The sequence below is a fragment of the Centropristis striata genome, chromosome 9 (assembly GCF_030273125.1).
Source record: "Centropristis striata isolate RG_2023a ecotype Rhode Island chromosome 9, C.striata_1.0, whole genome shotgun sequence".
Taxonomy (NCBI): domain Eukaryota; kingdom Metazoa; phylum Chordata; class Actinopteri; order Perciformes; family Serranidae; genus Centropristis; species Centropristis striata.
Window position 1 is genome coordinate 28,389,763 of NC_081525.1, and position 101,769 is coordinate 28,491,531.

The 101,769-nt window shown below is 38.1% G+C and overlaps 3 protein-coding genes across 6 annotated transcripts; 1 reads left to right on the forward strand and 2 right to left on the reverse strand.

Moving 5' to 3' along the window:
• Positions 1-1,427: 1,427 nt before the first annotated feature.
• On the reverse strand, positions 1,428-21,354 carry LOC131977801 (WD repeat-containing protein 47-like). The gene is made up of 16 exons (XM_059341243.1): positions 21,215-21,354; positions 17,886-18,076; positions 17,065-17,148; positions 15,402-15,486; positions 13,883-14,191; positions 12,429-12,868; positions 10,654-10,750; positions 9,363-9,535; positions 9,029-9,274; positions 8,843-8,918; positions 7,679-7,836; positions 7,368-7,537; positions 6,145-6,315; positions 4,645-4,776; positions 1,981-2,199; positions 1,428-1,658 (listed from the first exon to the last, which is right to left on the reverse strand). The coding sequence occupies exons 2-16, from the start codon at positions 18,041-18,043 to the stop codon at positions 1,516-1,518; spliced, it is 2,661 nt and encodes an 886-aa protein (XP_059197226.1). The 5' UTR covers positions 18,044-18,076; positions 21,215-21,354; the 3' UTR covers positions 1,428-1,515.
• Positions 21,355-23,446: 2,092 nt separating this feature from the next.
• Positions 23,447-91,768, reverse strand: camsap2a (calmodulin regulated spectrin-associated protein family, member 2a). Of its 4 annotated transcripts, none has more exons than XM_059340791.1 (18): positions 91,137-91,768; positions 85,123-85,382; positions 62,653-62,814; positions 60,183-60,266; positions 51,434-51,466; positions 50,333-50,474; positions 48,652-48,791; positions 39,420-39,516; positions 38,568-38,664; positions 38,325-38,356; positions 38,122-38,191; positions 35,854-37,900; positions 33,689-33,825; positions 32,052-32,275; positions 30,504-30,576; positions 27,784-27,899; positions 27,297-27,415; positions 23,447-26,475 (listed from the first exon to the last, which is right to left on the reverse strand). In XM_059340791.1, exons 1-18 carry the CDS (start codon positions 91,273-91,275, stop codon positions 26,170-26,172), a joined length of 4,278 nt encoding a protein of 1,425 aa, XP_059196774.1. In that variant the 5' UTR covers positions 91,276-91,768; the 3' UTR covers positions 23,447-26,169. The 4 variants fall into 4 exon arrangements, with proteins under 4 accessions (XP_059196774.1, XP_059196773.1, XP_059196776.1 ...); XM_059340790.1 differs by having other exon boundaries at positions 30,504-30,600; XM_059340793.1 differs by lacking the exon at positions 51,434-51,466.
• A 1,275-nt stretch (positions 91,769-93,043) lies between these two features.
• ddx59 (DEAD (Asp-Glu-Ala-Asp) box polypeptide 59) lies at positions 93,044-101,246 on the forward strand. The gene is made up of 8 exons (XM_059340468.1): positions 93,044-93,138; positions 93,424-94,284; positions 95,181-95,363; positions 95,456-95,545; positions 96,019-96,270; positions 98,425-98,577; positions 99,796-99,924; positions 100,854-101,246. The coding sequence occupies exons 2-8, from the start codon at positions 93,442-93,444 to the stop codon at positions 101,112-101,114; spliced, it is 1,911 nt and encodes a 636-aa protein (XP_059196451.1). The 5' UTR covers positions 93,044-93,138; positions 93,424-93,441; the 3' UTR covers positions 101,115-101,246.
• Positions 101,247-101,769: the final 523 nt, after the last annotated feature.

Consider the following 101,769-nt stretch of genomic DNA (forward strand, 5'->3'; position numbering starts at 1 on the left):
AGATTTCTTAAATTAAGATGATTAAATCTAGAAATAAGCATGTTGAACGCTTAAAATAAGAAATTAACTCTTAAAAAAAATATATATATATATATTTCTTAACAAGATTAAAAAAAACTTTAGATTTAGAAGTGTTAGATAATTTATCTTGTTTTAAGTTATTTCTTATTGTAAGTGTTAAACATGCTTTTTACTATATTTACTATATTTAATCATCTTTATTTAAGAAATCTTGTCAAGTGAAATTATCTGTCCATGCAGCAAGATCATTTCCCTCAGATTTAGTGTTTTTATCTTGTTTTTAGACACACCTTTTTTGCAGTGTGTATTTAACATAGCGTTAATTACTCCCACACAGAAACAGACAAAGGGGGAAAAACACTTTGGCAATTGTGTGCACAAATTCCAATGAGTGATTCATGTTCTGCATTAGTGACACTACAATAATTTACAGATGACACAGCATATGAGAAAATACCAAAAAATAAAGCTGCAAATAAATAAATAAATCTCTCCATCAATCCAGACATCCAAAAATCTCTAAAAATGTTACAAAAAGGCACATTATGATATGCATAACCCAACATGGCTTCTTTCCACAACATGAAGAGTCCAGCTCACTGTTTCCTCTGGAAACTACAGAGACACAACTGCTTTATGTTGCACCCAAAAAACTGCCTACCCTCTCAAGTGACGTTCATGTGTGTTTGTTTTACCAAATTCTGACTAAAATGTAATTTGGCATCGTGAGAAAAAATATATATTAATAATTTAAAGATGTGCTTGCAAAGAACTTACTCATGCCATTCAATACAGGCATTATCAGTCATCTCTATATTCTAACTACATATCTGCTGATTACATCTCTGTAAGCTCCAAAATGTCCTTATGTCTAATCTTTATGCTTTACTTACAAAAGCCAAAAGGTATTAAGCAAACACACACACGCACGCACACACGCACACACTCACACACACACACACCCCAAATAGTTACTGAACCTCACATGAATTCTGAATAGAAACATTTACGATAAATTCCATGTTTCTAATTTTCACAGCATTTGCAAAATTTTTTTAATCGTTTTCTTTAATTTGCTTAACTTTTAATTACACACATATTTTCAGACTGCAGCTTTTGCTTGCACGCGCGCACACACACACACACAAATATGCAGAAGTATACAAATACACACACACACAACCAAGACTTTCATTTTTTAAGTGACTGAATTTCCCACCTCAAAAACACATCTGGCACACCACTTACACACACACACACACACACACACACACACACACACACACACACATAGAGTTAACTGAGCAGAATATAAACAGCTTTATGCTCACGGTATGTATGCACATGAATACTCAGACACACACACACACACACACACACACACACACACACACACACACACAGCAGCAGCAGCAGTTTGTGATCCCATGCACTGTGTTCTTGTGCTTCTTGCTGCTGATGCTGCTGCTAACCAGTGTTTCACCTGTCAATAGCTCAGTGGCCTGGTGCCCAGAGGACGACAGTTCGATCTGCAGAGGAGGAGAGGAAGGTCCGGTCATGGGGGTGCCACCGACACTGGATCACCTTGTCCCAGTGCTCCCCTGCCACTGTCTGAGGGAGGGGCTTCGTTAGGTCACCTGCGGTCACAGAGGAAACAAAAAAACATCACACACAAGTGGCAAACAGTGGGTTAAAAACCAGCAGACACTGGAAAAATTACTCATAATACTACAGTCTTTAGAGTGCAGGCACCAATTTTCATTTAAAATGCATTTTTTTTGTACTTCAGTATTCTTAAAAAATGAAATAATTGACATCAAGTTAGTCTTTCCTTTTAAAATTGGACTATATCACCCAAAATTAAATGAAAGATTTATCTTTAACAAACTGTTCTATTTAATCCATGTATTTTGCCAAACAACATTTTGTTTCCTTCTCTCCCTATGGAGGTGTTGCTACCTTGAAGGTCACTGATGATGATTTTGTTGTCGTAGGAGCCGGTGAGGAGATGATGTGCTCCGGGCGAGAAGCGCACTGAGCGGATGTCACTGCTGTGAGGGCGGTATGTCTGGACTATGCGGCCTCCTCTGATGTCATACAGCATGCAGGTACTGTCCTCCTGACCTGTGGCCAGCAGGCGGCCGCTGGGATCCACCGCCACCGAAGCAACGGCACTTCCTGCGTGAGACAGGGCGGGAATACGTAAGATGTTTCCTGCAGCTTAAAACAGTTTTTTCTTGACAATATTTACACTAAAAAACAACAGAACTCTCATTGTGTGTTAGTGCTTTCACTGTGCCCTTTTTGTTGTTAAACTGTGATACCACACTAACCTTACAAGTTATTAGTGGCCACATTAAGGATCCACCCAAAACTGTGAGGGGTACTCACACTTGCCACTCGTAGGGCCTTTCTCAATTCTTTATTTTATGTCTCCTCCCTCCTCCATCCTCGCTTGAACTGGAAGTTCTATCTTTACGACCATCCCAAAGCTCTTATATGTGCTCGGAGGATGGAGGAGGGAATCGGAGGAGACATGATCGAGGAGACATGACACTGCAGCTGATCGGACTGATTTTATACATGGCAACATCACTGTACTCTGAAGACAGATAATGGATTAAACTCAAGTGTGTCACTCACAAGTTTTATATTTTATTCATCTTCTGACTCACCATGTCTGTTTTATTGTGGGTCTGAACAACAAAAAGACCACAAACATCTTTCTGCATTTATATAATAATAATAAATATATATATAATATTATTATATAATAATAATTCATAATAAATGAAAATAAAGATCGTTTTAGAAGCTTTTTTTCCTTGCGTGATCTGTTCCACAATTGAGATATATTATGGAAAAAAGTTTTTTTTAAAAGTATGTGATTCTGTCGGTCAGCATCGTTTGTCATTTTCATTCAGTCCCACGTGAGGCTGATCATTCCTGAGTGCAGGGTTTGATATGACATCATTCATGTTTTCCCTTAATCAGGACACAGTTCACAGTATAAATACACAATGCAGGTTGTTATTCATGTGCAGGTGTTTGTTAAACAGGTAGCTGGCATCAGAGAGAAAACACTTAATATTATTATTATTGTTAATATTATTAGTGCATGTCAGTATCTGTGCAGACACAAACAGCTGTGAAAGTGACTGACAGCTGATCCAGCTGTGATCTGCTGCTGCCGTCTTTAGAAACAGACATCACTTCACGTGACTCTTCGGAGGAAAGGACTTCTCATGTCTCTTAAATAATTTCCTCTCTCCTCGCTTCGTTTCCTTGCATCTCTACATGGAAGAAACGATGCAAATGAGGGAAACGAGGATGCAAATAAGGGATTTGAGAAAGGCCCACTGAGTGTGGATCTGTGATCAGCAGTGCAGTGTCAGGTGTGTGTGGACCAGGTATGGGAGGCCTATATATGTAGCTGATTTCAGTGTTCTGTGCTGATTCATTGTCTCACCTTCAGAGGCAGTGAGAGCATCTCCTCCTTTTTCACATATTTAGTAATCATTCCTAGTGTGTTGGTTCTTTGCCCTGGGTCTTTATTAAACCCAGTTTTTAGGGTTATTTAAAGGCTTTCTTTGACAGCCATTTTGGTGTTTCTGTTTATTAGGGCTATCTTATGCTCCCTGAGTTATATTTTTAAGTCAGCTGTCAGCTGCTCAGCAGCAGTGGTTTAGTTTCCCCCTTATCCAAGCCTTTTATTGAAAGGAGCTTCTTATTTCTTTTCATATTGCCTATTTCCTCCTCTCCCATCCAATCGCTTGCGATTTTTGTGATTCTGTTATTGTGTTCCATGTCTCACCACCCCTGACAGAATGAGTCAGCTAGTGTCAGACACAACGAACCATTTCTCAACGGGTTTCCTAAACCTCAACACAAAACTAGCTGTACAGGGGCAGGCTATCACTGCACTAGAAGCCCTTTTAGGCTCCCATGAGCAAATGCTTCATGCCATTGCTGAGCAACAAGCTTCTCATGATCACATGGTGAAAGAAATACTCTCTCGTGTACAGACACCGGGGCCACCCACACTCCAAGTGCAAACACCAAACCAAGCACCCCAGTTCAACCGCACAAGCTTATTGCATTTCAGGAGACTAAGCTGTCAACTCTGGCTCACTATGACTGGCATCCAGGGAAATGCAAGGGGTTTATCACACAATGTAGTCTGGTGTTTGAGTTACAACCCTTCATATTTAGCACAGAACAAGCCTGGGTAGCATACATTATACCCTGCTCTCAGATAAAGCTCTTCCATGGGCTGCAGCCTCGTGGGAGAGGCAGACTGGCCTGTGCAGATTCTGCCCTCTTCATGGCAGAGATGAGGAGAGTATTTGTCCATGATATAAGCAGCGTCGAAGCAGCAAAATGTCCTATTTGTTTATGTCAGGGCTCTACCAGCATAGCACAGCTCTTCATTAAATTTGGCACCTTTTCATATTGTCTTATTTAGATATTTCCCCCTATCCCATCCAATAGCTTGCGATTTTTGTGGTTATTCCTCTAGGATAACTCTAAGATACCCCAAGTCTGCAATTGTGTTCTATATCTCACCACCTCTGACAGAAAAGAGCCATAATGCTAAAAAATAAAAAAATACATAAATCTCACCTGAGCCGTGCAGAGTCGTGCCCACCACACGGACACAGCTGGGCACCCGCAGATCCCAGAACCTCACTGTCTTGTCCTGGGAGCCAGAGGCGATCATCCAACCTCCCCACGTGTACAGAGTCAGAATGTGACCTGTTCAAACAAAATAGTGATGTCTTCAATACTCTACATCAGGGGTTTCAAACTCAAATTACCTGGGGGCAGCTGGAGGCAGTATCAAAATGACCAAAAAAAGACACAAAATTACTAAAAAAAAAAAAAAAAAGAAACAAAATGACAGAAAAAAACTAAATTAGTTTAAAAAGACACAAAATTGCAAAAGACACAAAATGACCAAAAAAAGACACAAAATGACTGAAAAAAAACACTAAATTACTTAAAAAGACACTAAATTACAAAAGAAGCAAAATTACAAAAGACACAAAATGACCAAAAAATACACAGCGTTACCAAAAAAGACACAAAATTATTTTAAAGACACAAAATTGCAAAAAAAAAGACACAAAATTGCTAAAAAAAATAAACAAAATGACCAAAAAAAGACACAAAATTACCAAAAACAAAAGACACAGAATTACCAAAAAAGACACAAAATTATTTAAAAAAAGACACAATTATGAAAGTTATTAAAGGGACCTTCCATACACAACACGGTAAAGTGCCATTCATACAAAACACGCATTCACTTTTCATATCAAGGTGGGGGCCACAAAATATCGTCACGAGGGCCGCAATTGGCCCGCGGGCCGCAAGTTTGAGACCCATGCTCTACATGCTATATCTTTACATTGTTGTAAGGAGTTGTGGTGATTACAAGCTCTGTTTATATCTTGTGGTACTTTACCTAATAGGGTCAATGCAAAAACAAACAAACAAATAGATTTAAATCTGCCCTTGACGATGTGAATATGTGAAATTCATGTCATTCAAGAAATTCGTGTGGCACTGTGTCGCAAAAACCAGAGCTGAGATTCTCATACATAGCATGGCCCTGACTGATCCAAACTGCATTCTTTTTACAAATCTGTTTCACGATGTATTTATCTCTGCATCTTTTTGATCCATTTATTACAGTAAAACCACAGCAAAATCTATATTCATTTTTGGTTCATACTGCTGTTGTAGAGGTAATCATCCAGACACAGTTCCTGCAAAAGGGGGTGAAAATCACTGAGCTGTGTGTCCACCTCAAAATAATATTTTTTTTTTTGTTATATCTGGGACCTTCACAATGGATACAAAGCAGCATTGGTGGTTATTTCGACCATGGCTGAAGGTGGAAAAAAAACTCTGTTGGTATCTACCTCTGCACATAAACACAAATTATTCCACTTATAAACGAGAAGAAACAAAAGGGGAACATTTGCTTTGTGTTCGGTGTGAACAAAGATACTGTATGTGTAGATGATCTACCATGTCTGCAAACGGATTTCAGAACCCTGGAATTTCCTCAGGACAGTTTCTTTCACAATTGCAGGGGCAGAGCTGTGGTTAACGTACCGGTGTGTCCACTCAGGGCGTGAAGGCCCTGTCCTCTCTGACAGTCTGTTGTGTAGATGTTGCAGTCTCCAGCACCGGCACTGATCAAGATAGATCCTCCACTCTCAGGGCCCTCCATGAAGGCGAGGTCCCTGATGGTCCCGTCATGCATGCTGAACTCCAGGTCTGGGCCTGAATCAGAGGGAAGGGAACAGTGTCATCTCCACAGTATCCAGAGAAAGATGAATTACTTCCACTAAATACTTTTACTTAAAACTGTGTTTTACCAACTTATTGATGCACTAATAGCTCTTATTACACTATACCTTGATTGTTTGTCTTTACTCTTCCTGTAAGTCGCTTTGGATAAAAGCGTCTGCTAAATGACTAAATGTAAATGTAAATGTAAATGTAAATGTTACCAGGTTCTGCTTCTCTGTTTACCCAGTCCTCATATTAAAGGGACCCATCAAAAAAGGCTTCTCAGTATTCTCACATTTGCTGCTCGAAAGAATGTATTGCTCAGATGGAATGATAATACACCTCCAACAGTTGGGGGCTGGCACAAAGTGATATTTGACGTATTACTAATGGAATATCTGCTACACAGATTTAAATGTAAGATGGCTGACTTTTTAAAGAGCTCTGCACCCTTCTTTAAATATGCTGGTTATACTATTTTATTAAAGGGATGATAGATGGCAATGAGGGAAACTGGCTAACTGATGTTATGGGTTATAAGGCAGGACATTCATTTACTTATTAGTATTATTATTTTTAATTTTCCTTTAAAAAAAATATATAGCATTTTCTCTCAAAATGGAAATTGAGATTATTGTAAAAATTGTTTTGTTTTTTTCCTACTCTTCCAGTCTTTCATGTGTATTTGCTACATCACTGTCAATTTTAATGGGACAGAGCATTTTCATTGTATTGTCTGTATTACATAATAAGTAGTTGGATATTTGTTTTTTTTTTTGCCACAGTGTGTTGTTGTTTGTTGTTTTTGTCTATGTTGGAAAATGTAAAAAAAAATTACTCCAAAAAGACAACAACAAAAAAACTGTAATTTCTGAACATTTTATGAAATAATTTTGACCAAAACAGCAGCAATTTGGCCTTATTCCTAAGGAAGAAAAATGCTTAGTGATCATTCTAACATAGAGCAGGTCTGTACTGTTGAACTAGTGGCTGGTAAATTGACATTACATATCACACACACACAACAAAACATAAAATAATACCTGTGGCGTTGCAGCTCTCTGCATTGAAAGGCAGGACCTTGACATATTTATCATTGGAGCCAGTAGCCAACAGTTGTCCACAGTGGCTCCAGGCTACACAATAGATGGAGCCCTTGTGGTGTTTGTTCCTCCTGAAGCGCACTGCGGGCTGTTTGACTGCACCAGAGCCACTGAACATGAGAAGAAAACAGACGGACTAAGAAATGTGCAGGACGATGTTGAAATTCTGAGGACTGACCTTAAGTGTTGACTCTTTGACTTTTTCTAGTACACAAGAAATCTATCATTTTATAATCTGGATCTGTGGGTACCTGGTGGTGAGTGTTTCTGGGTAGCTACACACTCTCAGGGTTTTTGAGTTGGAGCCGACGGCATAGAGCGCTCCGGAAGGATGGAAGGCCACTGCACGCACTGCCTGTGTGTCCTCCAGCTGGTTCACCTTAACAAACTGCGCTTTGGACTTCCCGGACTGTAAAGGATCAGGGAAATAATCTATTGAACTGTGATCTACATGTCCATCAGCATATATATTTAAAACACAAATAGTCTTTGGGCAATAATGTTAAACAAATGGGTATTTAATAGCTTTACGGGCGGGGGGGGGGATTAATTTCTAGAGCTGGAATGAAAACAGAATGTTTAATTTTAAGAATAAAAAAAGTAACACCATTTATAAATCACAGAAAGTAATATTTATATATACTTTTCTGCATTATATATTGTATGTATATGTATGTATGTATGTATGTATATATATATATATATATATATATATATATATATATATTATACATTATGTTATGTATGTATGCACACCCTAAATATGACACATTGCTATGTTGTTATTAGTATTACAACTACTGCTACTACTACTACTACTATTACTATATACTGTGATATACAACTATTATTATACTGGCCTTATTACTATTATATATCATATTATATACTGTATATACTGTTCTATTATTATATACTGTCTAGTCACTAAAACATTACCATCATATCATCATCTTGTCACTGTACCTTACCTACCAACTTATCTTCTTTTTAACTTCTTAAGTGTCCTTGTTCTTTGCTGTGTTTTTTCTATTGTTGTTTTTTATTTATTCTACCTCAGTAGTTTATTCTATTATATTTCATTGTACTTAAATACCGGACTGCTGTGACAACCGCATTTCCATTCAGGGATGAATATATCTATCAATCAATCAATCAATCAATCAATCAATCAATCAATCAATCAATCAATCTATCTATCTATCTATCTATCTATCTATCTATCTATCTATCTATCTATCTATCTATCTATCTATCTATCTATCTATCCATCAAAATAATTAATAATGGCACATATTGGACAGCATATACACTGATAGTGAGGGCAATATGAGCGGATAATACCTGTCAACCGATATATCTGTCAGGCTCTTATGCAAATATTATAAAAATAATACAGAATAAGTTTGCTGTACCTCTTGTGAGTTACGTGTAAAAGAACAGCCAGAATCCTCTTGGACTGGGGGATACGACCCTCTGATCCTCTCAGCACTGATAATAAACACACAGATAACTAGTCAACATATTACACAAGCATGATTTTAACAGTGGAAAAATATTCATGATATCCTGTTAATCCAGTTGGTAACGACACACTGTACCTCTGACTGGCAGGAACTGGTGACTCACTGAGGCAAGGCAAGCCCTGGCTCCCAGTCCTTAACGGGGTGCTGCTGACCACTCCAGCTGGCTTGCTCCCTGGAGGCCCCGTGTCTGGAGTGTGCTGGGTGGCGGTAGTTCTGGGACTGGAGGTGCTGGTGTTTCCTGTCAGTCCGTTCCACTGTGTCATCACCTCATCTGCTCTGTGGTCAATGCCCACATTCATCTCCTCCAACTTCTGAATGGACCTGGACAAACACAAGACATGTGTCTCACTGAAGTTGCGTGCCATGCATTTGATCACCGATGTTGAATCTTTTAACATGACCTCCTCACCTACTGAGAAAAGTCTCAGTGAGGTTGTTCTGGGCTGCGTCCAGCGGCTTCACCCCTCCCTCCAGCAGCATCTGCTGGTAAAGCTGTCTCTGCTGCTGCTTCTGCTCCAGATGCTGCTGCACGCGGAGACGCTGCCTGTAATACTCCTGGATCTGCTCTGTGGAGTCGAGACGCTGGACAACACAGGAGTCAAAAATCAACATACTGTCAGCTCGTATAAGAAGTTTCGTTAACCATAATAACCTTGTTCCCAACCCCTTTACCCTAACACTTAACCTAACCTTCACCACAACTAAATACCCAACTCTAACCCTAACATAAACCTGATTGTAACCTTTACCCTTAAAACAAAGTCTGAACTCTCAAAAAAGCCTTTAAAGAAGTGAGGACCGGCCGAAATGTCCTCACTTTGCAAAAATGTCCTCACTCTGTTGGTTAAAAATGTGTCCTCACTATGTTGGAAGTACAAGAACACACACAGACACACAGACACACAGACAGACACACAGACAGACAGACAGACACACACACACACACACACACACACACACACACACACACACACACACATACTAAGTTATAATAGACCAACTCTCTCCCCAGAGCCACTACTGATAACTCTTCAACTCTCAAGGCCTCATCCTCCATCATCTATCCCATAAAAAGTTTTCAAGGATTTCATCATATCCAGAGGGGTCTATAGTATATTCCCCTTCACCTCTCTTACCACTTTTCATACACACAGACATACACATACACACACACACACACACACGAAACAATCCAATCTCAAGCTACTTTGCTCCTCTAGATGGGACCTGGGATGCATAAAGATGAGCGATGATGGAAGCAGCAGGCCATCTTGGGTGTGACCGCACATCAAACCAGATTATCTGCCTCCAGTGTCCATGACCTCAACCCTCTTCACTGGGACAGGGGCTGGAGGGCTCTAGTGCCCCTTGGACAGGTGTGGTAGAGAATTGGGGAAGGATTTATGAGGCAGTGGAGCTGTGGAGCCTCGGTGGTTCAGGAGGTTCAGGGGGAATCTATTCTAAATCTCTTCAATCTGTAATGGCTGTGGAGGGACGACAGACTGAACATCTTGTGTTGACTCAAGTGACCGGACAGACAACCATAGCTTTTTTCTTTTTACGATCTTCACATGAATCATGAAACTAATTCAGTCTGAGACACTCCGCTTCTCCATATTATAATGTGTTTATGCTTATTGAACTCAGGTCTACCCCACATATAACAACGCCCTGCTTAGAGTTTTTCTCTCTCTTTGTACCTCATTTTTGTCTGCGTTGCAGGGTGGCCCACCATCTTTTCCAGGGGTCAGAGGTGTCCGTGTGGTGTTGGGTCCATCCAGCCCTTGTGGCTGCTTCCTAAAGTCGGGAATATAAACATGTCAATTCACAATCATATGTTTTTATTTAAATTAATTTGACATAAAATTGTAAGCAAAGTCAAAGTCAAATAATGCACACTTAATGGATATTAAACTCAAGGATTATCATATAGGTACAAAAGGAAAAAAATAGAATTAATATGGGCTACAAATGTTAAAGTGTTACTAATTTAATAGCAAACAACAGCAACAAGGTCACATCCCAATGGCAGAAAGAGCCTTTTTTTTTAAATGAGATGAAAATGCATTAGAAGAAAGTTGTGTTACTTGCATGTCTGCCTATTTGCAAGCGTGTCTAAAATTGTAGACAATACAGCAATACAGACTTCCTGTTGAAATGACAAACTCTTGAACTTGATTATAGATCTTATTGATCTCTCTTGTATCACTTGTGCACAACAACTGTATCCAGCAGGTGGAGCCAGAGGACGTATCAACATCTAACTGCCTTTCAAACTGCTCATTGGTTATTTCATTTGCTCTCCACTTACTACTCAGTGGTCTAATGTTTGCAGCCTTGTAAAGCAAACCTGTCAGCTCACCTCTAATTATTTGATGGATCCTCAGTGCCCCAGTAGTGGTTGCCCACTACTTCTAATGCTTAGGATGGAGGAAATGTACAGATCCAATTTCACAACGTTATGCTCTGTATCACTGTATGTGTCAATATATGAGGTTTCTTCTTCTTGTTCTAAAGAGTCTTTCATCACATATATCAGTTAAAAGGGCCACAGCTTGAGGGGAAAGGCATAATTTTACTTCACATAGGATAGTATGCCCCTAAAAATGCCATAAAACTGTCATTGCATTTCTTATATGTCATAAAAAAGTCATAGTATAATCATTTAAAAAAGAGCATTTAATGTCACAGTATAGTATGTCATTTAAGATCAGAAAAAATGTCGTAGTATAGTATGTCATTACAAGTGTCAAAATAAAAGACAGTTGCATTGCAAAAATAAACCAAGGGGGTCTGGCTGCAGACCTGCACTGTCAGGACCAGAAGTTGCGGACCTGCACTGTGAGGACGGGAAGTTGATTCGAAGCTTTTCAAAATAAAAGCAAGCATATTGGAAGCAAATATTTTTCGTTCCCCATGTTTCTTTCTTTGGTCTTTATTTCATGTATACATTTTATTTCTAAATATGTTTATGTGTCATTAAAAAAAAAGTCCAAAACCCGATTCTTTCAAATTAATATAACTTTACAGGGCGATGTATAGTGTGCAATGTAATGTTGTAATGTTAAGACCGTTTCTGTTTCTTCGTTGGACGAAAAGTTGTTGTCACTTGACTTTTACTCACCTCGTGGCCTCCACACTTCACACTGGGAACGAAAAATACATGCTTCCGGTAGACTCGCTTTTATTTTGAAAAGCTTCAAATCACCTTCAGGGCCTCACAGTGCAGGTCTGCAACTTCTGGTCCTGACAGTGCAGGTCTGCAACCAGACCCCTCTCCAACAAACAAAAAGCCGTCAAAGTATGGTATGCCTCCAAAAATGTTGAAACATTGAAAATGTCAACATAAACGTCAAAGCTTAAAAAATGCAAAAATAAACGTCATCGTAATGTAAGAAATGTGTTGTGTTAAACTCCACTTATCTGTTGTTCCAAGCACAAAAATAATTTGTCCTGTTCAAGGGTAGACTCTTACTTTTCCGGTGAATCATCCTGCTGATGCATGTTGTTCTCCACCAGGCTCCGACTGAGAGCAGACTTCAAGTTGGTCTCCATGCCTCTTTTGTCCTGGGCTGCCAGGCCGTGGGACAGGCCGTCCAGAGCTGGATTGAGGGATCTGGACATGTAGGTGTCTGCTGAATGAGGCCTCTGGCGGAAGGGTGAGGTAGGGCAGGGAGACAGGCGGTTGATTAACGGGGTGAGGAGGTCGGCGTACCCGGCCTTGCTGGGCTTCACAAGACGGTCCACGTGGATGTTGAGGGTCTGTTGCTGGAAGGCGCAAGAGAAGGCACCTGGAGAGAGGTTCTGCAGCCAGGAGAGCAGCGACAGGTCCACTTCATCACAGCCGTTCCCACAAAGCAAATCCACACCCAGCAACACCTCACCCTCTGTGATCTCCTCACCGGTTGCTTTACTCTGAAAGCAGAAACAGAGGGGTTCTCACCATCAACTGGGACTGGAATTGTTGAGGTTTTGTGCAAGCATTGATGGTTTTTAATACATTTAATAATGTTACAAAACTTCAACAGGATTCAAAAGACACTTTATATTGCCTTTGCTCTCTGAACCCCAAGCCGTTTCTAGGCTTTTTTTTGTGTTGCTTTTTTTGCTCTTTTTATATTTTACTTACTAGACCTGCACCTCTGTAGAATCAGCACAATCATGGCTCAAAGTGTGAACTACTCAGAAATGTCTTTTGTGCAGAATAACACAGTTATGATGACATTAATCATATAAAAGAAGAAAAAGGTTGGATTTCTCAGATAAATTGAGTTTATATATATCGCTTTTTCCGAGTGTCAACAAGTGTCATGATTATTGGAAAAAAGTTGGGTTTGTACATTCTATACATATTGAACTATTTGCATTTTTACAACCTTTACTTTCATGTCCTCTCCCCTCTGCTCTGTGTAAACAGCCTGCAGTCCTGTCTGATTTTCTGTGAATGTTTGTCATGTTTCCGTTGGTCTCCACAAAATCAACCACAGCTTCACTGTGTGTCTGAGGAGCGCACAATTTAATGACAGAATAAAGTGATTCTGACAGAATTATTACAATTTCAAGCTTCGTTTTGGTTACTTTTTCTAACGGAAACTTTCGTAACCTATCATCCATTCAAGGACTGTTTGTAAAGTTTAAATTGAAACAAAAAAACCCATTTTTTTTGTCTTTCTAATATAAATGGTGTTTCTTTTAAAGAAAAGAAGGAGAATATGTTTGAGTGGTTGATGGTGGGGTTCAGAGGGTTAAACAATCAGCTAAAACCAGATGGGTTTTGTACCAGTACACATTAGGGCATCTTGCATTACAAGAATTTTAATAGATTATTGCAGACCTCTTCAGATTTGGAGAGGCAGCATTTGCTTAGAGTCTTTTAACAGCCAATGACATTTTCTTGTAACCTTTTTCATTTTAAGAGTATAATATTACCTGACAGAACTCGACACAGCACTCGTAAAGAATCCCTTTGATGAGCAGCTGGAAGAGTCGGTTCCCGCTCGCCCTGAAGCCGGCCTCGCTCAGCTTCCTGTCCGCAGGGATGAACTCAGCTACCATCGCACAGGCTTCCTCGAAGCAATGGACACGTGCCGTGCTCGGGTTCCAGTCTTTAAACTCTGCGTGGTGGGTGAGGCGCGGCAGGGTGAGGAGGAGACACAGCTTGCTGTAGTCCTCCTTTGTCGGACAGAACTCCTCCAGACTGTGGAGACACCTGACTGCTGCTTGCATGCTGAGCTCCAGCTGCAGTTTAAAGAACATTCACAGAAAACAAGTGAGTATGTGGTGCTTTTTTCTAAGTCTGAAATGTGTGGTTTATAGAGACGACTAGTGTGTGTGTTTAAGAAGCTTCATATTCACACACAGCTTTATCATCTCAGTTCAAATGACAGGATTCTCCTATTGACCATGGAGCAGCTTTAATGGTGAAGAGAGATCATAGACTGTATATAAATAATGGACGTAGTGACCATGACGTCACCCATTGGTTTGTGGCCCGTTGGAAGCATCGAGTTCATCGTTACACTCATCTTGTTTTCGATACGGGGAGCAGACCATATCTGGACTGTGGAGGAGCGAGAGGGATCTGATCACTGACTACAGCCTCTCTACGCCTCAACCTGACTGAGAGAAGCTGCTGCTAATTAACTGGAGCATTAACTGGGATGTTAGTTTTGGCTGGCAAAAAAACAAAAACAAAATGTATGTTACTGACCTCAGAAAACTGACCAGCGACTCCTTGGAGTGTCTGTTAGTCCAACCAAACGCTGAACAAGACATTTTTATTGAACAAAACGTTCAAATAAACTGTCATTAAGTGAAAATACAGTGAAAGGGTCAAAGTTATGAGACGAAACCAGTAACCAGTAAAAGTCCTTTTTAATATCTATATAACGTTATATATAAATTGCCGTGGATACGTATTGTTCTGCTTCTCTCTCTTATTTATATACAGTCTATGTTCTCTCCTGATGACAGCTCGCCTTGTTAGCCACCTGTCAATCAAAGGTAGCCACGCCCCAAATCATACGATTCTTTATCTTCTATTTTCTTCTATTTTCTTCTAAATGGGGCCATTATTAGAACTATGAACATCAGATTGTCTTGAAGAAGATTTTTTACTAGCGATTGAGACCATAGTGTTGTCCTAAAAAAATTTCTGAGGTAATAAATCAAGTGAGAAGTTTTTTCATTTTGCATTGAAATTAATGGGCAACATTTTTTTGCAGCCAAACTTAGCACCCCCTGCTGGAGTTTTCAGTAGAATGCAGCTTAAAGCACTTCCTGGTTTGCCTCCATGCTCAGACACGGAGGTTGCCGCCTGAGAGAGATATTAGGTTGCGATGCCCAGGTGCTTTTTTTTTTTTTTGTGTATTTGGTTTCCTAGCTATTGGCCTTGTAGTAGTGCTCATCTTATAAAGTCATTATATCTGCAAATTGCAGATTTACATACATTCTGAGGGTCTTCAGCAGCAGACATGGCATTATTTACACACAGGGCTTCCAGAAACTTCTGCTTCAGAATGATGTAGCGGAACCTGTAAACACAAATCTCAGTATGAGAAATACACTTTACATGACATTAATTACATACCCTCATGTGACATTTTCTGGCAAAGGTGATTAGGTGGGAGTATTATCAAATATTATCCGTTTATGTTGAGCGTTTGGTAAGAAACAGAACAGAAAGGCTGTCAGTAATATGACATGATTATGCCACTGTAGCACTGAGACTTGACCTGATTTAGCTCCTGAGGCTACCAGTCTCCTGCTTCACTGGCAAGGCCAACTCAGTCATCAGTACTGTACTTCATTTTTTTCATTTTAATTTTATTAATTCTTCTTTTCGAACCGAAAAATAAACAACAACATAAACTACAACAGCGTAGCCTAGATGCATATAGGTATACATACTCACATAGACACCATACAGTATATATATACCTATACATTTACACACATACAGTATAAATATCCCTATACTTATACACACATACAGTATATATATCCCTATACATATAAACATATACAGTATATATATCCCTATACATATAAACATATACAGTATATATAACCCTATACATATACACACATACAGTATATATATATATCCCTATACATATACACACATACAGTATATATATATATCCCTATACATATACACACATACAGTATATATAGCCCTATACATATACACACATACAGTATATATATAGCCCTATACATATACACACATACAGTATATATATCCCTATACATATACATGCACCTGCCCCGTCTAAGTAATAAGATAGATATAGGAACCAGTTAACTTAATATTCACTACGCATTTCCTTATAACATTATCCCCTGGTACTCCACACTTCAAATAAGATATTTTCTCTCTACCACTTAATGTCAAATAAATATATCATTATTATTATTATTATTATTTATTTATTTATTTTCTTATCAGTCAACCATAGTATATCAAACTACTTAGATCGGAGAATTTCTATTACTCCCGCAAAGAAAACAACAACAAAAAATACAACAAACAAATAACAACAACAAAATAAAACAGTGAAGGCAGTTACAAGAACGTCCTCATCCAGTTTGCAACCTATACTTATTTAACATATGATTTTTCATAAGCCTTTAACTTAACAATTGTTGTGCATGATATCATTTCATCGCTGCAGTTGTTCCATATTCTCACTCCATTACTTGTAATGCAGTGATACTTTGAATGAATTTTTGATGAATTACTTTAAACATAAATTGTGATATTTTAATACTTAATAATGGACATGTAATACAGACGAGGAAGACAACTGTACTAAATTAAGATCTTTTCCAGCTGTGGGCTACTGACAAGTCAAACTCAAAAAGTGAATTTGTCACTGCTGCTTACTATCATGTTTTAATGTGTCAGCTCTGCTACTTAACTGTGTTTTTATTTTAGGGATGGAAAATTTTAAATATGCATTACTGTCTTCAATGCACTGATTTGAACTAGGGGGAAATTCTATTTTGGTTCTTTTGTGTATGAAAATACTCAATGCAATGACAATAAAGTGAATCTTGCAACTCAAAATAATGAATTAGAATAATGCCCCACATATGATTTCTCTCACCTTTTCTTGTCGAACTTGTCCATTCCTTCTAGAGGTTGAATGAACTGCATCACTTCCTCCCACTGGCCGTCCAAAACAAGTTGCCTGTAGAAAGTAGCAGATCGACAATTTAAGAACACTTGCAAATGGTGAAAACATACACTTGATTGTTAACCCTTTGATGCACAACATATAAACACCTTCTAATGCACAGCATGGGTCAAAAATGACCCGCATTCATTTCCCATAGCATAGTGATACAAAAAGTGATACACTGAATTAACAATTTGAGTCTATCTGTAACTATTTTTTGTCTTCTCTGTAAGGTTTAACTTTAAAAGAGTTGTTAGAACCACCAGATTACATTGGAAAATCACATATTTTAACATTTGAGACTTATTAGAGCCACCAAATAATAATTTCCATTGGAAAAACACCAATTTAATAAAATAGTTACAGGATAGTTAATATTTGTGTCTTCTTTGTCAGGTTTTAAATTGGTGATTGGTGAATTGGTGACAACATATAAACACCTTCTAATGCACAACATGGGTCAAAATGACCTTGTGCATTAGAAGCGTAGTGATTTAAAAAAAAGGGGTTTTATTCAAAAAATAAGAAATGAAAACAAAAAATTAGGATGTATGATGATCAAAAACAAGTTATTTGAGGAAAACCTGCAATACTGAAAGATGAAATTAATTCATTGCAAAGATATAGAATATAAAAGCTTAGTTGGGTCACTTTAGACCCATGTTGTGCATCAAAGGGTTAAAAAATAGCTCCGCCCGCTACAAAAGTCTGTAAAACTTCTTCTTCTCTGATCTGCTGTACTGTCATACCTGAGGAAGAGCATGTCATCAGAGTAGAGTCCATTAATGACGCCGCTCTCCTTCTCTAAGGCCAGCATGCTGATGTGCAGCTTCCTGGAGTTCAGAAAGTCCAGCATCAGCTTGATCACCTCCGCCTCCTTGATGCTGATTGTCTCCTCTGCTGTCATGATTACAAACGTGTGGTGGCAGCTTACAGGTGGCTGGAATAAGAAAAACGAGATGGACATGATAATGACAATGTTGCATTTAAAAAATAAAATGTTTAAGCTTATGATTTACAACCTTCATTCAAGAAGTTTCATTCTAAAATGACAGTACTGGGAAATGCTGCCACAGCCATTAAATTACTTGATGTTACATCCAAAAACAAACGTTGAACCGATGTGTTGAACCGACAAAGATTTTGGCAGTTTTTAATTGGACTCATAATGATTGCTTAAAGACAATAATTATCAAATTGCAGGAATCTCACAGCATAACTAACATGCAGTTTGTTGCTGCCTGCCCCTGTCCCTGCCCTAAGCTATGTTATTGGATTTAACAAACATGACCGGTAAGTTTTTGGAGCAATCAATGTGAAATTTTCTATTACTATGGGGTCTCTTAAGTAGAGGTATAGGTTGACTGATATATCAGCCGCCCAATATATCGGGCTGATATTTGCGTTTTTTTACTTGTATCGGCATCGGCTGAAACGTGCGTGCGTTCACCGATCAATTAGCCCATTTCACTGAGCCAACTCCAGTCAAGGCTCAGTGCAACATCTGCCATTCTCTGGTGAGCTGCTGCTGATACCAAAAAAAAGAAAAACACATCAAATATGTGGATCATCTGAGGCGCCACCACCTCGAGGCCTAGAACAACATACACATTGTTTGCTATCAAACTGTTAATATGTTTTGTTTTTTTGTTAATAAATGTTTCTTTTTTGTTTGAATTGAGACTTGTGTAACATTTGTTATCATTGTGTCATTTTTATCATGTAAATGGAGGGAGAAAAGGCCCCAAAAAATCGGCAGCACATATCGGGGATCGGTTAAGACTGATGTTAAATAATCGGTATCGGCATCGGCCTTAAAAAACCTGTATCGCTCGACCACTACTCTCAAGCAAATCATTAACAGAAGACAGAGTTTGGTGATGTCGGTAAGTGGTATGAGATAATGGGAGTTGTAACTTCTCCTGGTTAGGATTCCTTCAGTCTTCTTCATTTAGGAGTCATTGACTGGGAGCCAAATTATTTGCAAAGTTCTTCTTCTCTCAAAACAGCCAGACCAGTGCTTAAAACTTGTAAAAAAAAAAAAAAAAAAAAAAAAAAACACTGAATAAAGACAATTTCACTTTATATATCACTCTTTCTCCAACTCTGGAGGGGCAAGGCTGTCACTAACATTTTCTCAGGTTTCTACTCTGAAAACATAAAATCCAGACATCCCCTGACTAAAATCCTTCATCATATTTAAAACTGAATGATTCTCAATTCATTACAGCTTCTGGCAGACAACCACAAAATGACACCATTGACAGATGACCAGATGAAGCAGACTGTTGCCTTGATTAAAATGATAGATTACTCTACTTTTGAAAACTGTTCTAAACATTTTGGATAAACTTAGCACACAACTAAACCAAAATATATGACATAGGTCTAGTTGTTTTTACAGTTACACATTATACCTTTACTATAGAGCATTGTCTGTCACTAGAAGTGTGTGTGAAACAACAGTACACATGCTCAGACAGCTTAACAGTCTCAGATCAATGTTAATGATGTTAATGCTCATGTACACTGATGTTTACACTCAACAATTACAATACAGTCTTCCAGGGACTTGTCCTGTGTCCAGCTGCTCACTAACAACACTGCAGATGTTACAAATTACATAGTTTGTTATCAACATTTCTACAAGAGCTGCTGGGTGCCTGTGCTTCTAAAGAGTTACTTAAAGGCAAGACAAGCCAAGGCATATTTATTTGTATAGCGCATTTCATACAATTCAATGTGCTTCACACAACCATACACAATTTTAGCAATAATAAAAGTAAAAACTAAAATATATATATACATGTAACACCAACAGCAAAGAGGCAGTTTAAAAGTAAATGAGAGAATAAAAAAAAGACATAAAACATAAAAACAATGTGCATTAACTGCAGAAAGCATCCAAAAAGAGTTTGGTCTTAACTTTTGTTTTGAACATGTCGATAGTTGGGCCGTTTTTGATGGTCTGGAAGCTGGTTCCAGAAATGGCGCCATAGTGGCTAAAAGCTGCTTTACCTTGCTTTACCTTGCTTTGTTCTGACATTTCAGTAGTAGTTGTTTATGTTGTGATCTAAGGGACCTGGTTTGGGAATACTGTTTAAACATGTCATGTAGGTAGTTTGGCCCCACCCCCTTCAAAGACTTAAAAACAATCAGAAGTGCTTTAAAATCAATTATGTAGCTAATTGGGAGCCTTTAAGATCGGGGTGATGTGATCTCTCCTTTTTGTTTTAGTGAGGACCCTGGCTGCACTGTTCTGAATCATTTGAAGTGGTTTCAAACTTTTTTTGGGAAGTCCTGTGAAAAGCACATTGCAATATTCATCCTACTAGTGACAAAAGCATGTATGATTTTTTCCAGATCCTCTTTTGACATATATCCTCTAAGTTTGTTAATATTTTTTAAGATCGAAGTATGCTGATTTTGTGCCAGATTTAATGTGACTGCTAAAAATATTTAAAAATGAGTTTATTGTGCTCTTCAGTGGCAAAGCATATCAACATTTTTTATCATTTGTTAAATATTCCTACAATAACTTAATTTAACTGTATGTTTATTATAATATCCAGACTATTCTTATGCTGGCTTGCAGAGTCTATTCTACACTAAACATTTAAAATGACCTTAATGCCCAAAAGGGTTCATATTTTTCTGCGAATCTGGTAAGAAATATCTTAGGCTGCACGTCCTTAGGGTCGGACTGTAAACGGTTAATCACAGCAACATCACATCAGCAGCTACACAAAGACATCTTCATTATGCATGATCCCCTCGGCCTGTACATATAAGAGCATTAAGAGGCTGAGAGGTGACACCGCCCTGTTCCTCCAGACACACTAACCACATCCCGCTACTCTGCTCCTGATGTGACAGCAGGTCTGCGGCCCAAAACATGACAGCCTCAGCACTTTCTCTGCGCCCAGACACACCTTGTTTACTTGAGCATGACAACCCGTAGCGCACAATGAGACACACACAAGCAAATAATGTCAATAATATCCCTGTAACGTGCAGCAGCAGAGCGCGCATGGCTCCACCGGCGGTGCAGGCTAACAACACGCCGCCAGCTGCTCACCTGTCAGTCTGCGACAACAACACGCCGCATTAAAGCCGCTCCGCTCCGCTCCGACGGCTGCCTCCCAAACGTGTCAGTGTCTACGAAGAAAAGAGCAGAGAAGCGCCGATTGTGTGTTGAAATCCCAGCCAGCGTCTCCAGAAAGCTCCTGTCTGCTCTCTGTCTTGTACACAGCTCCGGTTGCCATGCGGACGCAGCCGCAAACCACCAATCAACTGTAGTGATGACGCCCTGCAGTCACACCTACAGCACAGCCGTTCAGATAGAAGTACATGTTCTCAGTGATGGAGAAGCTGTAGTATCACTCCAAATGTGGTTAAAACCTAACTACAATATTGAGGACAATAATAGTAATAGTAATAATGATAATAATAATAATAATAATAATAATAATATTCTATAATAATTTCATCATTTAACCCTTTGATGTTTGGGGCTCTTTTGTCGGTTTTGGACTCCTTTTCATTCTGCCTGTATAAACCACTTAAACATATTTACCATGACGTGTTGGTATCATTGTTTTCAGGACAACCTATATGACCTGATTATTTTTTTCATTTTGACTTACTGGATCAACATTTTGAACACAAAAACACACATAAAAACACACACAAAACACACATAAAAACACACAAAACACAAAAAATACAAAAAACACACGTAAAACACAGACAGACACACACACACACACACACACACACACACACACACACACACACACACACACACACATAAACACACAAAGAAATTCCAAAAAACACACACACAAAAAAGTAAACACAAAACATTGCATTCAAAATGCTGAATGCACACTGCAAAATTAGAAAAATCTCTGCAAAAAAAAAGGTAAAATCATTCTACTACACTTGGTCGAGGTGTTTTTTTAACCTTTGCTGAAAAAGGGTTGATGCATTAAATTGGACATGGAAACTTCTGGAAAAGCCAAAACTTTAGAGAAAAGCTAACAGCAGGGCTCCATGCTGCTTCGTTTTTACGTCCGCGCTTTCGTGGACTCCAGATCAGTTCGTAGCTATGGTGGGCCTAAGAACCATTAAGCTATATTATGTTTTGCATATTGCTAAAAGTAAATAAATTGAATGATGATCAGTCGAAACCATTGGAACCCACCTCTCAAGGTCCGGATATATAGCAACAAATACCATCAAAATCACCCAAAAGTGATAAACTAAAAGTAACTTTAAGGTAAAAACAATTTTTTTTGTTTATGCAATAAACATGCTTAATGCATTTTCTCCTTGAGATTGTACAAACTAAGAACATGAGCCTTGTGCTTAAAGCCTTTTTTATTTATTTTTGTAATGGTTATGTTGTTTTCATTGATTAGAATAACCGCTTATCCCAACTAGGGTGACCATGAACCATGAATGTCGTGACAATGAATGAATGACAATGTCATGTCTTCTTGTTCTCATAAATTGTCATCACTAATCACCTATACTGTAGATTCTATTGGTCATGGCTGATCAACCTGTTAGTGTAACAATTTGTTGTTGGAAACTTTTGCTTTAGAAAAATGAATCAAAATGCTTCCTCCTCGTTAACCTGCTACTCATCCCCCTGTGGCTGAGCAAGTGCAGGGGCAGGCTGGTGTTTGAGCTAAACATGACTTAGATCATTTATCTGGCTGAGGTTTGTGCAAGTTAGAATCTAATACATCAATATCAGTATATAAATCAGTGTATCAATATACCGTGCTGTATATTGATAAATCCACAACGCTGTCCTTGGTGCTGAAGTAGCACACACATTTTTCAAGTTTTTTCTGTGAGTCCTGGGTTGGACCCTGCTCACTCACTGTCTGTTTTTAATGTATCAGGTTTCCTTCAAGTTATAATCAAGTACAGTACATAGAATGCTTTAAATGGACGCCTTATTATTTACCCAGACTGATAGAAAGGAAAGCCAAAAGATTTGGAAAACCAAGCCACAAGAACAACGGCTTTTGAGGCTCCTAAGGTTCTGGCGTTTTCAGTCAATTGTGAGCTTCATCTCCAAACTCAAACCCATTTTAATACTGTTGCCCCATTCAAATGCTCTGATAAATTGTCTCTCCAAAATGTCTACTGCAAATCACAGTTACCCTAAGACAACTCCTTACAGATCTTATAAACCATAAAATAATATTATCCTCCTGAATCTTGTTTCAATCTGACTTTGGTGATTGACACCTCCTTTCCTCCTTTAGATTTTACAATAAACACCACGTGAATGCTGAGGCCATGCTTAGTTTTATTGAATGCCAAAAAAGAAAAAGAAAAAAACAATATGAAACTACATGTTCAGCAATATGTTGAATGACAGCACAGCGTCTGACAAACAAAACAAAGTCATCATAATGAATAGGTATGAGCTCACATGAACACACTGTACAATATCATTACAGTTTAGATAACCATTTACCTTTCCTTGGCCTTAAACAGCCATAAGCAGGTGGACAGAGCTTCTGAGGACAAATCCTTCCAAGAAACAACAGAGAACCGCTCCGTCATACTAGATTACATTTTCAAAGACATGTACATGCTCTCTTTTGGTCATAAACACCCCCCTCCCAGCTGAAAACAAAGCACCATGTAAGCAGATTTATTATTGTTGGAACTTATACCTGCAAATGGTGTTGATTTAACATTCGGTGACTAAATGAACGTGATACTGACACCAATGAGACTCTGTGGAGAGTCTCTACCCGTATGCAGCAACAAGGATCTGCCCTATTCTGTCTTGCATTGTTTGTGAAATTCAATGTCCTATATGAAATAACGGAAACAAATAAAATAACAGAATTAGTCAATTTCTGGCCTATATAGGACATGTGGCATCTATAGGGACCAGACAAATATGTTGCTTATACACACTCTGCACATAATCAACACACAATTGTGTTATGCAAGAGCAACAAATGTACAGGCGTGTTGAAAATGACACAACTATAGTAACAACGTGGCCATTTTATTGAATCAGGCTGTCTTTTTAAAGTACTATAGCAATTTGTTTGTTACCAATTAGCAATCTAAACTTTGTATATGCACTAAGTTTACTACATTTGGTGTTTGGGGGATGCTTTTGTAATGCTTTGAGCACTGAACGTGCAGACTTTCTAAGATAAGCAAGCCCAGTGTGTAAGGAGGACTGAAGCTGCAAAATCATGAATTTGTAAATAAATAAATGACTAAAACAACTATTGCTATGCCATTAAATACCAATAATATTAAAAATAATCATTGATAAAAGGTGCCATAAATTAAACTTTCTATTAAATTTTCTTCTTTTACTTGTATATTAATTCCCCTATTTTTTTTTCAGAATTTATAATTCTTGTTTAGTTATTTTTTCCTCTTCATTTTGGGCATATTTTTTCTCCCAAAACATCTTTATTTTTTATCATTTCTTAATAAATGTGTGTTTTATTATGCAAATGCTGTCATTCAAAGTGACAATTAAATAAATAAATAAAACTATTTCAGAAATAAAGAGAACATTAAATATGAATTCAAATAAATATGGGAATTAATACAAAGGTAAATAAAAAAGAGACAAATCAATTTGATCAATTAGTAATGTCTACATTTTTTAAATACTCATTTTGGTACATTTCATGGCATATTTGTTTATTTTTAAAGTCATTTATATAATCCTAGCCTTCGTCCTCCATAAGTGTGAAATTGAATACTGTCAAGAAAGTATTAGTACAACAATTTGTTTTTAAACCCTGATATTAATATGAAGATAAATACTTCTTAGGTGTCATTATGTCTTGGAATTTAGTCATATTCCTGATACCACTGTGTGAGAGATTATATTCATTTACTGCAAAGATACTAAGTTGTGCAGTAGGCAGCATTTAAAATTATAAATAACACTGTTTTTTGTGCACAAATGTTGCTGTGAACCAGCAGCAGAGTGATCAACACTGGTTCTCAACCTCTATTGCTGAAGGAACGCCTCAACAAGGGAAAACAAACCAGATAGTTAACTTAGGGATGAGTTTTATTTCCACTATCCGTCAGTTTTACCTCTTGTGGGTATTTCTTGAGGTTGCATCTACTTCTGTATATTATGACAAGAAGGGAATTTAACACAACAATTACAAACATGACAGCATATTTGTATATTATAAATATTAATTACATTATAGCTCAAAATCGTCTGCAGGTGTCCCGACCCACAGGTTGAGAACCAGTGATCTACAGTAACGTCCTGCATTCTTTAAAATCACTTTCTCGAAAAAGGGTTCTGAAAAAGCTGAAACCGCTTGGCTTTGTTGAGCTGAACACACATGAACTGTGTGGCTGATACTAGCTGTATGCAATTTGTTTTTTGGCCCTTTGTAGTTTTACGTACCTTAATATACAAACTGTTTTACCCACAGAGATGAAGAAAAATGTGTTCTTCCAAATACAAAAAAAAGCCTCTGTATACGCTGTTTTACAATCACCTCATTGCTCTCACACGCTTAAACAAAACGCGCATAAGGCCACACATCAACATGGTATTGCAAACAAAAATCAATCTGTACATGAATTAAAAACATTCAGTGCTTCAGTAAAATGTCCTGGCATTCATACTGTCTCTTTTTTGACGTTTGGCACATAGGAAACAAAAACAACACTCACACATGCCTTCATAATTTGACTCAAACATGACAATCTCTAAAAACACAGAAGTGATAAGCATTTACATCAATACTCAACAGTGGCATACATTCCAGTTGTTCATAATCTTTGAGTCCTATCATGTCCAGTCCAGAGTAAGTAGGAAAAACAAGGACAGGAATGCAATGAGAGGAAAAGACGAACAAACATGAATAAGACAAATATGCATTCATCTAACTGGCATTGCAGGTGCTTGAATCTTCATGGATATGTACAGTGAAGTGCAAATTGAAATGGGTTTGTTCCATTGGAGGGGAATGCCGATGTTTGGGGGATCGAGTTCCATTAGGACTGGGCAGGCACTACTTTTTTAGGGGTAGCTGGCTTCTTGGTTTGCCAGAGGTGGCTGTGGATGGTCACTGCGTCCACGCTGGCCGACATGGTCTTGGCTGGTATCTGACTGAACTGCTTCTTGTCTGAGTTGTACTTGTAGAGGCCGTCAATCATCTTGCGTGTGATGCTCTTGGGGCCGATGCCCGTCAGCTTGTTGATCTCTTCCATCTCGGGGCAGTAAGTGTAAAGAGAGCGGAACTGGCAGCCGGCATCTCGGAACAAAACCAAGAAGTTGTTTGCCTCTGATTTCTCCATTTCCTGTTAAGGACAGGTGAAGAAAAGCTCATTAGAAACAGTATAAAGGTCATGGAGATTATACATATACCCATGTTAAATCTGGCTCGTTCTTTGGACCCTCCCAAACATCACTTTTTGTTATTTAAAGTGTGTCTGCCCTTTGAATTACACTGGCTTAAATGCTTAACAGATGTTTTTGATGTATTTCAGGCACTTTATCCATTGGGTCGTCAATATTGCTCAATATATTGCTCGCTACAATATGTTTTTGGGGTAAAAACAACAGTGGTGGAAGAAGTATTCAGATCTTTTACTTAAGTAAAGTAGTAATATTGCAGTGTAAAAATACTCTGTTATAAGTAAAAGTCTTGCAGTACACAAATATACTTAAAGTACCAAAAATAACGACTCATTATGCAGAATGACCCATTTGAGAATAAAATATATTACATTTGTGGTTTATAATTATTGATGCGTTAATGGGTTCATCACTTTAATGTTGCAGCTCATGAATGTAGAGCTCATCTGAAATACTTTATATACTGCTAGGTAGTTTAACCTACAGTAATATATAGTAATGTATGACTTGATTTAGATCATATATTAGATCATCTAAATCAGCAAAGTAACTAGACCTATTAAACTAATGTAGTGGTTATTATAATTATTTGTCCAAAGCTCAAAATTAAACTTAAGTATAAAACTTGAGTTAATGAACTTAGATACATTCCAGCTCTTAAACACAGAGAGGACAGCGTCCAAAGTCAGATATAATCCCCTATGTTGAAGGTACATGGTGTGCATCATGAGGACAGGACAGGTGTAGGGAACAGTGCTGTTACCTCCAGGATCTTGTTCTTCTGCCCCTCATTAACCTTGCCTGCGAGGCAGCAGTGGGCCAGAGCGTTCTGGATAATGTGCTTGTTAGATTTGGCACTGGGCTCCCTGTATAGTTTCGGGCCTGAATGAGAACAAAGGAGAGAACATCAGGATGATACTGTTGTCATGGCAACTCCTCCAGTTGTGTCACAGACAAGACTTCCCTCCCTATTTTTACTCTTTTCTTTTGATAAATCATGTATGAAGACTGCGACTGGTAGCATATCCGGGTATTATTGGGTGGACGGAGAGAGGAATTTGAGCTATGAATGTAGCATTTATGTAAAAAAAACCCACACTCTCACACAGCTGATGTTTGATTTACATTTTACATCTACTGAGGTAGGCAACAACACCAAGAAGGCAGTGAGACAAGTTTAAAAATCTTGTCCCGCAGTATATTAACAGCTGCACTGGCAACAATAATACAAAGATTCAGAGGTGTCCTACCAGTGTACTCTGTGTTAGATGTAACAGAGGAGGTTGTGGATCCGTTCTCCCAGTCCTTTTCTCCATTCCTGCTGCTGGAGCGGCTCGGGGACAGAAAGCCATCTGCAGAGTCTGGCCTAGAACACACACACACATACACATGCACAGGATTATATCACCTTTCTGCATGGGTGCTGCTCCTGAACACTCAGCAGATTATACTGCAGGCAGGGCAGGAAAATACTGCACTACTATACAAGCCAACGAGGCTTTTGGCTGGTGTCATTTTCCCACCCTGTCTGCATCATGATCGTGTAGATTTATCCGTTACGGTGGAGATAACTGTGTGTACTACTTCAGCACGCAGTTTGGACTTGGTCTGTTGTAAATCCTATAAATCTGCAGTAGCAAAGCTTGCAAGCACAGGCAGTGAGTGCAGTGATGTGAAGCATTCTGGTGCAATCAAGGTCAATAAAAGAGGTCAATCAGTTACAGTGTAGCACTCAGCATTTACTTGCTCTTGTCCTGGACAGCAACTGCATTGTGCATTGTGTGAAAGTCAATGAGCACAGCATATGTACACTGCCCTACAAAGCCTAACTGCAGTAATTACATTTTTGGTCAAAATTGAGTTACAACTAGTTTTAGACTTAAATTTTGCTTTATTTCAGAGAAATGATGATATAAAAAATGCAGTAACTACAAAATCCAACTCAAAACCAAAGCAGACCGCAGTAACTTCACTTTGACTGTGATTAAAAGTGATAATTATATTATATTAAGACTAAAATATAGCATTACATTATAATACTAAGTCTAAAGTACACAAATCTTTACAAAAAAGAGGTGTCAAACACTTTTACATTCATTTATAACAAAATCAATTTGAGAATGTTTATTTACTGAAAACAAAATATAAAAGCTTAAAGAAGACAACAACATTGTAGTTACTGTACTCTGTGTGCATCACTAGTAGAACCTTTTACAGCAAAACCAGAGTGCAGTAACTACATTTTTAGGGACAAAGGTCAAATAAATCATCATGTTTTTGAACATAAATATTACATCATCAATACATGTAGAAATAAGTGTCATATCACTGACCTACCTATAACCCATGTGGCTGGCCAGTAAAAACATGTTTAAAAACTTTAAAGCAGTTTTTCTCAGTTTTACCCTTTGTGTAGTTACTGCAGTTAGACTTTGTAGGGCAGTACAGTAAGAGCAACTAAAGACAAACTTTTTGTGAATTTAAACTGTCCAAATTAACAAGTCATTTATCCTTTCATTTCTCAAATAAAGGCATGGTCTCCTTTTAGGAAATAAAAATCTAATTTGGATTAAATGCATCTTCATGTTTAGATATCTGGAATAGCAGATTTTTGACACAGCATAGCGAGAAATGACTTGATAAAATGGATGTTTTATGCAGGGCGTGTCCTATAGAACGAGTCTGAGACGTAGAACAAAACTTAACAATTTACTTTGATGTTTTATCTGCTAAAGCCAGAGCAGGAGGGTAAATCGGTGAGGAAAGCACAGCAGAGAGCAAGTGGGAAAAAAAGACAGGTGATTGTTTTGCGGTGGTGATGCTGCTGAAAGCAAAGCATCAGACAAGTGCTTTGAAGTTAATCATAAGGAAAGACGCTGCCTTTCCTTTAAGTGCTCCATCAATCCCTCATAAAACCTGGTGTGGGGGACAGGGTTTCAGTGCAGGATTGGGCTCAGGGCAGCGTGAAGCACCTTAGGTTTTGATTGCCAAGTGGAAACTAACCTTCTCCTTCTCAGTTTAGGAGAGCTCAGAAAGTAGAAGAGACCGCCAGAGGCTAAACTAGCACTTCTGACGAGTGTGAAACAGCAGGACAGAAAGTATTAAGAAGAAGGAAGGTAGAAATACAGGAGAAACGTTAGACCTGAGAACTGGAGTGAGTCTGGGAAGCTTAGCTTTAAAGAAAAGGTTTTGTAGGACTTCAAGATTTTAATTTTTTGACTCCTATCTTTGATTATACAGCAAACAACAAACTGGCATGAATGCAAAGCGGTTTTCACACTTAACACATTTAACTGAAAATATTCCACTCATATATAAGTTATGTACCTAAAAGTATGACATCTAGTGAAATAAAGCTTTTAAACGAACCTGGTCTCACAGGAATCCGTGAAATAGTCACAGATTCGCTTAACTCAAAATCCGTGGAATAGCCACAGAATAACTCAAATTTCAGTGAAACTGACACGGATTTCGCTACAATGCAAGTTAATGACAGTCATATCCCGTGGCGATTGGTTTGTTCCAAGTCACGTGACTTTCAAGGTCCCGGAGGTCAGAACAAAAAACATGGGAGACAGTTCTCAAATTTTTTGTGAAAAAAATCAATATTTTGACTTAGTTTCTGCATAAAAATGGATTTTGATCACATTTCTAGCGAGAAATATATGTTTTATTTTCTAAATATTCACTCAGTGAATGTACATAATCACTTTGTATGTTGGAATAGCTACGGGATATGACTGTCATTAACTTGCATTGTAGCGAAATCCGTGTCAGTTTCACGGAAATTTGAGTGATTCCGTGGCTATTCCACGGATTTTGAGTTAAGCAAATCCGTGGCTATTTCATGGATTTCTGTGAGACCATGTTGTTTTAAACATTAAACTCTAAGATAGAATTAAAGGCTACACCAACTACCAGCCTTTTTTAAATTGCATTTCACATGTGACACCAGCAGGTATAAACTCACCTTGGCGTTCTCTTCTCAGAGTGAACACTGTCGCCGTCTCCCAGGTTGAGGGAAGCGAGGGACAAGCTGGAGACTGAAAAGACACGTTGGCGTGAACCTGGATGTGAGACGAGATGTGACACAGCACGACACAGTTACACCGACATGATGAACACCAACAACACCACCAGGCTGTCTGCTGTGCTTTGTGCCAACCCTGTCACTGAGCAATACATGCCAAACATCCAGTCATACTCATAACATTCAATAAAAATTCACAAAGAAATACCCTTAAATTCATGCATAAATATGTATTACACATTACATAATGCCTATAAACACAATGACACTGCATTGCTCCGTCAGTATATCATGTTCAAGCTCAAATATCTAATTTTACTGTATTATTTAAGGCTTGTTAGACATTAGAGGCAAAAAAATCCTTGCAGATAATAATAGAAATATCACAATTAACCTGGCTGAAAGCTTTAATTAACCAAATTAGATATATTAATTAGGGCTGGGCAATATAAAAGATATATCGATATATTTTTAATTGTGATATGGAATTAGAGCATATTGCATATATCAATATTGTTCTTTTTTTTTTCTTTGTTTATATATAAATGCTGCCCTCACTAGATTTTGTCATATTTAGTTATTTAGTTATGTTTGTTATTCTTTTCTCATATAATTATATTTATTTCAGAAAAAGATTGGCTTATTTTATTTCATATGGTATTTTAATTTAAGATATTTTTTTTAATTTAAATGTACACTTTATGGAGCTTTGATTTTTTTAAAAGGTACTTTGGTTGGTAAAGAGTATTTATGTTCACTTATGTTCAAAGAAACAGTTTCAATAAAACTACTTGTGACATGTCATATTTGGCTTTGACTTTGACTGAACATTTGCTCTCACTTTGCAATAAAAATATCAGGATATATATCAGGGATGGGTAACTTAAATGCTGCAGGGGGCCACAATTTTTCATGGACACTACCACAGGGCCACATATAGGACCGTGCACTTAACCAGTTACGATGAAACTGAATTTTTAAATATGTTTACAGTGCAGTAACTTAACATATTTCATGCTCAAATGCATGTATAACAATAAATAGGAATACAAAAGGTTTTAAGCAAATAAAAAATAACCACTTACTGTGATTTCTTTTTTTTTTCAGTGCAAGAACAGCAGACCAACATTAATTACAAGAAGTAATTTTGTCCATTTTTACACTGCACTTTTAAGATTTCATACTCAAATGTCGTTGTACTGAGGGCCACTTCAAGTGAGGGTGTGGGCCGTATGTGGCCCCCGGGCCTCCTGTTGCTCATCCCTGATATCGATATTCAGCCTAAATATATCAGGATATGACTTTTGGTGCATATATCGCCCAGCCCTAACATTAATGTTATATTTTATGGTGTAAAAAAAGGAAAATTAATTTGAGATGTGTTATAAATGTGATTCCTTTTGTGGCACAAAGCAAAGTGGCAGCAGTACACATTGGACAGATGGGATGACCACAAGCTCCCTTAGTGAGGGGCGTCTCCATGTTTACCTGCAGCAGCTCTGACGGGGGTTTTGGGGGAGTCTATGCTGTCCCGATGGATGGACTTGGGGCGCCCCCGCCTCTGCTTGGCCCCACCAGCTGGTCGTGGTTTAATGACGGTGTCCATGTCCTCCATCAGTTTCAGCTGTTTCCTCCTGAGATATTCCTGCTTGATGAACTCCCTCCTGGCCTTGTCTTCCTCCTTCCTGATGCGCTCCTCCTCCGCTTTCAGTCTGAGCAAGAAGGACAGAGGGATGGGAGGAAGTCAGTCAGAGAAATACTAATACTAATATAAGAGTGTTTCAAATATGTTTATTGGGAAACCAGTCACTGAACAGAGAAATTAACAGTCGACAGTTATGTTCCCTTTGTTTTTTACAGGTTCTCATGAAGCCAGTCTAAGCTATGTCTGTGAAGATTATAAGGACATACTTTATTAAAGTAAATATATTTCACTTTTATATGAATGGACAATATAACCAAAATGAGGCACAATTCATTGTTTTTCTGTTAAAATAATATTTTCTATATTTTTAAACATATTTTTGATTCACAATTTCATCACTGTAATACGTCCAGATAAAAATGTCATGGTTTCCCCACACTTATATACAATAAATATTTAATAAGCTTTATAAAAATAAATGTACATTTGTTTGAAATGTATAATTCAACAGAATATAATCAAACATAATGGTTTTTCACAATGTATAAAGAACAAAATCTGAATGAAAATTGATGAGAAAAATGGTTATATGTTACGGTAATGATAGAATTGTTTGAATTAAAAATGTGTATATTTTAATAAAATACATTTTGGTGATACCAGCTACCCTTGAGCATATTTACAGTGCTTGCCAAGGGAAAAAAAAACCTTTCGTTGTTTTTATGTTTTTTTTAAAGAATGTGTTACGGTAATAAATTTAGCTCACAGTGTCTCTAAAAATGTCAGAAAATACCTTAAAATTCTTTAAAAAGAGTATAAATGCATATTAAACAGTGACTTTAGATTGTATATGTTATAAAGGGTCAAAGAAAATATGTATTCAATGCTCTTGGATTATTGCTATGAGCTGCACCATGTTCATGAGAATCACCCAGAAGGTGAGAAAAACTAATCCCTGACAAAAAAGAATAGCAAGTAAGGTTTCTAGATTTAAAACAACAAAAACAAAAAAGGAAAAGAAAATAGGACACTAGGAGAAGACTTAAACTTATGTTCAATATTTCTGATAATGGATATTTTAACAATCTGCATGAATGAATTAACTTTTGCCTGACTAAAGAAAGCCCTTATCTGTACAATATATAATGCAGAAAATGTTGCTTGCTGTGATTGCTGTGAAATGGTGTTAGCTATTTTTTTTTCTTTTTTACATAGTCAGCAATTGTTATGAAACTGAACAGTAATGATGCTTATTTAGCTATTTATTTTATTCCTTTTTATTCTTAAATTCTCACTTATCATTTGTAGAATTGGCTGACAAGGTGATGCAGTCTTTGTATAATGTATAACAATGTTAAATATTATTAAATAAAGTTTGATGTTTGAGAAAGTAGCTCTCTGGGTATCGGTGCACAATTCACAGAAAAATAGTCTATTTTCATTCCCTGCTCTTTACTTTATTGTGGAAGTGTGAACGTACCGAGCTTCCTCCTTTTTGTGCTCCAACTCAGCCTCCTGCTGCATCTTCTTCTGCTGGCTCTCCTTCTCCCTCCTCATCCTTTTCTCCAAGAGCGCAGCCCTCTTCTGAGCCATGTTCTCCTCTGCCTTTCCGTCCGCCTGAGTCACGTAGGAAACAAAGTCAGTCACCTCACACTGTTTGAGCTAAATTGTGTTCTCAGCAGCAACATTTAGTGACCATTATAGATTACTGTTTCTGCTGCCGCTTCTCATTAAAAGGCTGACCTTCTACGGCTGTGGCACAGATAACTGTGTTGCAGTAATTCATCTAATCTGATGTAATCAATTAGATCATTTAAAGAGCTCTTATTGTGAAAGGTCAACTCTTCCCTGTGTAATTAAATGAGACTTTAAAAGGCTGGTAGAGGCAAAAGAGCAGAGGACATTTTTTCTGCACCAGAAAGGACACATTGTGCTGTATTCTGTCTAGACACTGAAACATTTATCATGCAATTTTTATTATTTCGTTTTATCCATTTATTTTTTTGTATTAAGTCAAGTCAAGTCAAGCACATTTCATACGGCAGGCGTAAACTCAATGTGCTTAAAATAAAAATCATACATGACAGAAATACAATATACATACACTAAACATTGCATTAACATTATATATAAAACTGATAAAATAAATCATAAAATAATCTGACATACATAAAAACATATAAGACAGCATAAAAAAAGAGGGTAGAGCAGGGTAAGAGGTAGTGGTATTATCATTGTTAAAAGAAACAACATAGTACTGCTTTTAAAAGAGCCTTTTACCCTTTACCTAACTAAAAGCTTGAGAAAAAAATGTGTTTTTAGTCTTCTTTTAAAGGAAGACACTGTTGTAACAGACCTGGGTTCATGTGGTAAAGAATTCCAGAGAGTAGGACCAGAATGGCTATTAAGCACGGACGTTGTTTTCGACAAAGGCACTCTGAGCTGTTAATTTCAGTACAAATTGATTTAATCTAGAGTTGTATTTCATGTAAACATCCTTTGCTCCCCCCTCAGCATCTAGTCAACCCTTCTCCAACCCCACATATTCACAGATGTGCCTGAATTATTCACAACAGCCCCAGTTTTATGACCTACATCAAAGCCTAGACTGGAGCGAGCATGCTATCTTACAACCCCTTAATGGGAAGATGAAGCTTTCCTCAGCTGACACGTTTCCTGAACTATTCATCATCTTGTGTTAGAAACAAGAGTGCTTCTGGTAAAAAACAAGCATGGCTGCCTGGGGTTCAAATGAAATTGCTTTCCATAAGTGCGCCACTGCATTTTAGGGCTTCCTGTGGACCCACACTGTGTATGTTATGGTTTTTATGTTTTATGCTGCTGGTTCTTTGTTCTTGCTTGGAGACTCCGCCCTCAGTGTTGCAGTTTGGAGTCCAAACCAAATTTCTCATTGGGGACAAGTAGAGTACATCTTATCTTGTTACCTTTAGCAAGGAGGTCACACTGCACAAAAGGTGTGTCTAAAAACAAGATAAAAACATTAAATCTGAGGGAAATGATCTTGCTGCATGGACAGATAATTTCACTTGACAATATTTCTTAAATTAAGATTGTTCAATCTAGAAATAAGCATGTTGAACACTTAAAATAAGAAATTAACTCTTAAAACAAGATAAATTATCAAACACTTTTTTATCTTGTAAGAACCAAATAATTGTCAGTGCACTCTGCTCGGGCCAGTTCATCGCTGCTTGCAGCTTTAATTTAGTTTTCAGAGTTAATTTCTTATTTTAAGTGTACAACATGCTTATTCCTAGATTAATAATCTTAATTTAAGAAATCTTATCAAGTGAAATCATCTGTCCAGGCAGCAAGATCATTTCCCTCAGATTTAGTGTTTTTCAAATCTTTTTTGCAGTGCATGTTTTTTGGTTTGGTTTGGTTTTCGGTTTGGCAGCAGGGTTATGGGAAAACTATTGGCTCTATTTTAATGAAACTTGGTTGAAGGGTGTGTCAAAAACGCAAAGGCAGAACTTTAATTTAGATATGGATCCAAATCACAAATTCTTTCTCACATTCATTAACACTGCAAGGTAGGGCATCACTTTGGCATGGGTCCTTCTACTTTGTTATGGAACAGGAAAGTGCAACAAAATATTACATTGGTGACATTTTTTTGCCTACCTTAAAGAAGAAACCGCGACAGATCTTCTGTTCATGATCAGGGTCTTCCTCATCACCCTGTTGCATCTCCAAATCATCATCAAGTGTCAGATCCTCCAGCGGCTTCACGACTGACAGAGGAACCTCAATCAAGGCGCTCTTGACTTCACCTGAAGCTTCTGGCTGGGGAGGAATATCTGTCGGTGACACCGTGAAGGTCTCTACCACAGGGTGGGCCAGAACCTCAGGGAAGGATGTTTCTATGGTAGGTTTTAGATTTGAAACTGGCTCTTGAACTGAATCTGCTTCAGTTTGTTCGCTTTTGTTCTTCAGGTTGGGGGAGCTGGGTGGAGAATGGGCTACACATATACTGGCAATCTCCCTCTCTGGGGAAAGGAGTGACTCTGTCTCCTTGTTCTTGTCTCCATCAGCGGCTACTGTCTCTGGATTGGCGGTTGCTGGTTGGTCCCCCATGTAAACGAAGGAACTTGCCAAGGGCTGGCAGGGAGAAAATCGCCGTAGCCGGGGAATGCTGTCGACAGATTGCGGGGCAGTGAGGACTCGGTTGTAAGGGGCCAGCTTTAGCTCACTGGGTCGTGCAGTGCGAGGGTTACGTGAGTGGAAGGAGGCAGATTTGCGTTTGATGCTGGTTGGAGAGCGGTGGGTGGAACGAGGGGAATCAGCAGGAGAAGAGGGTCCTGAGGATCGAATGACAGCTCGACTCTGTTTTTGTGGTGATGGGTTGGTATGCGGGGCAGGGATTACCCACGCCTGCTGATGCTGCTGCTCCCTCATGGCCATGATCACTTCCTGCTGTTGAGCCAGTCGCTGCATCTCAGTCTGAAGGAACGCTAGCGAATGGTTGAGCTTCTCAATGGAACGTGTATACTCTGTGAGATCTACCTCGGTTAGCTGAGCGTGGCCTTGACCACTTTCCTCTCCTGCACCAGGCGACTTGGTCCAGCAGGAGGCTGTGCTGCTTTGCTCTGCCCCATCAGGTGTGTCTGCCTTGCTCCTCCCAAATTTAAAGGTGGGACTTGCCTTGCCCTCTCCCTCAACCTTCCCTCCTTCTGCTCCGTCTCCTTTTCTCTTTACCACATTGAGAAACGCTGAGTGGCCCATCTTTTGACGGTGCCTTGTAAAAGCAGCCTCCACCTTCTTCTTCTGTGCTTCGATGGCTTTACGTTTCTCCTCCAGCCTCATCCTTAGCTGGACCATCTCCGTAGCCATGACCTGAGCGGGGTCATTAGCTGGGAGTTGTACAGGTGTGGGTGATGCTTGAGCAGTGAGGGGTGGAGTGGTTTGATGACGGATGGGGCTGTGTTCAGGGGTCGGGGCCCAGGAGACGGATAATGGGAGGCCAAACTCAGAACCCTCAGGAGTGGTCTTAAGGGAGCTGCTGCTGCACCTTCCTGAGTCTGGCAATGATGGACCCTTTCTCTTCTTCTGTTCAGCAAAGCTGGTCATCTTAAACCCTGAGGGGGACTTGCTCTGGCTGCTCGGGCAGGGACTGGGCGTGTCCATGTCCAGCTCCATATTCACAGAGCAGTCTTTCAGAGAGGAATCCTCATCCAGCATGTCTTCTGTTCGGATATGGATGCCGGTGTCCACCTCGGTGGTGTCTGTGGTACTCCCTTTGGAGTCCAACTCTGACACTGGCTCCAGGACTCCAGCAGCAGCAGCCCCTTGGTCCTGAGTGTGCAGGAAGAAACCATTATTGTTGCCCTCCACTGGAGGCCTATTTGGGCTGTGGATGATCTGAAGTGCTTCCTCGATGGAGGGAGTTGTTGCCATGGCGCTCCCATGTCCGTTGGGGTACGTTCTCCTGCTGGGCTCTATTCCAGCCAGGCTGTCTGGGCAGCCCTCCTCCTCAATCCCAACACTCTGACCGTTGACTGGCTGGAAGGACAGATTGCGTTTCATTCCACGGGGCAGATGGTGGACCTTGAAGCCAGAACCATCATCAGTGCTGATGGACCTCACCATGCCTCGCATGGAGGAAAAACTGGCAGAAGTAGAGTCCTCTTTGTCAAAAGGGATGTCAAAAGACACTCCATAAGGCCCAGACCTTAATAGCAAAACACAAATATACAAATTTATCATACAAATTTTATACAAATTAAAACTTCTGATATTTCAACTTCTAAATTCTAAAAGATTATTTGAGGAAAGAATCTGATTTGGCAGCAACACAATACGCTCTTCTTTATCCCCATGGGATAACTAATTCTCTTGGGGATGTGATATTTTAAATGAGCAGCATTTAAACAGAATGACAATATTATTGACCTTTTTTCTTTGGGCCAGGTGCCGAGGTTGCCATCGACAAAGGACATTGAAGTTGACCTCTTGATCTCTCCTGGATGTCACAAGTAAGCAAAGAAAGAATTAAAACACAAATTGTTGTACCTAATACAAGGAATCCTACTTTAATATTCATATCAAATTATACAATTTTGCCTTTTATAAATACTTAAATGTATATAAATCACCTGAGTTTCGAGGCTGTGGTCGAAGGGGCAAGCTAGAGAAGGAGAAAATGACACATTCTACATTTTAATATATATTTTCATCGTCCTTTTGAGCTTTTAATATAATATAAAGCTTTTGCTGGCTTAATAAGTCCCAGATATTCACAACTGGCAGCTACGCACCAACCTGCTAAACTAACTACTAGCCAAAAAAGCAGCTCCACTCAAATGGAAGTGAAATGCCTCTGGCACTTGGTAGTATACCTGGGTCTTTCAGGACTTGGGGGTCTTTCCATGAAGCTCCTCTTGGTTGCCTTGGAGATAGGGATGGCTGGAATATTCTTCAACAAGGATGACGAGTCTGGGGTGACACAGCAGAGACGGTTGAGCAAAAATATTACTGTTTTTTACCTAATTGCTTTGCTATGTTTCATAAAATACACATTGTGGTACTGCTACGTAGAGCTGTGCAATGTATAAATATTATACCAATAAGGCTGGTGGAAATACTGTGATATTGGATTTTCTGATGATATATCTAGCACTTAGCACATGGGTCTCAAACTCGCGGCCCGCGGGCCAATTGTGGCCCGCGTGACGATATTTTGTGGCCCTCACCTTGATATGAAAGTTTAATGTGAGTAAAATTTTGTCTTTTTTAAAATAATTTTGTGTCTTTTTTAGTAATTGTGTGTCTTTTTAAATAATTTTGTGTCTTTTTTAATAATTGTGTGTCTTTTTTAAGAGTTTTGTGTGTTTTTTGGTCATTTTGTTTCTTTTTGAAGTAATTTAGTTTTTTTCTGTCAGTTTGTGTCTTTTTTGGTAATTAAGTGTCTTTTTTGGGTCATTTTGTGTCTTTTTTTGATAATTTTGTGTCTTTCTTGGTAATTCTGTGTATTTTTTTGTCATTTTGTCTCTTTTTAAAGTAATTGGTGTTTTTTCAGTCATTTTGTGTCTTTTTTTGTAATTTTGTGTCTTTTTTGGTCATTTTGTGTCTTTTTTAAGTAATTTTTTTCCTGTCATTTTGTGTCTTTTTTTGGTCATTTTGATACTGCCTCCAGCGGCCCCCAGGTAATTTGAGTTTGAGACCCATGACCTAGCATTTTTAGGACGTACCTGTGCCTTCGTTGTTCAGCATTTTTGGTTTCACAAAAGACGGCTTGTCCACCTCAAACCACCCGAACAGCTCTGCCATGAACACCAGGTAGTTATTCTGTAAAATATTCAGAGTAAAATCATGAGACTGGGTATCATCATCATAATATCATCACTCTGCATGTCTGTTACAGCGAACACATTCTTTTTTTGTCAACAATACACAGAAATACAACTGCATTGCACCTATTTCTCCAGCAGGTGTCTCTGTTAGGCCTCACAGAGAACATGAGTTGAAGAGTGTAAGAATAAATAATTCACCAGCGTTGCTCCATTTCACAGAGCATCCTCTTCAGGGAAAGATGCTTTATAGTTACGGTGATGTTACTTATGAGAGATCTATATTCATCATGTTTTTCAGCAACCGTTTTTCCAAAAATCAGTGGCATTTAAGTTAAATAAGAAAAATGTTTTTCTGACAAATTAAGAGCCAGAATTTTAACATTATAACTGTTAATGTTAGCTAAGGTAATGTAACCAACATCATGGCTTTTCACATGCTAGATACTGTATTCTTCCATCTAAATAACAATGTCAACAGTGCCTGTGGTAGTAGAGAGGAATGATTACGGCATTAACCTAATTTACAAAATAGAGGTCAGCTATTTTTTTCTGTTCTCAATCACCAGCGTGCGATCCAACAGCCAACCTGAACTAGCTCAGGTAAGGAATGTAGCAGGGATCTTTGCCACAGCTGCGTCTGGTCATGTCCATGTCTGAATCAGGTCAACATACAGCAGGAGGTCAAACTGCTTGAGGACACAAAAATGTCCATCTCACAAAGTCAATTCCCTCAGTAACATTTACCTAAACTCACTAAAGTAAAAATGACCATCACACCAGAGCTGCACTGTATAACAGAGGTAAAATATGGAGCCTTTAACATATAATACTCATATACACCACATGGTTCAACCTGATTTTATAGAATATATACAGTCATAACATCAGGGCTGTCCTGCACTGAAGGAATTCTTAGTTGGCTAATACAATTAGTTGATTTAATCAAGAGATCTGTTAAAGAATCTTGGAAGATGTGCTTAAAGGTTTCCTGTAAATACTGTAAGTCATTCGGCATGACTTAGTCGACCAAGACCAAAGCATCATTTACTTGAATAATCAAGAGGGGGCGGCCCTATAAACAATACATTTTAAATGAGCCAAGATTTGTGCATTCATGAGTGAAACAAAATGTTTTAAACAAGTGTCATTATATAATGTATCCTTCATTTGCACTACTATGTATATATTTATATATATATATGTGTGTGTATATATGTGTGTATGTATGTATATATACATGTGTGTATATGTATGTATGTATATGTATATATATATATATCTACTTGCACAAATGTACAGTTAGATCTGCATTTATTTATTTATTTTATTTATTATATAATTTATACCTATATATACTGCATTTTTATACATTTCATTCCTGTATATATTGCAATATGATTTACTTAATTACTGCTTAAGCACTTCTGGTTAGATGCTATCTGCATTTCGTTGCTTTGTACTTGTGACATGTGCAATGACAATAAAGTTGAATCTAAATCTAATCTATCCTGAAACAAAGCAAATAATATGCTGAATTCCTCCAACCAAAGTTATTTGGTAGTGAAAAATGAATTCAGATATTTTCCAATTTCACATATTTTTAGAATCAACATTTAATCAATTTTGGTGCTAAACTGGGTGTTTTCTGCAGGGAACATGCCGGCACCGACTTACAATTGCACACGTGCACACAATATGCAAAACGAGTGCAGTGGAGCAGAGACGACCTTGAGGAAACACGCCCCCTCCCCGCCCTCAGTCCACGGTCTCCAGACAAAGACAATGCTGCATGGCTCAGCTCTAAAGATACCTGATTTACCTCATCAGCAACATTTCACTCTAACAAGCACACACCAGCAAACACACACACAGACACACACACACACACACACACACACACACACACACACACACACACACACACACACACACACACACACACACACACACCATACGTACAAGCTTAAAGCCCCTCAACTGCAGCCCAAAAGCAAACCAGGAGGGGCAGAGGCAATTAACACCAGTAGCACTGCTATCCCTTGGGTGTCACTGCAGCATTTTAGCAGTCTTTTTGGACTCTTTTTGTTTTCTCACATGCAGGAAAGAAAGCAGAGCTGCAAATGTGTGAAAAGGTGTGACAAGAAAATCTGGGTGTGAAGAACTGTAGTTCACATAGTTAACAAGGAAATTAAAGTAAAGCAGAAAAAAACTGAATTATCATCTGTAAATGAAAACCGAACACTTGCTTTCTGTAGTTTTTCGACAATCAGTCAATATTTTAAAGTTTTCCATCATCTTTTTTGACCTATGTGTTGAGCTATGTTTGCTCCTCTTATAGCTTAATAGCTAAATAAGTCTAGAGTAAAGAAATACTAAGAAACAGCTAGTGAAATGCCAAAGTGCAGGTTACCTTTAGGTGTGCTCAGCATGTGAAGAATTCCTTAAGACACGACTTAAGATGAACAGGAGAAGAAAGAGCCAGAAAGACAAAAAGGAAGAAAGAAATAATAGAAAGAGACAAAGATCTCGTGCCGTCCGCCCAGCTGAGATTGGTGGCAGAAGCCCAACCTGACTTCTCTCTTCCCATCTGCCCGTCTGACTACTACTGACACACCAGGTGTGTGCGTGTTACCGCTTAATACCACCAGTCAGCAGTCACACACACTCACACACACAGAGCCCCAAACAACCAACCACGGCACCACCACTACGCCTATCTCCCCGTTGACTGGCATTTCTACCTCTGCCAAGTCTGCACTGTTGCCAAATCTGTCTTGTTTGGAGATTTGAGTGTCAGAGTGTGTGTCACTCTCAGGATGAAAGCAGGAACCTGATTGGTGATTACGAGAGGAGAGCTTGGGTCGGAGGGGGTGGGGCTGGAGGGAGTTAATCCACTGTAAAGGGATGGGGACAAACGGCCCATGTAGTACACATGCACACATTAACAGTGTAACATGTCAATCTATAGAGTTTGTATGCATAAAAATGGACATAAGTACCCCACATATGATGTTATCCAACTCAGCAGGTTCGTAGCTTAGACACACTGAGCTTTCACTGGGCATTAATGTCAAGAGACTTTGGGCCAGAGGGTTGATTAAAGGATAGACAGACAGACAGACTCGATTTGGAAAACCAATTCTCTTGATTTACCGCCAACTTTTTCAGGCTGTCCTCAGTTTGCCTGCAGAATTTTTTATTTTTTTAAAGTAGAAACAAAATCCAAAGACAAATTAACTTCCATGCTAAAAGTGGACACACACATACATAAGACCCCAACGCTCCCAGTTATAGTGAAAATAATTATGAGAGGATATTATTATAAATATTATAATTATGTTTGGTCTTTGGTTAGAAATAGAATGCAAATAGAATGCCACTTTTTCAGCTTACTTCATTGTAATAATATACTTCATTGCTGATAGATGATCCACAAACTTTGAAGACAGGCAGCTCAGCTTATGAATTACAGAAAGTGTGTTAATTAGTTTCCTCAGGGCAACCTCAGCATGTCTGCTGCTACAAACCTACTGGTAAAAAAAAAAAAAAAAGAACCAAACGCTGGCAAAAGCCCAAAGCTGGTGAATTTCATTTCTCCTTCTCAAATCCACAGATGGTAATTTAGATGTGCTGTGAATTAATTAAACGAAGAGCCAGTAAATGGGAGTGGGTTGGCGTGATTTACAAGCCTGGTGTCCATTAGGAAAGACTAGCCCAGAGTAATGTGTGTATTCTATGGCTTTGGGGGTTGGGTACTGAAGGCTATTGTCTCTAACAGAGAAATGTTGCTTATAATGGGAACGGACCCGGTCTTCAGCAAAAAATGCTGTGTTTCATGGAGACTTTTACTCTGGGTCTACTGGTTACCTTGAGACAGAAGGGGACATACCCCTAGTTTCGATAACTCACATCGAAACTGACACACAGATTGGTGTGTGTGTGTGTGTGTCGGAACATATCTGATTCCTCTGGATGATTGATAATATCTATTAAAGTGTTTAAACCACACCAGTTACGGTCTAGCACCTCCTTTATTGTCATCCATGTTGATGCTGCTCAGCCAGGCAGGCAAATTAAAAAAATATGAAAAAAATTATAAATGCACACTTATTTATTATAGGGCTGAAACTCATGATTAATTGTTTGATCTATAAAATGTAAAAAAAAACTGAAAAAGCCCTGTGTCTTTGTATACACTGTTGTTTTTATGGTAAAAAAACGGCAGCTGTGGTTGCCAAAATTTACCGTAATAAATAGGCTGCAACTTTTTTTTATATAATGGTAAAAAGATATTGGCACTGTTGATTTCCCGTTTAAGATTTCAATTTTATTCTATTTTTTACCGTATAAATAAAAAGTTTTTCCACCAAAAGAAACACTGTTCTGCCATATAATTGACAAGAAAATACTTTATAAATGCTGCATAAATTAGATTTTACCATTAAATATTACAGCATATTTTTGTTAGAGATATGGTGTTTAGTGCATTTAACAGTGAGAAAAAGTTTTTTTTTTACAAAAGATAAATGCAAAAATTAGAGTGATGGCTTGTATATATATTACATTAAATACATATTACAGTGTATTTTACAGTGGAGTAATGTATTTTTTTAAGAACTGTAAAAAATACTGTTTTTGCTGATAAATACATTTACAGTGTTTCATTGTTACTGAAACTGAATTAACCCTTTTATCATTTTACAGTCTTTTACTGTCATGGTTTAGCAGTTTTTCCCCGTAAAATTTACAGATATTTTTTACAGTGTAGTTTTACGTTCATCATTTGAAATGTTAAACATCACATCTGATGGTAGGATTAGCACAGGAACATCTTGAGCTGTGTGTGATGTTGTTTCTGTGTGGATGCTTCAGTGACGGGCTGATTTCTCCCCTCAGTCTGTTCCATCATTTCTCTCACCGTTTCAGACTCGTGGTTTGGTGTGGAGTTATCACTCCTCCTCGCCTCTTCCCTCCCGTTTCCATCTCCATCCCCATCAACACTTCTCACACTTCCCCTCCCCGTTAATGTCTCGGCTCGATCTCTATAATAAGGTCTCCATTAGTATGACAGGCCACGACGTACAGCTACTGACGGTGTGACTTCCTGGAAACTGGGTCAAGGTTACTGAATCTAACTGGTTCTGTGTGCAGTTCTGGCTGCTCGGCTGCTCTCGGCAGCTCTGCCCTGCTGGGATTTTTTTTTATCCCTCATGAAATCAGCGTCAGCAAAATAGAGCTACTGGCTGCTTCACACAACTCAATTATTTCTTTTTTGATGTTGTGTGTTAAGTTGATGTGTGTGTGATTTTTGGGTTAGGGTTAGGGTTTGTCATTTATAATGTTTTATATATGCTATAATAAAATTTGTGTAAATAATAATATTGCTGGTACTCTTATTTTTCCATCTCTGCCCCAATACACTGCTTGTTTCATAACAGAATGAAGTTCAGTTTTTTCTCTAACCTTTAGCTTCAGAAGCACGGGATATGATTTGCAGCCCATTTATATATTAAAGCAGGGCTGGGCGATATATCGATATAAAAGATATATCGATATACTTTTAAATGTGATATGGAATTAGACCATATTGCATATATCGATATAGTTCTTTTTTTTTTTGCTTTATATATAACTGCTGCCCTTACTAGGGTTTGTCATATTTAGTTTTTTTGTAATGTTAGTTATTCATTTCTCATATAAATATATTTATTTCAGAAAAAGATTTTATTTCATAGGCTATTTTTATTTAAAATATATTTTTTTATTTAAATGTGCATTTTATGGAGCTTTGACTTAAAAAAAAGGTACTCCTGTTGTTATACATTATTTATGTTCACTTAAATAAACGGTTTCAATAAAACTACTTGTGACATGTCATATTTGGCTTAGACTTTGACTGAACATTTGTTCTTATTTTGCGATAAAAATATCGGGATATGTATCGCATACTGATATTCAGCCTAAATATATATCGGGATATGACTTTTGGTCCATATAGCCCTATATTAAAGATTATTCTATTTTACTATTGCAGAAGTCTTTTATCAGTGTCTAGAAAGTCCATGTAATCAATTCAACTCAGCCTACTTTATTCAGTGCATGTAAACTGCTCTCCACAGCAGGACGGAAACATAACTGCACTGTAAACAGCATTTTTAAGTTTCAAGTGGCTTGAAAGTTGATGTTTAGACAGTTTGGACAGTCTACTGTTGTTTGTCCTTTCTGTGACCTGAAACAACAGCTCTCCGTCAGAGGACATGCTGAGGCAGAGTCAGTGTCATTTGGACACATGGACTTTTTACTGCTTATGCAGCTCTCAGGCAAAACACACTGAGATGGACACATCAGGGACAAACACAAACAAAGAGCACGGGCGGAGAGTTACACCAAACCACCAGAAAGATTCTGCCTTTTTTGTGGCAAAGTAGCGAGAGTTGCTGTTTTGGGACGTCGTGGGAATTGTGGCCATTTTAATGAAAAGGTTTTCTTTCGACAGAAATACATTTATGAACACTGCTACAACAATATTTTTAGAGCCAAGACAGATTGTTACGTAAACATAATATTAGTCATGCACACCTACACAATGCATAAATGTAGCATGTGTTTCTCAAACTTAAGGCCTCATTTGCCATAAATCATACAACAGCAAGAAGAAGAAGAAGAAGAAGAAGAAGAAGAAGAAGAAGAAGAAGAAGAAGAAGAAGAAGAAGAAGAAGAAGAAGAAGAAGAATTAGAAGAAGAAGAAGAAGAATTAGAAGAAGAAGAAGAAGAAGAAGATGAATAAGAGCTGGTAACAACCAACGATGGCCCAGACCAAGTATAACAAAATGAGTATTATTCGTAAGGAACAGCACTTTTTCTTTCCAGGTGCACTCCAACAGCATCACTCATTCATCATTCATTCATTCATTCATCATCCATCTACCTTATCTTGTACAGGGTCGCGAGGGGCTGGAGCCAATGCCAGCAGATATTGGGCGTAGGGCAGGGTCACAGGGCAACACATAGAAACAGACAGCCATTCACACTCACATACACACCTACAGCCAATTTAGAGTACTGAATTAACCTAGCGCCATGCATGTCTTTGGACTGTGGGAGGAAGCCGGAGAACCTAGAGAGAACCCACGGTGACTCGGGGAGAACATGCAAAGTCCACACATAGGTGCCCGGGCCGGGGTCCCTTTTGCTGTGAGGCGACAGTGCTAACCTACACCTACACCTACACCGTGCCGCCCATCACTCATTTATCTACCAAGAAATTCTTATCAATAATCTCACATCATTAGCAGATAACCTCAACACCTCACACACACACAGTGGTGACACACTTGGAGTGAAAAGAGGACTGGAGGAAAAGTAAAGTGAGTTGTTAGAAAGCTAGAGGCCAGTGACTCAGTTTGAGACAGAGAGAAGAAGACAATGGTTGATTGAGAAAGGCCAGGAAAGAGAAAGACACAAAGTATGACCTGAGAAAATCAGGAAAAATCACAAAAAGTCAGAATGAAACACAAGGATCAAAGAAAGAAAGAAAGTTTAGAGAAGGAAATTAGAAAAGGAAATTAAAGAAGGGATTTAATAAAGAAAGACAAGGAAAGTGTGTATGGGGGAAATGTGAAAAATCCCACATGCAGAGTAGCTCTTCAGGCTTGTGGTTGGTGAAAACAGAGAGTTTGAACTGAATGGTTTTTCCACAGCATGACTCACCACACTGGCCTACTAGCTGCTCAATTCTCCTGTTTCATTTAGCCTTTCTCACTGGATACCACACCATATGGTTTTCTAATCAGTTTTGTTGAAAAAAACCTCATGAATGAATTATCACATACAGGATTTGCTGGTTTTCACAGTTTTCTAATCAGTTTATGGAAAAAAATCATGAATATAACTCAACATTTTAATCTGTCTGTATATCTGTAAATGTTCCAACAAAAACCTGACATTACTACGACAAGGTTCTTAAAAAAAGAACCACCACTTTCCTGAATTTTATGTTAACAGCCATTTCCTATGAGGTCTTATTTTTTCAGATGGTGGTTTTTCTACTAACTGCAATTGGCATTTCTACTTCCTGCTGGCACACACACGTTTGGCATATTTTGAAGGCTCAGTTTCAACAAGTCAGTAGTTCAGCACTTTAAATTCTGGCAGATATTTCTCCAAGACTGCAACAACCATTACACACCAACTGTAAAAGCAATTTCAGAGTGGAGAACTGGTTTGCAGAGAGAAGCTCTGGACACCAACCAAACAGAATCAGTATCACAATACAAGAACCGATGACATGTTGTATATTTTTGAACAGAAATCAGTCTTTCAAATTATCATTGAGCTCAATTTACAAGACCGAAATCGAAAAACCAGCAGATCCTCTCATATGCTCACTCTCATAAAGGGTATTCTAAAGGGATATTTGAAAAAAAGTTGTTTCCAAGAAATGACAAAGAATTTCCAAAATAATTTATGTACAGTTGGAAAAATAAAATAACTAGCCTGTAGAAGTATTCAGTCAATTACATTTGTATCCCTTTGGGCCTCCATACAAGCTGTTTCAATGATATTTTACCAAAATAAAATACCAAAAAAAGGAACATCTCCATAAAACAGTCTCATGAGTTTTGATGTTGGGAAACATCACACCTGATCTGCAAGTATCATTCGACCTACAGTACAGACTAAAGACTGGTAGAATAAAAAAAACAAACTAATAAAACTATAAATGCACATGTTGTGTCACAAGTGACAGGACAATCACTAAACATATTTTGGTTGTGTCGATTTTGGTCCTGAGAAACATCACAAATTCATCTTTTTGCATTTGGCACCAATCACCCTGCGATTATTACACACGGATAAAAACTGCATGAGAAATACATTCTTTTTTTTAAAAAGCCATTTGCATCATCATCATCTTACGGAAAGGCACGTTTTGGAGTTTGTCTAGCAGAGAGAAAAATTCATTATTGACCACTCGTGTAAAAAGATGATAAGAAGATACAAACAAAACTGAACAACCAAACGTGGTTTGATACAGAAGTGAGGGTCAAAGATTTGATAGCAAATATCTCTTGTTTTGGAAATGAAACTCCAAATCTTTGTGTTAAATGCCGGCAAGTTGAAGACGTACCTTGATGGTGGAGGAGGCGTACAGCATGTCCTCCAGGCTGAAGTGGCAGCAGCTGTTCAGGTTGTCTTTGCAGAAGTCCTGTATGAGCTGCAGGTTGTACAGCCGATCAGCCAGCGTCATGTTCTCCTTCAGACACACATCTGGGAGGACACATGGAGCCATCAGGTGTCAGGAAGGATTGATGATTAAAACTGTTCTGCCTCAGTGGTTTTCAGTGGTTTTTGTTTAAGATCAGAGATGAGTGCAGTGTGCAGAACACAATGTTAGGGATCTTTAAGTAAAACCCTCCTGAGGTATTGTGTTTTGCAACTGACCAATCTTGACAGCAGGTCATCAAACTGTGGGTGGAGCTGTGTGTTAATACATTTAAAGAGAGATGAGTGATGCTTTGTCCCTGCGATGTTTATATTTCAACTGAATGACTGTGTGTGTGGATATGTACTGTATGTGCGTGTGTTTGCTGGGCCCATTATCAGCACACTTAATTTGCAAAGTGATGTGATTATGTTGCCTTGTTTGTCTGTGACTGATCTTTAATCAATTTGCAATTCAGGGGCAGGGGTCAAAAGAGAACAATTTGAATGCTGCAAGTACAGGTTTTTGAAAATAAAATCTATCGGTTTATTTTTTTCATGATCATAATTGGTGATGAATAAAACAATGCAAGAATCCTTTTGTATGTATATTTTAACGTTCTCTTACTTATATATATTAAACTTATATAAGATGTTCAAACCCTACCTCGACCTCTTGTAAGCTGAAAAAATTCTGAATATGGGAATATTGTTGAATGCCGCACATTCTCCTAAATCACTTATAAAAGTCTCTTAAGAATGAATCTGTGTGTACTACTTCCAATGTATGTAAAAGGCAATAGTTAACTGTGCTCACAGCTCAGTAATTTGCTTTTTTTGTCTGAAAATTAGCTTTTATTGCACATTGTTGGAATGTGTTCTAAAAGCAGATGTTTCAATCCAATCCACTTTATTTGTATAGCACATTTAAACAACAAAAACGTCTCCAAAGTGTTGCACATGGAATCAACAATAAAACAAACATGTCCATAAAACAATCAGCAATAAATAATAAGTGTATAAATCTAAAATTATGCTATAAAGAAAAAAATAAAATCAAACAAATAAACATAGTAAAATAAATAAAAGACATAGTTAAAAGTAGTAAAATAAATAAAAGACTAGTGGTAAAAAGTAAGTAAGTAAGTAGTAAAATAAATAAAAGTAGTAAAAAGTAAGTAAGTAGTAAAATAAATAAAAGACTAGTAGTAAAAAGTAAGTAAGTAAGTAAGTAAGTAAGTAAGTAAGTAGTAAAATAAATAAAAGACTAGTCCTAAAAAGTAAGTAAGTAAGTAGTAAAATAAATAAAAGACTAGTAGTAAAAAGTAAGTAAGTAAGTAGTAAAATAAATAAAAGACTAGTAGTAAAAAGTAAGTAAGTAAGTAGTCAGTAGTGAAATAAGTAAAAGACTATCCGGTAGACGGATGTTTACTGGACAGAAATGTTTAAAAAGTTGGAGACAAGCCATTTAAGTTTTATTTGCTTTGGTCAACAGAGCTCTTAAACTCCTGCTGATGAACTAGACCTTGTGCTTCTCTGCAGGACGTCCTGTTCAAAAGCAACACACACTACTCTTATTTAGCCCACACTAACTGTAAGCTCCTTACCGTCCAACGGCAGCAGCTGAGGGCAGTAGAAGTGCAGCAGAGCACCCAGAGCCGAGCCATCTGTGCTGTCTTTCAGCAGGTTGTCCACTGGAGGGATCCAGGGAACCAGCTGAGTGGAGGCCTGCTCCTTCCTGTAGCGAGCCTGCACAACAATAAAATACACACCGATAAACCACACTGTGCAACATTAACATGCTACATCTACAGTACCTATTGGGCCTGACGTGTCCTATTTAATCTTTAATTACAGCTTCAGAATTAGCCATGTATAACAGTGCAATCATCACAGCAGCTGTATCTTTATTGTCTCTTTAAAGCTGAAACAAACACTTTAAAACGTATCACAACTTCATTAGATTTACTCATGTATGAAGGTAACCGAGTGGTTCTGGAGCGTTACAGCGAGTGTAGGCAAATGTTGAAGGGAAACAGTGAGAGTGAGCCCACTGAGGAGAGGGAACAAAACCCACTACGGTAAATATTAGTTCTGCACAAACACAACTGAAGCGACTCGCTAATTATTTTTCGAGATGATACGATTATTGTTAGTCCTAATGGTATAATACCAGATTATACATCAGTGCATGTTGAACATTTTCACTTCAACTAAATATTGAACATTATAACATACAGCACTCTGTCATGCTCAATGGCATGAATATATACATCTTTTCACTAAAAACACAGTGTTTGAGGCAAGAGAGGATGTTACAAGAGGGTCTACAGTGAGAGCTGGCACAGCCACTCTAAAACAATTTCATGCCAAATGCTCCCAGACATCCAATCTCTGAAATGAAATCCTAATAAAATGATTTGATTTTTTTCGGCTAATCCCTCGGGACCTCTTCAGTGATTCCCCAAGGGTGTCTACTTCCACAAGGAGCTTCAAATGAGCAAAAACAAGGGAGTATGTTCGAGAATTTGACTTCATAAACACATATCCTAGGCTCACAGAGAGAGAAAAGCTGTGTTTATGCAACAGTGAAATCACAGGTTGATGTGCACACGTGATAAAATGATGGCAATCACGACAGAGAGGGAGCAGAGACGGTCACTATGGATACATAGATGAAAGAGCAAAGCACTGATTAGTTGACTTACAGGCACAAGCTTCATGTACCACTTGGTTGGAGACTGCAGCAGCACAACAAAGAAAAAAGACAACAACAAAGAAATACCTGTTAGCGAGATTAGTTAGTAATGCGATTAGTAATACAAGCAGAGACATGACAGCTGAAGACAACCTGAGTGCATGAAAAGCAGCCCACACAACCCAAACAACCCTGAAATTGTGTTTGAAATGTGGTGTTGAGTTTTCAGTTTGTATCCGCAGCTTTTGCTTCTCATACATCTACACAATAAGAGGTTAGTCATGGCCAGACCAAATTACCAAAAGATTACTTAATAATAACAGAAGAAAACATTTTAAACCCCACATGAAACTAATTAAAAAGAAATTACTTCTTTAGACCAAAATGCATTCTGTATTGAAGCCTAAATAGAAGTTACACTAGTTTGCACTCAGACTATTATGTATGTATGTATGTGTATATATGTGTATATGTATGTATATGTATGTGTATATATATATCATTTATTTTTTTTTATTTCTTATTTTTTCAGGAGTTTTATCCATGCTTGTTCTGTCAAAGCACTTTCTGAACGCTGTTTTTAAAGGTGCTATATAAATAAAGGTATTATTGTTATTATTACTATTGATCTGAGACAACTGTTACATTTATGTACATTTTTTGTACTTGTACCTATACAAAAGTAATGGACTATAATTTCTATATAACTCATGTAAGAGAACTGTAAACAGAAGAGGTTGGTTGGATGGATGGCTCAAAAGACAAGACTTTCACTTGATTGTGTCCTCTGTGAACCCAAAAGTCAGCATTGTTACACTTAGTCATGTATGCAAGTTACAAGATCAATTAAAGCTGCAAGCAGCGATGAACTGGCCTGAGCAGAGTGCACTGTGAATTATTTGTTTCTTACCAAGATAAAAAAAACCTTAAAATTTAGAAGTGTTAGATGATTTATCTTGTTTTAAGAGTTAATTTCTTATTTTAAGCGCTTAACATGCTCACTTCTAGATTTAATAATCTTAATTTAAGAAATCTTGTCAAGTGAAATTATCTGTCCATGCAGCAAGATAATTTCCCTCAGATTTAGTGTTTTTATCTTGTTTTTAGACACACCTTTTTTGCAGTGTGGGAATGCATGTTATTGTGGCTAAAGATAAGGGCATCAGCCAAATATCCACAGTAGCTAAAAGAAACCAAATAACAACCCCTATGTATACATATAACCAAACTGTCAGCTATCCCCTGACAATGTAAGCTGATTCCAAAAGAGGAGAGGCTTGCCTCAGTTAATAGCTAATTCCCACACTACGGAGAAGCATCAAAGAACGAAATGTGAGTGCCACTCAAAGTGGCTGGCAAATGCTCAACTTCAAAGGACGAGCCATGACTCGTGAGAAAATACAGCCGCTTTGTACTGAAACTCCTAAAATGAATAATAAAGACAGCAAGAGGATGAAAAGATCAGTTGAAGCGCTCTTGGATTTTCCTGATTTGATTAACGTCACAACTCTCTGAATGGTAATTTGAGTCAATAGTAAGTATGCACGTGATGTAATCTTATAAACAACATATTAGTTAATCAGTTTTATCTATTTGCCAGTGAATGGACTGCCTTTGGAACTGATATCACAGCATGAATGTGACTTTATTTATGTGTTGCAAGAAACAAGGTTGGAAATCAGAAAAGAGGACTGACACATCAGATTATATTGGTCTGCTATAAGTAATCCTTTATCAAAAAACTGCATATTTCTCTTCCTCCTAATAAATTTGAAAAAAGAAAAGAAAAGAAAAGAAAGACATTCGTGTTTATTCTAAGTATAATCCAGTACCAACCCAATTACCTGCATTGTTCTCTTGAAGTATACAGGAGCTCTTCTCATTATTGTGCCATACTTGTTGTATCTTGCAAATTGAATTATTCTGATACATATTTTTCAAAACAAGAATCCTGACTTGAAGAAATCATTAGCAGTAGTGTATTGAAAGGCCGAGTTGAACATTTGGTTGGCAGGAGGGAAGCAGCGAGAGACAGAGCAGGGATAGATCACACTCTGATCATTTCTCTAGCTGTCAGTGAAATTCAGTTTCTATAGATCCAATATAATCAGAAAAAGATGTGTAGGAAGTTCATTCTATTATACATTATTGACAAACATTAATAGGGCACAAATACATAATACATAAGCATGGTACTCCTCCTCCCCTACCCATTCCCTACATATTTTTAATGTATCTATCTTATATGGTGGCTGTTACCCACTAACAGTACATTAGATATCCTGTATTTGTCTGTTACAGCCAAATGATGTTATTGGATATTGATATTCAAACTAAAAAAGGGGTAAGTCAAACAAAAAACCTTCATCAAACCAGCTCTCTCTATCCACACTGTAAAAAATGTCTGTAGATTTACGGTGAAAAACTGCTAAACCAATTCAGTTTTAGTAATTATGAAACGGCGAAATTGAATATATCAGCCAAAACAGTATTTTTTACAGTTTAAAAAAAAAAAACAACAAAAAAAAAAACATTACTCCACTGTAAAATCCACTGGCACCGTGTTTGTAGCATAAATATACTGTAATATATATACAAGCCATCAATGTCATTTTTGCATTTATTTTTTGTAAAAATACTTTTTCTCACTGTTAAATATATAAAACACCAAATATACTGTAATATTTAATGGTTAAATCTTTAATTCATGCAGCATTTATAAAGTATTTTCTTGTCAATTATATGTGTTTCTTTCGATGTAAAAACTTTTTCTTTTTTACTGTAAAATATGGAATAAAATGTCAATCTTAAACGTTAAATCAACAGTGCTAATATAATTTTACCGTAAATTAGAAAAATCACCTATTAACCCTTAATAGGGCACTCATTGAAATACTTGCAAATTTCAAATTTCAACCCTAGAGAATATTGGAGGATATTAAATACAGCCAGAATGTGGACTGTGGAATGTGTAAAAACGGACCCAGGGGAGGAATGTAAGATTTTGATAAAAAAGTTTACAAGATTAAAGTGGAAAATCTACAATAAAAAAATGAAAACCTCCCCGCGTTTGTACGACTGTTTCGTGCAGATTTTTTTTCTAAATTTTTCATTTTACATTGGAGGTAACGTTATTATTATTATATTATTATCATACTGATTGATCAGATGTCATGGTGTCACCGTCTGTGACGTAGCCTGATCTTTGCTGATTAGCTGGAAGAAATCTATGTGGTTCTATGACCTCACAGAGAGACATGGGGACCCCATTTTGATATCCACTGAAGTTACCAAATATAGTTCTTTGCCCAATAAAGGGTTTAAGGGCCAACCTGAACTTTAAATGACAGCATATTTAGACTACACCACTTGAAACCTTCCTGCCCCAGATGCTTAGATGATGAGATGAAAGTTGTCTGCATCTGAAGTGATGATCTAAGACGGGCTAAGAGGGGTCAAACAGAGTTTAAAATCTGCTATAACCTCCAATCAAACCCCTGGGGAGAGGTAAGGCCCTCATCCATCATCTCCTTACAGAGGCGTACACACACACACACACACACACACACACACACAACATGTGTATGTAAACACACATGAACCCCATTCATCTCCACTTCAATCATCCTTCACTCTGCCCCATCAAAGTTCATCCTCTGAAGCCAGACATGTCCAGCTGAGCTGCAGCTCAGCTTTAGCAACTTAAAAGGATTAGTCCTCTCTTCTCTGTCCTGACGTTGCCTTTACAGTCCGCCCCCCTCAGGTACCTCCTACCCTACACCCACCCTCACCCCTGGGTATGGTACAGTAGGTTAAAATAAAAACACTGTTGCCCCGGTGAGGTCTACAATGTTGTCCTAGGAGGGTACGTGTCTCTGTCTGACTGAGACAGAGGCTGCCTGCGTGACTCACACTGCAGTCATACTGCAAAGACAGAAGGGGGGGAGGTCTGGTAGGTGGGGAGTGATGGAGAGTTAAAGGGAAGATAGACGGAGCTGCTAGACATCAGCAAAAAGCAATAAACAAAACAGAAGTGCACTTTTTTTTGCATGTCATAGTTACTTTATCTTCTGTTTTGTGTTTTTTCCCACCAAAATCCTCACCTTGTTCTGATTGATTGCTGTACCTGAGAGCCCTATTTCTTCTCGTCTTTTTGTGACAATCAATGTCATTGTGATGGTGGTGCACGATAGGGACACCAATGCTTAGGCTTTGTTTGGTCTGAATGAGAACAGACTATAATAAGTGGTTTAAGTCTCTCAGAAAATACTGCAGCTTATTTGTAGTTTGGCAATGGAAGAAATATATATTTTTGGCCTGATTGCAGAGGAAACATGGGACAGAGAGAGTCAGAGAACAATCTGGTGGTTTTATAACCACCAAGTAGAAATTATGACCATAATAGCATTTTACTAATACATATTATGCAAAAAGATCCAAAACAATGAAACGCAAAAGACAAAAAAATTAAACATCAAAACAAAAACAAACACAAGGATGAAGTCAATATTACAGTCAAATAGCCAAGATGCTGACTGTGTCTGTCTTGGTCTGCCAACACAGCAAGCATGTGTTATGTAATGTCTCTTACCTGAGGCAGCAAGACTGTTAAGTTAGACACAAATTAAAGTTCATAAACTGGCCATGAGGAGCAGCTTTAAAATTAGCAATGATTACCTAATTAATCATTGAGCTGGCTCAAATCTCACAGCTACAATGCAATGCATAATGCCATTCTTTCTAATATTGTGAAATTATTTAAACTTTAAACATGAGATGCATGATATGTCTTTTTTCAACCTGCTTCTCATAGCTGATACTGATACGATAACCAATACCTTCCCATTATTGGATTTTAAAAGAAGTTTACCTGAGGGTAAGGAAGGATTAAATGCAGTTAGTGAAGATGCTAATTTAATATTCCACAGCTCTGACTGAACCACATCTAACTGATTGTTAACACAACAGAAAATAAAGAACAGTTCTGACTCTCAAATAGTTCCGATACCAGTATCAAAAATTGCTCCGATACTGCCGAAAATACTAGCATGGGTATCGGTGAGTACTGGAGTCCAGGCACCAATCCGATACCACGTAATTTATGAAATTAGTAATCTATTTACTGGTTCGCTCCATTAATCTACTATAGTGGCTGCACTTTAATTTAAATATATTCCTAGATTTATTTATTTAAGTTGCTGTTGCACTCCTGTTTTGTATACTAAAAATAATGGCTTGAATCTGCTGTATTTATTCATGTTTTACAAAGGGTTTAACCTGAGCCAGGCCTTACCACAATGATAATCATATCACATTTATGCAGGTGTAGTATGATATTTATTTTTTATAACATACTGGTATCGGATCGGTACTCGGTATCGGCCGATACCCACAGCACAAGTGTCAGAATCGGTATCGGGAGGAAAAAATGATATCAGAACATCTCTACTCTCAAATGTTATTTTGTTTTTGTAAAGTCCATCAAACAAAAGTAAAATCACAAACATGCTCTGGCCTTTGGCTCACGATTCAAATTAAATGAATCAAACAGTCAAGGTATTAAATAGTTAATACTGCTGACAAAAGTGCTGTAAAGGAGGGTGGAGATGCTGTACTTCAATCAATAAAAGCAATTTTGCTTTGTATAATTAATTATCGAATGATACATAAAAAACAAAATTTCCCATTACTGGCCAATAATTTATCTCTACTAATATATATTGTGCAAGATTTAACCAGACAGATGCAGAATCTGTGCGTCAGAAGCTGCAGGCAGACATACTGACTGATTTAAGAGTTCTTTAATTCATCTGAAAGCATTGAACTGCATCATCTACTGTGACTTTCATCACAGTTCAGACCAGAACAAGGTCGCCATAAGCAAGACAGGGAGAGAGACAGTCACTGTGAGGCCACACAGACAATACACACATGCAACACACAGCAGTACTGAGCCTTCCTAGGGATGATGTGACTGAAGGGCCAGATCTCAGGCCTGAGGGCCAAACAAACTGATGCGTTAACACACACACATCACAGGCAGACGTGGCTCCACGTCAGTGACAGGGTGACGACACTGGAACTTTTGACAGCCAGTCTTTTAAAGCATTTTCTTATTCGACAAGCACAAAAAAAAATCTAATGATGAAATGATTGGTCACTTATTTTTGATGCAACTCCACTTCAGTGTGTGTTCATGTGGGTTAGCTGAGGCATGCAGTGCTGCGTCTGCACACTGACTGGTCAGATCAGCATCAAACACGCTGGCAGGCTGCACAGCCCTGGGACTGGGAAGGGAACCACACACACAGATTCTTGTCCATCTATCTTTGTGAGGACCCTCATTGGAATAGTGAATTCCCTATCATGGTTATAATAGTTTTGAATTTTTCATTAGTTTTAATTGGGTTTTGATTTTTTTTTTTCAAATTCACTTAGTTTTAATTCGTTTTTAGAGTGAGTTTGCTAGTTTTAGTTTAGTATTTATTTTTTGAAATGCTTTAGTTTTAGTTTATTTTTTATTAGTTTTAGTTTTTTGTATTGGGGTATTTGTTGGGTGGGAGATTAAAAGAGGTGACAGTAAAATTTGCCTTTATTTCCTTTGTTTTATCCATCTTCATTATGTATGAAAAAAGTTGACAAAGACGAAAACGAAGGACATTTTCACTATAATTTAAGTTAGTTTTGTAACCACACGATAAAGTTTCAGTTAATTATCTTTTTTTTTTTTTTAACTCTCATTTTTATTTCAGTTAATTACATTTTTTTTTTTCAATTCTAGTTTTCATTATTTTGTTTCGTTTTGGTTAACTATAATAACCTTGTTCCTTAGCCCCTTACCCTAACCCTTAACCTAACCTTCACTATCACAAATAAATGCCCAACCCTAACCCTAACCCTAATACATGGTTACCTTTACATTACCTAATGTAACCTGAACCCATAAACAAAGTCTAAACTCTCAAAAAGGCCTTTAAAGAAGTGAGGACCAGCTGAAATGTCCTCTCTTTGCAAAAATGTCCTCACTCTGTTGGTTAAAAATGTATACACACACACACACACACACACACACACTCTCTCTCTCTCTCACACACACACACACACACACTGCAGTGCTCTATTTCAACTCTCTGCAGGCTAAAACACAAGGGACAGGGTTTCAGTGTTTTCCCTGAGGTAGACTTCTTTCCAACTCTCTAAACATTTCAACGAGGCAGCACCACTGGCGGTGTTGTGTCATGGTGTGTTGCCTGAACATTAAATGTGACAGAGAGTAAACCAGGATACGAGGCATGACCTGGGAGTAGGGGTGAGAAAGGGTCTGAGTAGGAGGAGTGGAGTAGCTGGGTGAAAAAATAAATTAATAATAGAAGTGTTGAGGGGGTTTGTGACTTTCAGGGGTCACTGAAACTTGCTAAAACGCAATATTGCATCAAAAACCACACAAAGGTCACCTTTTTCTGAAAAACTGATGGTGCTGCATGATAAATGATGTGTAGGTGAGAAGCAGAAGCATGAAGGATAAGGTTGGAGGCAAGGTTATAATAGTTTTGGATTTGGATTTTTCTTTTTAATTTCGTTGTGAATTTTTGTTTTCAAATTCAGTTTTAATTAGTTTTTAGAGTGAGTTTGCTAGTTTTACTTAGTTTTTTAAAATGCTTAGTTTTAGTTTAGTTTTTATTAGTTTTAGTGTTAGTTTTCGTATTTTTGTAATGGGCTATGTGTTGGGTGTGAGATTCAAAGAGGTCATAGTAAATTTTGTCTTTATTTCCTTTGGTTTATCCATCTTAGCCCCAATAAGGTTATTAACTCTTACAGTTACGGGTGTTTTGAATTTTGGTTGGAGTGTAGACATCCCAGTCTCAGTAAACATATTTGCCATGTGTTCCTGCATGTTGAATAACAGAATCCTCTTTCTAATAGAAACACTGGATTATGTATGAAAAAAGACGAAAACTAAAGACATTTTCACTGTAATTTTAGTTAGTTTTGTAACCACACAATACAGTTTAAGTTAGTGATAGTTTTCTTAAAAACTCTGGAGGTGGAGACATGAGTGTAACATCATCCACCTTACCTCGTCTCTCTTCTCTGATCATCACTCAGCTTGTTTAGGGTGATGAGTAGTAATTTTCATGCCAATTCTGACCCTTACTTTCAGACTATAATACCAAAATACCGTCACACAAGCATAGATCTGACTGTGGATTCCAAGCACAGATTACTCCAGTTACTCAAATACATAACACACACATACACACGCACAGGCCACATCAGCCTAGACTAGAGTCAGTTATATAACAGATTGGACTGCGGGCAGGACCCTGAACATGGGTGACCTCGCACTAAATGACTGCAGGCCTGATGAGACAAATGAAGTGAGTGAAGCTTGTAGAGCAATCCGGGTAGATAAACTTGTTTATGATGTTGAAGATGCAGCCTGGCATTCTCTCGCTTTCTCATTTAATAAATACAGACTGAGCTTCATCCAAAGCTCAGACATATGTGAGTAAGATTTTCTTCGATGGTAGCTGGCCTTTAAGGGGCTTAAGATCTTCTCGAGGAAACTCGTCTTAGATTTTTAAGTCACACAGAGGTCCGGGACATATATCAGTCAGTCAAAAGGAGAATGTTGTGGTAAATCCTTTAAGTGGAGCAAAGCATTTCACTTAGCTTTTTTAAAAATTGTCTATCAAACTGGTGACTTCTGTATGTACATAAAGTGTTGGGAGAGAAGAAGGGAAAGGAAGAACACCCACCCGAGGACTCCCAGCAGGCTCGGCGCTGTGTGTCTCCCTCTTCTTCTGCTCCTGAGCCAAGACGTCTTTCAGATACTCATTTATCTGGAAGAGAGAAGACAAACAGGAGTCTATTTGTGATTATTTTGACGATTACAATCTATTTTAATATTGCAATGTGATATGATGCTGGAGGAAATTTAATTTTCTCATTTTCATTGAACAATATATTAAATTGATCATGGTGTGTGAAAAATTCAATGGAATCGTGACCTTATGATAATGATTTCTGCACTTTTTTTTTTTTTTTTCAATTTACAGTATGTCTTCTTAAGTTCATGTGGATCCAGTTAGAGCAGGAACCAATCAGATACTAATACTAAGGTGGGGAATTTTGAGCCTCTGGAACACAAAGGGACTCCGACAGAGAGCCATATGTTCAACCAGTAGGACTCCACGACCACACCTGTTAGCTATTGTGAATGTATGTGTGTGTGTGTGTGTGTGTGTGTGTGTGTGTGTGTGTGTGGCTCAGTGTTGGCAGGAACCCAGTGTTCCTACTAGAAGAATGTAAACATACTGGGCCGTGTAGCACTGTATGGATGAGCCAGAGCCATCTGCACACGCAGGCCAAGTAGCCAGACACTGACTTCATAATGTAAAAAAAAAGCTGAATTACACAGGTCATGTTGGGTTATAGGGGATTTGAGCCATGCTTTCTGATCAGGCGGTCTGAGCAAGGAGGCAGTGCCTTAAGCCTGCATTCTACTGAAAATTCCAGCAGGGGGTACTAAGTTTGGCTGCAAAAAAATTCTGTAGATTAGAATGAAATGTAGAAATAATCGTATGATTTGGGGCGTGGCTACCTTTGATTGACAGGTGGCTAACAGGGCGAGCCGTCATCAGGAGAGGTGCAGAACAATGCGTATCCACGGCAACGTTCAAAAGTTATATATAACGTTATATAGATACAAAAAAGGGTGTTTACCGGTTTGGTCTCATAACTTTGACCCTTTCACTGTATTTTCACTTAATGACAGTTTATTTGAACGTTTTGTTCAGTAAAAATGTCTTGTTCGGCGTTTGGTTGGACTAACAGACACTCCAAGGAGTCGCTGGTCAGTTTTCTGAGGTCAGTAACATACACAGCGACGAGTGTAACTATAGATATCTATGAGTGTAACGCTGAACTCGATGCTTCCAACAGGCAATCCACAAACCAATGGGTGAAGTCACGGTGACTACGTCAATTATGTATATACAGTCTATGTTTCTGGTGTGTAATATGCACTGTAGTAATGCATTTTATGGAACTTGTTTAAACAGGGTACATTTGTTTCCTTGTAGCATTTACACACAGCATATATAACTCTGACTAAACCCAACTATTCAATTATTGGTTTGCGCATTCAAGAATGTGTTTCATAAAGTTTGACCTTCTTTAAAGAAGGAAGGTTAGGGTTATAGTATTTGACTGAGTACATGGGTGAATAGGCCTTAATTTGCTGCTACAGTAGAATAATCTGTCTGTGTGTAAATGGACATTTTGCGTTCAGAGGAGCTGGTATTTAAAGCCTTGTGTCATAGCTAATGAGCACGGCCACCTCTTACATGTGATAATTTTAAATAATGCCTTCATCCAGTTAAAAAAGCACAAAGACTTCAAGTGACTTCCCCATATTCTCATTGTTGTTTCCTCATTTTCTATCCTCTTGCACGTCCAGTGAGTCATGAACACGCTTTACCTGACACGTATAAACACATGGCCTTGAATCAATAACACTGTGCCTATAAAGGCAGAGAAAGTAGTAAATAATTGGATAATCCTGTCTTTATTATACCCAGGAGGATGTTTTCTGTGCAAAGAGTTCACCTGTACATGTCAATATGGTATAACCTCAGGGCATGAAGAGAAAATGTTGCACATGTACAGATTTGATTGTATTTAGGTCAGTGATTCTCACTCTAATATCTTGTGGAATTTCAGACCCCAAGCCAGTATAAGCCCAACAGTGAGGAAATGTCCCTGAGCAAGGGTATCTACAGTAACCATTTATGCACCAGCTTGGTTCAAGTATATGATATGGTACAACCTCAAAGGCTACACTGCAAAAAAGGGATAAAAACAAGTTGTTAAATCTAGAAATAAGCATGTTGTACGCTTAAAATAAGAAATTAACTCTTAAAACAAGATAAATCAAAGCTGCAAGCAGCGATTAACAAAAAACTTTAGATTTAGAAGTGTTAGATAATTTATCTTGTTATTTCGAGTTATTTCCTATTTTAAGCGTTCAACATGCTTATTTCTAGGTGTAACAATCTTAATTTAAGAAATCTTGTCAAGTTAAATTATCTGTCCATGCAGCAAGATAAATTCTCTCAGATTTTGTGTTTTTATCTTGTTTTTAGACACACGTTTTTCGCAGTGCAGTATCTTACAGTCCGTGTAGTTACTGTAAATCTGTTATTTAATAGATAAACCATGACGCACCTTGTTGATCCAAGTGGTGACTGCGTCCTCTGTGTCATAAGGTGTTTCCACCTCAGGGTCGTATGACGAATACTGACGAATGCAGGCCATCACCTTCTCAACGCTCACCGTCTCCACTGTGTACGCCATCATCAGAGTGTCGATCATTGCCAGGTGGGCGCTCTGGAAGAGAAAACAGTACAGAAAACAATTTAGAGGGTGAAAACAAGCAGCTTTGCGGTAGGTGGTGATACCAGCAGATGGTTCTTTTCCTGTAGATAGTTTATTCAAAGTATGTTAGCAAGTACTCAACTGCAAGTCAACACCTGAGCTGAGTGAAAAAATGGTGTAAGATACGAGAATGATAGATGAGAAAACAGTCCCAGTTTGTTTCCTTGACAATGCAACTAGAGAGACGGATCATTTTGCTCTGAGAGGAACTAATCTCTGTGACAGATTGAGCTCTCAGACTACAAGAAAATATGGTACTTTAACAGAATCAATCCATCAAGATAAAACATATGCTTCAAAATGAGAACATCTTGCACGTTACTGTTTGCAGACAGAGCCAAAGACCTCTCAGGTCCAGTGCAACAAGGAAAAGACACAAAATAGCCAAAAAGGAGTTCATGAGCTGGACTACAAACATCCATTTGAATATCATTGGCTTAAGGATGTAAATGACACACAGGGAGACAGTACTGCAAAAAATATTCCTGTGTGTGTGTGACAATGATTTATAGGATTGGACCTGGACTCTAAATCCTCCACTGTACTGTATATCTGAAACTCTGTCGTCAGTCCAACGTTCCCTTGTGGCTGTTGCCCTGGAAACAAGTTCCTTCATCCCTGGTTACAAGACCCAGTTTGCTCACAGTGACTGCTACCCTTTGAGAAGCCTGAATAAGACGTCTTCCTGACAACTGAGTCCAATTAATAGAAGTGGCAGCCATTAAAAGCTCCTTTATCCCTGACTGGAGGGATTTTTTAAATTATCAATATAAATATATTTTTGGAGACATCATGGAGTTCCTTATACAAGTTGTAGCTGAACATCTTTATAAGACACTTCATATCATTGGGTAAGACTGATCCACTTCTGTGCTATCGAGAAGTTAATCTAAGAAAACTTATATTTTCTGCGTGCTGCATAAGTACTTCTGATCTTTGGCTCTGCTCCCAAAAGGAACTGTTTGGAAATATCACATTTCAATCTGATATTGAAAGCGATACTAACAGAACAAGGAGAGGTGTGGTTACCAGTTTTACGCTGCAATCATATTTACACACAATAGTGACTAAAACTAATAAACCAGTCCGTGTATGAGGACTCATGCCATACCTCTATCACATTTTTGCAACAAATGTATTCATAATAATTATCCAAAATGTTGCCTTGTTTCTTGCCATGCTATATATTTCCTGCAATCACTGCCAGTCATGTCATTGGTTGGGTTTCTAAGAAAAAACCATGGACGGTCTGATGTTTTTCAACTGTGTAGATGCAAAACAGCCAGATGCATTTTTCATTGATTTAATTATTCATAAAAAATAACATGCAAAACGCCATCTTCAACTCACAGCAGATTTCACAGCAGTCACTTATCAGGCTAATCAAGCTTTAAACGGCATCAACAATCTAAAGTACTTAAGGCATTATGAATGTCAGGTATGAGACAAGTCAGACGTGTTGGTGTGATTGCCCCGAGGGAAAGAGTAAATTAAAAATCTAATTGAAGTGACAGTTTTGTTCCCTAGCATCACTCTTGTTTACAAGGAACAGCTACATTTTTAATCATCATAAAATACACATTGAAAACAAAAAGTCAGTGTCTGTTCCACAATAATAAGAGAGAAACATAAACTGTGAAACACATAAGTGAAATAAATAAATTATTAAAATCAACAGCAACAGACATATCAACAATTTATTGAATGTAGAGGTTGACCGGTATATCGGGTCGATATTTGTGTTTGTTACTTGTATTGGCATCGGCCGATACGTGTGTTCGTTCGTTTGCTGATCAATTAGCCCATTTCACATTGTGTAACAAATTCTTATCATTGTGTCATTTTTATCATGTAATTGGAGGGAGAAAAGGCAATATCGGCTTCGAGAATCGGTCCAAAAAAATCGGCGGGACATATCGGGGATCGGTTAAGACTGATGTCAAAATAATCAATATCGGCATCGGCCTTAAAAAAACGTATCGGTCGACCACTAATTGCATAATAAGCATAATTTACATTGTTACGATGAAGAATATTACAACACTCAACCTATATTTTGATTGTAGTTCTGTTTGTGTATTCATTCCAGGATAACAAATTCTAAACCTAGTTGAGAAAATTAGTTTTAACAGAAAGCTTTGACTATGAAATATATGAGTGCATAACTTATTAACAAAAGACTCTCCTCCAAAAGCATACCACTGGGGGTTTCTTTTAAATAGATGAAAACAGCCTGTTCTTACATTCAATGCCAGAGCAAAGAAAAATGACCACTTTCACACTGCAGCAAAAAATGACCATTAATACTATTACTACTTAACTATAATTGATCCTTTGTGACCAGTATCTGTCCCGAAACTTAAAGGACCAGTGTGTAGGATTAAGTTGTAACTAGAAGGTACGTTGCAGATCGTTTATTCATCAAAATATTAATATTATATTCCATTTCTGCTAATAGATCTACTTAAATCCTACACACTGGTCCTTTAGCTTCCCTATTCATGACAACAGTCTGTTTCATACAATGATAATTAGACTTGCTCAGTGACTAGACAGGGCTCTCTTGTACCACTGTAAAATATAACTGATGAGCTTCCGCTTGGACCCCTTCTGTTGCCTGCAAATATTTTTTCAGTCTGTAAGATTATTTTTAAGACTGATGCCTAATTAGCACATGCAAACTATTTATGCGTCATCATGGAACAGATGCTATATTTATGAAAAGAAAATACAAAGCAGCAAAAAAATAGCATAAAGGAATTATTTCTCTGGGTTAAAACAGGTCAAGAGTTTTTCAAATAGCCACAGCCAGAAAACAGTCCTATCAACTGTAATACTCATGCATATTTTCTATACCGAGCATGTTTTAAGCAAGAAACTGCAATGTGAGTGGTAATATGAGCTACATGTGGAAATATAACATTGTCTTTACTGCACCATGGTGATATGGTGTAATCTGTGTATTTTGGCTCCAACCTTTAGCTCCTCCATCCATCTATACTGTCTTGTGTAACCACCATACACTACCCAGGAATCAAAGTGACAAATATTTATACTTGGGCTGCAGGTTTTCCATGAGCTAACCCCATTAATAAGCCATAAAGTACAAGCGGCTCCTTGAAGATCCACAATGATGCAGTGCACCAGAGTCACAGAAAAGGAACAATGTATTAAACATCTTACTTGAGGGTTTTTATGGTGTAAGTGATGTTGGAGAGCTGTGCTGTATACTCTCTAACAATGTCAATAATAAGGCAGTCTGATTCCTTCTTGGACTGTAGGATTTAAGATTGGATTTTCCCCAAAAAAGAAAATAGCGTGATATAGTCAAATTGGTTGTCAAGTTACCAGCTAAAAATTAACTTTTAGCTCCGATATGAATTAGCTGTGTGACACTGCATTAGCCTAATTCTTAATTTCCTGTATCTCTGATCAGGCAACCCAGCGGCAAACCAATCCTGTTTAATAATACACTGCCAAGATGTTTCCTTTTGGCCCTTATTTAGCCTGTCCAAACACTGTAAGACATTATCCCAGAGACAAACAACCAAACACACACACATACAAATCCTGTTATCAGCTTGTAGTGAGGCTACAAATCTGCCCTGTATTCCAGCAACAAATGAACCGAATCCAGGAAAGACCAATTTTAGAAAGGCCAAGGGACCCGCTTCATTCCTCAACGGCCTCTTTTGCCTCCTGCTTCCCCCCTCTGCTGAGCAATTTGAGGATATTGATTTGAATCTGCTGTGGTCTGATGTGATAAAATGACAACACAGAGAACTAATCTTGTTTTCTAGACCACAGGTCCGCAGTCTAATCATATTGAATGACACCAGGCCATTGTGTGGGAGGAAGAGGCTAGAGGCGAAGAAGATGCTCATTTCAGGAATCTGTTTTTTTGACACTTGGACCATGCACTGCAAAAAAGGTGTGTCTAAAAACAAGATAAAAACACTAAATCTGAGGCAAATTATCTTGCTGCATGGACAGATAATTTCACTTGACAAGATTTCTTAAATTAAGATTATTAAATCTAGAAATAAGCATTTTGAATGCTTAAAATAAGAAATTAACTCTTAAAACAAGATAAATTAAAACTGCAAAAAAAAACATTGCACTTCAAAATATTTGTTTCTTACCAAGATTAAAAAAACCTTTATATTCAGAAAGTGTTAGATAATTTATCTTGTTTTAAGAGTTATTTTCTTAATTTAAGCGTTCAACATGCTTATTTCTAGATTTAATAATCTTAATTTAAGATTTAAGAAATCTTGTCAAGTGAAATTATCTGTCCATGCAGCAAGATCATTTCCCTCAGATTTAGTGTTTTTATCTTGTTTTTAGACACACCTTTTTTTAAGTGTTTACACTTATAATCTCACGAAGCTGCTTCTTTCACCTTAATCTCAAACTTTTTCAACACAATGCCTAGCGGTGTGAAACCAACCATTTATGTCTTTTCTGCAAACTCCAACAGCTAAACATGTCATTTAATAGACTAATAGGGCAGTGAGGAGGAGGAGAAAGACCATCAACAAACAGTCAGTGAAGTCAATATACATGTATTTATATGATCCTACTTTTAATTATTAGAAATCCTTAAAGAAAATGCAATTCAGGGCATCTATTTTCAGGTATTGCAAGTATTTCCAACACTTGGATACCAACAAAAAGCTTAAGACATGTTTAGTATTTGGAACTGCTTCCAATCATGGGGAGAGGGGTTTGAGTGAGTTATTCGGGAGGCTGACTGACACATATTTCCTTCTTGAAAAACATGCTGACCGTGACCAAACACTGTCACGGTCACAACATTTCAATTTTGATATTTTAACATGAATTTAGGAAAGGGTGTAATGAGTTTGACTCTGGAGATCGGTAAGGAAAAGTGTTTAGGCTGCACTCAAGTTGTTGACTGGTACTTCAAAGGAAGGAACATGGCTTTCTGTTCTGATGGAGAAGCTGACACTTTCTGCATGTCTATTCTTATGGCTCTGAATTTATCAAACATTATTCAGCATTTCAACTAGAGTTGTTCCGATCCTGATGCCAGTATCGGAAATTGCTTGATTCTGCTGAAAATGCTGGCATCAGTATCTGCGAGTACTGGAGTCCAGGCACTGATCTGATACCACGTAATTTATTAAATTACTAATTTATTTACTGGTGCGCTCCGTTTATCTACGGCACAGTTCTTCTTTGCCGCTCTTAAAACATTTTATTTATTTATTGTACCTTCATTTTACAACGTTGTGGCTGCACTTTAATTTGAATTAGGGTTGTCACGATACTAAGATTTTCAACTCGATACCGATACTCAGGAAAACATTGGACATGCGATACCATTTTCGATACCATAAGGATAAAAACAAAGACCCCAAAATTTAACAGAAATATTTTTAACAACAACAAAAATGCAACATGTAAATTTAACAGAACCACAGGTTAAATATTTATAATAAAAAACAGTTGTGCAAAAAGAAGCTGCAACTATGATAACGAGCTTCAGGTCTGAGGTAGTGCAAAAAAATAAATAAATAAATACCATAAACAATAACAATTACAACAATATTTTGCATGCTGTGCACAATATTAGGCAAGCTTTATAAGTCGACTTTTCTCTGCTTCATTCTGGGACTTCAAGAGAGAACATAACACTTTTCATCGATACTTTTGAAAATGAGTATCGTATCCGGATACAACGTTTTAGTATCGATACTTTTTTTGTATCGATACTTTTGACAACCCTAATTTGAATATATTCCTAGATTTATTTATCTAAGTTGGTTTTGCACTACTGTTTTGTATACGGCTTTATTTAAAAATAAATGTAAAAATAAATGGATAAATTTGCTGTATTTATTCATATTTCACGAAAAGGTTGAACCTGAGCTAAGTCTTACCACAATGATATTCATATCACAGTCATGCAGGTGTAGTATGATATTTTTTACAACATACTGGTATCGGATCGGTACTCGGTATCGGCCGATACCAACAGCACAAGTATCGGAATCGGTATTGGGAGGGAAAAATGGTATCGGAAGATCTCTAATTTCAACCTCTGGATGGATGGAGGTCTGCTACTGAATTGTTGTAATTGTGTCTGTAAATAAAACAATAAATGCAATACTGTCATATGACTTTTAAACACTGATAAACTGATTATCAGCTGACCCTGTAATAGGGCATCAAAACTGTCTCATTCTATTAGAATACATGTGGAAAATGCCTCTTTAACGGTCCTCTGCACTCAGCGCTCACACAGCATGAAGCAGATAGGGAGCTGCAACTCAATGAGCTCTGAGTAAGAGTTGCTGTACTGTGTATCGCTCACAGAAATGGTCAGTGAAGGATCAGCTGGCCATGTGTAAATGTCAAATGTAAGCTGGAAGGAAGAAGGAAGTAACCAGATGAATGCAAAGTGATGGTTGGTTGGATGGAGGGAAGGAGTAGTAAAAGAAGTGAGGGAGAAATAATGGGAAGGAAGAGAGAGATAGATTCTTCACTGCTGAAAGAAAGAGTGAGCCCTTGGAGCAGATCTGTCAGTTGTTTGCATTAGTGTCCTGTGATATCGCATGACGTCATGTTTTTTTGACCTTTGCTGAAGCACATATGCTTTCCTTCAGCATCGCTTTACTTCATTCTCCTACAGTTGGACTAATCCACACATTTAGAGCTGCCCAGCATAACCTTTGTTTTTCATTATTGGCCACTGAGCAGCCCCCCTAGAGCACTCAGGAATCAGATGTCTTGCTCGGGGGTATCTTTATGGCTGCATGAGGGGAAAATCATGCTAATTCACTCCATCTGATTTTCAAAATAGAAACTTTCTCTCTTTTTTTTTTTTTTTTTTTACACGGTTTCTCTATAAAGGCCAATAAAGCAAAAACATTTTTTTTCTTGTACCTGACAAGTTTCGGCTACCTTGCCTCTGTAGCCTTCATCAGAGGTGTCACGTGGGTGGGATGTAAAACTCCATATAACACATCTGAGACGACGTCACACCAACATCACGTGACAAGAAAAATGTTTTGTTTTATTGGCCTTTATAGAGAAACGGTGTAAAAATTTAAATCAGTAGGCCTAATGAACCTCTTCAATATAGAAACTTTCTCATTATAAGATTGCATCTCTTACCTTTAGTCTTCCACCCCAAGATGCTGCCTCTAAATTGCACTAATGTTTAGTTGTTTTAATAACACTTTGATGAATGAATTTCATACAGTCGTGGACCATTCTGTAGCCACAAAGACACGCAAATTTTTGCTTTCTCACCTAAGCTCATTACGCCCGTAAATCTTGTTTCGGTTCTCCTGAGGTAAGAAGATGCTCCTTCATGGTCAATATCCTGTTGTTATTGTTCAGCTACATTGCTGCCTTCCTGTATTTCCACAGGGGGAGATAAGCAAACACTGTTCATCTTTAATACGGCTTCCTGGTGAATGAGGAGAGATGAAAATCCACCATAGAAGCCTGATTTAACATTGCACAAAAGAAATGCAAAAAACAAACCGCAGCGACCTACAAAAGATAGAATGTAGTGTATTTCACCTCGCTGTCATGCGTCTGTTGTACATAAACTCTCTATTGTGAGAGCTTTGAGCTGCTTGTTCTGTCCTGAACCAGGTAGCAGAAGCTGCACAATAAAAACTCCCCATAACTGTAAAGTTACTCTGAGATATGTTTTTGTGAATTCATTACATTGACTTTTTCCACTGCAGAATGATCTGAATTGCGGTAATGACTACAGTAATGACTTTGCCAAAACTTAAAGTGAAGGCTGAGGGCCTTCAATGGATCACGGCTAATGATTATGATGCCTGTGCCTGTTTTTACTGTAATGCAAGACTTCAATGATTATTTATGATAATCCCCAAAGTTTAGTGGAGACACTACCATCAAAGGAACAGAAAATTACCCTGAACAAACCCAACTGAAGAAACACACAGACACACACACACACACAGATACAGATACACACACACACACACACACACACACACACACACACACACACACACACACAAACACACACACATACACACACACACACACACACATACACACACTAGGGGTGATGTAATATTGAAATGCAGTCTGCTTTTAGTATTACAGCTCTCCTGTCCAGCCCCAGAGGCTCCATGCTGGGGCATATGTCTAAAAACTGAATCTGTCTAGCTCCAGGTAACTTCACGCCAACTCATCCGGACATGGAAAAGCTCTTAGCTGTACCTCTCTCTGGTCTCCTTTGAAGGTCACCACCAGTACTTGGAATAAAGTTAAAAAGAAAAATAAGTACCACTTTTTCAGATAAATATACAGTAAACTCTGCTTTAGTGAAATAGAGAGAGATGATAGCATACAACTAAACTCTTTCAACATATATCTGCATATGAATGCAGAGTTGGAACTGCAACTGGACAAGACTGTGGTATCTGAAACGTTCTGGTTTTCCATTTATAGGTGAAGAAGTTTTGACCAATCAGGTTTGACCAGGTGGCAACCTCTGGGTCTGAGCAGGGAGGCAAAGCTGGAATTGCCTTAAGCCTGAATTCTACCAAAAATTCCAACTGGGGGCGCTGACGGCGGCTGCAGAAGCATTTTGGTCCTATCTATCTCCATACAAAATGAGCCAACTTCTCACTTGATTTATCCAAAAACTTTTTTAGGACAACACTATGGTCTCAATTGCTAGTAAAAAAAAATCAAGACAATATGATGTTAATTGTGTAAATAATGGTCCAAGTTAGAAGAAAATAGATGATAAAGAATCGTTTGATTTGGGGCGTAGCTACCTTTGAGTGACAGGTGGCTAACAAGAAGAGCCGTCATCAGGAGAGAAGAAAAGCAATGCATATCCACGGCAACGTGTACTTTTAAATAGTTATTATCATTATCAGTGTTTTCATCCAGTTTTGTCTCATAAGTTTGACCCTTTCTCAGAGTTAACTAAACTCAGTAACACAAACACATATTGAGGTCTCTCAAGAAACAATCAGTGCCTTAGCCGGCTATATTAAATCTTTGGAAATTACAACTAAACTGAGGTGACAACTTTAAGAAAAACTCTATAGGTGAAAGTCAAACTCAATTGAACTGAACCACTGAACTGAATTATGATTGTTCCCAGTAAACACAGTTCATGAGACAGGTGATGCTGTATTTCATCTTAACTACTGGAATAACACAAAACTACATTTGGAATTTGGTCAAATTCCTCCCACAATTATTAAAAATGTTTAGGAAATGTAAAAACCTTAAGTTCTTTAACAGCTCGCCCAATTGTGAGCAGAAATAAAAATGCTCCAACACACAATTGCACACATGCCCATGCACAAAATACCAACTGTGAGGTCTGGCATCACTTGTGGGAATGGAGCTTTTAAGCAGAATACCTTCCCCCTCCATATGCTCCAAACCCAACCTAGCAATTATATGGAAACCTCAAAGCTAACCTTAGAACACTATCTGGGGACGTGATCACGGCTACCAGCCAGTGTTGACCCACCCTGCAGATACGCCTGCACTCCAAATCCTTCCACAATGTTTGAAAAGGCTCTCTGGGTTCAAACTGTTTCATGTGTGCTTCATAGTGATAAAGGGTGTTTGATTTCATTTAAAGGGAAACGCCACTCATTTTACATAAACATGATGCCATTTACCTGGTGTTCACTAAATCCCTGCAGAAAATGCAGATAGGATTTCAAAGTCTCCACAGAAGGAAATTTATAAAAAGTGTATTCTCGCCCACTGTCTTCATCCAAAAACAATTGCCTTTCTCTTTATGTCATTGTCTCCATTTCACAATATAGGAGTCTTTGCAATCACCCAAAAATTGGGTCTTCAACAAAAGAGCACAGTGCTGCAGATTATCTGCAGAGTGTTGCCTGATTCCACCAGTTCAAGATCACGGTTCTGTTTTCTGGCTTCACATTGTGCTAAACAGAGAATTCTATTATACAGTATATTCTTAGTTTATATATTGGTGCAACACTCAAGACTAGCGCAGTGAATGAATCATTATCTATTATAGACATATTATTGTGTTGTTTGTGATGTTTAATTCATGAGTAAGTATAAATGAAAACACGTTACATCAATTTAACCAATAATAACACTTGTAATTTAACCTCAGAAAGTGTTATTCCTGTGTAAAGCTCTGCACAGGGCCAAATCAGCAGCAGCATAAATGAATTACGGATTAAGTGCTATTATAGCCTCACCAAGCCTTACACTTGTAATGTCAGTAATAAAGAGAACCAGGTGAATATTTTAAGATATGAAGAGGGAGAATAATTTGTCACAAAATCCCCTGCTCTACATTTTAAAGAGAAAATGACAGAGATTTTCTCTTTTTTAGTATAATAAGCTTACTGTGCCATTACACCAGATCAGAAAATGCAGCATTAAATACCAAGATGGTTAAAATATGCACATTAAACTGAGATTTTAACTTTCTACTTTTTCATGTATGACTGCATTAACTTCTAACAGTGTATAATATAGTAGCAGCCCATAATCCTTTCAAATAAGTGAGGACATCTGTGATGTTTCATCTAGGCCTGGTACATGTTGTGCTTCTTGTGCTGAAAATGACATCGTTAGTTTACTAATTATTGCAGGATTTCTTTGTCGACATACAATAAGTGAAAAAATCTGTCAATAAGCAGGTTATTTCCTCAAGCTGAGCCACCAGGCTCTCACCTGTGATCTCCCTGCCTCAGCCTGGCCCCAAAGGAGACCAAAGACGCTGATCCATACAGTAAATGTCTTTGAATTATTCTTAGCCTGGCCCCTCACCTGGGATAGATTTGCCTGAAGCAACCCTATGAGGAGCTGTTTATTCAGAAAACAAAGTTCCCCGGCTCACAGGAGCACAAAATCTCCTTTATTTCAATAGACACTCACTGCATTTTGAAAGAAATATTTCTGTTTTCTAGGTTGACAGGAGAATTACCAAGATTTACTGTGTTAAAAATTACAACTGGCTACTGTCCTGTGTTGAATCAGCTGATATGGAACATAAGTTTAAAGGCATACTATGCAGAATTTTCCCTTACTGTTCGTAAACACAACATTTAAACTTGGCCGCTCCTCCCCAGCTCAATGAAAGTGAAAACAAACCCCAGATTCTTTTGGAATGGGCTTTGTCCGGTTGGCATTTCACCTCGCCATATTTGCATTTCTTCACCGTGGTGCACACTTTTTTTTGTTTGTGACAAGAAACGTCCCGACCACAGCGAACTGAAAAGAAAAGAGAATATACAAGTAAAGGGTAGGACTTATGACGATACAGACACCCTACATGCTTTTAGTGGATGATTGGGAGGGGTTATTTTTGTATGAGGCTATACATTGTTTTTAGAGGAATCCTGCATGCTTTGAAGCATGTATTCCTCTTCACTATTCAATGGCCGCTGTACTGCCCTACAAAGCCGAACTGGAGTAACTACATTTATGGTCGAAAATGAGTTATAACTGAAAATGAACTCCTTGATGTCTGTTTTTATCTGTGACAAAGTTTTCAATTTTGCTTTATTTCAGAGAAATAATTATATAAAAACCACAAAATCCAACTCAAAACCAAGCAGTAATTGCACTTACCACAGTCTGCTTTGGATATATATACTAATTTAAACATAAAAATAATAGAAATTATAAGAAACTATTGATAGGCAAATTATAGTCTAGATAGTGATGAAGTAAAAAAGTGAGATAAAATTATATTAAGACTAAAATATAACATTTCTTTATAATATTAAATCTAAAATACACAAATATTTGAATAGTTGTTAAACACTTAAATGCAATAATAAAATAATTCTGAAAATGTTTATTCACCGAAAACTAAATATAAAAGCTAAAAGAAGACGACAACATTGTAGTTACTGCACTCTGTTTTTGCATTACTATTAGAACCTTTTACAGCGATGCAGTAACCACATTTTTGGGGTCAAAGGGCAAATAAATCATGATGATTTTTTAGCATAAAAATGACATCATCAATACATGTAGAAATAAGTGTCATATCACTTTACCTACCTATAACCCATTAGGCTGGCCAGTTAAAGAAAAAAAGTTAAAATATTAAAGCAGTTTTTCTCAGTTTTACCTTTTGTGTAGTTAGTGCAGTTAGACTTTGTAGGGTGGTGTAGACAACTGTGTTTCTGCATACAGGGTTAAATGGACCCTCCTCATGTGGACTAAGCATGTTTTTTTCTTTCTAGATGAAAAGCGCTATCTATTAAATTAAATTGTCAGCCTAAAACACTAAGTCTAACTCTAACTAGTGCTTGAAGATGCTCAGGACTAGGGACATCACATAATGTGCTGGCTGCCTAGCCATCCATACTGTGCTGCCTGGGAGTCGCCGCTGGCATTGAGCATAACATACTGGCTGTGACTTCGCTGAAGCCGAGGACAGAGCGTACTTGGATGGGCTTCCCTTCCACCCTGCTGCTCCAGCTCGTCTTTGTTCGTGAGATCAAGTGCAGGGAAACAGAATAAGGATGGAGGAAGCTAGTTTGATGTTGAGAAGTATTTTTTCTGCCTGGCAGTCAGGTTAGCTTTCTGTACTCCAATGTATGTGTGTGTGTGTGTGTGTGTGAGTGTGTGTGTGTGTGTGTGTGTGTCTTAAAAATACCATCTGCCTGTTTGTACAGATCCAGCATTTCAGTCTTCTCTGCCTCAGAGCGCAGCGGCGTCCTCTCAGTACATCGCTGCACATACAAGCACAGACTGTGCATACGACATATGCAAGCATGAGCACCCCCACTCTTGCACCCACCTACACACACATACGCACACACACCACCCTGCCTACTGGAGTGTAACCATGGAAACGGAGCGCCTGCCCAATAGGGGTTGTGATGGAGGAAGCAGAGGAGAGGGAGACTAACGGGAGGAAGTGTATTCACCTCTATTCATCCATACAGAGGAGTTGATGAATCAATCTGTCACACAGTAAAACCAAAATGACAAACACTTTTTATCAAGTTTAATCGTCATAAATCAAAATGAACATGTATTGATTGTTCACTAGAGATTTTAACACATATTAGAAATTTGTGATGAATATAGACCGATTCTTACATTTACTGTTGTACGATGCTTTACAATGTTAATTACATGTCATGTTACACACATAAAAGCATAATAAGTGGTTCATATAATTATATTTATTACATTATCTATCCAAAATGATGTAATGATATGAATTTGCCAATGTAGATTTATTCAAGGCCCTAATAGCTCTAGACAATAACACCTTATGATGTTAATGGAGATTAACAGTAAAATATGATACATTTCTTTAGAATGGTGTATCTTTTGTTCTCTACAATATTTCATCGTTTTTTTCTCAAACAGCTTGTGGCTGTATTTTTATTTATTTATTTTAGATAATTTTCAAACACGTTATGTACACGGTCGCCCATAAAGATGGAATCATTTTGTGTTCAGATACAATCCTCTATTAATTGTGGTTTCATTTTCACTGTGATATGTTTAGAAGAGATTGATTAATGGAGTTTTGAGAAGATATACACTTTATTTGTCAATAATAAATTACATTCTCACAATCATCTATCTATGAAAGCAAGAAGCGTCTGTGTGTGAGTGTGTGTGTGTGTGTGTGTGTGTGTGTGTGTGTGTGTGTGTGTGTGTGTGTCTAGGGCATATCTCTCTGACCGTTAGTCAGACTGACCTCAGATTTCGTATGTGGCTTGTGCATGGCATGAAGGTGTGCATCCTCGATTTTGAAGATTTTTTAAATCATTTTTCAAAATATCATAATTTACGTAGGACGTGTTGCGGCATTGCACTGTTTCCAATCGGACGCCTTTTAGGGGAGCTCCGCCCCATTGTGTGACAGGCCTACACCTGGTCAGTAACACAATTCACTCTGGATTTACACCCTGACTCATCTCATCTGGAAGTCTATTTAGCCTAGCTATCTTTCGGAGTTTTAAAGTGCGCTACAAGGTTCAATTTTCCAATAATATTCTAATAGTTTCCACCAAATATCAATGTTCAATGTGTATGTGCTGGATGGTGTGGTACCTTATGAAAAGTAAGTGTTTTATGGAGTTGCAGACGTTGTAGTGGTCTGCATAGCCACAATACATGAAACACAATAGTTATCGATCGAATAGTTATCAATCTACACATTCCACAACACACCTAATAACCCTTACTCACATTATTCACATCCATCTGTTTGTGCTGCATGTAAACTTATTCCCTCCTATATCTGTGTCTGTATATATGTCTAACCACATTGATGATTAAGTTTCTTTTTCTTAAAATAACTATTTCTGTGTCTCTTTATATCTCATTGTACATCCATGTATTACCCAATATACACTTTGTATATTAACACGAAAAATTAAAAAAAAAAATTAAATTATGACACCTCATTCTACATCCCAGTTTCACACACAACCTCATTTGGCCAGAATTGAACAATCTAATCTCCCACTATATGAATACATACTTCCTACGGACACTGCACTAGTGTAATTGAAAGAGGTAAAAAATATTATATTCCAACTTCATAGGTGACCGTGTATTATTGAATTTGTACTATTTATTTTATATTCCTTGAATTGCTAATCGATTCTCTGTTGTTTAAGGCATCATTAAAAAACATGTTTTACATTTATATCTATTATTATATTTAATAGCTAGAGGGCCATCTGATATTGATCAGTCAAAACATCATAAACAGAAATAACAACTGCTGCATCATCAGTTGCAAGAAGGATCCTTAATGTGAACCTTGTTCTTACAGACACATGGAGTGTTTTGTTGCATGGATAATGTGACGGTCCTGTGTTCTACTATTCCAGCAACAGTAAACCAGCTCACATTCCTTTTTGGCATGGTCTCACCTGGTCCTCACTGGACTTTAAGAACCCAAGTTAACAAGTAAGGATATTTGGAGTTCAAATAACTTGCTTAAAACATATTTAAAGTAACCCCAAGCAGTGCAGTGCAGTGCAGTTAAATGTACTACAACTGAGTAGGAAGCCTGTGTGGGAATTTATTCCACATTATTATGTTGTTTGAATTAATTTGCTATAAGGATTAGAGTAAATTAAAAAAAAATCACAGTGGTTTCACTCTAAAGCAGCATGGTTCAACAAGAACTACTGAATAAAGTGTTTAATGTAGACTTTACAGTAGAGTTGTTCCGATTCTGACACCAGTGTCTGAAATTGCTCCGATCCTGCCGAAAATGCTGGCATCGGTATCAGCGAGTACTGGAGTCCAGGCACTGATCCGATACCACATAATTTATTAAATTAGTAATCTATTTACTGGTTCTCTCCGTTAAGCTGCTGTTTTAGAGGGACGAGGAGGAATTGGTTACCTAACACAGACACAACAGACACACACGTGTGTCAGAGCAGGTTGACGCGAGGCTTGGAGCTAAGCTAAGTAGCACTGTCAAGTCGGCGTTGTGGCAATATTTCACACTGGAATCTCCCAGTAAGACAAATAATGTAACATGTGCAAAGATAAAATCTCAAGGGGTGGCATGAGTGGTGCTAATTTTAACACAAGCAATTTAACTAAACACCTGAAGACGCGTCACCCTAAAGAGCACAACGAATGACGACAAGAAAAATTCTCCAGAGACAGAGTAAAAGCAAGCAAGATAACAGACAAAATCTTGGAATTTATTATCCTGGGTGACCAACCCCTGTCTGTTGTCAAAAATGTGGGATTTCGGCGCTTAATGACCACAATAACCCCAATGATAATCATATCACAGTCATGCAGGTGTGGTATGATACAGCACAAGTATCGGTATCGGGAGGGAAAAAATGGTATCCGATCAGCATCTCTACTTTAAAGATGCATTTGCCATTAAAGTTGGATTTAAAAACATTCTCTGACATAAGTGTGACCATAAACCTGTCTGTTTTATAGCTTTTCTGACATACAGCCACAGACACAGTATCTATATAGCCTCTAAAGCATCTCAGAAACCATATAAGGTGCTGCGCCTCTCAGGAGTTCACAGCATACATACATAGTGTCTGATTTATACACTGCATTAAAAACTCTTGGCAGCAATGTGACCTATTTACCACAGCTTTATTAAATATTAAAGCTGTGACAGTCAAGGTTCTGCAGCTTGGAAGAACATCGATTCTCCCTGCAACAAGGTCAAGGAAGTAAAGAGTGCATCCCCAAGTTAGTATCCTGTGGATGATTGACAGGCTCTTCCCCAGGAAGCTGTTAGCAGCGCGGCACATGTTATCAGTTTAGCCATACTTATTACACATTGTTGTAAGGAATAATGACTGCTTTTTATTCCTAAATATTAAGATTTTGCTTCAGAAACAGGGTGGTTGTTTTCAGTGCAGGTGGACTGTTTTGTTTTACTGTCAACAGGATTAGGGGAAAAAATGAATCAACAGATTTTCATGAAACTTGTTGGAAAGGTATAGAATAGCCCAAGGTACAACCTATTTTACTTTGGAGCAGATCCAAATCACGGGGTGTATTTATTTTTGTTTACATTGTGAGATAGGGCAATTGTGCAGCATTCATGTGGCCTCAGAATAATTGGAAATATTTGTTTCTCGATCATATTTCATGGCTCACCCGATCCCCTTCCTTTGCTTTTTGTCTTGCAAATACTGAAAACAACTACATAATAACTACGTATTACTCTGAGCAATAAAATACAGCATTCCTCATTACAAATTAAGCTAATGAATGCTCTGAAGTCAGAACGGCTTGTGCATGTGAACGCATCATTGGCCATAGCGAAGGTCCATTCTCTCTGAGTTCCATTCTAGTTTTATATGATGTTAGAAGATGTTTATGTCATGTGAAGGGACCCACTCCCTTTGCAATTCAACACTGTGTGACACCCTACTTTTATTTCTTACAAAAAAGGCAGAATTTACTCTTTTTTACTTCAAGAATAAGGGATGGACATTTCATGAACACCAACTGAAATCCAAGACAACAGTCCTGCAGCTTTGCCGTGGTAATTCAAACCAAGTGAAGCAGAAAACAGTGTTTGTCGCTTTCTCATTATCACTGCTGAGGTGCCCCTGAGCAAGGCAATTACCCATCAGTGCTGCAGTGAGGCTTCTTTGTATCCAGCAGATTGTGGACCAGAGTGTTGTTGCAAAAGAGTGTTTGTGTTGATCGAAACAACCTAAGTAAATTCCAAAAACTGTTCCTATACATTAACTGTCTCCTCTGCCTTGCTGCAGGGAGGCAATGGGCACTTCTGGGCCACTTTACACTAAATAATTCATTTCTTTGATTCTTGAACAGACGGAGGATGCACTTTCACACACTGTGGACGTTTATACAGCCTCAAACACACTGAATTTATTTTCATTCATCATCTCAATTCATCATTTTTTTGGATCTTGACATCATTCTCATCCCACTCGGTGTAATGTCTCCATAGCAACATGGTTACTGTTTACATCAGTATAATTCAGTAACGTTTATCTGCTGGTTGTGGTGTTGGACTTTAAAATGACGTTTTCTTCCTGACGACAGAAACAATCTGAAGAAACTGGCATGCAAGTTCATTTTCATTATTAAATTGTTCTTTGAGTCTTTTTGTGAGTCTCCCAAAGTTTCCACTCAATCACCACGGACAAAACTTTGAAAAGAACACAGTCGATAACTACTATTGTATGTATATATATATATATATATATATATATATATATACACACACACACACACACACATGCATATATATATATATATATATATATATATATATATATATATATAATCAGCAATTACAGCCCTGTGATAATGAATTGCAGCTATCATAATCCATGCAGCGGTGCTTGACGTGGGTTGTAATGTGTAATGGTAGAATAATATTTTCAGCTCCACAGCCCACCTCCACTCTCCCTCATTCCCTGTGAGCACTACATGTGGAGGAGAGCGTCAGAATGTGTGTGGGCGACTGGGTGGGCGGTTACTGTGATCATCTTCACATGTGGGGATCCGTCACATGGCTGAAGACAGAAGGATGAGTGGGCACAATAGTGACAGAGGAGAGAGCGGGGACAGAATAAATCAGAGTAAAATGCAAAGTCAGTTTAGCAACCTAGAGAAAACATGAGTAAATGTTCTCAGTTATGACATGTGTCAGACAAGACATCAGCAGCATCTAACTCAGCTGCTGACTGACCTACTAAAGCTCCCTGGAGTTGCTTATTCGGAATATTCTTATACCTTATGCAAAGTGCTGAGTTACAAAAAAGCTTAGCTTAAAATGCCATGAAGCAGCATTTAATGACATTGCTGGCGCTCTTATCCAGAGCAGCTTACAGTTAGTGCTGCAGGAAGGTGCTCAGTCTCTTACTCTTTTACAGTACAGTGGTGTTTTCTTTTTAGGACAGCCTATCAAATCATCAAACCGCCCTCTCCAACTCTTCCAGAAGAATGTTATTCCTGCTCTTCTTGCAGACTCTCCACACCCCCACATACTCAGCCTGGACAGCTCCTGGTCCCCTTGTCAAGCCTCAGTTAGATGCCGAAGCACTTTCTGAATAATAGATGATTCCCTGCCTGAGCTGCCATTCCAATGTGTGACAGGTAATCCACATGAACTGTCTCAAGTGTGTAGTGTGCTCATAGCCAGCAATATAAAGCAATGCTGCATTTGTTTTTGCTTCTTACCTCAATAAATTGATAAGACAAGAAATCCAATTTACCATGAGTACGGCTACTATGATAAAATAAAAAACCTCAGCATTGTCAGATCATGGGGCTGTTAATATTATGCTAAATGACTGATTATGAATGTATATTAAATGTGGATAATAGAGGGAGAATGTGAGAAATAAGCTGAGGAGGGATCTTGACAAGGGAGAATAGGTAAAGATGGAAAAATTATGTGGAATGGAAAGTATAGGGCTGGGTATCAGTACTCCATACTTTTAAGGTATCATTTTTAAACAACCTGTGTATCACGTACCGATATAACCCAGTACCATGTACACTGTAAAAAATGTCTGTAGATTTTACATTGAAAAACTGCTAAACCATGACAGTAAAAGACTGTAAAATGATAAATGGGTCAATTCAGTTTCTGTAACAATGAAACACTGTGAATGTATATATCAGCCAAAACAGTCTTTTTCACAGTTAAAAAAACCCAAAACATTACTCCACTGTACAATACACTGGCACCGTGTTTGTAACAAAAAATATACTGTAATATATAAACAAGCCATCATTTTTGCATTTATTTTTTGTAAAAAAAAAAATTCGCACTGTTTAATGTACTAAACACCATATCTCTAACAGAAGTATACTGTAATATTTAATGGTAAAATCTTTAATTCATGGGGCATTTATAAAGAAGTTTCTTGTCAATTATATGGCAGAACAGTGTTTCTTTTGATGGAAAACCTTTTTATTTTGTACTGTAAAATATGGAATAAAATGGCAATCTTAAACGGGAAATCAACATTGCGAATATAATTTTACCGTAATATAACAAAAAATTGCACTGTATTTTATTTTATATTTTTCTTACAGTGTAGAAACTTCTCCAGTCAACAACAGTTGCATTTGATCCTTTTTGTTTGTTCCTTTTCTATTTATTGCAACATGTGATTGGCCCACTACCACAGCAGATACAACTCTTACAGTCTATGGTGTCAAGAAGTTGACTGCTGTGTTTTTCACTTCAAAACTAAAAATCTTCCAAAATGGCAACCTTAAGGCTCCTGAGGAAAATCATTTCAAGTTTCAAAGGTTATAAGGTTAACATGATGCCTCCTGCTGCTTTGCATTCATAACTTCACTCTGTCTTTCCAAATTAAGTTACTAACAGGCAGCTGGATTAGTGACACCACGAGACTGCGCAAGAATCACAAGATCACCAGAGAATAGCTATCCTGGTAGAAATGGTATTGCCAAGTCTCTGCAGGTGGACATATTTCTACTATGCAGAGTATATACAGTGACATTTGCCCAACCCCAGTCGTTTTTTAAACAATACCCACCCAGTCCCAATGAAAAGGGAAAAAATAAGGACCGTTTTTGGGAAATGTTTTGGGATTGAAGGGCGAAATGGCTGGAAATAGAGACAGGGAAAGATGTTTGAGTGGTGGCACAGAGAGTAAACGGAGTGATGCAGATTACAATGAAAGATGGATGACAGAGGGAGAAAATAAAATGAAATGGCAGAAGGTAGTTTCACATTCCTCTAGCACCTCATTTTCACACTCACAACAACCTAGTTAGTCACACATACACAAACACACACTATCGCTTTCTGGACAACCATTCAGTCATGAACTGTGCCGGGCTAAAACCCTTATTCAGCTCTGGACTAGAAAATAAACTGAGAAAATAAGTTAAAAGATCAGTAATCCTGCAGACAACATGAGAATCCCTCAGACACACACAGTGTGGGTGCTGCTCTGTTAACAAGCTACATGTAGAAAGCATGGACACACACACATGCACATACATCACATATGTGATACAATACTTGTTGTCTTAGCAAAACAAAGTGCTTGAAATATTAACACCATGAAAACTTAAATAACTTTTGAATTAGCATAGAAAGGAAATTAAAAGCAGCAAGACTCTACAAACAGACTGCAGGCAAACTGTGTGCTAATTGTGTCTCAATTGCAATTCACTGAAGCAATAAAGCCTCCTATTGAGATTTACCCCCCAAACAATGAAGATCCCTCATTCTCACTCAATAGGATGCCTGCAAAGTCATCACTGAAGTGAACTCCAACACTAGACACACAGCTAAACACAGCTAGAGATGATCCCAATGAAAGATGACGGATGCACACGGGGGTAGAGGATGCTTCCAGGTCTAAGTCAGCTTGTACTGTTTAATTGTTAGTTTGACTTGGCTTAAAAATATGTATCTGGAGAGATGAGTAAATAACACTATTGTCTTATTGCACATTTTCACTGGTTATCTGATGCGCTTGTTTATTGGTTTGCAGTGGCTTTCTATTATCTTTTTAATTAAATGTGCATTCAGAAATTGTTGTTATTATCCGCAGTAATTGGACATTAGGAAACAATGCAATGTCCATGTGATTTCTTTTCACAGCGCATAATGAAAACTGGATGGAAAGCTCATTTCAGCAATGGCTGTGATTGGTCACTTTTAACTGAATGACCACAGAGATGAACATTTTACATTTAAATTACATTTACATTTAGTCATTTAGCAGACAATTTTATCCAAAGCGACTTACAGGGAAAAAAAGGGGGAACAATCAAGGTGTAGTGCAATAAGAGCCATTAGTGCAGCCATTAGTGCAGCAATAAGTGCTGGTGATTATTCTTTAAGGAGTAGAATTGTCGTGGTGCTAGGAGAGAAGATGCTCTCTCCGGGAGTTTTTTAAGGTAGAGAGGGACGCCCCTGCTCTGACAAACAAACAAATTATTATTACTAATTATACCAGCAGAAAAGCTGCATTTATCAGTGTCTATATATAAATACCTGCGCCTTACAGCTTGTGGCCTTTATCAGGGTCATCAAGACATTGATGAAGGCCACAAGCTGTAATGTGTAGGTCTTTAAATATAGTCCCTTTTATAGCACATTCTTCCCACATACTACAAGTGTTGCTGGAGTCAGAAATTATTATTCTTCTACAGTGACTTTTAAAATTAAATATCTTGACTGTAGAAAAGATCGAAGTTGCAAAAAGCTAACCAGTAAGTACATGAGGCAATTGGAGCATTCTTCCCAGTTAGGATGGAGCAACATAAGGGACTGCAAACAAAGCACTGCAAAAAAGGGTGTCTAAAAACAAGATAAAACACTAAATTTGAGGGAAATGATCTTGCTGCGCGGACAGATAATTTCAAGTGAAATTATCTGTCCATGCAGAAAGATAATTTCCCTCAGATTTAGTGTTTTTATCTTGTTTTAAGACAGTGCAGTGAGCAAAAGTATGTAAATGGGAGTACTACTTCCTCTTCTTGCACCTCGCTACTCCTCTTTATGGAATGAGGAAAGCTATGAAGTATTTCTCAGGCAGGGACTTAGGAAAAGGAAAGCCACTGTATAGTTTCACATTCTGTTGTCAAATTCTACTTCTGGGAATACTCAAAACTGTTGAGTTAAGCTCCTAAATGTGATGACCAGTAACTTAATATCCCCAAGGCAGGAAGTTGAGTGTTTCTGTGTACAAGCCTAAATAATTATTATTGTTTATCTCCACCAACAACAAAAAAAATAGATTTAAAAATCTCTCATACCATTTGCAGAGGCCTCTTCCGAAGGTCCCTCTCAGTGACCAGTCTCTCCTGGTCGGTGACGTAGAGCCCACGCTGAGCCAGCGCCTGAATGACGGCATCGTGGCCCAGCAGGGGTTTGGCAGCGTCGCTTTTCAGGATGAGGCTGCCGGCCCGGCCGTAGAGGTCTGCAGACAGCAGGAGGCTGGCCACGGGAGGCTTCAGGTGCTCCTGCTCATACTGATCCGTGTAGAAGGGGTCCTTTAAGTCTGCCGGGATGCTGTCTGTATGATGGAGGGGAGAAAGTGAAGATTCTGGGTAAAAGATTCCACTAAGATCCCAGGAGGCTCAGTAAAAAGAACATGGTGCTAATGTGTTTAATTTGAATCACTTGCACTTTAAATGATGGCAAACTGAGGATGAGCATTTCAAATTAATGTACTAAAATACAGAAAACAACCCCACTTGCAATGCCTTTCACCCATTTCTCTCCAGGAATTTGAATTCTGTAGCAAAACTATGTAATAAAAGTGGTCTCATGTATCACAAAGGCAGCTATATTCCAAAATTTTTTTCCAAAAAAAATATTTGTCCCCCTTAGCTCCCTGCCATCTTTTGCATCTACTTCATTTTTTATTGCCATGCTTTGACAATACCTTGACGTGGATTTGTGTGGAGAGACCTCAGCGTTGCTATAGCAACTGTTGGAGGAGTGGAACCCGATCGATTCATCTAGTCTGTATCTCTGCAGCTTCCAGCTCCCTGGGAACACCCCTCTCACTGCCTACCTCATCAAAGAGAGAGCCTGCATGTGTGTGTGTGTGTGTGTGTGTGTGTGTGTGTGTGTGTGCGTGTGTGTGTGCGTGCATGTGTGTGCATCGCCACAACGCCACAAGCAAGTCCACTGCAGGGGATAGTCCACAAATAACTCAGAAACATTGCCTTTTTTATTGCTTTGTCTTGTATCTTTTCTTTGCCAGTGTTTGCTGAGCTGGGAAACATTTTCATAACCATTGCTTGAAAAGAACAAGTATGGCTATTGTACAGAAAATATGAGTGAGAGCCAAGCTAATTGAAATTCTTTTTTTCTGGACAGAAAAAACATGCGATGCTGCTGCTGCTGCTGCTGCTGCTGTGTGGAAACATTACAGCACATCTGCACACACTCCAGATGCAGAGCTCATCACTGAGCGGCAGGAGAATAGATGTAAATTATGATAACTGCCTGGGTGTACGCAGAGAAAAATGTGGCATGTGGTGACAGCTTTACACTCACCAACACCGCTGCCCAACCTCCAACACACGCACACACACAGCAGTAAATGAATCACCTGCTGAGACTGACCATTATCAACAAGGTCATCTACAGATGGACTTTGTGTTGTTATGAAACAGAATGCAGTAGCAGCTATCTGGGTAATATCCTTCCCCTAAGCACTATATTCATGTTATTGATCCCAACAAAGATATTAATCTTTTCTCTAGCCCTCCCCCTTCATTCTCCACAGGAGAAGGTCAGAGGTCAGGTTGAGTCACAGAGCAACATGCCTGGAGCTGGTAGCATGTCAGCATATTGGTCAGGTAATTCACAAATTGCATTTTTACTTTATTTTTCAGCACGCAGGCTTTCCTGATTGTCTGGCCTAAGTTGAATAACTACAAGAGCAATGCTTACATCAATCCACAGCCAACATTACAGACAGAAAACTCAATGTGAAAACACTATATAACTTTCATTATCCCAGTTGTGATTTATCTTGCGATATTTAATTAAATGTGTAGAAATTTAGCTTTTATTTATGCATGCACCTCTGTGAAACCATGCTTCTCATTCATTTTACAATATTCCAGCATTCAGTCTATGACAACAGAGCAGAACGGCTGCAGGTTAGACTTTAATAAAGTGAACAACGGCATCTGTTTATTCGTCACTGAAGGAATGTGGAGAGAGAATTCCACTTTTATCCCAACATTTTGCCCAACATTCAAACTGGACAGCTTCTGGTCACAGCAAATCTCCTCTGAACTCTGAGTTTTGCTGCACACCGATTTGTGCTTGATAGTATATTTTCTAACAGCAGATGATCTGCTGCACAAGCTACATCTTCTGGATTGCATATTCTTGATGCACTCCTGCATTGGTGTAATGAGGCAGATGCATGTGAAGTATTCAGAGCAGCGTAGGCAGGGATCTAGAGATGAGCCCGCTCTCTCTCTCTCCCTCTCTCTCTCTTCCTTGTACTCTCCCTCCCTCACTCTCTGGAGAGCTGTATTTTTGGAATCAGCCCATTTCATTCAGTCCTGATTGAAAATACACAGAGGATCTGCAAGGAATCTCATGTTTGCTGGGCTATTACAACACAGTGCAAGGAATAATGTGCTCAGTGGCTTCAGCAGCGGAATATCATTACGTCAAATTAAGCTGCATTAGTTATTTTAACACTGATGTGTTTAAGCTCATATGAACATTAAGTATTGTAATAACTACAATAACGGGGATCAAAAGGAATAATGGAATGATTTGGAAAGATGAACAGGACACAGAAGAAGAATCTAATATATATATAGTGTATTGTCTTGGGTTTATTTTAAGTCTTGTACTTTGCATTTATGAAGTCAGATTGATTGAGTCTGAAAAACAAAGTCTCCCTGTTTTTTTCCCACTTATTACAGCAACTCGCTTATATAAAGTTGTTGAGGCCAAAATACATGTTTTTGTGTTGTCGTTTTGTTTGATTTCTATATATATTTCTAGCTTTTGGCCATATAGAGTGCAATCATAAACCTAAAGCATTGATTTGGGGGTAAAAACCCAATCAGACGTCAGCTTGTTAATGTAATCCTGTTTTCCCACCCACACTCAAATGACAGTGTTCGCCACAGGGGCCGAGCATCTTGCATATATTCTTAACCTGTAACTGGGAAACATGTTTTTGAAGTGAATTTGTTTTCTTTAAGTATGTCTGGGCTTGCAAAACAAAATATGGTATCAAAAGATGAATAAGCACAGAATATTTCAAAGCTCCCACCTACATCTCTGTTTGTCAGAATTGAAACTTGCTTAACTGCACACTGGCTATACTACTGTATTTCTGAGCTTCCTCACACAGTGATATGCCTCAGGACTCAGCATTAGACCAGAATCACTTCCACTCCAGTGTAAGTGAATGGAGCACTGCCTCATTCATACTTCAGGCTGTCCTTTAAGCTCAAATTGCTGCTCATTTTCCTTTTTTCTGCAGAAACATATCTTGTTGCTGTTATGTAGGTTTCTGATTTTTTTCTGATCATGTCTGTGATTGCAGTGAAATACCTTTGAATCATTTTTCACATTTATTTTCTTTTGACATAAGCCATACATTATAGATTTAATTATAGCTCAATGCATGAAAGCACGATGCCAATCATACCAGTTTCCCCACATTAATGTAGGAATAGTGACTCTTGTCACACATCTCTGTTGACTGATGTCACATCATCAGCTCTGTCATCCAGCATAACATAAATGCCATGTGCTGTGGGGTACCTGCAGGGCCGGGCAATATAACAATATTATATTGTTATCATGATATGAGACTAGGTATCGCCTGGCATAATAATATCATTATATCCATATTACTGATGATTATTTATCACAAATCTCCTTGTTAAAATATGTTGTTAAAGCATCAAAAGTCAACTCTACAATTTTGCAATATCATAATTGAGGTATTTGGTCAAAAATATTGATATTTGATTTTCTCAATATCGCACAGCACTATAAAATGTAGAGGTCGACCGATATATGTGGATCATCTGAGGCGCCACCACCTCGAGGCCTAGAACAACATACACATTTTTTATATCCAACTGGTAATATGTTTTGTTGATAACGGTTTCTTTTTTTGTTTAAATTGAGACTTGTGTAACATTTGTTATCATTGTGTCATTTTTATCATGTAAATGGAGGGAGAAAAGGCAATATCAGCTTCAAGAATCGGCCCAAAAAAATCGGCAGCACATATCGGGGATCAGTTAAGACTGATGTCAAAATAATCGGTATCGGCCTTAAAAAACCTATATCGGTCGACCACTAACAAAATGCCGAGTTTTAAGAAACTGTCCTGTAAAACAGATGCACACTTCCTGGGATTAGAAAAGGCTTCCAGTACCCACTCATCATGTGCCTACCGGTGAAAAATTATGCCATAACCATGTGATGAGCATCATAATTTAGCCCAACTATCTACCTATTCATCAAAGGTCAGGTTGATTTAATACTGTGGTTATCTAATAAAATACATTGTTCATGTTCAATACAAAAACAAACTGTGAATTCACCATTCATTCATCATTCAGAGTGAAACACATTTGGATTGGTTTCGTTGCTTTGCAGTAGTCTAACAGAAACACAAGCACAGGATATTCCATCTGCGGTAAACAACCACAGCACTACACTGGTTCTTCTGAATCAATTTTGAACCCTATGATGATGTGTGAGCTGAGCTTCTGAGCCACTGTGTTATAAACCTCTTTTATATGTGCTATCCATACTGGCAGATAATCAGACTGAATTGCCTGAATTTTGTTATCACTGCACTGTTGAAAAAGTGGGTGGCATTTCAGAGGTACAGCACCAGGTTATAATCAGACATTCCCTGCATTAACATCGCTTCTCTCTCTAAGATGAAAGCGGGCCTCAATTAAGGATACAAATCTAAAAAAAATAACATTAAAACCTATATTAAAACTATTAAAACCTGTGTTATGCATGTTAGTTCATATGTAATAATACTAAAAAGAGACTTACAGCTGTCTACTTTTCCATTGCAAAACATGTTTAATCCTTTGATATGATACTCACATATCTCAATATCATGTCACATATAAGAATCATGAAAGCGAGACCAACTAAGGCAAGATAAAATGCGTTTTAGGTCCATAAGGAAAAGCATTATATTCCTTAAAGTACTGTTGATTTTTGTGTTATGATGGTTACTAAGTACAGCCTGTGGTACTTTTCATTTACCCCAAATGACTGATGACACAACATCATTTGTGTGCCATAAACCCTGCTGACAATGTATGAAAAATCTCTCATGTGGTGCATCTCTTTCTAAATTTGGATGCTGTTCCCTGAAGGTGACATAATTTAGGACACCTTCTTACCTCCATGTTTCCACACTGAATTCCATTAAGAGGAACAATATATGTATTGATTCGTGGATCTCATACAGGAAACTGGTTTTATCATTTCCCTTGGGATAATATTTATTGTCTTTCAGACAGGCAATTCATTTAAGATAGTCAGCAATATATTCAGTTTCTTTCTACAGTGAATAGGTTACTGGTAGATAATACTGCTTGGGGTTAGGGCTGGGCGATATGGACCAAAAGTCATATCCCGATATATTTAGGCTGAATACTGATATACAATATATATATTGATATTTTTATAGCAAAGTGAGAGCAAATGTTTAGTAAAAGTCAAAGTCAAATATGACATGTCACAAGTAGTTTCGTTGAAACTGTTTATTTAAATGAACATACATAGTGTATAACAGGAATACCTTTTTTTAAAGTGCACATTTAAATAAAAAATATCCTAAATAGAAATAGCCTATGAAATTAAATAGACCAATCTAATTCTAAAATAAAGAATGTTTATATGAGAAAAAAATAACGCTCATTACAAAAGAACTAAATATGACAAACTCTAGTAAGGGCAGCATATATATAAATAAAGAAGAAGAAAAAGAATTATATAGATATATGCAATATGGTCTAATTCCATATCACATTTGAAAATATATCGATATATCGCCCAGCCCTAATGGTAGATAATACTGCCTCGGGTTATCAATGATGAGTCTATGAGGTCTCTGCAACGTTGGTAGACAATGTTTTGTATTTGTTTGTTTTTTTAACAGTCACCATGTACAATTTTACATGCATCGCATCAGGTTCTGCAGCGAGTGATTCGAGTGCACTTGCATTTGATAAACAAAACTATTCATGCAGCGTGCAGGTTAATAAATGCAATAGAGTAATGCACCTACCTGTCCCGTATGCTTTGGCTACCAGCCATGTGAGGCTGCAACAGATTTTGGCTCGGGAGAAGTCATAGTGCTCAAAAGATTTTATTGCTGGAGCAACGAAGGTCTTCTTAACATCCCTGACGTCCTGAACTTCACCCATATTTCTCGCTCAATTGTATTCGTTCACACTATGAAGCAACACAACGCCAAAGCATCCCACTACCGGAATTTCTTGGAAAATAATAACCAGCTGTAAAATGATGAAATGCGGCGTCCCTCCACAGACTATTCACTGGTTCTTTCAGTCATAAAAAGCTAAATTGGCGGCTGTTTTCTCGTCTTATTCAGTCTCGTTGGCACAATGAGGGCTAGTCTTGGCGTTTTTCATCCATACTGCTGTCTACCAGTGGAAGTGGGCTTCGTCAGACCAAGCTGGGAAGGTTTCCTTGGATTTCAGAGAAAAAAACTGCTCTTCGGCTGGAATGGAAACTGAAATATTTCCATTATCTGGGCTCTTTGGAAGCAGACGGCTTCTCCTTCTCATGTCCATTTATTCTTGTCTGTGTAACCTCTGTGTAAACGGCATTCTCGCCTCTACTCTGTCTTGGTGCCGTGGTGCGGTTTTCCTGCCGCACTGGAGCTCTCCGAGAAGGCACCTTTGTTGCGCAATACGCATGCGCGGAAGGTGCATTCAAAGCTTTCGGGAATATCAAAATATTTGATTGGGTGTGTGGTTAATTTTATGCCTGTATTGTATTTTCGTATCATATGTTTAAACAACTGCGCCATTTCTCTGTGGCATATTTACCTAATGTCATTTGACTAATTCAAAACACTTCCTTTAATGTTCTTCTACCACATAATCACACAGCTACGGCCCAATTGTGAGATTTCGATTACCATTTGAATGTAGCATGAAAAGAGGACATTGTATGCAGCCTACCTACATAGCAAGAAAACAAAACAATAAAGGTTTATAGTAACGTATATAAACATGTTTTAAACTTGACATTCCGACCTTTTGTTTTCAAGTTACTGACTACTGCACTTATCCCAGTAATTCCTTTACCTTGCAGACAGAAAGCCCGGTTAAATTCTCCAGCCACACCCACAATGTGGGTTAAAACGGTTAAAACAAGACCTCAGAAAGAAGATGGATTTCTATATATGTAAAATGTTAATATTTTTTTCAGATTAATTAAAAACACACAAATAAGGCCTGTTTTTTCTGTTTTATACTCTGGTACATTTTTTTCTAATTTTATCAACAAAGAATCATGTACAAAATGCCATGGCATATTAACAACAACAACAAGTAACATCTCTCAGCAGGGCACATAACAAATAATATATATAAAACAATATAGAGAAGAGGAAAAAAATACAAAAGCTCAAATAAAATAGAGATTAATAAAAAATAATTAATTAATTAAAAAAAAAGTTCAATACATCACACATACCAATTAGGGGTCTATGAATATTTTAAGATCATTTAAGGCACTGAGGTGATTGTCCACAAGAGTCTTTTTAAAAACATAAAAAAGTGGTTTTGTTTTTCTCCATTTGGATGTGTGGATTAAGAATTTTGCCAGGATAATCAGGTTATTTATAATCAAATCACATTTGGTGTCTTTCAAAATAATACCATCATTTTCTCTTGTGAGATGAGTAAGTGTGATTTCAGTTGAGAGCCAGTCCTGCAGATCCTTCCAAAAAGTCCCAGAGGGTATGCAGTGGGAAAACAATAGGTCAGTAGTTTCAATGTCAGTATCACAGAAAGCACAGATTATGATCTGTACCAAATCTCAATGTTAAAATATTATTCATGATTTTTAAGTGAACTTCTTTTGTTTTTGGGGATTAATAGGGTCTGTTATAAAGGAGCCAAGTGGCCGACAGAAGGTAGAGGGGGGAAAAAGGTGCTATTGGATGAACTACATTTCCCAGCGTGCAACGCAAAACACGTCATTAGATTGCGTCGGTGGTTGTTTTAAACGGCTGGAAAATAACGCGTTGGAAGAAGGTATGTGTAATGCAGTTAATATATACAGCACATTCAGAGCATGTAGCTCATTTTAAGAGTTAGTTATAGCCGATGAGTGGTTTGATAAATGTTATTTCAAAATACCCGAAAATGCAAGGGCTTTGGACTCGTTCAGGCAAATCACACATCTTTAATGAAATGTTATTTCACTGTGAAATGACATTACGCTGCACAAACCCGAGACAGATGATTGATAAGTTGCTGCTAAGGTTACCATTAAAACAATAAAACCTAATCCTACATCTGTTTTTGTGATGTTCGCAGGTTAATAATCCACAGAAAATGTTTATGCCAAGAGCCCTGAAAGTAAAGAGACCTGCCCAGGTCTCAAGCCAAGTTCTGAATAAGAAAAGCAAAGTTGTTCAGGAGGCGAGAAAAGATGAAGGTAGTTCGACCACACCTGTTCAGCAGGAGGAAGCATGTGAAGATACTAAACCACAGGATGAGACGTTACAAGCAGGTGGAGACTCTGCAAGTTTGACGGAGAGCTCAGTGCAAGAAGATGAACATAAGTCTGCCTCAAGTGATACTGATGATGATGAGGAGGAGGAGGAGGAGGAACCTGTTAAGTCATTCAGAAAGAGCCAGAGATGGCCAGAGCCAGGAGAGCCTGTCTGTGTGATGTGTGGTCGCTACGGGGAGTACATCTGTGACAGCACTGACAATGATGTCTGCAGTCTTGAGTGTAAAGGAAAACACTTGGCCCAAATGGGGAAGGGAATTGGGTCAGATGTGTTTAACCGTAAGGACCATAAAGCAGATGAAAGGACTCAGCCTCAGCCAGCAGTTGATGGTGGAGCAGATGAAAGTGAGGCAGGCTACTCCTACAAGGATGACCGGTTCATATCAGGCCTAACAGACGAGCAGGTACAGAGGATAAAACAGGAGCTAGGAATTGAAACCCAGGGGAGAGATATCAGAAGACCCATCGTTGAGTTTGAACACTGTGGCTTCCCTTCCACTCTGGGTGGGAACCTGAAAAATGCTGGCTATGAGGCGCCCACGCCGGTCCAGATGCAGATGGTGCCGGTTGGACTCAGTGGCAGAGATGTAATCGCCAGCGCTGACACAGGCTCAGGGAAAACTGTAGCCTTCCTCCTGCCAGTGATAGTGAGGGCGATGGAGGTACAATAATGCAGCGCAACTCATCCTTTAATTAAGATTAACACCTTGATTGTGCCTATTCATACCAGAGAAATCTACTTTATAATCTATAGGAAACTTCCATAGGAAACTATAATCTACAGGGCCATTTTATATAGAGGAAAAACACAGGAAACCTGCGAAACAATGGTCCACCTTTTTTTTCCTTTAATAAAAAAAACAAACAATTCTGCTGATTGTAAAGGCATATGTGATACAACTAATAAGTTACAGTATATATTGGCCTTCACTAGGGCTGGGCGATATATCAATATAAAAGATATATCGATATATTTTTAAGAGTGATATGGAATTAGACCATATCGCACATATCGATATAGTTCAAATTTGCACTGTGATCCTATTTTTAATATATTTTTTTTATTTAAATGTGCACTTTATGGAGCTTTGATTTAAAAAAAGGTACTCCTGTTGTTATACAGTATTTATGTTCACTAAAATAAACAGTTTCAGTAAAACTACTTGTGACATGTCATATTTGACTTTGACTTTGATGAACATTTGCTCTCACTTTGCGATAAAAATATTGGGATATATATCATATATCGATATTCAGCCTAAATGTATCAGAATATGACTTTTGGTCCATAATGCCCAGCCCTAGCCTTCACATTACCTTAGGTCAGTTTGAGTTAATGTATTTATACAGCTTGGGAAAAAAACAAGTACAGTTACAGTCTAGCATCTAAGGTGATGCCAGATATATGTAAAGTGACTGTAATCTGAAGTGAACTTTTGAAAATATCTGGTGTACCATCTATCTTAAGAGCTACATTGTAACCAATGCAGTTACAATTTCATACACACTTCTACCAAATTATTTAATTTAGTTTTTTGTCCTTTACATTTTTTTTCAGAAACCAGTATGCAGTGTGAGTAGCCCTGTGGCTGTCATCCTGACCCCCACCAGAGAGCTGGCCATTCAGATAGAGAGACAGGCCCAGGAGCTGGTGATGGGCCTCCCCAACATGAGAACTGCACTGCTGGTGGGCGGCATGCCCCTTCCCCCACAACTCCACCGCCTTAAAAGCAGCATAAAGGTACAGTCTATGCTTTTACAGTTGTTTCCCACAATCTCCCAATTCTTGAGTCTTCACTTTCCACAGCATCATGTTCTATTAATGTCCTTTAGATTATCATTGCCACCCCTGGGCGACTCCTTGAGATCCTGAAGCAGAAGGCAGTGCAGCTGGACAAAGTGAAGGCTGTGGTGGTTGATGAGGTATGATGAACAGAAGATTTTCAACATTGAAAGAAAATACTATTTTTTGGGGCAAAAAGTAAACTTATCCACCATAGAATTAGAGTGTAATGGACATTCCCATTGCAATTTTTTGTGCATTGTTGAGCACATTTCTCTTTTGAATTTGAAAAATAACCATGGCAAACTATTCAAAGTCCATTCTACTTTTATTCTATTTCTGTGGTATCCACCAAGGACAGTTCTCTGCATCCAATAATCAATACTTAACATCCTCAAGGACACCTTCATTTGTGGTGACACAACAGCCATTTTGAAATTGTATCACAATAATTCAAACTTGATATCAGTATGAGTAAACAATGAGGATTTTATGGTAGCTAATTCTGACTAAAGTCATGTCATAGCTCAAAAAACTGACGATTCTATCAAACAGAATTATAATGGCTTACTATGTATTAAATTACATGATGTTTATGTGGTGTTTCCTGTAGGTGGACACTATGCTGAAGATGGGCTTCCAACAGCAGGTGCTGGAGATTTTAGAGCAAGTCCCAGAAGAACACCAAACTCTGCTGGCGTCAGCCACCATCCCAAAAGGGACGGAGGAGCTGGCTGCCCGACTGGTCCGAGACCCTGTCCGTATTACTATTGGAGAGAAGAACCAGCCCTGTGCCAATGTCAGGCAGATCTTGCTTTGGGTAGAGGAGCCCTCCAAGAAGAAGAAGCTGTTTGAGATTCTCAATGTACGTTCTAGACCAGGGATGTCCAAACTATTCCACAAAGGGCCGTGTGGCTGCAGGTTTTTGTTTCAACCAAGCAAAAGCACAGTTTGACCAATCAGCTGTCTGAAGACTGAGATCAGTTGATTAACTGAGTCAAGTCTGGTGTGCTGCTGCTTGGTTGGAACGAAAACCTGCAGCCACACGGCCCTTTGTGGAATAGTTTAGACATCCCTGTTCTAGACTATAGGTTTTGATTTGAAACAGTGACTTCACAGAAGAGTCTGTCTGTCTGTCTGTCTGTCTGACGGTTCGTCCTGTTTTGGTTGCCATTTTCTTGACAACAGTTCATCTGATTGACTTCACACTTGACAGGTTTATTGCTGAGGACCCAAGGAATTGGTGTGTGAAGTACAATTTTATTAGTTTGTTCTACACACATTGTGTAGTGTATTAAGAAGGGGCCCGTATTAACTGTTACACCGCTGAAGAGCATGCAGGGTACAGCTCGCTCTCTGGCACTTGCTAAGGTACATTTAAAAACTGATAAAGAGATGTTACACTGTAGTAAACTCAGCAATGGGACTTAGCATCAGTAATGCAACTTTTGAAATGAACACCTTTCCCCTGGAAATAGCCTGGTCCCAGATAGCTAGCTGTTAGTAAATGATGTATGCTCTAGCATTGCTATGTCATGTGGGTGTATTGCTCAAGATCCTATGAAGCCCAGTGTCGAGTGTGAAGTTCTATTGGATGAGCAATTCTTGAGAAACAAGCAGCAATACTTGAGGCCAAGCAATTGGCATGTTCCGAGCAGGAAAGTTGTAAAGTGTTTAAAAAAGGAGTTTCCTTTTTTTGTCAGCAAGTCTGGTTCTCACTTTAAGTCTCTACTTTTGGGTGGAGTATCACTTGAAGCTCACTCTCAGTGCCAACATAGGTTTTCTTTAAGAGGTCAGCAGTTTTCTTAGTTCTTGTGTAAGACAAAGTCTAATTGTACTCTGGAGAACTAGAAAGTGCTTTAGTAGGTATAAACACAGAAAGTGGCTCATTATCTCCATTTTAGTTTATAGTGGATTTATCACTCAGTCTTGGTACGCAGTGGTACCAGCTTGGTATTTTATTAACTGGTTGTTTAAAGGTGGGGATTCCTCAAGCTCCAAGGACCAGTCTCCCCAGTACACCATATTTAGACAGCCATTGCTGCAGCCCAGGCCCCCGTCTGGAGGAAATGGGAGGGCCTTGAGCCATGGCCCCACTCCAGGAATCCCAGCAATGGCTTGCACCGTTTATACAGGGCAGGGCAGGAAGGGACTGCTTTAGTTCAGCCAGTGAAGTAGTTCTTTTAGTCCATTGTGTGAGTAATGGTAGCGTAGAGGGTGGTTGTGATGGCGCGTTATTTATGATTGCTGTTATTTAATGCAGCTCAGTATAAGACTACTGTCTCTGAACAAGGGGAAGGGATGGATCTTGCAGGAGTGCTATGGAATTGGAGGGTTATTACACTGGGGATTGGATGGGACACCCTTAGAAAACCAAAACATATGTATGCTGCAGCTCTTATAGTGTGGTATATGAAACTGTACTCAAATTGAAAATTGTACCATGTTCTCACAAATTGAAGCTCGAGCAGTAGGCCTAGCTGGGAGAAGCTCAGCCATCATCACTTTCTGTACCCTGTGGCTCTAGACAGAAACACTTTGTTATTCAATGTGGGAATTTCTTTCTCCATTCCTATTTGGAATAAGGGACAGATGGAAACCGCCTACTTTTAAAGACATGCATTTATTTTGTGTTAAGCTGTTCCTGCCCACTCCAAGTTTGAGTGGCTTAATATAACTGGATAAACATTTTCACTTATTTGTTCCAGGTTGTCACGCTTAAACTTGTTTCATCTGCTAGTAAATACTTTTTTGCAGCAGCAAACCTTATATATAGTCAAATGGGGGGATGCTTTTTTCAACATGTAAGCCCGCCGTGTTGCAGTAGTTTTTTTCCTTGCGTGTTGCTGGTCATGACTGCCATCTGCTGGAGGATTTTCACCTTTTGAACCTGTCCATCAGTTAAAGTCATTATACATAATAGCCTAGGTCAATATGTAGTATATAAGTAGATACAGTTGAATGTAGAAATGTTGTAAAATGTAACATCCCTCCTGTGTTTTTCCATGTGGCTTTGCAGGACAGTAAGCTGTACCAGCCTCCAGTGGTGGTGTTTGTAGACTGTAAACTGGGAGCTGATCTACTGTGTGAGGCGGTCGCCAAGGTGACAGGCTTCAATACTGTGGCAATGCACTCTGACAAGAGCCAGTTGCAACGCAACCGCATCCTCAGGGTAAGGCCAGTGGCAGCCAAAACATGCTCTGTCTAGTGGATAAATATCAGTTCTTCCATCTTTGGTGTCCGAAAGTGTTTCTCCGGATTAACGTAGCTGAAAGACACCTGCAGCTGAGACTATCACTATTTTAACAGTATTTGAATGCAGAAGGATGTTGTCAAACTTCAATTACTTTTACTACTACTATTGGACTGGGCGATATGGATCAAAAGTCATATATATTTAGGCTGAATATTGATATATTATATATATGTTTTTATCACAAAGTGAGAGCAAATGTTCACTCAAAGCCAAATATGACATGTCACAAGTAGTTTTATTGAAACTGTTTATTTAAGTGAACATAAATACTGTATAACAACAGGAGTACCTTATTTTAAAATTAAAGCTCAATAAAGTGCACATTTAGATTAAAAAAATCTTAAATAAAAATAGCCTATGAAATAAAATAGGCCAGTCTTTTTCTGAAATAAATATATTTATATGAGAAAAGAATAACAAACATTACAAAATAACTAAATATGACAAACCCTAGTAAGGGCATCATTTATATACAAAGGAAGAAAAAAATTGAACTATATTGAAATATGCGATATGGTCAAATTCCATATCACATTTATAAATATATCGATATTTTTTTTTTATATCAATATAGCGCCCAGGCTTACTACTACTACTACTACTACTACTACTACTTGATGAAAAAGAAAAAAAGAGGGTTGATTTAATCTGGATGCCATTTAAAATAAAATAAAAATAACTAAAAGTACAATTGTCTTCATATTTAGAAGAAGGAAGTTCTGTTTCTACTAGTTAGCTCCAACATATATTTATGCATATTTATACTTGCCAGTACACTGAGGGAATATTCAAGCTGATGTCATCTTGCATGACTGCACCATTACATCAGATAGTAATATAATTGGTGTCTTTTGCATCATTTCATGCATATTTTTCCTGCGATTAAATGTAAATTTGGTATGGTTGGAAACTTTGGGATCTTAATCAAAATATAAAATAAATGTTTGTAGATCTAGTAGAGTTTATAATTGGATTTATTCAAATCCTGAGGTACACAAAGCGTTAAATCCAGTATTTAATTCTAATTAAATGATAACGTTTGTCACATTTTATCCAGCAAGTTCCACAGAGTTCTTCTGCGTGGGTGATTGACACGTCTAAAGGTGTAATATTTGCTCTGTTTTTTATCTTCAGGGTCTTCTGGATGGAGACTTTGAAGTGGTGATCAGCACTGGTGTGCTGGGCAGAGGACTGGACTTAGTCAACGTCAGATTGGTGGTTAACTTTGACATGCCAAACACAATGGATGAGTATGTCCATCAGGTTAGTAATACCAGGAGTAGACAAGTGGTAAAGCTTCACAATCGATTTTAAGATTCTTTTACTGGTTTATAAATCTCTTCATGGTCTTAGTCCAGCCTATTTCTCTGATTTACTTTTAACCTATGAACCCCCAAGGACCCTCAGGTCTTCTGGCCTTTTAATAATACAAAAAGTAAGAACAAAAACCCATGGTGAGGCGTCGTTTTGTCCCTGTGGTCCACGTTTGTGGAACAGCCTCCCTGAAGACCTGAGGCCATCAGAGACTCTTCATATTTTAAGAGCAAACTTAGACTTATCTTTTTTAATTTGGCTTTTCCTTGAACCATTTTTAGAGATTTTTCTGCTCATGCATCTCAGTGATATAACATCTTCTCTTATTATTTATTTATTTGCTAATATTTATTAGTCTATTTATACGTTATATACATATATATATATATATATATATATATATATATATATACTATCATGCTCTACTTCTTAATTATTTTGTTATTTTTATCTAGCTTTTAAAAAATATTTTTATTGTTATTTACTTTTATTTATTTTTTATTTTATCTTACCTTACTTTTTAAAATTATTTATTTATTTTATCTAATTAATTTCTAAGCTGCCTCCAGTGTTTCCTCACTGCTCCACATTGAGATGGAGCTTCCTCAGTTTGTGCTTTGTGTGTTTGTGTTTTTAATGGGATGGTGGTTGGAGGGTCAGAGGTGGAAGGTTAGGGATGGGCGGAGGGTGTTTCTTTATTATTATTATTATTATTATTATTACTTTCTCCTTTTTTATGAGAAGCACTTTGTGTTACATCTCTGATCTGTGAAAAGTGCTATACAAATAAAGTCTGATTGATTGATTGAAAGTAAAATTATATATGTCTTTTTTGTTTTATTTCTTAAAGCAACATCCTTTCATTCCTTCCTCTCCAGGTGGGCCGGGCAGGTCGACTGGGACACAGAGGAACAGCCATCACCTTTCTCAACAACAACAACAAACGGCTGTTCCTGGAGGTGGTGAAGCGAGTCAAGCCCACAGGGTCCATCCTGCCCCCTCAGCTCCTTAATTCCCCCCATCTCCATGAGCAGCAGCGGAGGGAGAAACAAAAGGCCAAGCAGGGTTCTGATGACACGCTGGTCACCAAGAACAACCTCATAGACATTATAAGGAAACATGACCGTCGCAAGAAATAATCTGATCAAATCATTCCTGCAATGGTGCTGTCTATTTATTTTTGTAAATTCTAAATGTATATGTTTTATATTGTTTATTGAAAAAAGCAATGTTAGTTTGATGTATTTTGAATAAATGACTTGTGTAATTAATGTAAAGTAATTTATTCAAATGAATTGATGAATGAATTATCCTCTCTAATGCACAGACTTCAACCCAGTATTTCCTGCCACTGCAGTGGTGCATTTGTGGTGTCTTTAGTGGAAAAAAAGTGTCATTGCATAAGCCGCGGAGTCCATCAACTCAGTTCTTAAAAACACTTTGTGTTCCTAGGGGGCAATTTCAAATCAAAAATCAATCAAAATTACTTTATTTATCCCTGAGGGTAAATTCAGTAAGTCTGGTAGAATCTCTGTTAGAATGAGACAGCCTGATGGCTGTAGGAGAGAAGGATCTTTTGAATCTCTCCGTCCTGCAACAGAGAGAGAGGAGCCGTCCACTGCTGTTTTTTGGTCCATCAAGGTTTTGTGTAGCGGATGATCTGGGTATTTCAGGATGGACTAGAACATCTTGACAGGTCATCTCTCCACCACCTCCTCCAGTGTGTCCAACCTGGCTCCAACCACAGAACCAGCTCTTTAGACCAGTCTGTCCAACCGCCTTCATCTCTGTGTG

What these genes read in the sequence shown, in the direction of transcription:
- camsap2a (XM_059340790.1), bottom strand. Translation starts at nt 91,275, where the DNA reads ATGGGTGAAGTTCAGGACGTCAGGGATGTTAAGAAGACCTTCGTTGCT. An exon ending in TCACCACTTGGATCAACAAG is followed by an intron (nt 60,267 to 62,652) that starts GTGCGTCATGGT and finishes TCTCTCTTCCAG; the next exon opens with ATAAATGAGTATCTGAAAGA. An exon ending in ACCTGGCCCAAAGAAAAAAG is followed by an intron (nt 37,901 to 38,121) that starts GTCAATAATATT and finishes TTTGCTATTAAG; the next exon opens with GTCTGGGCCTTATGGAGTGT.
- ddx59 (XM_059340468.1), top strand. Translation starts at nt 93,442, where the DNA reads ATGTTTATGCCAAGAGCCCTGAAAGTAAAGAGACCTGCCCAGGTCTCA. An exon ending in TGATAGTGAGGGCGATGGAG is followed by an intron (nt 94,285 to 95,180) that starts GTACAATAATGC and finishes ATTTTTTTTCAG; the next exon opens with AAACCAGTATGCAGTGTGAG. An exon ending in TGGATGAGTATGTCCATCAG is followed by an intron (nt 99,925 to 100,853) that starts GTTAGTAATACC and finishes CTTCCTCTCCAG; the next exon opens with GTGGGCCGGGCAGGTCGACT.
- LOC131977801 (XM_059341243.1), bottom strand. Translation starts at nt 18,043, where the DNA reads ATGACAGCAGAGGAGACAATCAGCATCAAGGAGGCGGAGGTGATCAAG. An exon ending in GATGACATGCTCTTCCTCAG is followed by an intron (nt 17,149 to 17,885) that starts GTATGACAGTAC and finishes TACTTTCTACAG; the next exon opens with GCAACTTGTTTTGGACGGCC. An exon ending in GCTGTGTCGAGTTCTGTCAG is followed by an intron (nt 12,869 to 13,882) that starts GTAATATTATAC and finishes TTCTGCTTTCAG; the next exon opens with AGTAAAGCAACCGGTGAGGA.